General features: G+C 42.9%; 2 protein-coding genes across 2 annotated transcripts in view; both read left to right on the top strand.

The window, feature by feature from the left end:
• The first annotated feature begins 41,326 nt into the window (after positions 1 to 41,326).
• GAN (gigaxonin) lies at positions 41,327 to 85,825 on the top strand. Its single transcript, XM_087728579.1, has 11 exons — positions 41,327 to 41,604; positions 55,620 to 55,734; positions 56,696 to 57,046; positions 58,612 to 58,829; positions 60,568 to 60,689; positions 65,042 to 65,154; positions 65,282 to 65,431; positions 72,257 to 72,393; positions 74,180 to 74,308; positions 77,979 to 78,088; positions 81,227 to 85,825. The coding sequence occupies exons 1-11, from the start codon at positions 41,429 to 41,431 to the stop codon at positions 81,415 to 81,417; spliced, it is 1,812 nt and encodes a 603-aa protein (XP_087584705.1). The 5' UTR covers positions 41,327 to 41,428; the 3' UTR covers positions 81,418 to 85,825.
• Positions 85,826 to 118,198: 32,373 nt separating this feature from the next.
• The window catches only part of CMIP (c-Maf inducing protein), a 179,599-nt gene continuing 174,359 nt past the window's right edge, over positions 118,199 to 123,438 (top strand). Inside the window, exon 1 of the mRNA XM_087729361.1 lies at positions 118,199 to 118,859. Coding sequence (XP_087585487.1) covers positions 118,569 to 118,859 — 291 coding nt within the window. The 5' untranslated portion in view covers positions 118,199 to 118,568. The remainder of the gene's footprint in view (positions 118,860 to 123,438) is intronic.

The raw sequence follows: 123,438 nt of genomic DNA, 5'->3' as shown, positions 1-123,438 counted from the left end.
ATGTGAGCCGAGAAGATTACATTGATAAATAAGCACAGTTAGCTGCATGGCAGCCACAGATAAAAGAGGCGGTAAATGGGGCTATTGTATTTTATTTTTAAGTGCTGGGCATTTTATTTATTGAGACCTAAGCCCCAGAGCTCACTGTAACGAGATTGCCAAAAAGGCATTCAAAGTTGTCAACCTTATTTTACATTGTTTTCTCTCTGGTAACGCTATGCTGCTAACTAGGACATACAAAACCTTTGCCAGACCTATACTCAAATACTGGTCACCTGCCTGGAACCCACACTGCATTTCAGACATGAAAACATTAGAGGAGGTATTTTACAAGAAGAGTACTCAACTCCTCTGCTCGTAATAAAATTCCTTACACCACCAAGCTTGTAATTCTAGGTCTGGATAACCTTGAACTACGCCGTCTACATTCCAACCTGATCTTAGTGCAGAAGAAAATCTGCCATAACATCCTACCTGTTAATGGCTACTTTTACTTCCACTGCAATAACACAAGGGCCATCGATAGAGACAAACTCAATGGAATCCGTTCTGATCTTGATTGCAGGAAAAACTATTTCAGCAATAGAGTAGTAAATGTGTGGAATACCCTACCTGATCCTATTGTTAGTTCCTCTAACCCCCCTACCTTTTACCTTAAGCTGTCTATCGTGGATCTTACACATTTCTTAAGAGGTCCCTAAGGGGGGGGCGTGCATAAGCACACCAGCATGCCTACCATCCCTATCCTACTGTCCCCATTTATATGTACTCTTTTTATGTGTTTATGGCTATGTTTTGCTTCTTTATTTTTGCTTATTTTATTTATTCCAAAATAAGAATTTAAAAACCGTGAACATCTGATTCATCACTGTTTTCAGCCAAAAAGTCAGTATCCATAGTGAGATGTTGACATACAAAATATATATCTCTCGTGAGGGATATATGTAACAATTTCAGCAATCCTTAAAAACTATGAACAAAGGAGACATGTGGAAATCGGATGCATATCCATAGAAAGAAACAGCAGTACACTAAATTTCTGGAGAGTTTAGGAATAAGATGAAACCTTCGTTCATTACTTCCTTGCATCTCTTCAACCAGCAAATGCATTAACCGGTCTACGAATTGCTGGGATGAAAGAGATGGACAAATGAGTAATAGGAGTATCTCAAGACTGGTAAAAACCTTTCAGATTTTTTTATTATTATTGGTTCTGTGGGCGTGGCTTGGTGGGCGTGGCAGGGGAAGAATATTGTAAAATCTCTATTTCCTCCTAATTAGCTGGGACCCGGGAGGCAGAGAATTGATGGGGGCAGGGCCAGCCAGAGGTGGTATTTACCGGTTCTCCAAACTACCCAAAATTTCCGCTACCGGTTCTCCAGAACCTGCTGAATACCAGCTCTTATCTAGTCCAGTGTTAATGAACCTATGACACATGTGGTATGTCAAAGTGGATGACAATGATATTTTGGGTGACATGCCAGTTTCCAACCAAATATTCTGGTCTTCTTCTCTGATTCTATCGTCATCTTATTGCCCTGCTCCAGGAAAGCTACATTCTAGCCTGCTTATGCCCCTTTCTGACATGTCCACAAGAGGACTAAACTTGTATACCTCTCCGTTCAGATGCTGAAGAGCCAAGCTTTAGGGACAAAGGAGAGTTCTTTGCAGGAAGAGGTCTTTGATAGAAGGCGAAGCTTTGCAGAATCTGACCTTAGCCAAGCAAAGCTGTTTAGCTTCAGCTGTGCATAGTGGAGAGAGAGGGGGGGGGCTTGGACTGGCTATGTAAAGCTCCTGGGGAAAGTTAATTCCTTTCTGAAACAGCTTGAAGATAGACCTCTCCTGTGGTGGTGTGTACTTGCAATGGTCCTTGATCCAATACTGAAGCCCACATTTTTTATTTGAAGACCAGAAGAGGAGAGGAGAGGAGAGGAGAGGAGAGAACAATAGAACAAGAATAGAATAGAACAGGAATAGGATAGGATAGGATATAGAATAGAATAGAAAAGAAAAGAAAATAGAAGATAGGATAGGATAGGATAGGATATAGAATAGAATAGAATAGAATAGAATAGAATAGAATAGAATAGAATAGAATAGAACAAAAAGAACAGAACAGAACAGAATAGAATATTCTTTATTGGCCAAATGTGATTGGACACACAAAGAATTTGTCTTTGGTGCATATACTCTCAGTGTACATGAAGAAAAATAGAACAGAATGCATTCATCAAGAATCATAAGATACAACACTTATAGTCATAGGTTACTAATAAGCAATCAAATCATACTAGGAAACAACAGAACAATATAAATCATAAAAATACAAGCAACATGGTTATAGTCATAAGTGGGAGGAGATAAGTAATAGGAAGGATGAGAAGAATAGTAATACAGTCTTAGTAAATAGTAAATATATTGCATTACACAGATCCTCAGCTATGACCCATGCAGTATACAAGTTCATTGAGGACTTGTATACTGCATGGATCAGAAAGAGGGCTGAGAAAGTATCTACAAACCCCTCACATCCTGAACATAAACTATTTCAGCTGTTTCCCTCAGGATGGCACTATTGAGAATTGCATGCCAAAACAAGTAGACATAAAGACATAACCCCCCCCATGCCATCACTCCGCTGAACACCAAATTATCACACTATTGTCGTATGTCTAAGGATATTTGCTCATGTAGTAGGCTGTATTACTATTATCCTTATCTTTTCTACTAGCTTCTCTTATTGGTATTTTATATTACTTTGTTGTTTGCGTGTACACCGAGAGCTTATGCAACGGAGACAACTTCCTTGTGTGTCCAATCACACTTGGCCAATAAAAGTATTCTATTGTTGTTGATTCTCAGGCTGATGAACAGCTATCGCTGACTTCCTTCAACCCAAAGAAAACTAGCTCTTGACTTACCCCTTTACATGCAATATGATTGTGAAAATGATTAGTAGTCTGAATAGTCTTCAAGAGCTTTGCTAGTTTGTGAAATCTGGATATGTCGGGCGTAGTAGGGACTACAAGGATGATAGTTGGGAAAGCTTGGAATACCTTGAATGACCACGAGAGGGAGACAGATAATTAGGGATGGGTTAAGTAGCATGCCTTTAGTAAAGAATAGACACTTTCTCCCACTAGATGGCGGGTTAATAGGTTTGCGTGTGGAAATCTGATGCCAGTTAATGGCACCTGTTTGTGAGTGGCTGACCTAAGCATTTACATGCGAGTGCTATTTACTACTATCTCTGTTCTGATCTTTATGTTTATGCCAAAGGCACTCAAGTGAATACTGCAGACAAAATACTTGGCTGTATATAGAAATATCTGGATTTGGTTCGTGTAGGATTAAGGTTTAGGTCTGGCTTTGCATGTGACTGAAGGTGTCAACTGCTGAATTTTCAGGGAAAGTTCATTTTATTGCATTTGTTCCTTTTAACCACTTTAGTTATCCAACGGACCATTTCAATTTTCCTATTATCAATTTTGTTACTACCCTTCTCGTCTTTCCTGTTCTCATCTCCTGTTGGTACTGATGAAAGAAATGTCCTTCTGGGTTCGGCTCCAAGTGGGGAAAAAGACACTGGAGAGATGGGGGCTGCTTGGAAAGATGGTTTATTGTTGGACAGGGCCACATGGCTTGAGCTCTGAACAGAAAAGGTGATCACATGCTTCAATGTTGGTGGAGAAGAAGAGAAGGGCTGAGGGAGGGGCTTGCTAGGCTTTTTATAACCTGTTCAGTCCCACCTCTCTGTTTCCTGTTCCTGTGTAAGAAATGTATTCTGATTGGTTGTCAGACTCCCATGGGGCCATGCAGGGGCAACTCTCCAGGCTGTGTTTTGAATCCAGATTTGGTTGAGTTCTCAGATGCCATGTGGTCAGTTGGGTAAAGTTCCTTAATCCCTTCCCCCTGGAGCTGCAGTGGAGTAGTCTTTATTATGTAGAAGTGGCCCATTAACAGTGGGGATGGGCAGGAAGCTACAGGCAATTATTCTGTCTTTTAAAACATGTTTCTTTCTTTTCATATCCAGAGAGATGTTCTGCCTTTTCAATATTTCCTAGGATATTTCATTTTTCTGGGAGAGGGCTGGATGATAACTTCTCACGATACCTTATGATTTGTCACTTTGTTGTTTATATCTTATGATATATGTCTTTGTAAAAAGTTTTTTATTTTTTTAGTCTCACTAAAACACATTTACAAGTATACATTCTCATAGTTATTATTCTTATCACATTTTAACACTTTTAAATGTTCATTTTTCCATATAAAAAGTTAAAATATATGATCAGGATTGCTTTGCTTACCATCCCATACGCCTATTTAGTTTTGCCGCCCCCTTCTTTCCTTTCCTTTTCTCCATCCCTCCATTCTCTACTTTCTTCTTTCCTCCTCTCCTTCCCCTTCCTCTCTCCTACTCTTCTCTACCTCTTCCTCTTCATGCCCTCTCTCCTCCTCTTCTCCTCTCATGATTTATGATTTATCACTTTGCTGTTTGTCTGTACACTGAGAGCTTATGTTTGTAAGTATAGTGTATGCTTGTATGTACACTGAGAGTTTATGCACCAGAGACAAATACCTTAGTTGTCCAATCCAATCTTTATTTGGCCAATGAAGAATTCTGTTCTATTTTCTTCCAATTCATCCAGCTGTATCTATAGAACATCTTCAGCCACATTAGTTACTAGCCTAGTAGTTATGGGCACCCAATGCACTGAGTTTAGTTAGTTTCAATCTTAATCAGTGGAGGATTACATAGAAATAACCTCTCCACATTCCATGCAGAATGCCTATTGTCGTCTTTCCAAGTGATGAACTCAGGGAAGTCGAGCCTCTGACACTATGTCACTATGTATGAGATCTTTTATTGAGTTCATCATATCCGCACTTAGAAAGGTGAAGATAGCTCTAAATTATTCCCGCACTTAGAAATAGTTAAAAGATTAAGACCAGGAGTGGGTTGCTACTGACATTACTGCCAGTTCAGCTCACAAAATAAAAATTGTGCACGTGTGCTCGCTTTGCACTTAAAAAGGTCAGCACATGCACACGATGTTAGAAAAGAAAAAAAATCAAATTTTTGCAATGAAGATTGTTCTGCACGTGTGCAGAATCAAAAATCGAGATGGTGGCACCAACGATAGAATCAGTTGGGGGGGGCATGGCAGGCCGAGTTACTACTTACTCAGCCGAACCGGTAGGAACCGGTAGGAACCGGTACAGTGGGGTCTGGTGTCCCTCACATGCACGCGCACAGCACATGCATGCGTCTTTACCTGCCGGACGCTCTGCAGCACTCCAGCTGCTCGGCAAAGCATCGTGCAGGCGCTGTACACTCCGTGCGCATGCACGGAAGCGCCGAAGAGGTCAAATACAGGTAAGGAGCTCGGGCGGGGGGTGGGCCCTCCGGAGCACCATACTGGAACGGTACCCAGTGGTCCTGTCAGGCATCAGTATGCCCGTACCGGAGCGTACCATCTGCAACTCACCACTGGAACCCACCTCTGATAAGACCTCCCCTAACAAGCTGAATCTTAACAGAACACACACCCTGAAGGGTGTTAGGGATGTCTTACCCCCACACTATTTGTTTCCAGAGAGTAAGTCATCTGTGTACCAAGTTTGGTTGAAAATGCTCAAGGCGCTCCAGAGTTATGCTGGAATACACATACACAGACACACACATACAGAGCCATTTATATCTACACTATATTACCCAAAGTATTCGCTCACCTGCCTTTATTCACATATGAACGTACTGTTATTGACGTCCCATTCCTAATTGATAGGATTCAATATGACGTCGGTTCAGCCTTTGCAGCTATAACAGCTTCAACTCTTCTGGGAAGGCTGTCCACAAGATTTAGGAGTGTGTTTATGGGAATTTTTGACCATTCTTCCAGAAGCGCATTTGTGAGGTCACACACTGATGTTGGGCGAGTTTACATGGCCTACCACTTCGTGGCTGAGTTGCTGTCATTCCCAAACACTTCCACGTTCTTATAATACAGCTGACAGTTAACTATGGGATATTTAGGAGCGAGGAAATGTCACGACTGGATTTGTTGCGCAGGTGGCATCCTATCACAGTTCCACGCTGGAATTCACTGAGCTCCTGAGAGCAACCCATTCTTTCACCAACATTTGTAAAAACAGTCTGCATGCCTAGGTGCTTGATTTTATACACCTGTGGCCATGGAAGTGATTGAAACACCTGGTTCTGATTATTTGGATGGGTGAGCGAATACTTTTGGCAATATAGTGTATATATACAGATTGCCTTTCCTTTGTTATTTGTTACTAGTAGGAGATCAGTTCCAGCACTGATTTCAACAAACACTCTTTTTCTCTAAGGAAGATTCCAAGGTTTCAGTTTGAAGCCAGGATGAAAACTAGGTCACTGAGATGGCGAGGCCTGTGGAACAGGTTTTACCCAATTTCTTGGAATGGCCTCAGTTGAGGGCTTTAAACAGCTTCAGGATCCGCCTGGGGCAGAAAGCTCATGCGATGCTTCCTCCGTTGCTTTATCTCCGAACTTTGCCTTAGATTAAAATGCTTGGAAAAACCTGGGCCTGGCTCTTTCTTTCAACATCCCTCAAAACATTTTATTCCCTCCCTTTCCCTCCCCCCAGAAATGATATTTTCTGCCCAAAATGATTAAAGTGGAGCAACCTCTACTTTGGTTGCTATCTCTCTCTCTCCAAGTGCACAGAGAACTTGGAAATATGTGATCTGAGATATGATCCAAGATTTTATCACAGCTGCAGTTTGAAAAATTGCATCCTTATCCAAAAATAAAAAATAAAAATCCATCCACAATGCAAATCCTCAAGAGGGCAGTGGTCCATAGCTATGGGGCGAGCTGGTTTTGGTCTCTCATCTTCTATAAAAATGGCAAGATATAGGTCTAGGTCAAACTCAATTTTATTGAGAGCCGTATCTGTGTTGTGCTTATTCTGACCTAGGCTTCCCCAGCAGCACGAAGCCGAGTCCTCGTCCCGATAAACCTCTTTTATTTAATTGACAGTGAATTCCCTCCAGCAAAGTCTTTCCTCTCCCACGGTCTTTCAAGTTAGTTCACAATTACTGACCTTTATTGGGCTTGGAGAGTGGCCAGGGCGATATCTTTCAGATGCCGCAATACTTGGCAAGAATGCAGGAATGAACTAATGGTCTCCTGCAAACTCCACTCCCCTGTTGTTCCTCTTTTATTTGCTATGGGAGGGGCCATTCACCGTCCACCTGCGGCCTTACTCCCAAGTTGACCCTTGTTCTTTAGCTGTTCCCTTCGTCTGGCAACTCTGCACATCCGCACACTGGGACTAGGCTCCAGCTGTTTGTCTGTTTCACTGTTGTCTGACTCCAAAGGCAGCTGATAACTGTCAGACGGCCCTGATCCACTCTCTGCCTCCGACGCAGAGCACTCATCAGAGCCTTCCCTAGATTTCCTTAGAGTTTAACATCCCTGGTCTAGGGTATTTTGGCTAAGTATTGTTAATTTTCTGCAGCTGCTGATAATGGCACTCTTATTTGGTTCTCCATATACATAATTATTTATTTGATCATTTCCTTTCAAATTCCATACCCTCTATTTAAATTTTGTGCTTCTAACCTAAATACGACTGCAAGGTGATCCAACCAGTCAGTCCTAGAGGAGATCCACCCTGACTGCTCTTTAGAAGGCCAGATCCTGAGGATGAAACTCAAATTCTTTGGCCACCTCATAAGAAGGAAGGACTCACTGGAGAAGAATCTAATGCTGGGAAAGACTGAGGGCAAAAGAAGAAGGAACAACAGAGAATGAAGTGGCTGGATGGAGTCACTGAAGCAGTTGGCGTGAGCTTAAATGGACTCCAGAGGATGGTAGAGGACAGGAAGGCCTGAAGGAACGTTGTCCATGCAGTCGCGATGGGTCGGACATGACTTTGCAACTAACAACAACGAAACCTAAATATGATTGTTTACAATTTCCAGGGTGGTTCATAAGAGTTTGCACGTGGTTTTTACCAGGCTCTTTAAAGAACATCTGGCAAAACAGGCTCACTTTGACCAAAACATGAAATGCTCAGGGTTTGGAAATGTTTGCATGTCTGTTTTATTGGCCCTAACAGATATAATTTCCTTTTGTTTGCGCTGAAGTGATCAAAGAACCAGAGCAATATGATTCAGTTTTTCAATACAAACTGCAGCCCACATGTGGTCTGAAATCACAAGGATTTGAGAGTCAAACTCCAGGTTATTTAAAACTCATAGCTAATGATTGACTTGCTGGCCTTCTCAAGACTGGTCACGTAAAATCATTGCTGCATTGTCCCTAATCGTAGCACTGAAGATAAGTTCTGCCTTGTCCCATCCTAATGAAGATCAAAAGGGGAAAAGAAGAAGAAAAACTGAGCTTTTCTGGTGGAAAATGTATTCATGTAAGCTAATTACACCGAGAAATGGCAACTTCTGATTTTGCAAGCAAGTTCTTTGTATAGATGCTTCTAAATTGTTATGATTCGGTTATAGAACCAGGGAAAAAAAACCCATCTCTTTACTACCCATTGCCAGCGTTCCCAGGCACTCATTCTGCTTCTGTGATGGATTATCTCTGTGATGGGGTTTTTAAGCTCAATCCCCCAGATGAGTATATGTTTGCATTTACCAGCAAGAACTGGCTTTGATAGTTGACAATTAACCAGTAGATTTTAAAGAAAAGATTGGACAACCTTTGTCTGAAATGGTCTAAAGCAGTGATGGTCAACCTTGAATGTTAATGTGCATGTGTGAAACCCCAAAATGCAATGCAAGTGCCCCCTGCAAATGCGCCCCACCCAGCCCGTGCGTTCACAGTTCCCCACACACATGCGCCCCGCCCCTTCAGCCATTTTTGGCTTCCAGGTTGGTGCAAGAGGCTTTCCAGGCCCAAAACGGGGTGGGGAACACAAACGCACATGCAAGGAACCTCCCCCCCCAAATGCAATGCGAGCGCCCACACACACATGCGCCTTACCCTCCCGCGCATACACAGCGGAGACACGAAGACCCACTGGCCACCAGGAGGCGTATGTGCATGTGCAGTGTAACTGGGCTGGGGTGATGGCTGGCATGCCCACAGAGAGGCTGTGCGTGCCACCTGTGGTAGGTTTGCCGTCATGGCTATAGTCCACGATGCCATGAAGAGTTAGAGTTAGCGTTGGTGGATTATGCAAAATGTTCTTTAAAAAAGGATAAAGTTTAGCCCTCAGTTATTCCTGTTATGTATAACTACTGATTGTACTGTTATAGAGATTAACTTGATTTTGTACTTAATAATGGCAGCAAGACTGTTGGTGGCGCAATACTGAAAGAAGGAAGATTTGCCTACTATTCAAGAATGGACATTAAAAATAACAAACCTAGCAGAGATGGCTAAAATATCAGCATATCTCAAGGATCACTCAAATGAGAGATATAAACTGGAGTGGAGGAGATGGATTGACTATATTCAAAATAAATACGGGACTAAGAAATTCCAGATAGTTTATGACTAAAGAAGCAAGGAATTATATAATCTGTTTAGAGTTAGCCTAACAAAAGAGGAGTTAAAGCTCAAATGAAAGTTGATACTAACTTTCTTTAAGTTTATTTTAGAACATCTTGTTAAAGATTTATACCCTGTATTTGTTCTGGGAAGTCGGAGGGGGGGGGTTGGGTTCAGGTGGGGAGGGTGGGGAGAGGAGGTAAATATTTGTAAAAGCCTTTTTTTATTTTTCAATTTAAAAAAAAGAGAGTTAGCGATTGAACGACACACACACGAGCCTTGAATACAAGATTCTCATGAAGCCGTAGCATCGTATCCTTGTCTACATTCATGATATTGCCTTAACTGTTTTACATCATTGACCCTCCTCCTGAGACCCTTCTACCCTCTCCCATTTTAAACGTGCTCCCCAGGAGTAGAATGAGGTTCGCCATCCTCGGATGATGTAGCCATGATGCCAAGCCACGTTTTGAACCAAGGACTTTCCAATCCAACCCTATAAAAAGGCCATCTGTCATCCAAGGTTGGTAGGGTGGGATTCCTTTAACCAAGATGTGTCATGCAAGTTGAAAACATTTATGGTTTCGAAGTTGCCCTGCTCTGGCTTCTTTTACATTGTTGTGGTTAAAAGGGTGGGATTTATTTATCTAGATTTCGGCCTTTTAGCCATCTAACAAGTTTAAGCCTGCCATGCTGCGATGTTTGCCATGCTCTCAAAATAATGGTGTATGAAGACATTGAATGTCTCTCTGTAGACGTCCAATGCAATCATAAATCATTATTTTGAAAGCATGACACACTACCCAGGTCATAGTTTCCTCAAAGATGCTTCCCCCCCTCCTTTTAAAAGGCAATTGGGCTGGTTTGTTTTTTTTTAATTTGAGAAGGTGTTTCACTTCTTATCCAAGAGTTATAATTATAATCAGTTATAATTGGATTATGGGGGCTGGTATTTCTTTGCAGTCATCTGGTCATTAGCGTTCTCTCTGAGGGCTGTTGAGGCCACTTGGAGCGTTATCTGTGTCCTCAGGGTCACCTGAATTCAGAGTTCAAATGGGAGTGGAATCTTCCTGGAACTGCTGAAAGGACTGCATTGTAAACAGGAGATAGGTGCTGTGGCCCGCCAGTGAATCTGGCAGCAGATTCGGACAGTGAGGAAAATGGGGAGGAACCTGGGCCAGTCCTGGAGTCTGGGGAAGGCTCTGATGAGGGCTCTGAGTCGGAGGCAGAGAGGGGGCCAGGGCCATATGTCAGTTATCTGCTGCCTTCAGAGTCAGACATCAGTGAGGCAGACGAACAGCTGGAGCCTGTTCCCAGTGTGCACATGCACAGAGTTGCCAGATGAAGGCAACAGCTAAAGAACAGGGGTCGAATTGGGAGTAAAGCCCCAGGTGGACGGTGAAAGGTCCCTCCCATAGGGAATAAAAGAGGAACGACACGGGAGTGGAGTTTGCAGGAGGCCATTCGTTCATTCCTGCATTCTTGCCAAGTATTGCTGTGTCTGAAAGATAATCGACCTGGCCACTCTCCAAGCCTGATAAAGGTTGGTAATTGTGAACTATCTTGAAAGATTGTGGGCTGGGACTTTGCTGGAGAGGAATTCATGGTAAATTAAATAAAAGGAGTTTATTGGGATGAGAACCCGGCTTCGTGCTGCTGGGGAAGCCTAGGTCAGAACAGTAGATGGTGTCTTATTCCCTCCCACTTTGTTCAGAAAGGGCTGCTCAGTGTTAACATAAATGGCCTCTTTTACCCCTCTTTCAAACCAATGATCCTCTCTGTCCAAAATGTGGACTTTGCTGTCTTCAAAAGAGTGACTTTTGTCTTTCAAATTCAGATGGACTGCTGAATCGACTCCAGGTGGGTTTATTCTCTTACGTTGCGCCATGCGTTTGTGAAGTGGTTGTTTTTTCTCTCCATTATATAGAATCTGCATGAGCCACGGTGGCCCAGTGGTTAGAGTGCAGCACTGCAAGCTACTTCTGCTGCCTGCTGGCTGCCTGCAATTTGGCAGTTCGAATTCCACCAGGCTCAAGGTTGACTCCATCCTTCCAAGGTGGGTAAAACGAGGACCCAGATTGTTGGGGGCAAGATGCTGACTTTGTAAACTGCTTAGAGAGGGCTATAAAGCACTGCAAAGTGGTATATAAGTGTAAGGGCTATTGCTATTGCTGTTGCACTGTACTGCTTATATCATATCGGCCAGTTTGTGTCTCTGTATTTTATCCATTAAATGTAACATAGCTTGGGATGAATTGGCAGAAATTGCATTGACCGGCTCCTCCTGTCTCATTTTCTCTCTTCCAGATTGAGCAGTCTTAAGAGTTCAGGAGACATTTTCAAGGAAACAAAGGCAATTTTCTGCTTCTCCTACTGTGCAATTTAGTCTTGGCATTAACCGAAGCTCTCCAGGTCAGTGTAGAGTCAGGAAGACAATTGTAAACAAATACAGCTATATAAAAGCAAGGCAGAACTGGGGGAAAAGGCCTTGCAATGTACCTAAGGAACAGCACAACAGATAAGAGGAAATTGACAAGCAGCATTCTGACTTGACAATATAAATGGCATGAAGAAATGACATCAAAGTCCTGTTAACGATCTTGGCAGAATGAAAAAAAATCTCTACCGGCTGCCAAGAGGAATCAGTGAGATTCTGCAGACAGGCGGTGCCAATGTTGCAGAGGCCAGATCTCTGCCTGCCTTGTCTTCTTGGGCATCTGGAGAATGTCTAGGTTTTGCTCCTCAACCATGTTGTGATACTTTTAGGGCTGAAGGAAGTTTAGCACCCACCCGTCTCCTAGAAAAATGAAATATCCTGGGAAATATTAAAAAGGCAGAATATTATATTTCCCTGGATGAGAAATGGAGAGGCATGTTTTTAGGCAGGAAACAGATTCACTCTTAATAGCCCCCACCTTTGTCAATGGGTCATTAAAGGCCTGAGCCAGTCTATTGTACATAACAAAGATCTACCCCCTTCAAGCAGAACCATTTCATTGCCCTTCATTGCACCACCCTCCAAGTTTCAACCAAAGCTAGCACACAGACAACCTACAAAACTAGCTATGACCTCTGACAGCAACCAATCAGGATACTCTTCTTGTAGCCCAGGAAGTTCAAAGCCCAGAGAGGGCTTAAAACCCAGGGACTCTCAGCATCTTTTCCCTTTTCAGCCAGGAACTCCAAGGTGCGTGATCCTGTCCACCATTAAACCATCTTTCCAATCAGCCTCCGTGTTTCCAGTGTCTTTTCCCCCACTTGGAACTCAACACAGATGGACATTTGTTCCAATAGGGTAGCGGAGAGAAATGGCTTTCTATCCTGTCAGTCATTGTGTTTCTGTCCCATTCTCCCACAGTTAATTTTCTTTTCTTGGAAGTTGTCTGTACTGGTTTCACTAATATTTGCATCTAACGATTAAAACAGTATTTCTCAACCTTGGCAACTTGAAGATGTCCGGACTTCAACTCCCAGAATTCTGGGAGTTGAAGTGCGGACATCTTCAAGTTGCCAAGGTTGAGAAACACTGGATTAAAATCTACAGAATCCTTTGCAGAATCCTCTGACCTTTAAAATAAAAGAAATAGCCAGGACTATGATAGGAAGGAAAAAGCTCCGTAGACCAACTTGTTCTAGGAGGAAAGACTACCGATTACTCTTCCTAATACATGGCTAGACTCACGCAACCAGCTAGGCTAAAGTGGGACTGGGCAGTACATTCTAGGAATTCAACTCTACACCTAAGATCTAGTTTGAATTTCTTGCTGATCATGTTAATCTATGATAGTTTGTAGTGAAGTATGTAATGTGAACAGAGACACTGTGCTGTGTTAGTTCAGGGAGTGAGGCAGTGATGGCTAAGCTTTTTGTCGTCACTGCTGAAAGCGTGCGCACCCATAATGCAATGCACGCGTGATACCCACACACACACCGCCCCCACCCATGTGCCTGCAACCCTCCCCGCATGTCCCCGCATGTGTGTGACCCTCTGTACTCCCCCACCCCCACATACATGACTGTGACCCCTTTGCTCTCCCTGCGTCTAGGTGCCTGACCCCTCTGCATGCTCCTCGCACCCCTGCATGCACGTGCGACCCCTGTGCATGCGCGTGTGACCTCCCTGCCCCTTGCGCCTGCACATGCATCTCCCACAGGTGCCCCTCCCCCTGTGCATGTGCAGCATAAAACAAGATGGCCGGTGGGAGGTGTGCATGCATGCGCGGTGGAGCTGGGGTGGGGGCTCGCATGCCCATAGAGAGGGCTCTGCATGCCACTGGTTCACCATCCCAGGAGATAGGCTATTGGGAGAGCCCAGTCGCCTTGCGGATCAGTCACCCTTTCATTTCAGTCCCTTTACTTAAGAGGACTAGGAATGATAGCTGACGAAGTTTACATAACCTAGTTATGACTATGTTTAGCCTTCCTACAAGGTAGTTGAGTAAAGTTAGTTTAACCCTGAAGGGATTTCCTGGAGGTTAAATAGAACAGCCTCGGATTAGTGAGCTGAGTCATTAACCCTTTTTATGCCGTGGCCCATTGCACTGAACCTTCCTCTGACCTACTTATTTGTTACCAAAGCAAGATTGGGTGGTGGTGGTGGCAGTGGTGGGATTCAATTTTTTTATACCGGTTCTATAGGCGTGGCTTGGTGGGTGTGGCTTGGTGGACATGGCAGGAGAAGGTTACTGCAAAATCCCCATTTCCTCCCAATCAGCTGGGACTCAGGAGGCAAAGAATAGATGGGGGCGGGGCCAGCCAGAGGTGGTATTTACCGGTTCTCTGAACTACTCAAAATTTCCACTGCCGGTTCTCCAGAACTGCTCAGAACCTGCTGAATACCACCTCTGTGTGGTGGTGTCTATGGTTAAATAGCAATTGAAGCAGGGTTCCCCCCCACCCCCCAACACCATAATCTCTAGGGAATCTCCCATTTGAGCAGCTTCTACTCAATTTAGAAGGACCACACAGCCAATAATTCTACTTAAATTAATATTTGACCGTTCATGTTTATTGTCAGTCTCCTTGCATCTGAGGTCTCTGTGTGTGTTTCTGTGTTATATTCATTTGCCCTTGTTATAGTCAGGGGAAGGGAGTTCTGTTCCTGGAATTGAAACATTTGGGTGTATAGCAATAGCACTTAGACTTATATACCGCTTCACAGTGCTTTCCGGCCCTCTCTAAGCAATTTACAGAGACAGCCTATTTGCCCCCAACAATCTGGGTCCTCATTTGACCCACTTCGGAAGGATGGGAGGCTGAGTCAACCTTGAGCCAGTGAGATTTGAACTACCAAATTGCTGGCGGCCAGCAGTCAGCAAAAGTAGCCTGCAGTACTGCACTCTAACCACTGTGCCACCTCGGCTCTTATATATTGTATATGTGTGTCTATAAACACCGACCCATTTGTACACCCACATACACACCATTCCAGGAACGGACCTCCCTTCCAATGACTATGACAAGGGCAAATGTAGGGAGCAACCTCTCCCTAGCTATTAAATTTGAGTTTCTAATAAAAAGAACAAAAATTCATGGCAAAGGGGAAAACGGCTGGCATCGTTTCTTTTTCCCAGCCCTTCCGTCAAAAGGAACCATCCTCCTGTGGACAGGAAAGGATCTTGATGTGTTTTCTGCCCATTACAACATTCTGGTTGGCGAAGCAAACTAGAAAACACAGTGGCGGCGGCGGCTGCTAACTTAAGTTTAGAGACAGACTACAATCTGCGAGACTCAAAAGCAGCATCATAGAGGCATTGTTTATGATGTACATTATTTATTGTATTACACACTGGCGCAACAGGCTTGGCAGGTTTATGACAGGATTCTGCAAACTCTGACTCTATTGTCTGGGTGCTCCAGTGAAATAAGAACTGAGAAGACGGGCAGTGACAATCTTACATAATTCTGTATGTGCCAGGGATTTGCATGTGCAGAGCAACAGTTGTGTTGAGTTTGATTCACTTGTGTGCACAGGCCAATAAATAGTCTCATTCAGGCAGGGACAAGGATGTCAACTTTGGGTTTATAGGTTAAATTAAGCACAGGCAATTTGTAATCCTCTCGTGATGATGTCCGTCCATCGTGTTCGAAGAGGACCTTGACATCTAAGAGGTTGTGGGCGGTCTGTGATGTGTCCGCAGGTGGCTGGTAAGGCCTACATGGCCACGAAATGTTCTGCCACGTGTCGGAGAGACACGTGTGGGCACCATTGTTGCAGCGCTTGCAGCTCTGGCTTTGCGGAAGGCTCGCTTCTCTTGTGCTGTGGTTGTACTTCTGTCCTCAGATGTCTGGCAGCCTTGGTGGATCAGTGTGCGCCATGTCAATTGGTCTTGTTACCTGGGTTTCCCAGGAAGTGGTGTCGATATCCAGGGACTTGAAGGAGGCTTTCAACATGTCTTTATATGGCTTCCTTCGTCCCCCTTGCAATTGCTTTCCTTGAGACAACTCACCGTAGAGGAACCATTTAGGGATGCGATGGTCTGGCATCCTTGCAAGGCGGCCTGCCCAGCGTCTGGCAGGCCGCCATTAAGAGCCAAGGTGGCGCAGTGGTTAAATGCAGCACTGCAGGCTACTGCTAGATCAGCAGGTCAGCGGTTCAAATCTCACCGGCTCAGGGTTGACTCAGCCTTCCATCCTTCCGAGGTGGGTAAAATGAGGACCCAGATTGTTGGGGGCAATATGCTGACTCTCTGTAAATCGCTTAGAGAGGCCTGAAAGGCCTATGAAGCGGTATATAAGTCTACTGCTATTGCTATTGCTATTGCTATTGCTATTGTCTCTGGGCTTTCATCAGCAGGGTGTGAACTGATGGCAGGCCTGCTCTGGAGAGGACTTATGTGCCTGGCAGCTTGTCCTGCCACTGGATCCTCAATATTCTACAGAGGCAAATCATCTGGTACCCCAAGTTCATAAGGCTGAAAATTACCATTCTGTTTTTCAAAGATGAGATGGTTTAGATGTGGGAATAGGAGCCGTTTTCATCCGAAGGCCCTGCTTTTCTCCTTTCTTCATAAACATCTTGACAAGCCAACCATAATTTTAAAATAAAAAATTAGCCATACTATCTCTTCTAACGATGTTGCTGCATCCCTCTGGCAACCTGCTACAGTTGTTCAACAGGATGAGAGTCTGAGCTGCAGATGTTGCTTCTCCAGTGTTATCCAATTCTAAACTTAGACCTGCAATTTGCAATCCAAACTTTTGGCTGTGTATAGTTTAAAAGCTGAATGTCGGAAGGACCTCATCATGGGGATAAGCCTGGGAACTGGAAATATTAATCAGGAGTTTAGCTTCGCTGAAGACGTTTTTCTTGTACTCTAAGCTGTAGTTTAATGAAGACACTCGTAGTCCACGTCACCCTAAGCCAGGGGTGTCAAACTCAAAGCCTAGGGGCCAGATCCAGCCCATGGGGTGCTTAGTTCTGGCCCACAGGGCCACTGTGGAAACAGCAAAGAACCATCCTGTGGTGCCTCTGCCAGCAAAAATTGAGCATGGGAGGGCTGTGCATAGCCCTACTGGCCCTGCTTTTAGGTGCGGTGGCCTCCTGCCAGCTGTTTTCACTTGCAAAGGGCTGCAAGAGGCTGTCACGGCTGAAAAGAGGGACCTGGAGGCCACACACGGGCCACCTAAACTCTGTTTTCACTGGCAGAGGGCTGCAGGAGGCTGTTGTGGCTGAAAATGGAGATCGGGAGCCTCTTTTCACTGGCAGAGTGCTCAGGCCACCACGAGCTCCCCTGACACAAATGATGTCAAGCTAGCCATGCACTTCCCGGCCCCCGAGGTCAAACACAATCCCGATGCGGCCCTCAATGAAATAGAGTTTGACATCCCTGCCCTAAGCTATCAGTCACTGTTTGCAAACTCCAGTGGTAGGTACCAGAGTTGGGTTGCTCCCAGTTCGGCCTGAATCAGGCGAATCCAGTAGCAATAGCAATAGCAGTTAGACTTATATACCACTTCATAGGGCTTTCAGCCCTCTCTAAGCAGTTTACAGAGTCAGCATATTGCCCCCACAGTCTGGGGCCTCATTTTACCCACCTCGGAAGGATGGAAGGCTGAGTCAACCCTGAACCGGTGAGAACTGAACCGCCGAACTGCAGGTAACAGCTGAAGTGGCTGCAGTACTGCACTCTAACCACTGCACCACCTTGGCTCTAGCAGTGGTGGGAGGCTCCACCCACCCACCCACCCGGATGCCTCTGCGCATGAGCACGAGCGAAATGGGCACGCCAGGATTTGCAACTCACCTCTGGTAGGTACATACTCGGACCAGACACAGCAGATTTGATGGGTTCTTAGTCTAAAGTCAGCATGCATTTGAAATTGTACCATCTGGGTTTAGATTACAGCCTCTGTTCTCAGCTGGTATGCATTATTTGCAGCTTTGAAAGATAATTTCTGCTGAGTTTTTATTGACTAACTTGCTGTAAAACTTCCTTTGGAAACAGATGTCAACCAAAACACGCAGGCATCCCTGTTTTTGGTAAGTGATAATGCCAGGCAAAGAAGCAAGCAAAGCTACTACTGGTTTTTAGATCTTTTGCTTAACTTCAAATAGTTCGTACTAGAGTTTAATTGAGATGGAGAGTGTTATCAAAGCAAAGATGCAGAATCAGCATGCTCTACATTTCAAGATTTGCCACCTGTTGTTGTTTTTTTAAAGGGTTGGCAGAGCTACAGAAGTCAAAAGAAGATGTATATGGTATGATTGGGACTTAATGTAGAAGATGCATTTTAATTGATTTAATAACCACTTTTCAACCTATTGATGAATATCTTTATGTTAGGAGAACCTCAACACAGGTGTGTTCTTAATTGCAAATACGTTGATGGCATCTTGAGATCTTCCACAACCTTAGCATCATTTTAACATGTTGGAAGATCTCTAGATGCCATCTGCATAGTTAGAACAAATATGGCACCCATGTGAAGTTTCTATTAATGTGAAAATTATTTTAAAATCAGGGAGAAAAAACCTCAAAAGGTGACAAGATGTCATTTTTTTAAATGGTTGTTTTCACGATGGCTCTCAGGGGCTGTAAAATAAGGTGCCATAGTCCTAGCAATGTTAATATACAAAACCCTGATTTTTAGATGCCTTAGATGTTGTAAAATGAGAACAAATTGTTAGATGAATTATCATTCATTGCAGGGACAAATTTTTGAAAGTTCTTTGTATCTCAGCTCGGAGAAAAGGTGTTTTTTCTTGCTCATTGTAAACTACAAAATATTTGAAGTCAAGCTAGCTGGCAGTTCTTAGAATATTATTGCAGAATCACAACAGAAGTTTCAGACCCCCAAGGAAATCAAAAATATCATTTCATTTTTCTCATTTTCAGCAAAATGTCCATTAAAAGTTTCCAAGTTTTTTTAAAAAGATCTTATTCTTTTGTCCCCGAACAGCCTTAAGTACCACTTTAAAATGTACTGCTTTATAATGCATTAGTAAAGCCACACTCGGAATATGCCTCCAGTTTTGCCGTGATATAAAAAAATACGACTCTAAAAAGAATGCAGAGAATTAAAACAAAGATGATTAGAGCAGTGTTTCTCAACCTTGGCAACTTGAAGATGTCCGGACTTCAACTCCCAGAATTCCCCAGCCAGCATTCGCTGGCTGGGGAATTCTGGGAGTTGAAGTCCGGACATCTTCAAGTTGCCAAGGTTGAGAAACACTGGATTACAGGACTGGAGGTGAAAAGGACAGTTGCTGGAATTGGGTATGTGTAGTCTAATGAAAAGAAAGACTAGGGATGACATGATAGTAGTCTTTCAATATTTGAGGGGCTGCCACAAAGAAGACAGGATCAACCTTTTCTCCAAAGCACCCGAGAGCAGGACAAGAAGCAACGGATGGAAACTAATCAAGGAGAGAAGCAACCTGGAACCCAGGAGAAATGTTCTGACACTGTGAACAATTAACCAGTGGAACAACTTGTGTCCAGAAGTTTTCAGTGCTCCATCACTGGAGATTTTTAAGGAGAGATTGGACAGATGTTTTTCTGATGGTCTTCTGCCTGAGCAGGAGGTTGGAAGACTTCCAAATCCTCTTCCAACTTTGTTATTCTGTTAAATAGCTAATTGGAACTCCCAGTTCCTAATCACCATTGACAAGATGTCATAGAGCATCTACACAGCAAGGCATATAGAGGGAAAACTCCATTTTAATAGCAAAACAACTACGGAATCTAACCTGCCTTCACAGATGAAGCACAGGTGACATCACAAGGACACCAACAATAGATGCCGTGGCATTTTTGTGCTGTTGGCATGCGGGGAAAGTCCTGAATCTGTTTATAGACCAGGCCACATTCTTAGTTCAGGATGTGCATAATCTGTGCACACCTGTGACTGTTACTCCTGTTGGTAGTGTGGGTTGGAGGTGTTGCCATCTTTACGTTTTATCTTTAGACGTGTGTCACTTTCTTTTGTCATGGAGTCCTGTTGCATCAATTTACCACAACTGTGTCCTAATTTCCTTCTGAAATAAAAGAAGAAGAAGAAAGAAAAAAAATTGGGTGGTGTTCCTTCTGCTTTATTTCAGCTATAAAAATTATTTGGGTGATGTAAGTTAGACTAGGAAGAGTAAGAATGTCTAAGATTTAGGCAAGAGAAGGTAGGCGGTTATCACAATTATAGCTGACGCAGCATAGCATAGGGCTTTTTAAATAATCCTTCGTAATGCCTTTCTCAAAAAAGGAAGAGCATGTGCATAAAATTAAGCACCAACCATTAGCGCCATCTTTGTACAGGAGCCCTTTAGGCATTTTTTAGAAAATGCAAAAAGGTATTTGGTCAGAAGTCGGTCTGTTGCTTGGAAGTGCCCGAACTTGCCTCCGGCGAAAAATACGAAAGTGAAGTGGAAAGTATAAGGGACATCTTGAGAGGAGGAGGTGGTGTGCCCATCTCACCTTGACATTTTATTTGCTGAACACTCAGGAGTCTCCCGAACACAGCTATTTTGGATAAAGATAAAGGTTTCCCTCGCACATATGTGCTAGTCGTTCCCGATTCTAGGGGGTGGTGCTCATCTCTGTTTCAAAAGCCGAAGAGCCAGCGCTGTCCGAAGACGTCTCTGTGGTCATGACTAAACACCAAAGGTGCATGGAACGCTGTTACCTTCCCACCAAAGGTGGTCCCTATTTTTCTACTTGCATTTTTACGTGCTTTCGAACTGCTAGGTTGCAGAAAATCAGGAGACGGACTGCGAGATCAAGAAAAGCTTTATTTGGCCAAATGGCTCAGACAGTGTAAACCCACATTTGACGTCTGAGCGAGGTTCTTAGGGAAAAGCGTGTTCTTATAACTTCCTCAAAACAACTAACACGGAAATGTGCTAAATCATTTCTATTGGCTAAATTCCTTATTTCTAAGCAAAGAAGCAGATTATACTGTATTGCCCTTCTATGTCTAGGCTGCAGTTGACATGCAGGAAGCACTAGTTGCATACTGGCTTTTGTGGTTAAGCCTTATGCCTGACTCGCAAGCGAGACCTCCAACTGACTTGGCCTACTTTCAACAGGTGTTGTGGCTTGACATTTGAGTTTCCTGAGTTCAAGTTTCCTGCTTTACTTCAAGACTCAGTAAATGTATAACAAGATAGATCCCCAGGAGATCTTATAGTCTGACCCGGTTTCATGTTATGTTGAAATCTCGCTTTGTGTCCTGCCTTAGCTAGGTTGGCAGAAGCTGGGACAAGTAACGGGAGCTCACTCCATTAACAGCACTAGGGATTCGAACTGCTGAATGCAGGGGTAGGTTCTGGCAGAGACTACTGCCGGTTTGCTCAGGGCCGTGCGGTGCACACATGTGCAGTACAACTAAAACTGCTCTGCGCATGCCAGGGGAACCGTTTTGGTGGTGTGGCAGGCCTGCATTGCTGCTGGTTCTGGCGACCCAGGCCGCCAAACTACTACCAGTTCAGTCCAAACCAGTCGGAACCCACCACTGGTTGAATGGGAGTCAAAAGCCCCTCCTATACCACTCACACACTTGATTTTTAACCTGTGTTTCATTGTTCACTTTAATGCTTTTAATGTTTTTACATTTTTTGCTTTTATGCCATTGTAAGTTACCCAGAATCTCTCTGGATAGAGAGACGGTTGATCCATAAATTTAATTAATAAACAAACAGGGTTTCCTCTTCCATAAACAACAATAGCTGGGTCACAGATCCCAAATTACATTATGATTGAGGGTAACATATGAAGTGGCGTGTAAGTATTATTACCCTATTTAGTTGCTTTCATCTTGTGTCTGAATGAACTGCAACTGATGATTAGTTAATTAGAATGCTTAGGACTGAGCTCTTAACCAGTCAAATATTCTACTCCTAGATATAATTGCTACCTATTACTGCAGTGTGTTTATAAAAAAAAAAAAGTAGTAAGCAATGGAGTCAAAATATCACCCCATGTGAAAGATACAAACCAACCCGGGTATATGAAATAATACAAGCATACTTATCTCAATTATATTGAGATAAGAGTAAATATAATTTACCAACAAAACATTTTGTGTATTAGAAAAGTGGGCAGTCCAGAGAAATCAAGATTTGTTTCTATCGAAAGCTACTGACCGAGAATAAAAATAGGTGCACCAATTTTGCAACATGATATAGGCCAGCAAAAGAGATCATGGTACCACCCTAACCAATAATCGTTTCCATCATTGGGATTTAGTAAATCTGTGCTGACATATAATTAAAGCTAAACTCAAGCCATTTATATTATGGTTTATCCCAAACCATGAAATTTTCTCTTTAGTTCTAAGTCGGATCTCACTTTAATTATCTTCTATGCATTATTTCTAATTCTGCCATTAGGTGCTTTGGACTCTGTCTCCTCTATCACCTCCCCTCAAATATTGGAAAATATTGTACCACTCTTAGTCCTTCTGTCCACTAGACTAGGCATACCTAGTACCCACAACCATTCATTGTAAGGGTTAGCCTCAGTGGTGGGATTCAAAAATGTTTCCTACCAGTTCTGTGGGCGTGGTTTGGTGGGTGTGGCATGGCTTGGTGGGCGTGGCATGGCTTGGTGGGTGTTGAGGATTCAGTAAATCCTCCAGTTACGACCGGGAGGCCAGCAACAGTCCAGGCTGCGCCCTGATTGGCTGAGGCGCAGCATAGCCTGTTGCTAGCCAGCCGAGCCAACCTGATTGTGTCAGCAGTTGCCAGACGCTCCTAGGCCACCCATTGGTCCATCTATTCTAACTAGCTTATATAAATACCTTGGCGCGGAAAAGATACTTTTGAATCGCTGTCAAACATCTCACAAATAAACTCGTTGTTGTTGAAGTCCTGGCTCTCGTGTCGTCCCTACCCTCGATCCATTAAACTGGCAATGAAGGTGGGATACAGTGATTCCTGATTGCAGAGCCTAGGACAGAGCAAGAAGAAATTCAGCCTCTAGCCCCTTAAGTCGCGTCAAACCGCCGGTGCGGCGAACCGCTGACTTTTTTTCTCCGCTTCCGTTTTTTTCCCTCTCTCGCTGTACCTATCCGAGGGATCTCCTGCAGCAAATATGGCATCCAGCTTACCGCCTTTCGTTCCCTTCAGGACTGCTGGTGAAACCTGGGAAGGTTTCATGGAGCGCTTCGAGTGCTACCTCATAGCCTCAAAGAACCACAACCAACCCCAGGAAGAAAAATGTAGTTTCTTTTTGAGCTGTTGCGGGCCTGCGATGTTCACGTCCGCCAGAGCCTTAGCCTCTCCACGACCGGTGTACTAGCTCAGCTGGGACACGTTAATGTCCAAGCTGAAGAACCACTACGCCCCGTCGCCATCCCGCATCGCTTGCCGTTCCGCGTTCCGCCAGTGTGTCCAGAAACCGACGGAAAACATCAGCCAGTTTCTGGAGTCGCTCCGCGTTACAGCGATTCAGTGTGACTTCCGCGACCTGGACGAGAACCTCATCGAACAGTTCGTCTGCGGGGTAAAGGAGATTCACTTACGAAGCCGCCTCCTGCGGCACCCCGACATAACCATGCAACAGGCCGTGGAAGCTGCCAGAGCAGCCGAGCTCTCTGAGCAGTCCACGGCCGATATGCAATGCCTGCAGCCCCTTCTGCCGCCTCCTCCGGCGCTTCCTGTGTGCCCTCCGCCTGCCGCTCAAGCCTGCCTCATTGACGAGCTGGTGCCGGTCGAAGACCCCAGCTCTGAGCAGATCAGCCAGCTCCGGGCTCAGCCTAGGCGCCCACCACCTCCGCCGGCTGCCCCTGCAGCGTCTGGGTGTGTGGGTTGCGGCGGCCGCCATGACCGCACAGCTTGCCCCTTCAAGGGCACAGTTTGCCACCTGATTGGCCAGGATTCTGCGTCAGCAGTTGCCAGACGCTCCTAGGCCGCCCATTAGTCCTTCTATTCTAACTAGCTTATATAAATACCTTGGAGCGGAAAAGATACTTTTGAATCGCTGTCAAACATCTCACGAATAAACTCGTTGTTGTTGTTGAAGTCCTGGCTCTCGTGTCGTCTCTACCCTCGATCCATTAAAGTGGGTGTGGCATGGCTTGGTGGGTGTGGCATGGCTTGGTGGGTGTGGCAGGAGAAGGATACTGCAAAATCCCCATTCCCTCCCGATCAGCTGGGACTTGGGAGGCAGAGAAGAGATGGGGATGGGGCCAATCAGTGGTGGTATTTACCCGTTCTCCGAACTACTCCAAATTTCCACTACCGGTTCTCCAGAACTGGTTAGAACCTGCTGAATACCCACCTCTGGTGTGTGTGTACAAGCGCCGGAACACTGAAAAACCAAAGATCAGTTGGCCTGCGCATACATTCCTGTTTCTTTGGGCATTTTCAGACTGTTTTTGGCCCGAGAAGCAGCCCAAAAATGGCCTGGAAAATGGGCCAAAAAACAGTCTGTTTGGGGGCATTTTGGAGCCGTTTTCAAGTGGTTTTCTGGCACTCCGGCACCCATGAAAACCAGTGCTGGAAACCAGAAGAGCAGCTGTAGAGAGCACATGTGTCCACAGAGAGGGCTCTGTGTGCCACCTCTGCCACGCATGCCACAGGATCGCCATCCCGGGACTAGACATATCTAGTACCCACAACCATTCAGCATATGGTTTAGCCTCCACGCCAAGGAAGAAACCTTTTTTAAAATTTCATTTTAGTTTAGTTCAGATGTGTATTCTGTTTTTCCTCTGAAACTCTTAAGGAAGCTTCTTCCATGGTTCTAGAACAATGTTTTGACTTCTAAACTGCACTGAGGGGAAGAGTTAAAATAAAAAGCATATAATGGCATCCTGTTGTTGAAGTCAAATGCCTCGTAAACAGTCCCCAATCAGAAGCGCTTAAAACCCAATGGTAGTTTGATGAAGGACCTTTTCAAAAATGAGTTATAAGTAGGTTTATTGGATTTATAGGTTTATTGGATTTATAGGTTTATTGGATTTTTTTTTTATAGCAATAGCAGTAGACTTATATACCGCTTCATAGGCCTTTCAGGCCTCTCTAAGCGGTTTACAGAGAGTCAGCATATTGCCCCCAACAATCTGGGTCCTCATTTTACCCACCTCGGAAGGATGGAAGGCTGAGTCAACCCTGAGCCGGTGAGATTTGAACCGCTGACCTGCTGATCTAGCAGTAGCCTGCAGTGCTGCATTTAACCACTGCGCCACCAGTGTATTTATAGGTTTATTGGATTTATATGCCGCCCTTCTCCCAAGGACTCAGGCGCCGTACAACATAAAAGGAAACACATATTACAAAAATTAAAAGGGACATTAAATAAAGTATCCCAAAAACCCCTAATTGATATTTACAATAAAAATTTAAAAATTAAATTAAAATTAACAACCAAATTAATCCTATATTTTATTCTCTTCAGGCCAGGCTGGCTTGCTGGAAAAGCCAACATTTTAGGGCGCGTCGGAAGAACTGGAGGTCAGGGATTATACGAAGCTCCGGGGGCAGCTCATTCTAGAGGGAAGGCGCTCCCACAGAGAAGACTCTCCCCCCGCTAGCTGACATGGTCTGGCCGACGGCACCCTGAGGAGGCCAACTCTGTGGGATCACACTGGACGGAGGGATGCTACTGGCGGCAGTAGGTGGTCTCACAGGTATCCTGGGCCTAAGCCATGGAACCCTTTAAAGGTCATAATTAGTACCTTGAGTTGCTTCTCTTGTGGCCAGAAGTCAACAACTACCGTCAACAACATACCCGAATTGTACAGACTTAATAGGTAATCTTGAGCAAGTGTGTTCACCCAGCCTTTGCACAACACTTTATGTAATCAACACAGATGATCACAGAACTGTGTGCAATCAACCAAACAACCTGTATCTTTATAGGATCTTTTAGAATTGCAGTTGGCGTTATCTGTTTATTATTTTGGTGCTTAACTTCCTAAATCTGATAACCAAAGTAAAACATTAAAAATATTGAAATACTTTTAATGCATGTGTACACATATTTATCAACATATTTTTTTTAATTGTGTTTCATTAAGTGACCTCACATTCCCCCAAGTCTGTTCCCTTTCTAAACAGAATTGTTAACTCTCATTTCAAACTCAGCAGGATTTTACATTGGTTCCAATCCTTCTTATTTCCAACAAATTTGTCTTCTTTCAACTGTATGTTCAGGAATGTCAAATATCAGTTCAATGGGATTACAGTCTCAAGAATACATAATATTTGGCTGATTTAACAGAAGTGAGATGGATCAGTTGTCTCCATTTTAATAAACAACCCGTTCAAGTAAAATTATCACTTAAATACAAGCTTTTTATCCAGCAAACCTGACAATTAGTGGTGGCCAACCAATTTGATTTGACCCAGAATGAACTACAAAGTCTCTCACATGATATTCCTTAAGGTATGTAAGGCAAAACCTTTCAATAAAACCATAGTTCTCTTCACTCAAAGAGGTATGTTATAGACCAGTGATGGTGAACCTTTTCAGCCTTGAGTGCCCAAACCAAAATGGGCATGTTTGGAGCCCTGGAAACTCGGACACCAGCTGGTGGGTGCACATGCGTGCGCCGGCTAGTGGGTCTTTGGGTTTCCCACACGCGCATGAGCTGGTCTTCAGGTTTCTGTGGCTCCAGCGCATGCGAAGATCAGCTGGCCGGTGTGCATGCATGTGCCAGAAAGCAGAATAGTAGCTGGCGTCAGCATGCATGCCCACAGAGTGGGCTCTGTATGCCACCTCTGGCATGTGTGGACTTTATTTTATGACCATTTTATGACGGTGATAAGTTGAGCCACTGCGTTTACCTGAATGCAATCAGTTGAATGAGGGGCTATTACAATCGCTGAAAGTGCAAATTTAGATTATAAGTGATTTTTTGGGGGGGAGGCCACCTTAGCTTTGGACCATAGATAAATGAAGTCATAAGTCAAGGACTATTTGCATTTTAAGATGTATAATCCAGTGAAGCCGTTGAAAATACAATACTTGGTAAGACTGGAATGCCAAATTTAAGATCAAAGATACTCGGATAATTTTTTGCAATAGCAGAGTAATGTTCTGAAGCAAAGTTATCGAGTTATGTTCAAAAGTAGTGATGTCAGCTTTGCTCCTTCTTGTCAGGCCTCTCTTAGCTTGGATATTAGGAAAGAAGGACCCTCGACTCCATTGGTAGTGAAAGATAGTATAACTTTTACTGAAGCCAAGCGGTTACAGGGTAGCAAAGCCGGATCTGAAAATCCCCGCATAAACCCCCTGATTTTTCCTTCTCCCAGGCCCTTCCCCCAGTATATATATATTGCTAGGAGATGGTGAATTCCTTTAGAGTGATGTTTCACAACCTTAACAAAGTTAAGAGCCAAGGTGGCGCAGTGGTTAAAATGCAGCACTGCAGGCTACTGCTAGATCAGCAGGTCAGCGGTTCAAATCTCACCGGCTCAGGGTTGACTCAGCCTTCCATCCTTCCGAGGTGGGTAAAAATGAGGACCCAGATTGTTGGGGGCAATATGCTGACTCTCTGTAAACCGCTTAGAGAGGCCTGAAGGCCTATGAAGCGGTATATAAGTCTACTGCTATTGCTATATTGTGTGGACTTTTAACTCCCAGAATTCCCCAGCCAGCATGCCAAAGTTAATAAACACTGCTTTAGAACATGTCAACTTCCTGTATTTTAAAAAAAATGGATGGGTTAGAATAGCATGCTATATTCACAAGTATGATTGTTGCTTATCTCTTAACAATGAATAGACCCACTGAAATTCATTGCATTTCTATTGCAAGTAAATTGTTTTTTTTAAATAAAAAAATCAGTGCATTTATCCTAAGATTTGATTCACAGGAACTAAACCACGATGTAGGTTGTCCTATATCTGTTGCATCAGAGGTGGGTTGCTTCTGGTTCAGCCTGGATTGGGCGAACCGGCAATAGTGGCCGCGGGAGGCTCCGCCCACCCTCCCTTTGCACAAGCATGCTCAGGAGTGCCTCTGAACCGGTAGTAAAAAATTTGTGTTACATGGATCTGTTTACAGTGGTTCCAGTTTAGAAGTGTTGGCTAATGTAATCTAAGGATGACTCTGATTCATATTAAATGTTTGCTTAGTTTGAATGTTGCTTGCCGCCATGCTTTATAAATCCTGTTTTTATAGCTCATTGTGATATAAAATCATCTTTTACGACTGTCTGAATTCAGCTAATATTTTGATATCATCCTATCCTATCCTACAGAGATAAACCCCTTGACAAGGAACTTGATATAATGCAAAGCGATTATAATCAGCATGTCATAGCTTAATCCTTCCTTTTGATTTTAATTTTGCTTTGTGTTCTGCTTCATCTAGAACACCGTAAATGGTTTTTGACTTAATGCTTGAAGAGAAAGTGTTTTGAAAACTACTTTCATGTTTATCAATTTAGATTTGCCTCTTCAATTATTTTGATGAATTTGAAAACATTATATACTTGATCATCTCCAGATGTTTGGGAATAGAAGTCCTTCAACCAGTTTGGTCAGGCTGGTTGGGGTTACAGGAGCGGAATACACCTGAAAGGCACCAGATTTGCCTTTGAGATGATCAGCCAACTTAGAATCAATTCAGTCCCTGGTCAACACATGCTGAGTTGTACTTTAAAAGGGTGTCCATGGTATTATTGGTGAAAAGATATCCATCCTCAAATGCCATGTTCATTAGACATGAAGGTTATCAATGGCAGCATATTGGCTAAGCTTCCTCATTGCCTAAGCTCTACTTCATTTAGACATTGTTTTGAATTTTAGAAAATTAGATTTGTGTAACCCTAATCAAAGTAAATCATAAACATAGAATACATAACATTTTTTCAAGTCCACCATCTTTGGCCTTTGAGAAGGGAAATAGTTGATGTACTTTCAAAAGCAGATGGAGCTGGATAAAAAAAGTAAGCAAGCTCAGGAATAAATATACATTCGATTTAACATTAATTAAGCTGGCATTAATTTTACAGAAAAGGCTTTCCCACGTGTTTAATCATTTCCTTCCTTCATCATTAGAATCAGTTTGCTGGGAACTTCTTCAGCGTTTCTCGGACTTGGCCACTTTTAAGATGTGTAGTGAATTCTGGATTTTGAAGTCCACACAACTTAAAGTGGCCATGTGTGAGAAACACTGTTCAACAAAGTTAATGCTCAAATATGCTATATAGTAGTGTACTGTGGGAAATTACGATGTCAGCTCAAAGCCCAACCTTATTAACATAAACTGATTCAATGCAAGATGCTGTCCTAGGATTATGATTATCCTGAAGAAATTCCCAGCAACAACCTGAGTCACGTCAAAATGCCTACTTTCAGGAACACCCTGTTTCCCCTGGACATTTATGTCTGACCATCTTGATTCAGATCAGTTTTGGCACGTTGTTTCCCATTTCCATTGCCCCCTCCTAAGTTTCAGGGCCAAGGCCTTAAGCTTCAAAGCCAGGATGTGGCTTGAATTCAAATCAATGAAACCACTCCAGAAGTCGTACCAGACACCAATATCCTGGAAGAAATTGACTGCAGATTACAATCAGGGTGAAGTTGGCAACACACTGTCACTCGTATGAAAAGGGTGTAGGTGTGTTTGTGAAGCAAGGCGAGCCTCTCTAATTTCCCTGTTGGGTTAATCTGCTTAACCCCACATCTGTGCTATTGTGATGACTGAGCCAGCCCGTAACACACAGCCATTAACCTGCATGAATAAAACAGGAAGGTTTGATTCTCCTCCTGACCCGAATACCAGGCTGCCTTTCTATTAGAAGTAATTTTATGTGTGATGTTTTTCAGCTCTGCGAAAACAAAAACACAACCATCAACCCTTGCCATGTGTGATGCCTGTGTTTATAATGGACATTGGCTCTGTTTTGTGGGTAATGATAAATTGGAATTCTTGGCCCTGCTAGCTAAAACTTTGCAAAATGATAATGTATTGGTAATCCTTCCAAATTTTCTCCCCATTTTCTTTGACCAGAAATTTGGGGTCATAGCACATGGCAAAGAAAGCATGGAAAAGCAAAGTGTACTGCAAACACTGTCTTGTTGGTGCAGAAAACATACCAGCTATTTCCCACTGTATCCAGCAATGGGATCTGAACAGAGAGGCCACTGGCAAAAAAAAAAAAAAAAAAAAAGCAGGGTGGGTGGGTCAGAAACATTGCTATGAAGTGTGAAAGCCTCACAAACTTAGGGGTTCGATCCTATGTAGAGACAGATTTTTCTCCCTCTAGGCACACTAAGAATATATCTGCTGAACAAAACTCCCCATTGGCGACAGGAAGAGCATCTGGCCAGTAAACATGATGATGATGATGATAGTTGCTTTTTCCAAAAGACAACCAGACTTTAGGGGGGGGGGTGTTCTCCTTTGCAAATGTTTTGCTTCACATCCAACATGCTTCCTCTTTTCATCAGTTCATTCAATTCTTCAATCTGTAAGTAGCCAGGATCCTTCTTAAAGGCAAGTGATCCTTCACGTAAGGAAAGAAATAAGAGCAAACTGAGACTTACATAGTCTGGAAGGTGAATCATGGCGACTGGATGTCTTTTCCTTTTGGCTTGAGACGTATGGATGCTCAACCAAAGAGGTCCAGTTGCCATGACTTAATTTCCAGGCAACTCTACCTTGATGACTGAGAAGTTCTAAGCATACCTATCTGGTAGGAAGAGTAGGGTTTATGACATTAGAAGCATCCATAGAGTCTAACCCAGCAAAAAAAAAACACTTTGTTAAATACTCCCGTTTTGCAAACAGCTCAATGTCCCAAGTATCTCCTCACATGTTCCAGTATGCCTTATGTGGGATTAAACTGGAGAAAACCAAGAAAGCTGCTGTTTCTACATTCTGTCTAGAAGTAAAAGCCATTGAACTCAATGGGCCAAACTTCAGAGGAGGCATCCCCATCTTGAGCTGGGTCGGGACTAGATTTCCCTGGAGTCTGTTTGTGTCCTTGTGTGTGAATGACTGGTTTGTATGTGTACCTATGCAAATGGAGGAGGAATTAATTTTGCAAATGGGGTGCTAATTTAGAGAGTCAATTTGAGTCAGTTGTCATTAAAGCAATTAATATTAATTTATGTGTTTCTTGTGGCACTGCCCTTTAGTGGAATGTAGCCTCTGGCCAGTACATCGACACAAACACAGAGAATGCATTTGTGCAATTTTGCTTGTCACATGCACACTATTTTAGGAAAACAAAACAAAAATCTCCAGTATTGTTTTCGGTGGGAATTAGCCAATGTAGTTAGCAGAAAAGATTATATATATATATATATATATATATATATATATATATATATATATATATATATATATATATATATATATATATATATATATATATATATATGTATATACACACATACATACATACATACATACATACATACATACATACATATATATATATATATAGTGTCACAACACCTGGTATGCCCCAATTATGGGAGGAAGCTAATTGCTTCCATTAGCTCGTCACAAGAGTCCATCACGACAGAAACCCAATATTTTTACTGTTGCCTTTGTTATATTTGTGTGGTATTTGTGCTGATAAATAAATAAAGGGAGACTAGTATAGATCTATTTCAAGCTATTTAGCTCTCATCAGCTAGCCATATATATATATGTGTGTGTGTGTGTGTGTGTGTGTGTGTGTGTGTGTGGTGTTATTTATCAGCACAAAAACAACACATACATACATACATACATACATACATACATACATACATACATACATACATACATATATATATATATATATATATATATATATATATATATGTAGGGAGGGGTTGTTTTCAATTCATCTCTCTTTGGGATAAATAGAAATTTGGTAACAAAGATGGGTTCTCTATTGCAGTGTTTTTCAAATTTTGACACGTTGAAGCTCAGCTGACTGGGTGAATCCTGGGAGTTGAAATCAGTAAACAGTAACAGAGTTGGAAGGGACCTTGGAAGTCATCTAGTCCAACCCTCTGCTCACACAGGAGGGATTTGAACGGTCGAACTGCTGACCTTTCTGATCGACAAGCTCACCCACTGTCTTACCCACTGAGCCACCTAGTCAGTCCACACATCCCATCAAGTTATCAAGTCTGAAAAACAGGTCTCTGTTGTGTTTAAAATTGGGGATAAGATTGGAAAAGGTTAAGGAAGGTATTCTGCTATTCTGTTTTTCCCCGTTGGGACAAGAGCCAGAAGACAGATGGGAAAAGAGAGATGGTGCCATTTCCTGTTTTACTTTCAGCAGATGGCTTTCAACTTTTCTGCGTTCCAGCCTGCCCTTCCTGGTTTTGTCTGTTACATCATCTGCTGTTGCTTCTGTTGACCTGAATAGGCTGTTGGCGGAAACAGAGTCATTGTTTTGCAAGGCCAAACCAAAATGATATTTCTCCTTCTCTGCACCGTGTCCATGCGCAGATGGCAGCAAAGGCAAGCCAATTACTCCTCTGGAAATAATTGAGTCACTTAATTATTGTTTTTCACGTGATTTTTAGAGTTGAAGAGCATTTCCCTTGGCTACGAAGCCGCTGTAAGAACAGGCAAAATGCTTTCTTCCTGCACGTTCTCAGCAACCAAAGAGCTTTGACTGTAAAATTCTTTTTTTCACTCCTTCGGATCAGCTGGAAATAGACTATCCTGAAAGTTTGTGTCGGCACAAAGACGCTCAATCTGATGACTGAATGAACCCATTTTTCTGGGTTATGTTACACAACAGTGACCTCTAACCAAACTTTTTAGATTCTAGACTGACTGGTCATTGGATGTATAAAAGATCGTAACAGTTGGAATCTGCCCAATCCCGGGCAATAGAATTTTCCTTGTGTATGATTAGCAGACTTCCCCAATTGGAGCTGAACTTGAGAGCCTTATACCTGTCCTTTATTCAGAGGTTCAGGATGTGTAAAAACACCTAGAAATAGTTCTGGCTTTTGTGGCGGACTCATTTCCCCCCACCTTTTTCATCGTTCCAACTCCTAGTTCTGCTCAGCTAACCTCTTGGCCTCCAAGCCAGGGAGAACTTCCCAAGAGACTAATTGAGTTGGGGACAGTCTAAACTTGGGTGGGATTCCAAAAGGCCAATACAAATGGTGTTAAAGTGGTGGGCCAGGTGTTTTGGGATTGCACCCAAGACAGCAAAGTACTGTCTTCGCTTTCTTTTGCCACAGTCATTCCTTTTCTGTTTGGAGATCTTTGTCTTTAATGAATTTCTCCAGTTCTTTCTCTTGTCTTCCACTTTCTTCGGTTGCTGCCATGAACCGTGATGCAGACTTTTCTGTCTTTCTTATTGACAATCACATGCACACATGCGGCTTAGAAAGCATGGCTAAATAGGACGGCATAACACCGGGGCAGGTGGGTGGCACTCGCAGGTTGCCGATAACAGTTCGCTCAAACCGGTTTGAACCGGCTGAAGAACATTACTGGTCTTCAGCCCAAACTCCACAAAGGGTTTTCAGACGCTGGCTGAATTCATTCTTAAAACGAACAGCCACAATAGCTGGTTACAAAGCCCCAAATTTGTTTTCTGCACCAGATAGCAACAAGTCACAGATTTTGTATTTTGTAATATTGGCCATCGATCCTACACAAGGCCCAGAGGCATTGCTGGTGACAAAATCAATGTTGATTACTGGTGCTTTATTTTCAACATGGCACTTCCCCATGTATTAATTAAAAAAAATACTAGCATTTGTGTGCCAAGGGAGGTACATACAAAAATACGTTGGGCTCCCTATTCTTCATCTAGACAATAATCAACACATAGAACACTGTTTCCCAACCTTGGCAACTTTAAGATGTGTGAACTTCAATTCCCAGAATTCCCTAAGGCTGGCTGGAGAATTCTGGGAATTGAAGTCCACACATCTTAAAGATTGCCAGGGTTGTGAAACACTGACTTAGGATGATGCGGTCAACATCATTTTTTTAAACAGAAAAATGGGTCATGCAACAAATAATTGCAACATCAAAAACATCAAGTTCTGTTTAGCAAATTTGGATATATTGGCTTGAATTCCAGCCATCTTTCACCACTGCTATCTTTGTTTTCTTCTTGCTGCTGCTCAAAATAACTTCACGGGGTGAAGCAGGAAGTGGCCAAGACAGCAATGAAATCATTGCAATGAATGTTTTATCAATATATTCTCGACTTATGACCGCAATGGTGACCATTGCCATTGCTAAGCAAGACAGTTGTTAAGTGAGCCAATTTTAGGATTATTTTTTTTTACTGTGTGACTTCAGTGAACTCTGTGGTTGTTAAATGAACCTGGCTCCTCCATTGATTTTATATGTTGGAACCTGGCAGGGAAAAGTTGCAAATAACAATTACGTGACCTCGGGGTGCTGCAACTGTTATAAATACAGGTGTCTGAATTTTGAGCATGTGACTATAGTGACTATGACAGTCATAAGTGCAAGGATCAGTTGTAAATCACTTTTTTCAGCAAACATTCAAGGGTCATTCAAGGAATGGTTGCAAGCCAAGGACTATCTCTATGCTACTGAACCATGGCTGATGTTTGGGTCTTCATCTTTGCTGTTTATGGTATTTCTCTACCAAAAGAGCAATAGGATAATACTGTTGGAAGGGATCTTGAAGGAATAGAATAGAATAGAATAGAAATATGGAGCAGAGTGGAGTGGAGTAGAGTAGAGCAGAATAGAATAGAATAGAATACAGAAAAATGCAGGAATAGAATAAGAAGAAGAGAAGAGAAGAGAAGAGAACTATGGAGCGGAGTGGAGCAGAGCAGAACAGAACAGAATAGAAATATGGAGTGAAGTGGAGTGGAGGGGAATGGAATGGAATAGAATAGAATAGAGCTGGAAAGGACCTTGAAGTCTTCTAGTTGAACTTCCTGCTCAGGCAGGAGACCTTATACCATCCTGGACAAATGGCTGCCAGTCTCTTCTTAAAAACCTCCAGTGTTGGAACACTCATAGCTTCTGAAGGCAAGCTGTTCCACTGGTTAATGGTTTTCACTATCAGGAGATTTCTCCTTAAATTCTAGGTTGGATCTCTCTTTGATAAGTGAGTCTCCAACCCTCAATCCCCTATTGAATGGTGAGGTTTGCAGTGGTGGGATCCTGCCCATTTAACAACTGGTTCGGTGATCGCATGCTCCATGCGCATCACCAGTTTTAACAAAACTTATCTTCCATGTTACTTCTGGGGAGTAACACAACTGAGGCACGACAATCCGCTCTGCCGTGCAAATCAGCTGAGAGGATATAGGTAAGTAAAACACAAGGGTGGGCCGGTGGACGAACCTGATGGTCACAGCGAACCAGTTCGCTCTCCAGCTGATCACCAGAGCTACCGGTTCGCCTGAACCATTCCAAAGCGTCTGAATCCCAGCCTTGGAGATTTGGCTCTGTTCTCTGAGAACAGAAAGGCTCAAATTTAGTTCAAATTCTCTTCTATCCCATGTAGTATAGAAATATCCAGATATATTCCACCAGCTAAACACTCTTCTTCCACACCAAGGCCACTATTCCAGTTTGGGCACCTCTTTATTAAAGTGAGAAGCTCAAATCCAAGCTAAGTGCTTGAGTATAGCTTTAAGTCAAATCAACCTGTAACGCTTATGCCTGAAGCAGGGGTGCAGAATGGATTACCAAATCTTATTTTGTCTTTTCTTTCTTCCCGTCTGTTATTTTCCAGGCTGGCCCTACCATTAGACAGAGAAGCTGATGAAGGTGGAGAGGGAGAGAACAGATGGAAAGGCAGAACGCCCTTCCCCAGGAATTCTCCCTAAATTCTTGGACTATTCCCATTTTCTTCAATAAAGGTGTGTCAAAAAACAAAGATAGTGACTATGATAATGCTCCACCCCAGTGTTTGCTAATTGCTAGTCCTGGTTGCATCATCTGGTTCTTTTCTTCCAAAATACCACAAAATCTAGAGCAATGTTTCCCAATCTTAACTGTTTTAACATGTGTTGACTTCAACTCTCAGCGCCAACAACGCTGTCTGGGATATTCTGGGATTTGAAGTCCACACATCTTAAAATGGCTACAGTTGGGAAAACACTGCTCTAAATGAATCTTGAACCATTATAAAGAATTAATCCATTCTATTCTTGTTCACAAATGGAACTATTGGGGGAAAAAAAATGTCAGGCTAAGAGGGGGACACAGTGGCTCAGTGGCTAAGACACTGAGCTTGTCAATCAGAAAGGTTGGCAGTTGGCAGTTCGAATCCCTAGCACCACCTAACAGAGTAAGCCCCCATTATTTGTTTCAGCTTCTGCCAACCTAGCAGTTTGAAAGCTTGTAAAAATGCAAGTAGAAAAATAGGAACCACCTTTGGTGGGAAGATAACAGCGTTCTGTGCACTTTTGGTGTTCAGTCATGCCAGCCATATGACCACGGAGACGACTTTGGACAGCGCTGGCTCTTTGGCTTTGAAATAGAGATGAGCACCGCCCTCTAGAGTCAGGAACGACTTGCACATATGTGCGAGGGAACCTTTACCTTTACAAGAAGTTGGCAAAAGGACTTGGAACGGTTCTCATTTTGCACCAAGCCATGAGTTGGGCTTCTTGTGGTTGAGCAAACAAGTTACGGTAGGAAACTGTAAGCCATAGCTGAATTCACCCATGTGCTCAGCATCACACACTCTGGCGTAATAGAACAGTGAGCCTTGTTTGACTCAGCAGTTCATTATAGCAGTGGGATGTGGGAGAAGTTGTCAGACTATCTTAGGAAGCCACAGCTGGACACCTGGAGGAGGATGTGGAGGTGGTGTTGGATCAATTGTGAATTCCCCCTTTGATGCTGAAAACAATTTCTAAGCCAAGCATTGAATCAGACGTTCCCTCGTAATTCGAGATTCACGAGAAGGTACCTCAAATAAAAACTAATAACACAGCGAAGGAAGAATACAGAGTCTTGCTTCTGGGCAGAGAAGCCAAGATAAAGTCACGTGTGACATGATATCATCATGCAGATTGTGTGATGATTGACAGCGTTTGCATAATCCATGTCCTCTGCAATTATTCCATGCCTACCTAATACACTTTCCCCTATTCACTACAGACGCCTATGTTTTCAGATAGTGTTGATCAACAGACCTTGTACTTTTAGCTTCACAAATCTCACAAGACACTTTGTCACCTCCGAGGTTGCTTTTGTCCTAATATTATTTCCTGCAAGGCTCCAAATGGCAGAAGTTTTGCAAAGAAACCATTGTTAGAATTACTCTTGTTTTGTAAAAGCTTTACGACTGGTCACAAATTTATGCAGAAGGTATAACATGACAGTTAAGATAATATGCATAAAACAAAACAAAATAAAGGCTCTAAGACGGGGCCGCTCAAAGAACCACAAAGGTCCTAACCAGAAGCCCCATTCAATTCTGGGGCCAACAGGAAGTCCGGTTCCCCCACCATAGAGTCTTCTCCTAGTGTGGTGTCCATTTTCCTCTACCTGTCCTAACCGAAAGCCCTATCAATTGTGGAGCCGACTGGAAAACCCATCCCCTGCCATAGAGCCTCCTCCTGGCATGCCCTGCTTCTCCCCTCCCCACCAACCAGAAGCTCCTCTCAAAATTGTGGCGCCAACTGGTGACAGGGAGCTGCAGCAGAGGGATGAATGAGCCACATGTCGCTCCGGAGCCGCAGGTTGCCGACCCCTGCCAAAGCCATAAACCCCTAAGGTAGAGGAAGTAGGATTGAAAAAATAAATCTAGGGGGGGAAAAAGGCAACTCTCCCATCTCTCAAAATTGTTCAAGATTTAGCCGTCTAGAAGAGGTTTATATTCTGAAAATTAGACTCGTCTCTCCGGCTTTAGGTTAAACTGATGTTTATTTTCAAACAGGGATCCAAACACTTTTAAACACAGCTAGCTGGAGAATTCTGGGAATTAAAATCCACACATCTCCAACTTGCCACGTTTGAAAAAAACACTGGTTGAAGGTCAATGGAATTCTATGTAATATATTGTTTTCAGATAGCTTCTGTGTTTTAGTAATGGTTTTATTGTAAATGCCACCCGGAGTCAATCTAGAGTTGGAAAGCCTGACATGTTTAATAAAATAAATACATGTATGATGTCAGCTTTGTTTGGGCTTGGAAGGTAAACATGCTTGCACCTTTATGAGAGGCCATTGGCAAACCCAGGGCGTAAACAAGATGTGAAGTCGAAAAATCTTCTGGAGAAGAAAGTTCTGGCCAACTATTATCATATTATTGCCAAGAATGGATTGTGCACTGGTTTGGCTCGAACTAAAGACCACATGGAAAAATGGGGGCTTCTTCCAGGCAACAAGGATATTTATGGCAAATATGGCACTATTCCAACTGTCCATCTTCTACAGTGTCTCCTGAGACAGACACACACACACACACACACACACACACACACACACACTCGACGTGATGATTGGAAATATCCCTGCCATCAACGTAGCCCAGCTTTTGGGCTAGAACTATATACATGTATGTTTTTATTAAAGTATTTCATTTCTTAAAATTTAAATTAACGTTTTCCCCCTTTCTGCATTTCTGACATGAGTGTTGGAAGAAATATCCATCTGGGTTCAGATCCAAGTGGGGAGAAAGACCCTGGAAACATGGAGACTGCTTGGAAAGATGGCTTTTAATGGTGGACAGGACCACATGCCCTGAAGATGTTGGGTGAAGAAGAGAAAAGGGAAGATATGCTGAGGGTGCCTGGGTTTTATGCCCTCTCTGGGCTTTTGAATTTGAGCTTGTATTCTGATTGGTTGTCAGACTCCCATGGGGCCATGCAGGGGCAACTCTGTAGGTTGTCTTCGCGTCTCAAGCTTGGTTGAGCCTTGCTGGATGATGTAATCTTCCCAGATGCCTTATGGTGAGATCAGTTGCTAGATGGGTAGAGGGCTAATCCTATCATGACCTGAGGGCCACGTCTTAATCCCACCATCCTGGAGCTAAAGAGGATAGATCTTTGTTATGTAGAATAGACTGGCTCAGGCCTTAAGGGTCCATTGACAAAGGGAGGGTGGATAAGTTTCTGCCTCCCTTTTAGGGGAAATATTCTGCCCTTTTAATATTTCCTAAAATATTTCATCTTCCTAGGAGAGGGGTGGGTGCTCACTTCCTACACGAGATTGCCAAGAAAATCACACCGTCCATATAAATACCAAACTCAACTCAGGGATAGCTTTTTCTTTTTATTACACTTTCTTTTCTTTTTTCTTCTTTTAAATAGCCAGTCTTCTTTTGCCTTTATTTTAGAACAATTGATTTATTGTTGACAGTTTTATTCAAGGACATTCTGTCCACTCACTTCTAAACCCGCTTTTCTTCCCCCAGAAGAAGAGAGCCTTATCAAACTAAAATTATAGAGAATAAAATGGAAAGTTGGAAGAGTGGGATACCACTAACGCCAACTAGTTTGGAGGAATACCATTGCAGAGGGCTGGTTAGCAGAAGATCCCAACTCTACCCTGCCTATGCATTGGTTCTTTTTATCCGCTTTATTATTAATGTTTTAACATTAAGGTCCCAATGCCTTAGTGTTTCTAATCTTTTAATTGTTTTATTATGTTATCATAGCACTGTAAACCACCCAGGCTTAGTGAAATGGATGCCATACACATTTAATGAATGAATACAACAGGAGCTTTGCTGGAGGAGATTATCAGAAACTGTAGCCAAGTTTATTCCATTAAAAAAAAAATCCATGACCAGCCAATACTTTTCTTAGGGGAAACAAAGTGTGTTTGGAAGAGTGGTGCGTGGCCCTACTAGTGGAGCTCTCACCTCACAATCAGGAGGCTGTGAGTTCAATCCTAGGTAGAGGCAGATATTTCTCTCTCTGGACACAATGAGAATATATCTGCTGAACAAAACTGCATTAGTGACAGGAAGGACATCTGGCCATCTCAGCTCCATTCAGTTGCCCTGATTCCACTCTTCAAGGGATGATGAGGTCATTAAAAGAAGATGATAATGAGCAAAGTGTGTTGGGATCTCTCTATAATTTCATCAAATAAGACGAAAGAAAAAGCAATAAAAGATTGGAAGTTTGTGCTATCCAGAGGAGAACAGATTGGCTTAAATAGATTGGAGCTGACTCAGCTTGGTGTCATTCATCTTTGAGGTTTCATCAAGTAGGTGACTGAACACACCAAACAAGACTATTGAAAGGATCTGGAAATCTCCAAACCCAACTAATTTGACCCCAATAAAGAATTGCCCAATTCTGGATATTGGGCGCTTCTCAAGAACGCAAATCTGGAAACTTTAGTATCTTAAAGGCTGATTATTGTCTGTTGCAATAGTCTGGTGCAACTATGCTGCCAAAGACTTTTGTGACACTTAGCGATAACAGGTTTCTGGGCCTGGTGCCCGTTTTGTAATGGGGCTCACTTTGATTTTTGTGGAGATATTTGCAAACGTCGGTGCTATCCAAGGCTGCTACTGGATTAAATGTTCTAAATATTAGAATAAATCCAAACGAGGAGCATCTTCTGAAAACTCATCAACGGTTTAATTTGGGTTTATGGTTATGACGTGGGTGATTCAGGGGCTAAGACGCTGAGCTTGTCAATCAGGTCGGCAATTCAGAGGTTCGAATCCCTAGCACGCGTAACCGAGTGAGCTCCTGTTAGTTGTCCCAGCTTCTGCCAACCTAGCAGTTTGAAAGCATGTAAAAAAATGCAAGTAGAAAAATAGGAACCACCTCCAAAATTCCACAACTGGGCATTTTAGCCTGAAAAAGCCATATTCTTTGGTGTGATTTATCATACCTGTCTTGCACACAGAACATCACTTTCTGAAAGTGAGAACAATCAACCAATGGAACAGAAGTTGCCTTTGGAAGTTGTGGGTGCTCCATCACTGGAGACTTTCAAAAAGAACCATTTATCTGAAATGGTGTAGGGTCTCCTGCTTGAGCAGGGGGTTGGACTAGAAGACCTCCAAGGTCCCATCCAACTCTATTTTTCTATGTTCTATGTTTGCACACTGTCAGTGTTCCCTAAATTGGGCATCCACAAAGAGGAAGTAATCCATAACCCCAGAGACCCTATTTTTGCAAGCCTGGGAAGTGTAGTCCCACACATCCGATTGGCTGGACTGGAAACACACCTGCCCTCTTTCTGAATATGTCCAGAAAGCCAGGCCTTTCCATTATAAACAACATTGAAAGGCGGAAAAGCCAGGCCAGCCTCGCGCCTTTCACTTCCCGGCTGGGAACGAGGGGCATTGTAGTCGGGGAAGGCGGCTGGCTCCCGCTTTTTTTTTTTTTTTAATTGCAGCACGTGCTAGGCGCGGGGAGAGCCCCGCCCCCGCGAGGGGAGGAGGGGAGCGCCCCACCCCTCGGTGGGGCGGTACCACCCTCGCCGGCCCCGCCTCCGCATGGGCGTGTCAGTCGCGCGGAGATGAGGTCAGGCATCAACGGTGCGGCGCGGCAGGATGGCGGTTCCCGGCCGGCGGTGAGGGCGAGTGGAAGGAGGCGAAGCGCAGCCGGCGGCGGGTGGAGAGCAGCGGCGAAGCGGCCATGTCGAGCGGGGCGCCGGGCAGCTCCGTTTCCGACCCGCAGCACGCGGCGCGGCTGCTGCGGGCGCTGAGTTCCTTCCGGCAGGAGGGCCGCTTCTGCGACGCCAACCTGGTGCTGGACGGGCAGGAGATCCCCGTGCAGACCAACATCTTGGCCGCCGCCAGCCCCTACGTGCGGTGAGCGGAGCCCCGGGCCCGACGGGGAGGAGAAGCGGAGCCTCTCGGTTGTTGCCGTTGCCGCTTCTAGGTGGGAGGGGGGCTGGCCTGTTTTCCCTAGGAGGTGGCTGGTTCTCTGGGTGCTCGGAGGTCTTTGGGCTTTGCCTCCTGATTGTGCATTGGTGTAGCCCTGTGTGCGGGGGTCAGATGGGTCAGATGGTGGCCCTTTGAGGGCTCCAGGCGACGAAATTTCATTTTAATATATGCCGGTTAGGGTACATTCAGAGTGACCAGAAAGTAGTTATTCCATTCCTTCTTCTCTTCCCTTCTTCATTCTCTTCTCTTCCTTCTCTTTTTTCTGTTCATTCCCTTCTCGTCCTCTTCTTTCTCTTCTCTTCTTCATTCCCTTCTCTTATTTCTTATTTTTAATTATTACTTATTTTGTCATGCTTATATAGTATATATGGGAGGTGGTGACCCTTTGAGAACTGTAGGCAACGAAATTTCATTTTAATATATGCCGGTTAGGGTACATTCAGAGTGACAAGAAAGCTATTATTCCATTCCTTCTTCTCTTCCCTTCTTCATTCTCTTCTCTTCCTTCTCTTTTTTCTGTTCATTCTCTTCTCTTTTTCATTCTCTTCTCTTTTTCATTCTCATTCTCTTCTTCCTCTATTCTTATTCTCTTTTCTTCTCTTTTCTTATTTTTACTTATTACTTATTTTATCATGCTTACCTAGTATATATGGGAGATGGTTATCCTTTGAGAGCTGTGGGCAACAACTCATTACATTATTTCATTTTAATGTATTAATGTACATTCAAAGTGACAATAAAGTTATTCCATTCCATCTCTTCTGTTCTCATTCTCTTCTTCCTCTATTCTTATTCTCTTTTCTTATTTTTATTTATTACTTATTTTGTCATGCTTATATAGTATGTATGGGAGTTGTGGCCCTTTGAGAGCTGTAGGCAATGACATTTCATTTTAATGGATGCCGATTAGTGTACATTTAAAGTGACAATAAAGTCCATCGATATATATCATCTATATATATTATACAGAGTATATCTGAGTAGCATGGTGGCCTTGTGAAGGTGCTCACCTCCCACTCAGAGTAGGGTAGGGTTAAGAGAAGTAGAACAAAATAAGAAAGATTAGGAAAGTATAAACTATCTTCCCTCTCCCTTTGTCTGTCTGTCTATCATCTATCCTCACAAAAAGCGGGTGTCACCTCTTGGTTGGTGGGGAGGGCAGCAGCTGGAAGGTCCCCTGAACTGTTGCAGAGCCCCTTCCTCCGATGGAGCCCTTCTCAACTTCTGCCATTCTTAGATGGGTAGATTGCAACTCCCAGAATTGTCCCATCCAACTTGATGGAAATCTTTGCAATAATGCAAATATATAGTCCCTAACATGTCAAATACAGCCTTTTGGACATCTAGGCTGAGGTTGAGAAACGAGACTGTTAAGTCTATCTCTTATTGATTTCTATGCACTGCATCTATGCACTGCATTGCCTGGCTTTTCTGTCAGGAGTTGGTGGCAGCTTATCTCCCTTGTTTCCTGCCACAACAACCCTATGAGGGAGGTCTGTTGGGCTTAGAGAGGGACTGGCCTACAATCTGCCTCCGAGTTTCTAATCTTAGAAGACAGATTTCCAGCACTGTAACCAACATTGCATTCTGGCTGTCACAGAGTGTAATAAAGGGCTGTTTGCTTTTTTTGCTTCATTGCTGTGAAATGGCTTATTATTATTATTGCATATATTTTTCTATAAGTATATCAACCAGAAGATATGAGACATTGAACCAAAATACAGTAAAATCTGAATAAGAATATTAATAAGGGAGCAGTAGCATTTGTAGAAGCTAAAAGAATGTGTATAAAATGTTAACACCGGGTCATTTTTTAAATATTGTATTAAATCTAGCTATATAGGCCATCTATTGCTCTATCTTCTCAGTTGTAATAAAATAAGCTATTTTAGTTAACGATCGTAATTCTATAATATGCCTAAATTCTTAATATTCTATTACATAATTGCCTTAGAGCAGTGGTTCTCAACCTGTGGGTCACGACCCCTTTGGGGGTCGAACGACCCTTTCACAGGGGTCGCCTAAGACCATCGGAAAACACATATTTTTGAAAAAAATATGAAAAACAAAATAATTTTATGGTTGGGGGTCACCACAACATGAGGAACTATATTAAAAGGTTGCAGCATTAGGAAGGTTGAGACCCACTGCCTTAGAGGATTAAATGGAAGGCAGTTTATTGATTTGAAAGGCGTCTATAGCAGCCTATCTTACACACTAATCCTAGGTGACTCACCACAAAGTCAATAAACAATGACATAAAAACATATCATACCCTTCCCACCATGGCATTGTGACAACCCATGCTCCATTTCCACTGGCTCATCCCCTTCGGGGCATCTTGGTGCAGATGTGACCCAGTGTGCTGAGAGGTTAAGAAAGCTAGTCTTTTATGGTTGACCCCAAATTCAGTTCCCAAGGATCCACCATTCAAGATGAATGTAAATCACCCAGCAGAGCAGTTTGGTCCTTACACCCAGCAGAATGGGTGCAAGAACCAAAACCGCCAACTAGGCTGCCTTTAAAGTGGATTATATAGGCATGCATTAAGTTAGTAGCAAAGATGATACAAGGGACGGGCATATGTGTAAATCTTCTGTTTCTTTGTGATAGACTCTTGTAAATCCCTACCTAGCTTATGATAACCATAAAGAGATGTTGCAGGGATGCTTGGGGAAAAAAATCAATATTGCTTTTATTATTCAGATTACACACATACACTTTTTCTATAGGAGCTTGTTTTTATTTAAATTCATTTGGGGTTTGTGGGATGAAAGCTTTCAGTTAAATTTGGCACGGTTTTTAAGGGTGCCAGAAGAGTGGCATCATAATACATTACCTGTAAACAGAGGCCAATCAGATAGGTTTGAGAAACTCCCTGACTGACTTGTTGGAAACCAGAAGTAGGGTTAAATGGTCTCACTTCACGTCCTCCCACAGGACTTGGATGTTTCCAGTTGGGTCAGTAAAGGCTCCAGTGGTTAGAGAGACTGTGCCAGCATTTAGTTTTCAGGTTCAGATAATCTTTCATAGCTATTAAAAAGGATTGAGAGATGCACAGCAAAGAAGCATTCAACTCCCTCCTAACACAGTTGGCATGATCTGGATCTCAACAGAAAAGCAATGGTGTTTGGGGAAGGGGATCCTGGAGAGGTCCTCTCTTTGTGACTAATCCAGTTATCCTTTTAGAAACATGGTGAAGTCTTGGCTTTTTTTTAACAGGCAGTAAGATGGGAAGATCTACGTTCCTTATGGTGTATGTTTGTATTCCTGTTTTCCCACAGTGGTTTAAAAAAGTGGTTTTTATTTGCTTCTTGTAGTCTTTGTTGAGTCTATTTTAAATTATTATTTTCCTTTGTTAAAAAAAAAGCATTTTGAGCTGCTTCAGCAATCAAGGTAGCTAACATTGATTAAATCAAATAAATACTGATTGCTTCAAGGTGCATCATTAATGTCAAAATCCAGTAATTAGTTTAAAAGTTAGCCATTATTGGACCTGGAATGGGATGATCTTGTGGCCTGCTTTAGCAGGCTATTCAAACATGCTTAGTAAGCATTGGCTGAACTGGCAGCCTTCCAACAGGCCTCAGATTCTTCCTTTTTTAAAAACAAGTTCCTGCCTGTGAGTTTGAAAGAGTTGCATAGCTTCTTGACAATTGTTGACAGCATTTTTCCATGAGTTGCCTGCTAGGTGGTGTCTGGCTTTGAATGTAACCTTCACTTGTTGAACTATATGCCCAACAAGCCAAAACTACTTGGTTTACTCACACCACTAAACAATAAGAAATAACTTTGAAAGTAGGGTGGCTGAATCTAGGCTTTCACAGACTTTTTAACCCAGCAAATAAGGAAATCACTTTTGATGCTGGTGTGTCCTTTATAAAAGGTAAATGTAAAGGTTCCCCTCACACATATGTGCTAGTTGTTCCCGGCTCTAGGGGGCAGTGCTCATCTCCGTTTCTAAACCGAAGAGCCAGCGCTGTCCGAAGACATCTCCGTGGTCATGTGGCCGGCATGACTAAATGCCGAAGGCGCACGGAATTCTGTTAACCTTCCCACCAAAGGTGGTTCCTGTTTTTCTACTTGCATTTTTACATGCTTTCGAACTGAGAGGTTGCAGAAGCTGGGACAAGTAATGGGAGCTCATTCCGTTACGCAGCTTTATATTACGTTACATCCTTTATATAATGTCTTAAATAGTTCGCCTAAACTAGGAAGGAAGGTATCTCTGAGCATGTGCAGTGTCTCCAGGCTCTCCCATTTTTGGACTGTAATGCTGCCCTGTCGCTTCTCATTGAAAAGCTAAGCCTATTCATGTATCAGTTCTTCAACTGAGGCATTTACTGAACTCGACGAGAAAGACTGAAGTATGAAGTCATGTCACGGGAAAGAAATTGTTTGAAATCAGCTTTAAGTTCATTCTGTATCTTAGCTTCTAACATGAAACTGATAATTGCTCACCTGGCCATCTCTCTAGGACTGTTCATCCAGGTACTTGTCCATGCCTGATTAACATCAAGAAAATGTTTGTGTGCCTTCAAACCACGAGATCAGACTAGCTCCTAGAACAACTAGACAAGAAGTCTCTCACTGCTTAATTTAAAAGTCAGAGCAATTTGTAGCAAAGGTAAAATTAGGTATAAGCCACCACATTATGGATTCAGGGGGTTTCTTTTTCTGTTCTTTTGATTTCTTTTTTTTCTTTTTTTACTTCTTGCTTGCCTAGTTAGTTACCAATCCCTCACTCATACTATTTCTTCCTTCTTTTCCTTCGTCCTGCTATTTCCCACTTTTCTACACACTTCTCCATCACAAGGAAAGGCAGTGCTCTGGCTGCTCTCAGATAGATAATAGGAGATTCCTATTATTGATCTCTTTTCTCTGAATTGTCAAAGCCCCTTAAAAACCAGTCTTTTCCTTGTGCTGTGAACAGGAGAAAAATTGCTGACTTCCTCATTAAGACAGGTAGGAAGAAATTTAGAATATGCCTCTTGCATCTGCATGGATGGGTGGGGTGGTGGGAAAATTACTGACAAATTCAGGTGTATCATTCATGCAGGCGGAGCCTCTGTTGTTTACCAAGAAATCGGTGGGTAATATTGATAGTTACTGCTATTAGTTCCTTTGTAAAAATCAAAGAGGCATTTTTCATGGCGAAGAGTTAGGAAACTGCTGACTATCAAGTAATTAAAGAAGCCCTTTCTTGGAGGATTTATGGTTTAAATGCTGGAAAGCATGTTAACGTGCTGGGAACAGAGAATGGCATTAAGCAGCTGAGACAGGAATTTCACAATTGATTACATAAAGATTTCTCAGCTATGAAGCTGAAGATGTGTCACATATAATTTCAACGGTATAGTTCTCCTTCCCTTCCTCTATTCTAAATACATTATATAAATACGCATTTTAAATAAAGCAACAGAGCACTCCTATCAGAAAGATGCCTGGGTATTTAAAGGTCCTTATTATAGGATGCAATTAGTGTTTTCATAATGTTGTGATACCCTTGGAAAGAGAGAAGTGATTAATTACACTATTTTCTTCCATATGAAGATCTGGTTCTCCACTGTGTAGGGTAAGTTTCAAATCAAGGTAACTTGGAATAATAACATGTGACTTTTAAAGTAAAGGTAAAGGTTCCCTTCGCACATATGTGCTAGTCGTTCCCAACCCCCCCTTCTGGGGGGGTTGCTCATTTCCGTTTCAAAGCCGAAGAGAGCACTGTCTGAAGTGGTCATGTGGCTGGCATGACTAAACACTGAAGGCGGACAGAACGCTGTTCCCTTCCCACCAAAGGTGGTTCCTATTTTTCTACTTGCATTTTTTACATGCTTTCAAACTGCGAGGTTGGCAGAAGTTGGGACAAATAACGGGAGCTCACCCCATTATGCGGCGCTAAGGATTCGAACTGCCGAACTGCAGACCTTTCTGATTGACAAGCTCAGCATCTTAGCCACTGAGCCACTGCTTCCCCTGGACGTGTGATTTTTACAAGCACTGTAATAAATATGTTAAATAGCAGTTGTTTGACAGCTGTCATTTTCCTATCTGGCAATGGCAGTATGTAGATTCCTTTTTTTATTTGTTTACGTGTAAGATATGCTGAGATATGTGTACACACACATATACATACTTACACAAAGTGCTGTTTAAGAGCTCTAAAATGGATTGTCAGCCACAGTTACAATTCAGGTGTTTTTTAACATCTGTTTTCATGTCTTGTTAACTAGCTGAGCTAGTTTATCATTTTAGCATATAGTTTAGGCCAGTGGTGCAATTCAGCCAGTTCTATCTGGTTCGGGTGAACCAGTAGCGGTGGCAGCAGGGGGAGGCTCCGCCCACCAGCCCAGACGTTATCATGTCCCGTTTTTGACATTCTGCGCCTGCGCTCACATTTGCGAACCAGTAGCAGAGGTAAATTGCTTTCACCCCTGGTTTAGGCCCATTGGAACATTTTTAAATCCTTGGCACAGGTTGTCTTTAATGGATGGAATGTTTCCAATAATATAAATATCCACATACATTTAATCCATAAAGAGTTTGGAGACAGATGCGAACATATATTTCTATCTGTCCTTGAGGATTAACAGTGGATGAAAAACAATTCAGTTCCTTTCTGCATGGAGATGGGAGCGGGAACTGACTCATGCAATATATTTTTTTTATCAGATGAAAGGTAATTAGAGAAAGAGTGAGAGCATAGATCTGTATTATTATTAAGACTGAATCATACTTTCTTCTAAGCTGCTATCTAAGCTATCACTGGGCACATATGTGCGTAGTATCCAAATCCTCAGTCTTGAATGAATAGAGTAGAAATTGTATTATAAGCCATTCCACCATTTCTAATTTACTTTCCTGCAGTTGCTATTTACCTTAAAAATTAAAGCTAATAATTGCAGAGGTTTTTTTTTATAACATTGAAACCATTGTAGGTTTGTCAATGGTTAGAATTCCATCTAAAGTCCCCTGTAGCCATGCCCAGATTTGGACTCTTTTTGCTTACATCTCCAAAAGAAAACTCTTAGAATTCAAAACTTAAAACTTAGAATTCAGGAGGTGACTCATTTTTATTCTTTCCCACCCAACAGTACGTTGGGAATAAAAAAAAAATGATATCATTGGGCTTAGAACTCTGCATGTCTCTCCTTGTCTATCAGCAAGGGATAGCTCTGCAAAACACAACACAACTTTGATGGGAAGGGAGAAGCAAAGCAAAGAAAGATCAAGCTTTAAAATGGGGCCAGTTTAAAAAAAAACCACAAAGAATGCTAGGAATAATCCCACAGTATATTTCTACGGGAGAGAAAATTGGCAGCAACTCTCCTCGGAAGCTACCCTTTTTTTTCTGGTCAACTGCAGTTAAGAAGTTTGGAGGAATCTTCAGAAGCTCTTCATGCTATCCTAGTTGGCTTACTTTGTGTCCTGCAACATGATTATACATTTACTGTATGGAATGTTTGAACACCATCCACGCAACAACAACAAAAATCTACCCTAAGTTTATTTAGATACCATGTTACAGACTTATTTGTTGTGTTTATTTTATTTTGTTTTAAATCCCCCTTTGGTTACTTTGTAAGTAACTCAGGGAAGCAAACATACATAATATGCCTTCCGCCCTCCTGTTTTGCCCGCAATATCAAGCCTACGGATTAAGCTGAGAGAGTGACTGGCCCAAGATCACCCTGGTCATTATTTAAGGTTCAATAGTCAACTTACATAGATTTTGGAAACCAAGGGAAGAATAGCGTTCCAGGTCTGGTTCTGAAAATGGTCTCCCAAGTAAAGCACATTCTCAAAAGTTACCATTTTTTGCATTGGTCCAAAAAGAGAAATAAGTTATCAAGGAAAGCAAATCAAGCACAGACTTATATTAATCTTCCATATCCATCCATCCATCTATCTCTGTTTGTGTGTGTGTGTGTGTGTGTGTGTGTGTGTGTGTGTGTGTGTGTTTTCCAGCATAACTCTGGAATGCCTTGAGCAATTTCAACCAAACTTGGTACTCAGATGACTTAACCTCTGGAGAAAAATATTGTGGGGTTAAGACACTTCTAAAACTCCTCGGGGTCTGTTCTGTTAAGATACAGCCTGTTGTGCCTTAAAGTGCCTTCTACTGTACTGCTGTAAAATGGCTTCTACTGTCATGGTAACTCCATGCTTTACAATACTTCACAAGGGGGCTCCTTCTGGTAAGGGGGAAATCCAACATTAGAAATTACATTTGGTCCACACATCCCCCCCCCCGCAATAAATAAATACAACGCCGGGTTATCGGCGAGTTGTATATACAAGAGCCAGTGTTATGTAGTAGTTAAGGTGCCAGACCAAATGCAAAGAGGCCCATGTTCTAGTCCTCCCCAAGCACAGAAACTGGTTGGGTGACTTTGAGCTAAGTGCTTAATTCTCAGCTGTAGTCTGGGAAGTTGGAAAAAATATCTGTCTCTGGACCAGTATGATAGATTGTGGGGCATAACTTTCAAAAAAGAGGCCTTCACCTAGCAACTGGATCTGTTTGGGCTGTTTACACATAATATTATAGAAATGCAATATGGCTTATCAGAAATAGGGAGAGCATAGCCGGCTATCTAGTGTTGCTACTTCACCTCCTGTTCAGCTGCTATCAGGGATTTTACATCTCAGTTTTCTTTACCTCTAAATGAACTTTGAAGTTCACACAGAAGTTACTTTCAAACAGATGAGTCTCTCCTTTTGAAGAGGACTGGGCCAGTTTTCAGAGTAACATTGACCTACTTGTGCACTTAGGGGAGAATATGTGAGTGGATAGGGGAATAGAGATAGTTCACGAAGTTTAAGTATAAATATTGTAGTAGTTCCTTCTGTAAATGGAAGGGTAGAGTCCCTTGGTGTTTTCCACAGAGTATTTGTTTTTATTTTAAGAGATTCTTGTGTAGAGCACCTGAAAAGAAAACATACAAGCACAATTCTCAAGAAAATTGGCAGTGGGAACAGGGAGTGGTTAAAGCTTATAATTTTTAATTTGTGCTGCCAAAGAGCTAAGGTATGACATGCAGAAAAATAATAAACCCTTGTTTGTTTGTTTGGGGGGGGACAGGAACTGATCTTAGGGGTTGTGTATTTGTTTCATTGTCTCAACTCTAACATAACCCCCCTAAAATGCATTTTAATGAAATCGAATTAGAAGACCAAGGGGATAACAGTGTTATCCCACTACAGCTATAGAGTGAAAACACACCACATTAAAGCTGCCTTACATATTACATAATTAAGCAAGACTTAATTAGGGTGAACCTGGGGAAATCATTTTGGCAGCCCACACATTTTCGTGCAGGATTTAAGCTAGGAAGAAGTAGGATGATTTAGCTGTGTTTTGACACTGTGTTGTTGTTTTGGATCAGTAACTGTAGGTGAGATTTAGGAAGTAATGAAATCTATATGGTTGCTTCCACAGGGCAAAGAAGCTATATGTGCCTCTTTAAACGTTGATTCACCCCAGACGCAACTCAAGGGAATTATAAAAAGCTGGAAAAATACATAAGCAGGGAGGAGCATAGACTCCTAGTTCTCCCTGCAGCCCTTTTCCTATTTGAGGATCTTGGCTTTGATGTTGGTTCCCTTCCAGTTTGGGGGTGGGGGAGGGGACAAACAAGGAAAAGCACCTTCCTTCTTATCTGCATAATGAGTAACTTAGGGGCAGAGAAACTCTTTCCATTATGTTTTATGTCTTGAATTTAATAAAATGAAAGGCAGACTGAAACTTCTGTAAGACCTGAACTCTGTGTGTGTGTGTGTGTGTGTGTGCGCGTGCGTGCGTGCGCATGCACACACACACACACACACATTATCCATATCAGCAGTGATCCCTGCCTTTGACTACAGGGAAAGGATTGGGATAAGGCCGTGATGGTGAACCGTGCTAGAGGTGGCATGTAGAGCCCTCTCTGTGGGCACGTGCCCCATTGCCAGCTGCTTTTCCAGCATGCACATGCATGCCAGCCAGCTGGAGCGCCAGAAAACGACTTGAGAATGGCCCCAAAAACAGCCTGAAAAACCATTTTTGGCCCGTTTTGGGGGGGCTTGAAAATGGCTCCCCAAAATGCCCCCAAAACAGCCACGCACATGCCGGCCATCTGGTCTTTGGGTTTCTGGTGCTCGGGCGTGGATACGTGCATGCGCATGCTCACATGTTCCAGTTTGGGTGCTTGGTGCCGAAAAGGTTCTCCATCACTAAAATAAGGAGTTTGCTGAAAAAAAAATATTCCCCTTGTTTTCTGCTACCTTTAACCAAAGCATAATGCTGACTCCGAGTCCTGAAAAACATCTCCTGAGCTACATTTGCTGTGAAGTTTCCGTAGATTAAACTCTTAGTGCTTTATGTTTCTCAGTGAATCCGCTATAGATTCATCTACCTGTGCACACAAGTAGATAAATGTGTATACAGTACACAAAGAGATAAATTGTCTAAACAAAACTTTTAGCAGCTTACAGCTCTGTATATATAATCAAATCACCAAATAGTTAACAGGCTGACACAGGGATATAATAACGTCAGAGGTTGAAAGGGGGTCATTTTTGATGGTGAGCAAGCCTTTAAATTCCATTAAATTGAGGTCACTGTATACATTTATGACTCTCACTCTGCATCCTGCATAACTGATGCTCAGTGGTATTTGGTGCTTTGGAGCTTACTGCATATTTCATGCATATAAATATATATCTCGAAACAAGTCCTGGGAATAGCTATGGTAATCTGCATTGTATTTCTAATAACGTCTCACCGAGGATTCACTTTTTAGTTGACAGTTGAGAATTAAGTTCTCCCATCTTCTCTCTCGGAATAATTCTTGTGTGTGTGTGTGTGTGTGTGTGTTGTATTTTTGCTGATAAATAAATAAAGGGAGACTAGTATAGATCTATTTCAAGCTATTTAGCTCTCATCAGCTAGCCATACCCTTACTAGGATTCGAACCTGTGCTGTATTGCATCTTAGGCAAACGTCTTAGCCATTAAGCCACAGGTCTTCTCCTTATCAGCTGAAGCCAGGGAAGAAGGTATATATATATCCTCCTAAGTTTGCTGTTTGGAAAAGCATATGAGTTTCTTACCTGGTGAGTTGAGCAACTCATCAGTAAACTTCCTCACCTACATTTTAAAGCTTGGATCTAAAGAGCCTCAGCATTAAGAAAACCAAGCTCATGGCATCCATCCCTCTCAATTCCTGGCAATTCCTCACTTCCTGTCCTGGTAGTGACAGATTTTATTTTCCTGGGCTCCAAGATCACCGCAGATGGGGACTGCAGCCAAGTACTTAAAAGACGTTTGCTCCTGGGGAGGAAAGCTATGGCAAATCTAGACAGCCTACTAAAAAGCAGAGGCATCACCCTGCCAACAAAAGTGTGTATAGTTGAGGGTATGGGTTTTCCAGTTGGAATAGATGGCTGTGAAAGTTGGACCATAAGAAAGGCTGAGCGCTAAAGAATGGAGGCCTTTGAACTCTGGTCCTGGAGAAGACTCCTGCATTGAGTCCCTTGGACTGCAAGGCGATCCAACCGGTCAGTCCTAGAGGAGATCAACCCTGACTGTTCTTTAGAAGGCCAGATCCTGAAGAGGAAACTCAAATGCTTTGGCCACCTAAGGAGAAGAAAGGAGAAGAGCCTGATGCTGGGAACAATTGAGAGCAAAAGAAAAAGGGGACGACAGAGAATGAGGTGGCTGGATGGAGTCACTGAAGCAGTTGGCGTGAGCTTAAATGGACTCCAAAGGTTGGTAGAGGACAGGAAGGCCTGGAGGAACGCTGTCCATGGGGTCGCTATGGGTGGAACACAACTTTGCAACTAATAACAACAAAAAACCTTTTTTTAAAAAAGGTCAACAGTAAGTTAGGTCTGTTTCTGTCCTAAACAATAAGGACATTTATTTCTACTGCCATTCTTGCTTCACTTGCTGGCTTTCCCTTATCTATTCTGAAGGAAAGCGTATGTTTCTAATTGAAAGTCCCAAAGGTGCTTTTTCAGGAGGCAACTGGACTGGCTTTTTTATTTTTTCCTTTTGAAGAGGTTTCACTTCTCATCCAAGAAGCTGCTTCAGCTCTGACAGGATAGTGGGGAAATGGAAGGGAATGAAAAATCCTGTCAGAGCTGAAGAAGCTTCTTGGATGAGAAGTGAAATCTCTTCAAAATAAGGGGAAAAAAAACCAAAGACAGTCCAGTTGCCTCCTGAAAAAAAAGCACCTTTGGGACAACCATGACCTCGATGGCTGAGAATCTCTACAGACTTTCTAATTGGAAGTTTCTTGATCCTGTGTGTAAGTTAGAATTTTTAAAGTGGAAAATTACATGTAGGCTGAGCCATAAAGCTGAACCAGAAAAGATGAGCCTGTAAAATAAAATACTCATAAGACGTGCTGTGTAAACACATCCTTTATAATCTTGCATCCTTTATAAGTTGTTCCTGATTGCGTGTGCGTGCATGTATGTGGCAAAGAGAACAATTCTGCTCCCAACAGGAAAGATTATTTGTGCCTGCTCAGTCATTTAGGCTTCAAGTCGGCTGGTTGGTTTGAAGCAGGGGTGTCAAACTTGATTTCATTGAGGGCCACATCAGGGTTGTATTTGACCTTGGGGGGGCATTTCAACCTCACTTGTGTCGGGGGCACCTGTGGTGGCCCGAGCACCTGCTAATGAAAATGGGCTCCCGAGTTCCGTTTTCAGTTGAGATGGCCTCCTGCAACCCTCTGCCAGTGAAAACGGAGTCCTTACGAGCTCCATTTTTGCTGGCAGAGGCACTGTGTGCCGGTCCTTTGTTGTTTCCAGGGCAGCCCCACGGGCCGGATCTAAGCACCCCGCGGGCCGGGTTTGCCCCCCCCCCCCCCGGGACCTTGGGTTTGACACCCCTGCTTTGAAGGAAGAGAGTTTCCCACATGCTGACATGTTTTGCAAAGCATCCTTTTCTTTTAATGAGCACAGCAAAGTTGTGTCAAGATCTCATTGACAAGACATAACATACAGCATGGCCTTTTGACCAGTTCTTAACAGAGACATGGCTAGGATAATAACCTTGTCTAATTTAAATGGCGGCTAGCAAGATAAGGCCCAGTGTCCGAGGTTCCATATGAATCTAGCTGTCAAATAAAATAATTCAAATGTTGCTTGCTTGCTTGCTTGTATTGTTTCTGTCGTTTGTAATACTTACCATAGCTTGCACTATTCCTGTGATTCTGACAGATTGTGAGTCTCTGAAGTTTAAAGATTGATATGGAGTGTTTCTTTAATTATTTGGTTTAATTGGACATTTCATGCAATATCTGATGAAGTATTAAAGCTTGTTTCACATTGAATAATGTTGTCTGGGCCTTGTTTCACAGTCATAGACTTACTTATATTTGTTGCATGTGGAGAAATGTATCATTACATAATTTGGAATTATTCTGTACAAATGCTCAGATATCCATATGCACCTGGCAAATCTACAATCTATCTGACATTTAAGAAATGAAATGAAAAAGGATAATTTTATCATTAAGTGGAATACTAAATGCCACAAGCCTGGATATCTAAATAATTATTGTCATGAAGTATTAATATTTATTAACTAAGAATTTTCTACTTGTGTCTTGGAATTTTTGAGAACAATCATAGAAGACGATATTATTAAAAGCAAACCCTTAAAACCTGGCTGTTCCGACAGGCCTGGGGTTGACAAGTACCCGTCCCCGCTCAAACTGTGTGGTTGTTGATTGCTTTTAATTCTTTTGTAGTTGTTTGCTTGTTGTTTCCCCCCCTGTCTGTATTCCTTTGATTTGTGAGCCGCCCTGAGTCCCTCCGGGAATAGGGCGGCATATAAATGCAATAAATCCAAATCCAAATCCAATCCGGAAGCCGGAATGTTTTTCATGTGTGATTTTTCGTTTGTCCTATTCGTGTTGCTTTTTAAAAACTAAAGCCTGTCTTTTATAGAACAAAACTGAACTACAACTCTCCCAAGAATGATGGATCCGTGTATAAAATTGAACTTGAAGGGATATCTGTGGAGACCATGAAAGAGATTCTGGACTACATCTTCAGTGGTCAGGTATGTGTTACTAATCCTAATCTTCCATATATCTTCAGAAATATTCTATGCGCACTTAGGTGTATCCAGTCGCAATTCTGACCATGTCCATTCAAATGTAAGTCTAGAGATGTAAGTTAAATCTCTTAGGAAATCAATCTGTCTGTCTGTCTGTCTCTCTGTCTATCTATCTATCTATCTATCTATCTATCTATCTATCTATCTATCTATCTATCTATATCTATCATCTATCTATCTATCTATCTATCTATCTATCATCAAGATGGCTGTGTGTCTGTGTGTATGTTCCAGCATAACTCTGGAACGCTTTGAGTAATTTCAACCAAACTTGGTACACAGGTGATTTATTAATTCTTCTCATTCACATCCAATAAAGTCTTTCAAGGGAGGATTTTCAGTCACAGACCTTATCTGACTGCCAGGCCGATATCTGCAAAACTTGGCAAGGAGTCTTGGAGAGTCATGAACCAATGAAGCGAACTAATTGTCTCCTGCAAACTCCACTCTCCTTTCGCTCCTCTTTTATTTCCTCTGGGAGGGGCCATTCATCTTCCACCTGTGGCCTTACTCCCTGTTCTTCAGTTGTTCCCTTCTCCTGGCAACCCTGTATATGTGCACACTGGGAACAGGCCTCCAGCTCTTCGTCTGCCTCACTGATGTCTGGCTCTGAAGGCAGCTGATAACTGGCATTCTGCCTCCAAAATAGAGCCCTTATCAGAGTCCTCCCCAGACTCCAAGACTGGCCTACGTTCCTCCCCAACCTCCTACTGTATGAATCTGCTGCCAGCTCTGCTGGCTGCTGACGGGCCACAACACTATTTTTCTAGCACTCCACTTTTACTTGTTTATTAATCTAAATGTAAACCAGGAAAAATTAACTAGGTGCTAATGTAGGAAGCTATTTGGAGTCTGACTCAAGCCTTGATCATAACCGGCTGTCCTTTTCTGCCTTGAACCCTAGATTAAGCTAAGCGAAGAGACTATCCAAGATGTGGTACAAGCTGCTGACCTGTTGCTGCTTACAGACCTAAAAAAGCTCTGTTGTGAGTTTCTGGAGGGTTGTATTGCTGCTGAGAACTGTATTGGCATTCGGGACTTTGCCCTACACTACTGCCTGCTCCACGTACACTACTTGGCCTCGGAGTATCTGGAAACGCACTTCCGTGATGTCAGCAGCACAGAAGAATTCCTAGAACTCAATCCTCAAAGGCTAAAAGAAGTGCTGTCTTTGGAGAAGTTAAACGTTGGGGATGAAAAACATATTTTTGAAGCAGTCATTCGGTGGATTTCCCATGACCCTGAATTAAGAAAGGTACAGAGTTCAAAGTTAACCTTTAAGATGTTTGGATAAAACATACAGTATTTGCTCATGTTAGTTTATTTGGATACCTCTAACATAGTCATTGCCAGTTTAATGTTTGCTCTGCTTTGATTCTCCTCTCTCATGTAGTTCATACGTACTCCTATACAGGTAGTCCTCTATTTACCACCACAATTGAGCCCAAAATGTCTGTTGCTAAGCGAGACATTTGTTAATTGAGTTTTGCCCCATTTTACCACCTTACTTGCCATGGTCGTTAAGTGAATTGCTGCAGTTGTGAAGTTAGCAACACGGTTGTTAAGCGAATCTGGCTTCCTCATTGATTTTGCTTGTCAGAAGGTCACAAAAAGGTGACTCTGGGACACACTAACTGTCATAAATATGAGTCAGTTGCCAAGCCATCTGAATGTTGATCAGGTGACCATGGGGAAGCTGCAATGATTGTAAGTATGAAAAACAGTCATAAGTCACTTTTTTGAGTGCCATTGTAGCAATAGCAATAGCAGTTAGACTTATATACCGCTTCATAGGGCTTTCAGCCCTCTCTAAGCAGTTTACAGAGTCAGCATATTGCCCCCAACAACAATCCGGGTCCTCATTTTACCCACCTCGGAAGGATGGAAGGCTGAGTCAACCCTGAGCCGGTGAGATTTGAACAGCCGAACTGCAGAACTGCAGTCAGCTGAAGTAGCCTGTAGTGCTGCATTTAACCACTGCGCCACCTCGGCTCATTGTAACTTTGAACGGTCACTAAACAAATTGTTGTAAGCTGAGGACTATCCTGACCTCCAGGATATCATCAGGCGTTACTCGCTGTCAAATTCATTTTCTTAGCTACACAATCAAAAACAGTTTTTTTAATCTAAAAACTGAAGAGCAGGGAATAAAAGAAAGCTGAATTTTTGTCCTAACATCATATTCTCCATTTTGGCAGAATTGGAGCATTTATTGCCACCATGTGTATTATTCAACTCATAAATAGACTGTAATATTTCTTGTCATTGTGGTTTTTTCCCCCACTTGTTCTCTGATTTGGACAAGACTGCTGCTTTGGTCAACAATTGCTAAAACCTGGTGCAGAATTTCCTGCCCTTTTGAGATGGTTCTGACCACCATCCATCTCCTGCAAATATAGTCCTTACCCTGCCACTATTTCCCCCCTCCGAAGTTACCTCTCTTTCTGCGAAAGTCTATTAACAGGAAATTTTAAGCACAGGTTTGTGTGTGAAACTCATGGAGTTAGGTGTCCCTCAGCCCACCAGTTGGCCAAATTGTTCCTGAGGCACATCTACCGCCTGCATGGAGTGCCACAGAGAATTATCTCAGAGAGGTTCAGTTCACGGCTAATTTCTGGAGGGAGTTCCTGTGGTCCATTGGGTCGTTCCAGGGCCTTAGCTCGGCCTTTCACCCGGGGAACCAATGTGGGGAAAGAGAGACTGAATGCCATGTAGAGCAGTACCTGAGGTGCTATGAGAACTTATCAGGAGTCCTCTAGAGCAGAACAGGGATGCTTTGCGAGTTGACATTAGGATCATTTTGTGATTTCCGCTCTCCAGGTTCATATGAAGGATGTTATGTCAGCTGTGTGGGTCGCTGGATTGGACTCTACCTACCTGCGTGAACAAATGATGAATGAGCCATTGGTTCGGGAGATTGTCAAAGAATGCAACAACATTCCACTCACCCCACCCCAGCAAGAAGAGGCATTGCTGGCTTCTTTTAAACCCCGAGGATACTCGGAGTGCATCGTGACTGTCGGGGGTGAAGAAAGAGTGTAAGTTGTTCAGGAAAGTGGCTGTGGATCTCATTGGCAGGAGAAGGAGTCAGAAAGATGAATAGAATAGAATAGAATAGAATTCTTTATTGGCCTAGTGTGATTGGACACACAAGGAATTTGTTTTTGGTGCAGATGCTCTCAGTGTACATAAAAGACAACGATACATTCTCCAAGAATCCTAAGGTACAACATTTAATGATAGTCATAGGATACAAATAAGCAATCAGGAAACAATATCAATATGAATCGTAAGGATACAAGCAACAAAGTTAAAGTCATGAAGTCATAAGTGGGAGGAGATGGGTGATAGGAACAATGAGAAGATTAATATTAATAGTAATGCAGACTTAGTAAATAGTTTGACAGTGTTGAGGGAATTAGTTGTTAAGCAGAGTGATAGCGATTGGGGAAAAACTGTTCTTATGTCTAATTCTGGTGTGCAGTGCTCTATAGCGTCGTTTTGAAGGTAAGAGTTGAAACAATTTATGCCCAGGGTGTAAGGGGTCTGTAGATATTTTCACAGCCGCCTTTTTGACTCGTGCAGTATGTCTTCAATGGAAGGCAAGTTGGTAGTAATTGTTTTTTCTGCAATTCTAATTATGCTCTGAAGTCTCTGTCTGTCTTGTTGGGTTGCAGAGCCAAACCAGACAATTATAGGGGTGCAGATGACAGATTCAACGAAGACATATATTTGACATAAAGGTCAAACACTCCATCAAAGAAATGTTTGAGATTGTAGTAGTAGAGAACAAATGGAGGTTAAGGGTCAAATGGGTGGGTTCTTGTTGACCTGACCTTACTTTTCCTGCAAAAAATGTTTCATTAGCAAGCTAGGTCTATCATCAGGTAGGCTGTCCCCTGACTTGGTAACCAAACATCTGCAAGAAGGAAAAGCAAGACTGGAAAAGTCTTTAAAGAGCTTGAGAATTATGGATTGCTTTGAGACAGTTATCACTCAACATAGGGTATCACTCAACACAGGGTATCACTCAACACAGGGCCTTGGCTCCATCTCTGCTGTCAAGCCAAGATCTGGGAGAGTCTCTTGGTAGCTGTCAGTCAAGCTGGCTCGTCTCATTTTTTATATTGAAGTAATTTTAAAAATGATGAAATGCCACGTTGTAGCCGAAGTGTCATATTTTATTCCCAGAAAAGCTTTAAATTGACCCTGTAAACCTTTATAGAAAACTATAAAGGATGATTATTTGCAGCAACTGAACTGGTTCCTTGCTGGGTAATATTTAATCATCAAGTTCCACAAGGTAAATTGTAATCTACCATATCCTTCCCTCCCCCACTCCCCCCCCCCCCAAAAAAGGATTAATTTTCCATTTGAAATGTTAAGGTAGGAATACTTTCATATCAAAATAACTGAGTTCTTCTCCTGGATTTTCTTTCTCTATTCCCTCCATCCCAAAGAAAAGTGTTGTGTTCTGATTGAGACTTGTTTTATAGCCAGCAATCAAATTATAATCCCCCTCCCCAAGAAAAATAAAGGTTTATTTGGGATTGGTTTATCCCAACTTCTTATTGTCTTTCTCAGTACTGATTCGTTTCTGCAGCATATTGGAGGCCAAGTCTTTCTGAAATAGAGAGAGAGAGAGAGAGAGAGAGAGAGAGAGAGAGAGAGAGAGAGAGAGAGAGAGAGAGAGAGACAGCTGAGCATTTTTTAAAGCATTTCACAATGAATTGTCTTATACCAACAAGTTAATTTCTGCTTTTTCTTTCTGTTCAGCTCCAGGAAGCCCTCAGCCGCAGTGCGATGCATGTGCCCTTTGTACGATCGTCACAGACAATTGTGGATAGAGCTGGCTCCTATGAGTACAGCCAGGATAAACCACAGTGTACTTTCTGCAGGTAGGAAATATAGAATAGAATAGAATTCTTTATTGGCCAAGTGTGATTGGACACACAAGGAATTTGTCTTTGGTGCCTATGCTCTCAGTGTACATAAAAGACAAGATACATTTGTCATGAACCATAAGGTACAACACTTAATGATAGTCATAGGGTACAAATAAGCAATCAAATCATACTAGGAAACAATCAATATAAATCGTTAGGATTACAAGTAACAAAGTTACAATCATAAGTGGGAGGAGATGGGTGATAGGAACGTTGAGATGATTAACAGTAGTGTACACTTAGTAAATCATTTGACAGTGTTGAAGGAATTAGTTTTTAAGCAGAGTGATGGCGTTTGGGAAAAAACTGTTCTTGTGTCTAGTTGTTATGGTGTGCAGTGCTCTATAGCATGTTTTGAGGGTAGGAGTTGAAACCATTTATGTCCAGGATGCGAGGGGTCTGTAGATATTTTCACAGCCCTCTTTTTGACTTGTGCAGTGGACAGATCCTCAATGGAAGGCAGCTTGGTAGCCATTGTTTTTTCTGCAGTTCTGATTATCCTCTGAAGTCCGTGTCTGTCTTGTTGGGTTGCAGAGCCAAACCAGACAGTTGTAGAGGTGCAGATGATAGACTCAATAATTCCTCTCTAGAATATGCTTCCCTCCTTCCCTTGAATAAAAGAGGATACAAATCTTTTACATATTTGCAAAATCAAATTATATTTTAGATGCTGTTGATCAGATCCTGGGCAAGTATTAACCTCTGAATTATTATCTATGGAGAGTCTCAGTCATCCAAGTTATGGTTGTCCCAAAAGTGCTTTTTTAAGAGGCAACTGGACTTTCTGGTTTTTCTTGGAAGACGTTTCGCTTCTCCTCCAGGAAGCTTCTTCTGAGCTGAAGAAGCTTCTTGGATGGGAAGCGAGACGTCTTCCAAGAAAAACCAGAAAGTCCAGTTGCCTCTTGAAAAAGCCCCTTTGGTGCTGTAAATAATTCTTTCTAGGTTAGAGGGGAAAAAAGAAGGAAGGAAGGAAATATTAGTTTTGCCAGACCCATGTGGTATATCAGTTAAATATTTGATGAGGTGACCAGTTTCTGTCTAATAAAACACAAGCCAACATTCAAAAGGGATCAGTGGGAAATGTTATGTATTCATAGCTTTTCTGAAGTTTATCCTCTTGCTCTGGTATTCTAAGAGGTAGGTTTCCCCAAACCTAAGATTTTAGGTTTCCCCAAAAATACTTTTTTTTTGGCTTCCATTTTCTCCAGCAGCATCTTCAGAGGGCACACACCTGTGGAAGTTTGGACAGGCAAGATAGCATCACTATTTGATCCCTGACATTTTATATGATGTAGGAGCAGATATAAAAGGGTTGCGGCTTAGGATTGTGATATTGAGGACTATCCTGCCATTTTGGGGATGCTGTCATTTCCCTCTCAGGAATTGCGTACAAGGAAGTACTATAAATATGTACATCCTTATCTTAGGAACCTAGTTATATTACGTATATTTTGCTATTTTTAAAAAATTCTTCATTGACTATGAATATAGTCAGAATACAGAATAACAGAGTTGGAAGGTAATTTGGAGGTCTTCTAGTTCCTGCTCAAGGAGGAAACCCTATAACGTTTCAGACAAAGGGCTGCGATCTCTTCTTAAAGGTCTGCAGTGGTGGAGCACCTACAACTTCTGAAGCCCAGCTATTCCACTACTTAATAGTTCTCACTGTCAGGAATTTTCTCCTTAGCTGTTTTTTTTCTTCATTAGCTTCCATCCATTGTTTCTTCTCCTACTCTTGAGTCCTTTGGAGAATAGGTTGACCCCCTCTTCTTTGTGGCGGTCCTTCAAATATTAGAAGACCTTTATTATGTCACCCCCTTGTCCTTTTCACTAGACCTAAAGGTAAAGGTTCCCCTCGCACATATGTGCTAGTCATTCCCAACTCTAGGGGGCGGTGCTCATCTCTGTTTCAAGAGCCAGTGCAGTCCAAAGACATCTCCATGGTCCTGTGGCTGGCATGACCAAACACCAAAGATGCACGGAATGCTGTTAGCTTCCCACCAAAGGTGGTTCCTATTTTTCTACTTGCATTTTTACATGCTTTTGAACTGCTAGGTTGGCAGAAGCTGGGACAAGGTATGGGAGCTCACATCGTTATGCAACACTAAGGCTTCAAACCGCTGAAACTGCCGACGTTTCTGATCGACAAGCTCAGCATCTGAGCCACTGAGCCACTGCGTCTTAGACACATCCAATTCCTGCAACCGTTCTTCATGTGTTTTAGCCTCCAGTCCCCTTATCATCTTTGTTGCTCTTCTCTGCAGTCTTTCTAGAATCTAAACTTTTTAAATAACACACATATTTTCTTTCCTGCCTTTTTTTTAACATGTAACTCAAGACATCAAATATCCCTAAGACTCCTCCTTCCTCCTATTTTCCCCTCAATAATAACCCTCTGATTTGAGTTGGGCTGAGAGAGAGTGACTGGAGTCGCCCAGCCAGCCTTCATGCCTAAGGGAGGCTTAGAACTTAGTCTCCTGGGCCAGCTCATCATTACTACACTAAACTGGTTCTTTTACTCTTTTGATGTAATCCTTATACATTTTCTTTGCTGCCTGATAGAAACTTAGAACCAGCAATTAAGTATACACATTATATTCAACCATAGTTTTCTTAACTACGTTTAACAAACTACAGTGGCTATGTATGTCGTTATGAGCCGTGGTGGCACAGTGGTTAGGGTGCAGTACTGCAGGCTACTTCTGCAGACTGCTGGCTGCCTGCAATTTGGCAGTTCAAATCTCACCAGGCTCAAGGTTGGCTCAGCCTTCCCTCCTTCCGAGGTGGGTAAAATGAGGACCCATATTGTTGGGGGCAAGAGGCTGATTCTGTAAACTGCTCAGAGTGGGCTTTAAAGTGGTAAAGTCTAAATGCTATTGCTATTACTACATACTAAGCCAAACCCAAGAAGATAAATGAATAGTTTAGTCTGGAGTTCAGTTTGGTGTCCACTATATCTCCTGGATTGTTCACCTGAGAAACAATCTGCTGAAATAATTGCAGATGTAGTCCAGCATATCAGTGGTCAGGCTCATGATGAGAAGATCTGGGCAAAACGTTCTGGAATTGATTAGGCTGTAAAGTCAGACTCCGGCTACACTTCTCATACACAACGTGGTGTGGCTGGACAGAAGTCTTATTGCCAGCTAGGAAGACGTGTAGAACACCAGAGCACCTGAAAGTAGAACAAGAAGTAATGGATGGAATCTTGTCAAGAGAAATTCAACCTAGAACTAAGGAGACATTTTCTGTCAGTGAGAACAATTAATCAGTGGAATGGCTTGCCTCCAGATGTTGTGGCTGCGTCATCACTGGCGGCTTTTAAGAAGAGATTGGGCAGCTATTTGTTTCCTGCCTAAGCTGGAGGTAGGATGAGAAGTTCTCTAAGGTCCTTTCCATTGTTGGTGTTAGTTGTGAAGTCGTGTCCGACCCATCGCAACCCGGTGGACAACATTCCTCCAGGCTTTCCTGTCCTCTCCCATCCTCTGGAGTCCATTTAAGCTCCCGCCGACTGCTTCGATGACTCCATCCAGCCACCTCATTCTCTGTTGTCCCTTTCTTCTTTTGCCCTCCATCTTTCCCAGCATGAGGCTCTTCTCCAGTGAGTCCTTCTTTCTCATTAGGTGGCCAAAGTCTTTGAGTTTCCTCTTCAGGATCTGGCCTTCTAAAGAGCAGTCAGGGCTGATCTCCTCTAGGACTGACCGGTTTGTCCGCCTTGCAGTCCAAGGGACTCGCAGGAATCTTCTCCAGCACCAGAGTTCAAAGGCCTCCATTCTTTGGCACTCAGCCTTTCTTATGGTCCAACTTTCACAGCCGTGCATTGCAACTGGGAAAACCGCCAGTTTCCACACTTTCCCAAAAGTTTGTATAGTCAAGGTGTATATCTCCTTGACTATACACACTTTTGTTGGCAGGGTGATGTCTCTGCTTTTTAATATGCTATCTAGATTTGCCATAGCTTTCCTCCCCAGGAGCAAGTGTCTTTTAATTTCTTGGCTGCAGTCCCCATCTGCAGTGATCTTGGAAGCCAGGAAAATAAAATCTGTCACTACCTCCATTTCTTCCCCATCTATTTGCCAGGAATTGAGAGGGCCGGATGCCATGATCTTAGTTTTCTTAAGGTCCCTTCCAACTCTCTTATTAAAACCTGAAGATGTAGTACTTTTAATAGTTTCTGTAATTTAATTCCAGCGCTTCTTTCTCTCACCAGTTGTTGATCGTTCTTATAAAATGCATATGCTAAGCTCGATGTGCCACCATTGTGACTTGTGTTTTGAAATATATCTTTATGGCCTGTTTCTCAGAGGGATTCCTGTTTGTCCTGGGAGGTCAAGATGAAAACAAAGCGACACTAAATTCGGGCGAAAAGTATGATCCAGATGCAAATACGTGGAGCCCTTTGTCACCAATGACTGAGGTAGCTTTCAGTTTCTGCGAATGGTCCTTTAGTCACTTATGCACTCCATAGCTTGTATTGCAACCTATCAGAATTTGAAGAACTGTCCGATTTAAGAGTTCGTTCTTACATCTCATGTTTCCAATAGGCACGGCACAATTTTGGTCTGGTCGAGATTGATGGGGTGCTGTACGTTTTGGGAGGTGAGGATGGAGAACAGGTGCTCACTTCCATGGAGTCCTATGACATTTACAATAGAACATGGACAAAGCAACCAGACTTAACCATGATTAGGAAGGTAAGAGGCAAGAAAAAAGCAAGTTGGTCATATTTCTTTCTGAAACTATTGCAGTGTATCTGTTTTCCCCCCTGCTCCTTTTCTCTATGTGATAGGATTTTTTTAAAATAAAAGTTTCTTACCAATCTATAAAATGGCCGTGTATGTGTGTGTGTGTGTGTTTTTACAGCATAACTCTGGAACGCTTTGAGCAATTTCAGTCAAACTTGGTACACAGATGACTTACTCTCTGGAAACAAATATTGTGGGGGTAAGACACCCCTAACGCCCCTTGGTGTGTGTGTGTTCTGTTAAGATACAGTCTGTTGTGGCTTAAAATGGCTTCTACTGTACTGTTGTAAAATGGCTTTCACTGTACAGGGCAATAGAGTTGCCATGGTAACAGCTTCACAGTATTCCTCAAGGGGACTCTCTCTGGTAAGAGGGAAAATCCAACATTAGAAATTACATTTGGTCCGGACAGTTTCCCCCTATAAATAAATTCCTGGGCAACATCCGGTTATCAGCTAGTTATAGTTATAAAACAATAAGCTCTGCTTTCAAGCATCTACTTTTTAAAAAGATGCACTTGAATTAAGAGGTTTTCAATCTGTGATGTACTAATTGCCATTACACAGATTGAAAACCAAACAAAGCAATTGTTTCTGCAAGAATTACAGTATCTACTAAAGTAGAGACAAAAAAGAAAAAAAAAGGTAAGCAAGGAAAGAAAGAAAGAAAAATTAAGTACCGATTGAGGAACTTATAACTCGGTTATAAAGTTTCCCGGAGTTGTGAGTTTTGGCTATACTCACAATTACGGTAAATATATAAATCCCTAAAGTGGTCTTGCTACAACTTTGGTTTCAGGGGCTAGCAAAACCGATTGGAGCAATACCAATCTCAATCAGCTCCTCCAATAGAGGAACCTATGGCCATCAGATGTTATTGGACTTCAATACATCCCACCCATAACCACTAATATTCAAGGAGGAAAGTTGACTCAGCTTTCCATCCTTCCGAAGTCGGTAAAAATGGGGGCCCAGTTATGTTGGGGCAAGAGGCTGACTTCAAAATGAAAAAAGTCTTCTGCAGTCACGACATAAGCCTAAGTCTGAAAATCAGGCTTGTCAGATGTTTCATCTTTTCTATCCTGCCCTATGGAGTGGAGAGTTGGTCTCTGATAGAAAACCACTTGAAGAAACTAGAAGCATTTGAAATGTGGATTGACAGGCGGCTGTTAGGTATAAGCTGGGTTGACAAAATCAGAAATGAGGAGGTGATGAGCAGCCTGGGAAGCCAAGGGAAATCATCAAAGCGATTAAAAAACAAAAGTTGGACTATTTTGGATATGTGATGCAACACCTGGAAAAATACACTATACTTCACTTAATCCTCTAAGGAGAGATTGAAGGTAAACGAGGTCCAGGCAGAAGAAGAACATCATGGCTTCAAAATCTAAAGGACCGGTTTGGACAAAACTCAGCAACACTTTTTCATGCGGCTGTTAACAAAAACGGAATTGCCGACATGATCGCCAATTTCCAATGATGGATATGACACAAGAAGAAGATTTCAGGCCTGGGTACAGCACGGAGACTGCATTGGTCGCGTTGGTTGATCTCTGGCGGGCCCAGGACAGGGACTGCTCCTCTGTCCTGGTCCTATTAGACCTCTCTGCGGCTTTCGATACCATTGACCATGGTATCCTACTTCGACGACTTGGGGGGTTGGGAGTGGGGGGCACCGTTTTACGGTGGTTCTCCTCCTACCTGTTGGATCGGTCGCAGTTCGTGTTGACTGGAGGACAGGAATCAACCCCGAGGCGGGTCACTTGTGGGGTGCCCCAGGGGTCGGTTCTCTCACCCCTCCTCTTCAACATATATATGAAACCGTTGGGTGAGATCATCCGTGGTTTTGGGGTACGGTATCAGTAATATGCTGATGATACCCAACTTTTCATTTCTACCCCAAGCCACCCAAACGATGCCCTCGAGTGATGTCCCAATGCCTTGAGGCTGTGCGGATCTGGATGGGGAGGAACAGGTTCAAGCTTAATCCCTTCAAGAATGAGTGGCTATGGTTTCTGTCATTCCGATTTGTGCATCTTGTTCCATCTTTGATGATATGGGGAAATTTTTTTAGCCCCCTCAGAGAGGGCCTGTAGTCTGGGCGTCTTCCTGGATCCGCGGCTTAGTTTAGAAGAACACCTGACGGCTGTGACCAGGTTCGCCTGGTACATCAGTTGCGCCCATTTCTGGATCGGGATGCTCTGTGTACAGTCACTCATGCTCTCGTCCTTTCTCGCCTGGACTACTGCAATGCCCTCTATATGGGGCTGCCCTTGAAGAGCACCCGGAGGCTTCAGCTGGTCCAGAATGCGACCGTGCGGGTTATCATGGGGATACTTAGGTGCTCCCATGTTACACCCCTTTTAGGCGGCCTGCACTGGTTGCCGGTTGTTTTCTGGGTGGGATTCAAGGTACTAATTATGACCTTTAAAGCACTCCATGGCTTAGGCCCAGGGTACCCACGAGACCACCTACTGCCACCAGTAGCCTCCCACCGTCCAGTGCAATCCCACAGAGTTGGCCACTTCAGGGTGCCATAGGCCAGACAGGGGGAGAGCCTTCTCTGTGGGAGCGCCCTCCCTCTGGAATGAGCTGCCCCCGGAGCTTCGCATAATCCCCGACCTCCGGTCCTTCCGATGCGCCCTAAAAAGTTGGCTTTTCCAGCAAGCCGGCCTGGCATGAACAGAATAAAATAAATGATTAATTTAATTGTTAATTTTAATCTAATTTTTAAAATTGTATTGTTAATATTAATTGGGTTTGTTTTTGGATACTTTATTTAATTTTCTTTTTAACTTTTGTAATATGTGGTTTTTTTATATATTGTACGCCGCCCTGAGTCCTTTGGCAGAAGGGCAGCATATAAATCCAATAAACAAACAAACAACAAACAAACAAGAAGAATAGGCTGACTCTGTAAACTGTTTACAGAGGGCTGTAAAGCACTTTGAAGCGATATATAAGTCTAAATTGCTAGGATGGGAATACTTCTCCAGTTGTGTTTTCAGGGGGCTGCAGATTCTCAATTCCTTTTTTTTAAATAATATCTTTATTGCTATATCACAAATTCCATTTCCTTTTCTATATCGAACAGTGTGTTTTCTAGGTGTCCAAAGTGTTAAAATATAAATGTTATAAACATACTATCCATTGTTATTGAAAAGTATACAATCTTCCATTATGGTATCAATTATATATCCATCCAATTCTATATTGAACAGTGTGTTTTCTAGGTGTCCAGATTTTTAAAATATAAATAGTATCATCATCATCAAGTATATACATATATACATATATGGTTTTTTATTTGTGCTGATAAATAAATAAAGGGAGACTAGTATAGATCTATTTCAAGCTATTTAGCTCTCATCAGCTAGCCACACCCTTACTGGGATTTGAACCTGGGCTATATGGCATACTAGGCACACTAGGCAGAGATCTTAGCCATTAGGCCACAGGCTCTTATCCGTTTATCAGCGAAGCCAGGGTGAAAGGTATCTATTAGATTTTTACAACCCCTGGTAAGCCCCAATTATGGGAGGAAGCTAACTGCTTCCATCATCTGTCCTTCGGCTCGTCACAAGAGTCCATCACGACAGAAACCCAATATTTTTACTGTTGCCTTTGTTATATTTGTGTTTTTTTAGCCTAATGGCTAAGATCTCTGCCTAGTGTGCCTAGTATGCCATATAGCCCAGGTTCAAATCCCAGTAAGGGTGTGGCTAGCTGATGAGAGCTAAATAGCTTGAAATAGATCTATACTAGTCTCCCTTTATTTATTTATTTATTTATTTATCAGCACAAATTAAAAAACACAAATATAACAAAGGCAACAGTAAAAATATTGGGTTTCTGTCGTGATGGACTCTTGTGACGAGCCAAAGGACAGATGATGGAAGCAGTTAGCTTCCTCCCATAATTGGGGCTTACCAGGGGTTGTAAAAATCTAATAGATACATATATACATATATGTGATAGTATCAATCATTATTGAAAAGTATACAGTCTTCCATTATGATATCAATCATATAACCATCAAAATATTTATTAATCGTTTTTTCTTTCAGATTCTCAATTCTTGATAGAGCAATTCTCATTCACTTGTCTCAGAAATACCCCAGATCTTTCCCTGACTTGATACTGTAGGATTGGGCATATTGGCATCATGTAATGGACTCGGAATAACTAGTAACTTTTCTTAGCAATGCTTTCAGCTAGCTAGCTGGTTGTGTGTCTGTGAGTCAAGTAAGACAGTGTTGATTCTTGGCAACTGCCTGGACTGGTCCCTGCAGTTTTCTTGGCCAGGTTGCAAGAGTGGTTTGTTGATATAGCTGCTATAGCTTCCAATAGGCTTTACGCCACGTATTAATATTGTAAAAGGATGTTTCAGTTGTTGGTTTTCGTGCTGAAAAAAGTGAAATAGAGATGGGGGTCAGATCTTCTGGTCTTCAGCAGATGGACTTTCTGAGCAATTCATGCCAAATAATATCAATGTTTGTTCCATTGATGGACGCGGGGGCTCAGTGGCTAATACACTGAACTTCTTGATTAGAAAGTTTGGCAGTTCGAATCCCTAGTGCCATGTAACGGAGTGAGCTCCCGTTACTTGTCCCAGCTTCTTCCAACCTAGCAGTTCGAAAGCATGTAAAAATGCAAGTAGAAAAATAGGAACCACCTTTGGTGGGAAGGTAACAGCGTTCAATGCACCTTCAGTATTGAGTCATGCCGGCCACATGAGCATGGAAATGTCTTCAGACAGCATCGGCTCTTCAGCTTTGAAACAGAGATGAGCACCCCCCCCGCCCCCTAGATTTGGGAACAACTAGCACATATGTGCGAGGGGAACATTTACCTTGTTCAGTTCAAATCTGGTCCTACCATCTAAATAGCCATGTGAGGTTTTATAATGTCTTTTGAAAAGCTAGTAGAAGCTTCAAAAGGAAGACCTTGTTCCAGCCAGTTTAAAAAAAATAAGAGGAAGAAGTTCATTTTGTTCACGTAGTATTGTTTTTCAGCCTCAAAACAGGATCCATGTGCTTCTCAGAAGTACTTTTAAAAAGTCAATGAAGACTTTTTAAGACTCCAAGTTAACTTGTCTGGAAGTTGAGTCATGGCAACTGGGCTTCTTTTTCCTTTTGGTTTGAAACATTTTGCTGCTTATCCGAGTCTCTGCTTCAGTCAATAGTGAACCGAGGAAGTACACTTGTATAAGCAGCAGAAACATTTCAAATCAAAACGAAAAAGAAAAAAAAATTCCAGTTGCTCAACTTCCCAACTGCTTTTAAAAAGCCATTAAAAGGACAGTGATGGGCTCCACAGATTGTTACCATCTCTTCAAATATGCAGCCCTGGTCTCGATCATCCTGTATGACTCTTAATAAAACCACGTGGGAGAGAGAAAAAAAGAAATAATAGGAAAGAGCCCTTTTTAATTGTCTGGTTGTTTCAAGATACAGCGTTTGAACAGTTTAGGGAAATTCTACCTTTAGGAGGAAGCACCTGCTTATTTCTTTTATCAAAGCAACACCTGTCTGTTGCTTTCATGTATCTAAAGCAGAAATACTACTTCTGCCTCTTTGACAATTGGTTTATGGCACCTATTTTCCCCCCTGTATTCTGCCAATGTGGCTTCAAGGAGGCCTCAGAGTCAGATACAATCAATCCAAAGATTGAGACTATTCAAAATATTAAAAGGTTTTTATACAAGGAATAAAATTCTGGTTGTAATTTAGCATGGTTGCATTCTTTATGTTGATCACAACAGAATTTGTTTTGCAATTCCCTTTCCTCTTCCTCCTCCCCCCTCCCCCACTTCCTCCCCCTCCTCTCCTCCTCTTTCATCTCCTCCACCATTACCACCACTTCCTCTTCTCCTCTCCTCCTCTTCCACCACCACCTCCTCCCTCTCCTCTCCCCCCACCTCCTCCCCTTCTCCTCCTCCACCTCCACCATCACTTTCTTCTTTTCATCGTATGAGAAGGTAAATCTTTTGGGAATCTAGTATAATGCAAGACGCAAGTGTTAAGGGACACATTGCCTTCAGAAAATAAGAACAAAGTGCACTAGAGCTGATAGAACTGATTTAACCTCTTTCCAGGGAATAAAAAAAGATAACCCTTAAACGCAGGTAGATAAAAGTTGAATCTCAGAAGGGCCATCCTGTTGGAGTTATTGGCACCTTCCTGTGTTCCAAATAGCAGTCCAGATTTTAAAGCACTCAATCTTTTTTCCCTAAGTTTTTTTATTATTTTTTACAAATATATCAATCTGTGAACAGTATGGCACCTGAGCGTCTTACATTTTAGTACAAATAAAATAACATTCTTCATATTTACTACAATAGACAAGCTTATATGGTTTTGATAATAGTACACGTTTTTGTTGAGTTATAACATTATTTGATTATTCAGTATTTCAATATGTTATTTTTATGCCAGTCACCATAGTCTAAAAGTCACTTCTTTTGCTACAAATAAAATATTAAGAATCATATTTGTTGTATTTTACAGATTTATATAGTTCTAATAGTAATACACATATTTATGCATTTAAAGCACTCAAATCTTGTGAACTCTTCTGCTTTTCTTCTGAATTGTATCAGGAGTGGGATCCTTTTTAAACCATCTGTCGATTAATGCGCGAGGGGACTTCCCCTTTCACTTTTAGGAGTTTTATCATTTGTGTTACTGTTGTGTTGCTGCCTTTCGTCAGGACAGTGCAGCGAATCCCCGCCCTGCTCTGTGTAACGGACCTTGTGCATTTTTTTATTTTTAAGATCGGTTGCTATGCAGCTATGAAGAAGAAGATCTACGCAATGGGTGGTGGTTCCTATGGAAAGCTCTTTGAGTCTGTGGAATGTTACGACCCGAGGACTCAGCAGTGGACGGCCATCTGCCCACTGAAAGAGAGGAGGTGAGTAAGTTATTAAGATTTATTTAGAGGAGCCGCGGTGGCGCAGTGGTTAGAGTGCAGTACTGCAGGCTACTTCTGCTGACTGCTGGCCGCCTGCAGTTTGGCAGATCAAATCTCACCAGGCTCAAAGTTGATTCAGCCTTCCATCCTTCCGATGTCAGTAAAATGAGGACCCAGATTGTTGGGGGCAAGAGGCTGACTATGTAAACCACTCAGAGAGGGCTGTAAAAGCACTGTGAAGCGGTATATAAGTCTTAAGTGCTAATACTGGGCCAAAAGCCATCCCTGCTTGCTTTGGGCCCAAGAAAGGACTAGAACTCAACAGTTCCCCGGTTTCTAGCGTGGTCCCCACTACACCAATTTGAGACTCACTCTAATTACAGAATGATTTTCCTTACCTGTTCTGTGTTAGAGAACAGAATGAATTTGTTTGCTATTTGCATACATTAAATATAAGTTCCTGTTTTGTGTGAAGTAGGATGGGCAAGCATCTTTTTTACTGTGCTTGAGGGCTGCCGATGAGCATGATTAAAGTGTTCTGCCTCTAATGGAAATTGACTTCCATGCCATTGTGACAGTGTATTAATGAAGCCCTGGCCAGAAACCTTATTACAGACATAAAGAAGAATGGGTAGCCAGTTTAGTGAGATTCCTTAGATCAGGGGTGTCCAAACTTGGGAACTTTAAGACTTGTGGACTTCAGCTCCCAAAATTGTCCAGCCAGCTGGCTGGGGAATTCTGGGAGTTGAAGTCCACAAGTCTTAAAAGTTCCCAAGTTTGGACAACCCTGCCTTAGACTAAAGTCCTTTGTTTGTGAGATGGTCAGCCATAAAAATGTAGCAAATAAAGTAAGATAAATGCTGAGCTGTCATCCCCATAAGCAAAGGATTCTCATCCTTTAGACTGCGCCTGAGTTGTGCAGGGAAATAAGAGGGAGGAATAGTAAGGTTGCAGCTTACGCTAAGGAAACATTCCTACCCAAGCCTGGATGAGGTTGGGTGAAAATTGCTGCGACAACATGAGAAAGGGGTTAGTAACATGCTCGCTGTTCTGACCAAGACTTCTCAAGATCGTGAAGCTCACTCCTTGTCCCGACAAAAAACCCTTTTATGAATTTATTGTGAATTCTGCTCATTCACATCCGGCAAAGTCTCTGTGTGTGTGTATGTTCCAGCATAACGCTGGAACGCCTTGAGTAATTTAAACCAAACTTGGTACACAGGTGATTTATTAATTCTTCTCATTCACATCCAGCAAAGTTTTTTAAGGGAGGATTGACGGGCACAGACCTTATCTGGTTTGGAGACCTGCCAGGCCAATATCTGCAAAACTTGGCAAGAAGTCAAGAGTCAAGAACCAATTAAGCAAACTAATTGTCTCCTACAAACTCCACTCCCTTTTCACTCCTCTTTTATTTCCTCTGGGAGAGTCCATTCATGGTCCACCTGTGGCCTCACTCCCAAGTCGGCCCCTGTTCTTTAACTGTTCCCTTCGTCTGGCAACTCTGCGCATGCACACACTGGGAACAGGCTCCAGCTGTTCGCTTGCCTCACTCATGTCTGATTCTGAAGGCAGCTGATAACTGGCATCCAGCCCTGGCCTCCTCTCTGCCTCCAACACAGAGCCCTCATCAGAGCCTTCCCCAGACTCCAGGACTGGCCCATCTTCCTCCCCAACCTCCTCATTGTCTGAATCTTCTGCCAGCTTTGCCGGCTGCTGGGGCCCCCACAACACGTGCTGAGTTTATGCCCATGCTTACGTGTCGCATCTTCCCCTGCTTTTTCAGGTTTGGGGCCGTGGCGTGTGGCGTGGCTTCAGAGCTCTATGTCTTTGGTGGCGTGAGGAGCCGTGATGACAATCAAACCAGTGAGATGGTGACGTGCAAATCGGAATTCTACCATGATGAATTCAAAAGGTAAACTCTTTGCTCTAGAATGGAGTCTCATCCACTCTGTAAACGGCCTGCTGTTGCCTTGTTTGGCCCTTGGCAACTTCACTTGAAGAGCATTTATAAGAACTGCACTTGGGGAATTCTCAGTTACTCTCCCTCTAGCCAATAAAAGTTGCCTGTGATTGATTATCTCTGCAGATAATCCTTCTCAGTCTTGTCACTTGGTGTATTTTCACTTGGCTTGAAAGCTGGACCTTTGGCAGGGGAAGCAAATCATTGCTAAAGCTATTTCCCTTCAAAGGAAATGCATCTTGCGGCATTCGTACACTTGAGTGCAGCCTGCCGTCGTAGAAAGAAAGTGGGTAGGATCATTCATATAGACCGGCCAGCTTGATTTTTGGTCTGAATCGACAATGATTTATACATTGCGTGGTTTCCAATGCTTGCTTTTATAGGGTTGGGCAAAACATTCAGTAGCTTCCCAGAACAGCAATCAATCAAATCTTTATTTGGTTGTAGACCAGCATGTAGAATACAGAAATCAGAGTTAATTAAAATGGAATGTAAAAGAAAAGTAACGTGGAGATAAATAGAGAGATGGAGATGAGTGGATAGATAGATGATAGATAGATAGATAGATAGATAGATAGATAGATAGATAGATAGATAGATAGATAGATAGATAGATAGATAGATAATCTGTCTGTCTATAACTATCGTCTATTCTTTGAAAGTTTAGAATATATCTACCTACCTACCTAGTATCTATCTAAGAATAGAGAGAGAGAGAGAGAGAAATAGATGATGATAGATAGATAGATAGATAGATAGATAGATAGATAATCTGTCTGTCTATAACTATCGTCTATTCTTTGAAAGTTTAGAATATATCTACCTACCTACCTAGTATCTATCTAAGAATAGATAGATAGATAGATAGATAGATAGATAGATAGATAGATAGATAGATAGATAGACAGACAGACAGACAGACAGACAGACAGACGACAGACTATCGAAGAGGGATTAAAATTAATCCTATAGCATGAAGGGCAGAATGCTGAGGAATATGTGGCTGTAGACAGAGCATGAAAACTGCTGCAACCTTTGGAAGCTCATCGCCGCTTTGAAAGGTATCCCTAATTGTCTGGAGGACGCAAGGTCCGTGGTCATTAAAGTACAGGTAGTCCTCGACTTACAACAGTTCATGTAGCGACCCTTCGGAGTCAACATTGACGCTTGGAAAAAAGTGATTCATGACCCCTTTTTCCCACTTAACAACCGTTGCAGCAACTCCATGGTCAGATGAGCAACCGACTCATATTTATGACAGTTGCAGTATCCCAGGGTCACCTTTTGCGACCTTCTGACGGGCAAAGTCAACGGGGAAGCCAGTCACTTAACAACCGTGTTACTAACTTAACATAGCAGTGATTCACTTAACAACCCTGGCTAGAAAGGTTGCAAAATGCGGCAAAACTCAACTTCATAAATGTCCCACGTAACAACAGAAGTTTTGGGCTCAGTTGTGGTCATAACTCAAGGACTACGTGTCTCCGCAATGCAATATGTCTTATACTGCTGTTTACCAGAAGAGGGTGCTATTGTACTATAAAAAAGGCCGTGAAGGGTTTCAGGAAATGGCTACTAGAAGGAATTGATTTCTGCAGTCAACTATTTGTTTTGTGATTCTTGTGCTTCACTGTACAGTAGTTGAATGCCAAACTTGTTTTGGGGCGGGGGGATGTGTAACTCCTTAAACTGCACCAGGACTATACCAGTGGTGGGTTCCGGATCCCGTCGCAATTGGTACTCTAACAATTTGCAATCCTCTGATACCGATCCAAATTCTCGGCCGGAGGTATGGTAAGGCCCATCCTGTGCTTGGGCTGCCCTTTGGGTGAGCATTCAAAAGAATTGTGGCCAGGCTCTGTACATACAGGTAGTCCTCAACTTACAACCATTTGTTTTAGCGACCGTTCAGAGATAAAATTTGGAAGATCAAAATTTAGACGCTTGGCAACTAGCATGTGTTTAGGACGGTTGCATTGTCTTGGGAGATCACCCTGTGAGTCACCGTAACGCAGTGGTTAGAGTGCAGTACTGCAGGCTACTTCTGCCGGCTGCCTGCAATTTGGCAATTGAAATCTCACCAGGCTCAAGGTTGACTCAGCCTTCCATCCCTCCGAGGTGGGTAAAATGAGGACCCAGATTGTTGGGGGCAAATAGGCTGGCTCTGTAAACTGCTTAGAGATGGCTGTAAAAGCACTGTAAAGCGGTATCTAAGTCCAAGTGCTATCGCTATTTGTAACAAATACATTAATCAAAAATCATAAGATACAACACTTAGTGATGTTATCTTAGTTAATCGCAACACTTGGTGATTAATAAACGCATGATTCACTTAACCACCGTGCCCAAAAGGGATCATAAAATGGAACAAAAACTCACTTAACTGCTTCGCTTAGCAAGGTTAATTTTGGACTCGAATGTGGTCGTAAGCCTGTAGTTGTAAGAAAATAATAACAACGAAGAAAGTCATGAACACAAATAGCAAAGCATTCTTGTATTAAACTGCCTTCATGCTGCTGCCTAGCCCTGTTTATTGTACTGATGGCGATTCTTTTGAGATTCAGGCTAGAAATATTTTCCAGAGGTGCTTCCTGAAATCACTTCGATCAGGAGTACAGGAAGTTGAGTGGCAAACCCTCTGTGTACAGAATTCTGTCACTGATTCACCCAGCCTATGAATGTTGGCAGCTATCAAATAAAACCTTAAGTGCAGCATTGACCAAAACAGGAAGCGTCTAGTCTATTTCTGGTGCTTTTGCCTGTAAATTCTATAAAAGCCATGCCGTACCTGTTTCTGCAACGTGAAATGACTTGCTTGCCACCCAGGGGTTTTGAGGATATTGAATTTTGAGAATATTTGAGAACACTTGAGAACATTTTGACAACTTGTCCATGGGATAAGTCACTTCAGTGGGAAGCATAGCATCAGTTTAAAAACCCTTCGTAGGATTTTAGTGTACTGTGTGAGCCATTTGTGAATTTCTTTTTAGAATAGAATAGGAATAGCATAGCATAGCAAGGAATAGAATAGAATAGCATAGGAATAGAATAGGAATAAGGATAGAATAGCATAGAATAGGAATAGCGTAGCATAGCATAGAATTCTTTATTGGCCAAGAGTGATTGGACACACAAGGAATTTGTCTTTGGTGCATATGCTCTCAGTGTACATAAAAAAGACAAGATACATTCGTCAAGATAAGCTACAGCACTTAATGATAGAGTACAAATAAGCAATCAGGAATCAATATCAATATAAACCGTAAGGATACAAGCAACAAAGTTATAGTCCTGCAGTTATTAGTGGGAGGAGATGTGTGATAGGAGTGATGAGAAGACTAATAATAATAGCAATGCAGCCTTAGTAAACAATTGGACAGTGGTGAGGGAATTATTTGTTTAGCAGAGTGATGGCGTTCAGGGAAAAAAAACCTGTTCTTATGTCTAATTGTCTTGGTGTACAGTGCTCTATAGCGTCATTTTGAGGGTAGTATTTGAAACAATTTATGTCCAGGATGCGAAGGGTCTGTAAATATTTTCGTGGCCCTCTTTAGATCTTTCTTTAAACACTGCTAATGAACGAACGTAGTTTCACCTCTTAAAATGTTGCCTCTCTATCCAGGTGGATCTATCTGAGTGATCAGAATTTATGCATCCCAGCCAGTTCCTCATTTGTGTATGGAGCCGTGCCCATTGGGGCCAGCATATATGTGATTGGGGATCTGGATACAGGTGAGTGGCTAAACCGGTAACGTGATTGTTGTTTTTTCCTAATCAAACATTGCATTGCTACAAGAGAGGCTTGTCAAACTTTTCAAGGGTCATCTAGTTTGTTTTTATTTATTTACCATGTTTAGAAACTGCCCATCTCCCTCTGAGAGCAGCTACAAATTAGACATAAAAACAGTATACCTATGATGATACAAGGCAGATTAGAACAGGTATAACATGTTTAAAATTCAGAATTAAAACGTGAGGGAGGGTTTTCAGGAGCTTTTGCGTCTTGAGTTAAGTAACTCTGCTGGATATGTGAGAAACAATTATTTTCGTGTTTAAAAATGTAAGTTTCTCTTCTGCAATCAAGCTGCAAACATATCCTGAGTCACAAGAATGTCATTACTCCTCCAACTACTCTGTTTACATGTTTTTTAGAAAGCTACACTGACCCCCTTAACAACCCAGTTGATATATTTTTATTTGACGCATTACTGTAAGCCACAATTTCATTCACCTGTTTTTGGCTTAGTGCAGCATGGTAACACACCGGTTATGTTTATATGATATGACAGTCAGGCCACTATGGTTCATTCAGCCATCCCTGTCTTCTATAAAACACACACACACACACACACACACACACACACATACGCAGAGCATTGTATGTAAATTTGTTGTTATTAGTTGCGAAGTCATGTCCAACCCATCGCGACCCCATGGACAACATTCCTCCAGCCCTTCCTGTCCTCTACCATCCTCTGGAGTCCATTTAAGCTCAACTGCTTCAATGACTCCATCCAGCCCCCTCATTCTCTGTCATCCCCTTCTTCTTTTGCCCACAATCTTTCCCAGCATTGGCTCTTCTCCAGGCAGTCCTTCCTTCTCACTTGAGTTTCCTCTTCAGGATCTGGCCTTCTATGGAGCAGTCAGGGTTGATCTCCTCTAGGACTGACCGGTTTGGTCACCTTGCAGCCCAAGGGACTCTAATGGCAGAAAGTGTGTAAATTTACCTTTTGGTAAAGTTAAAGCAGAGAAGGGAGTGAAGAAATGTTTAAAATATTTCCATCCTAATGTTTGATCCTGACTGCCTTTTCTGGTAAAACACCAGAAATGCTTAATCTGGTGGAAAGCAAGATGATTTGGGTTATCAAAAAACTAAACCAAACCACTAAAAAAAATTCTTTGTGGAGAAAGAAACCATGAGAGTTTTAGAAACCAAGCAAATTCTTTCCTTGAGCATCGTTGTGGAAGGAGACAACCAGTGGAAGCCAACCACAAGTTCATTTGTATCAATTATAGAAGTCGGACATGCCATTGGACTGGCATTTTTTTTTTAAATGTTCATTATAATTGATGGTCCATACCGATTTGCATTCTCAGAGCAGATATTTCTGCCAGTGGGTGATGGGTTTCTGGCATTCTTCATCAGGTTGGCACAGATTGCTAACAGTCACTTAAAAACTTTTCCCGGAGTCCATGCTGCCTCTACTGAATTATGCAGCGTGAGTTTCTCTTTATCTTCATAAACAGGATCATTAGGAATTATGTCATCAAACAGCGCCTTGTAGTCTTCCATTACTGACTGCATCTGGCATCTTCCCCAAAAAACTATATTCAGATGCCTCAAAACCAGCCCCTTGTCAAGAGACAAAGCAGTTCACTTCCTATTCCTTAATTATTCTCTAAACTTTTACAATAAACTTAAACTGTTTAAGCCGATACGTAATTAGCAGAATAACAGAAGGGACCTTGGAGGTCTTCTAGTCCAGCCCTCTGCTCAAGCAGGAGACCCTGTACTGTTAATATTCTTGAGGTGTGAACTATTCACACTTGTGAATAATTCACTGGGTAGCTTTTTTTTTTTTTTTTTGACTTGCATTTTTTAAAATTAAGTTTCATTATAAAACAAAAATACGAAAAAACACAAAAAGAGAACTGAGAGAAAGAAGTGCAAAGGAAGGCAAATACCAACGTGTGATGTTTTTAGTTGCAGTAAAGTACACACACACACACAACTACAACCTCAATCGTTTGCTTTGACAACATTTCAAGCCATTCCTACAATATCAAAATCATTCGAATTAGCAAAATCTAAAATCAAAGTTTCAAAGTGGCTTCCAAGTAGAAACAAAACTAGATAAATTCTTCTCTTTAATTGAAACCATTTTGCCATCTCCATTAACCCCCATCCGCTCTTCCACTTGTGGGTTTTAGTGTCTCTTTCCCTCTTTATGCGTATAAGATTCTCGCTAGCATCTTAACAGTCTATTTGGTTCTTAACTGCTCTTCTTTTTAAATGTCATACTCCTTATCGTTACTTATTTCTAGCGCATCAGTATTATGGCAACTAAAATGTTTGTTTTATTTTTTTTTAAAAACCCTTACAAATGTATAAATAGAATTCTTTATTGGCCAAGTGTGATTGGACACACAAGGAATTTGTCTCTGGTGCATAAGCTTTCTGTGTACATACAAACCACAAAGTGATAGGTCGTAGATCATAGTTATAATCATTAATCATAAGATGCCAAAACAAGTGATAAGGTGGCTAGATTCTGCGCAGCAGCACTGGGAATTCATCAGAAACATGTACCTAATCCATCATAGTTATTTTATACAACAAATGTGGCAAACCCTTTACGCTCCTTATTCCTTCCCCCATTTAGTATTAAACTGACAACGGGACACACAGTTTAATGGATTGTAATTTTAGTATAGTTAGACCAGGTATAATTGACAGACTGGGTTATATCATAGATTTTAGTTGTTATTTATTACCTTATACTAGCATTTTTAATTGTATATTTACTGAGTGGTGTTTTTTTTTTTTTTTTTTTGTTCTGGTCTATGACTGTAATAAACGGAACTGAAGTGAAAAATCATAGATACCAGCAGGAGAAGGTATTAGGAAAGGTGAGAACAAAGATTAGAAAGGACAATAGCAATACAGCCGACGTACACCAGTAACTATTTTTAGGCCTAAGACAGCGCTGAGGGAATTAGTTGTTCATTTTTATCTACATCTATGGCTTCCTTTTCTAAAAGATGACGAATGCTTCTTTTACTGCATGCCTCGCTGTTGAGTTCAGTTTGGCTTTATCGTTTTCAAAGCTGCTCCTCCAACTTCCCAAAATTAACCCTGCTGTCCGATAGGTACCAGTTACGATTACGTTCGGGAATTCCGAAGAAGCACAGGAACGTGGCACCCGACGAAACCTCTCTTCCCATCCTACCTTCGCCACACCGGATGTGCCGCTTTGCGCATCGCCAACTGCAAACTCTTCCGCCTCCAACTCCAGCAGGGGCTGCTCCTCTCCGTCCGCGCCCGCGTCCCTTCTCCTTGACCGTCCTTCAACGCAGCGGCCGGGAAGAGGCGCGCCCGGGAACGCCCGTTGTACTAATAATCGCTTTATATAAAACGGAGAAGCCAACGTCCTGCAAGCAGACGTTTAAACCGTATACTCGGCTTTGGTATGATAACCGTTCTAACTTTTCTTTCGTTGCTCGAAACGCTTAAGCCTCAGCCTGTCTCTGGAGCAACTCACGGTAGAAAAATGGAAGAGGTCACGTTACTTAGACATGCTCAGCCCTGCGGCTGCGGCTGTCCCTGGGCGTCCAAAGAAGAACAGTAGTGTAAAAATAAAACCTGCGGAAAATGGGCCGCATCTGCAGGATGTGTTTTCACCGAGGGGGGAATGGTTACGAGTTACAATGCTGGGCTGATCTAAGGAAGCCCAGCTGGCAGGAGATCTACTGAATGAAAATCGATCTCTCTCTCTCTCTCTCTCTGTGTGATGCCAAAAGAGACTTTTTTTTGTAAGATCCACTGGGAGGAGAAAACGGGCAGGTGGACTTTTATTTTCACCGTTTTCTTTGCAATTCTTTGCCCCGGAAGGACAGAATGACACGTAAAGCCATCGTTCACACTTTTTTAATTCCTAGGATTTTTTTTTTAGTGCAATGGACTTAATCTCTAAAACCAAGCCCAGCGTTGTGTTAAAAAAGGGAACTAAATATTATTATTATACTGTAAATCTTTATTATTTGTGGTTCTCCTTGAAGCTGTTGTGGACTTCAGGAGCAGATCTCAATGAGGTGGGTGAGGATGAATTTCAGAAGTGCCATACTTTATTATGAATGGGGCAGGTAGCCCATATTTAGGGTAGGAGGGGGGGGAGCGGAAGAGCGATAATACAAGGAGGTGTGATACAAGATAACTTAATAATTTAAGATAAATATAAGATAATACAAGATAAACCTGATGAATAAACAATGCTGCAACGTTCCAGGAATAAATATATATATTCCTAAACGGCTGTATTAGGGATGAAAGGTGCAGAAGATAACTATTTTTTTTTAATCTTGTAAAGTGGGAGAGGGGGCGGTGAAATTATTAATACATTTCAGACACTGTCTGGAGAATTATATGGGGATCCAACGTTGGTGGTGTAAAAATTACCTCTTTCTCAGAAACTTGTGCTGAATATTGTTAATACTACTACAGTGAAGGTTTTATTTTTATTTTCCGTTTTATACGTTTTATTTTTTGATCATAAATATTAATATTTAATTAGACTACAGATAATTTGTTAGTCACACTACTGTTTACCTTTCTACTTAAGCGTTATTTTGTTATCTTGTTAATGAAGCTCTATAAACTAAAAGCAAAAAAAGCGGGGGGAGGAGTCACACCATTGAAATACTCCCATGTTCTTGCACTCCAGATTCTGGAAATGGCGCTGTTCCCTGTAATGGCATTGTTTTCCGTTGTACGTGTGTGCCCAGCAATGCAGATTATTTGGCCAGATGTTTACAGTAATGTGAACCAGTGTAATTTCTGTGGATGTTCTCAGAGCACATCTCAGGGCTGCCGTATGTTTCTGAACTACCGCTCCCATCATCCTTCGTGCCCTCGAAGGTTGGGGTTTCAGCACTTGTGGTTCCATAATGTGAAAGTCCCCATTCCTCCACGTTCTGGAGGAGGAATGTAGACCTCCAGATTGTGGGCCTTTCTGTTAGAAAGCCCATATTTTGACAGGAGGGCTGTCATCGGTATACAACACTAAGACTATAACATCTGGAGTTAAAAATCGAATCCTAAGCACATTTTAAAGTTTTGTTTCTCTTGCGAGAAAAGATCTGCTATGCATCCCTTCGTAGGTCTACTAACAGACCTACAACAATCCAATTGTGGAGGGCTTGTTTTCACATCAGACGTGCATTCTTACCATGTTCTCCGTGCGTTAGCTGGATCTTCTTCTTCCTTTAAAAAGTCAACACATTAGATAAAAGATAGACGTTTAGCTCACCGTGGCCGCGAATAGTGTTCCCCAAATTTTGCTTTTTTCCGACGTCAGAAGTATTTTGGAAAGTTTGAGAAGCTGCTCCTTGGAGCACTCCTCCACCTTCTTCTACAGCAGGGGAGTCCAGTTTTGGCAACTTTAAGGCTCATGCTGGAAATTCTGGGAGTTGAAGTCCACGAGTCTTAAAGTTGCCAAGGTTGGACTCCCCTATCCTCAAGTCACTTTGTCTTAGTGGAATAAGGGTCCTTTTCTTAGTAGTCAGCTATTTTCCCTCCTTACAATCCCCAGCCACTTTACCTGGCAATTTAAGGCAAAGGACACTCTTCAAGGTTTCCCTTGAGTTTCTTCTGGCTCTCTTGATTTAAACAATGGAAGTAAACAATACCCCAATCAAGGAACTTGCCAGATAAATCAACAGTAAACAATCCAACCAAAGAACTTCTGAGATCGCCCTCACCAACACTTGACAGGGTAAGCCACCAGAATATATCTTGAGAGGGACCACCACTCCCTACTAGCATTGATGACATTACTTAGTTGGGCCATGGAGTGTCTGCAACAAAACAGCCAAGCTCAGAGAGCACCAAGGACCCTTCCTTCCCACCCTGAGCTACACAAATATTCTCTTTTATCTCTTGATCTTCTAATATCCAAAACATAAGAGAATCATCCAGTTGGGATCTTCATTAATTGTCTTTCCTTGGGATTCCCTCCAGTATGATTCCATTCCGATGGGAGCAAAATAAGAACAATGGATTGGAAAGCATAAAAGGAACAAGAAAAGGAGAAGCATTTGTGCCACCTGCTCAGTTTGCAGAAGTGAGCTAAATGTTGGTGCTCACCCAGACAGTATTCGGTTTCTCCTTTTTATTGGCAGTTTCTCTTTTTGGGATGGGAAATGCTGTGTTTTCAAATCTGCCATTTTTAAGTTTAATAATTTTTAATTGTCTCCCATCCATTGGAAGCCCTCAGCAAGAGCAGATGGAGAAGCTAGCTTTATATTATTATTCCTTTGACTCAAAGCTCTCTTCTCTTTTCCCATGCAAACTCTCTCCTAATTCTTGCAAGGGATTGTTACCCGGGTGTACCTATAAAACAAGATCCCGTACCGAATGACATTAGGAAGGATCTTTTCTTGCTTTCCTTGAGAATTCAAAATATTAAATGCAATTTCCTCGCTAACCAAACAAGTACAGTAAGGAGATCTGCCATTGCAGAGTGTTTCCATTTCTTTTTCTCTTAGAAGCCAGCTTTTGAGTTTTTGCATGGGAAGTAATTTACACTGCTTAAGCTGCAGAAAAATAATAATAGCACTGCACTAATGGCTACAGAGGGCTGGTTGGGAAAAAGTTAAAATGCGACTGATAGTCGCATAAATGATAAATGGCATCCCAAAACAAATTAAATTGGTGCTTTTCTAGGAGCTAAAACTCTTTCCATAGAGAAAATTCTGTCGGACAAATATATTCGGTTAGCCTGATTCATTTACTGGCTTTGGCCAACATTGCCATTCATAGAGAAAAGTTGTGCCATGATTCAGTGGGATTCCCATCAGTCTGACTTGTGGTCTTTCAGCCAAATTAGATATCAGTCAATCTGCGTCTCGAAAACAGGTTGCTGCTGCCTCACTTTTACCTAGCAGATTTCTCATGAGGATTTAAAAGGAAGAGATCTCCCCCCTCCCCTCCCCAAATCAGTTCTGTATCTGCATTTCTGCTGGGGGAGAAGTAATTAGAGAAAAGCAGACAGGAAAGTTTTCTCCTCAATACAAGTTTATAAATTGTTTGCTGAGTTTAGTTTTACCCTTTGAAAATCCTGTGGGTTTTTTTTTTCTTCTGAGTGTGTACACACATACACACTTACACTTACTTTTGCAAGTACTGTAATGCTAGGCCTAGGCTACCACTAGTAGCTTGGAGAGCAGCTGTTTATATTTTATTTCAGGGTGTATTGCCATTCGTATATTTGGCAACCCCAATAGCAACTGTTTGTCTACCTTTGGCAAACTGCTTTTCAAAGTTTTGAAAGATTAATGAGGCATTTTGAACCTGGCTCTCAATGTCTGGTTTACGATAGTCAAACATTAATTTTGTTTTTTTTAAAAAACGAGCATTCGTAGTGGCGGAAAGCACCTCCCTGTCCTGATTGTGTTTGCGCTCTGAACAATTAAAACCGCATCCCTAGCTTCAAACGCGAAGATTTGTTCATTTAATGCATCTTACTCTCTTCCACAGTTACCTCAATAGTTTTCACAATCACAGTGCTGGTGTTTGTCACGCATTCCAGTAATAAAAACTTGCAGCGAGTGCCATTTTTATTTATTTATTTGTGGTTCTTTTTCAACACAGGTGCTGCTAACTCATCAAAGTGCAGGGATATTGCAATATGGAAGGGATACTGCAAAGCTGTTTAAACCAATGGTTCCCAAACTTGGCAACTTTAAGACTTGTGGACTTCAACTGCCAGAATTCTCCAGCCAGCAGAGCAGAGCTGGCTGGAGTATTCTGGGAGTTGAAGTCCACAAGTCTTAAAGTTGCCAAGTTTGGGAACCACTGGTTTAAACGATAGCTGCGCACGCTCTTCTCCTTTGTCTTAATTCCGAGTCTAAAATTGCCTTGGGACGACCACACTACCTGGGCAGTCCTGTCCCTTGGGTTGTCAACAATGCCATCCTTGGAAATGAATAATGAGTTTAAACTGTCCCTTTTTATTTCAAGAGGGCTCTTAGGGCAAGTCAAACGGCATAAGGCTTAGGAAAGATGGCGTCCGCGCTTGCTCTCAGGATTGCCTCTGCTCAGGGCAGGACAACCATACATGCCATGAGTGATTGTTGCAATCATTGCAAGTAATTCTTGGTTGTTAGGAACCGTGTGTAGTTCCCGTTAGAAAGGGTGGCAGAGAACGGCAGCCCAGAATGGCCAACTGCCAATATGCATTGCTTGTTGTATTATTCTGTTTTATTCGATGAATAGATGGTTGAGTCTCAGTCTGAGATACTGGCTGTGTCTAAGGACACCAGAGTCGGAGATCAGATGGAGTTGCTACTATATGTTATAACCCGCTTGTGTCTTTTACTAGCTTCCCTTTCTCCCTTTTCACCACTTTCAAAGGTTTACGGCTAAAACTGCATTTTTCCAATGTTTCTGCAGCACTCTTTGTATAGATTTGCAACACTACCCACCTCCCTTAGCTGTGGAAGGATAGCTTTCAAAGCACATCTGTTGGTTTCCTTTAGTTTGTTCTGTCATTCTGCTTTAAAATCTGAATGTATTCGAATTCTGTTCTCATTTAAGGTCAGGAACGTATGTACTGTATTCTGAATGTGAAATGGACAGAGCCAACCTCACGTTGCTGTCTTTCTCTTTGTTTTTCCTGAAGGATGCATTTTAGTAGCCATCATTCATGGTTTATTTCTAAGGCACCACCTAGACTCCGGGTTCTTCATAATATCAGCTCATTGAAACAGTCTGTGACCGTGATGGCAAACCTTTTCTGCACCGAGTGTCAAAAGGTTTGCACGGAACCGTCGTCCGTGCGCTCGTCAGGGCCAAACTTCTGGGTTCTAACGCGCATGCATGCCCGATGATCAGCTGGCTGGTGTGCATGTGCACACTGGGTTTTTGTTTTTTAGCACTGCCACGCACGCGAAGGACAGCTGATTGTTGTCAGACGCACATGTGCGCAAGTAACCCAGAAGACAAACAGGCAAGGCCACGTGTGCCGGGCGACAAGGCTTCGGACGCCACTTTGAGCACGCATGCCATAGCTTTGCCATCAAGGATCTATGAGCTACCAAGTTCTGCTACTATGGAATAAGTTTGAAATTTGTTTGAGGTTAGATGGGTTTTTTTTGCTCTAAGTCTAGTCACTTACTGTATGATAAAGAAAATAAGTATTGAACTGCTAGAATTAACTAAACCACCCAAGTGCCTAATACGACTTGAACAGAAAGGGGGGTTCCCCAAGTGAATGGAGATAAAAAATGTCTTCATTGAGCTGAATATAATCAGATTAATTAAATGTATTAGAAATTGTTTTTAATCCTTAAAATGTCATTGCCACCTGCTGCCTATTAGGTCGGAGAGGATTGCCTACTAACTAATGAAATACAGTAAAAAGTTTGTAAAGAAAGTAGGAAAACAAGAAATTTGACATTTGGCTATTATTTTAATTTGTCCCTGGTCAGTTGGATGCTGATCCTGTCCTGCAGTCTTTAACGTATAACCCTTTTAGAGAAAGAAAATCACTCCATTACATGATCAGTAGATTTGAAACTGATAGATTATAAATGTAAAACATAGCTTCTATTTTTATGTTCTCACTAAAGGTTCACTCTTGAGAAAATGTTTTGCTTTTAAATATTTGCAAGCTATAAAGTACAATAGGTATCGCTCTACCACTTGTAATATTACTAATGTTGTTGTAACTATGCTGTAAGCCCGAGGACATAGATTGAACCGTAGTTGAAAACAATATCAATGGCCCGTAAGTTTTTTTACCCTTGAATTTGAATAGGTAACTGTGGCCAAAAAAAAAGATAAAAAAATAGCATGCAGATTAAAGAGGAATAATCAGCATAAATGCAAAGCTAAACTTTGCGTTGAGTATAATTACTTCGTCTTTTGTTCTGCTTGATGCCAGGTGCCCTGACCATGGTCGTTAAGTGATTCATGTCGTTGTTAAACAAATCTGGCTTCCCCCATTGACTTTGCTTGTCGGAAGCCCCACCCCACCCACCCCCGCACCTCCTAGAAAGGGTGTAAAATGGAAGTCATGGGACATCCTCCACAGTCCACACACCCCCAGGACACGCTGGTTGCCAAGTGCCCCAAATTTTGATCACGCGACGGTGAGGGCCAGCCATAAGCCACTCTCTTCAGCACACTCCTAACTTCGAATGGTCATTAAGTGAATAGTCAGTTGAGCACTACCTGTATTTATCCTTTAGATCTGGGCTCCCAGTTGGCCTGCTGTCAGAAAGGCCATCAAAAGGGGTTCCCTTTTGTTTGTTGGGCAACCTCTCATTCCCTCCCTCTTCCCTTCCTTTTCATCAGCACGTTTTCAGATTCCTAATTGCTCAATTCTGAGTTCTACCCTGGTGTGTGCGTATGTGTAGTAGTAGGCTTTATGGCAACTTCAAGTCAATAGCCGTCCCCCCATTTTTATCAGAATCCGCTACAGGCAAAACGATTGCAAGAATATTTCTTCTGCAACAAAGAAATGAGTCAGTTGATGGATGCCTTTTTGCAGCTTCCTTGGCAAACTCGTGTTTGCCTCCACAACTATGCAACCATGGCCAGACAGGGTGAAGTTTGGGGAAGAGTCTACATAAGGGAGAGGGCAGAATCCCTGGACCTTCTCTTGACCCCTTGCGCTAATTGACCAACTCTCTATGCATAGACGAAAGCAGTCAGTGGTGCTTGCATCGTTGCGTTTATTTCTTGCTGTCTCTTGTCAAACTCCAGCATCTGATCAAAACACCCAGTCTTCAAAGGGACTTAATTTTTATTTATTTAGGCCGGAGGTCTCCAAACTTAGCAACTTTAAGACTTCAATTCCCAGAACTCCTCAGCCAGCCTTGAATTCTGGGAGCTGAAGTCCACAAGTCTTAAGAGTTGCCAAGTTTGAAGGGCCATTATGAGCTAAAAGGTTTAAAGGGGTGGGGGGAGCTACTAGCTACTTTTTTCTGCGTGCAAAAATTTCTGGTCTTGCTTGCCTCATAACATTTTGGGGTGAGTTTTCCACGCTGTTGGTCATGTTAACTGGTTTTTTCCCACTTAGCAACAGTGAAATTCATTTAATTCTTTCTTAAATTAAAAAAAGGCATCTGGAGTAATGTGTACGCATCTGTGATTTGTCCAAATAAATGGAAGGATGCTGTTTTCAAACAAGGTCATGGCTATTCTGCTTTTAACGGGGCTCAAACACATCTGATCTTTAATTGTGTTCACAGCCATCTTTAGGAAGGCTCCAGATAAAGTTGTGCTGTTGTTGTTGTTTTTAATTAAACACGCAATGAATTCAGGGCTAGATTTTAAGCATTATATCGACTTGTTGAGGTGTAGCCAAGCCAGAAAGTGTAATGAGATGTTTCTTATACTTCCAACATAGCCACAGTGTTTTATTAATAGAACCACACATTTATTTAAAGAAGCATACAATTTTTATACTTTTCTCCAAGGGGCCTTTCTAAAGGAAGCACAGAATATCGATTAGCGTGATGTAAGCAGTATAATCGCAGAGGGTTGTTTTTTTTACTTTATATGGGTGTTTTTCAAAAAAACAATAATGCTCTTTGGCTAGACTCATGCAGGTATAATGGGCAAAAAAAAAAAAAAAAAGGAAAACACAACTATTTTCCAACACTATACATTTTGCCTGGATCTCTGTCTGTTGGGGTCAAGCCCTTTACTCATCTGTTCTGGAGAGTTAATAGCATCAGCCTTCTCTCAAAAGTGAACAGCTAATGTGAGATGCTTTTCCCATTGGGAAAGAGAGATTCATAGCCTAGCCATCTAAAAAAAGAAAACAATCGTTAACCATTCGATCTCTGACTCAACTTCACGGGAAAATACACTTCCCACCCATTGGAAGTTTTACAGTTGAACTGCTGAATTTCAGAAGACTTATTTCTCCATGTTGTTCTAATTGTTACCTTAAGGGTTAACATGAAATATCCAGGGTCATTAAAACATGGGAATCAGAAACTGAAATAGTGCACTAAGTGTTAAAAAAAATCCCGTGTACACTGTACATATCATCTGTTGATTTGTGCCCAGTTTCAGTGAGCTTGTGAATTCCACTAGGTTTACTGAAATTGGAAGCCAGATAATCAGAAGATTAACATGAGAATCAGATCGAAAGGTGACTTTAAAACACACCATGCAAATTTACCTGAAATTGTTTGCGCAGTGCCATTAGAGAGTTCACAATATTAAGACCTGTAGATTGCCAATAATAAAATACTTTTATATTCACAGTCTTCTGTAAAACATATGGAACATGCTAAGTGGTACTAACTAGACCTCTAAAATCGCTTTTGCATTATAAACTCGGTCAACCGGATTTGTTCAGATGTCATATTTTAACCTTAAGAGGGCTCAACACATACTGTTTTGTCATTGTGGGGGAGCGGATTAATTTTTATCTACTTGTGTTATATGTTGAGGTGGAAGCGGGCAGCCTCCAAAATCAAATAAATGAAATAAACCAATCCGTCTCCATCCTTTTAAGCCCATTTATAACATCAAACAGATGTTGTCCAAGCATCAATCCAAGCTAACTCCTAACCATGCCAGCAGGAAATTGTGTTACTCGAAGCGAATCCTGAAGTGGAAAGTATAACCTGTCTATTTTGACTTTCCTAAGATTCAGGTTGAAGCTTCCCCCACATTTTTCAGTCTTTCATTTTTAAATTAAAGGTACCCAAGATTTCATTTTTAAATTAAAGGTACCCAAGATTATACCTAGTGTTGGACTTAGGAAACATCTGTACACAAAAACCATGTAAAAAAAAAACATTTCATCAAACCTGTTGGTAGAAAGCTGCAATGTTGTTTCCTTTTTCTATTTATTGTTTATCCTTTGCACTTTAAGTGTCTCTTGAAACAGGTCTCTGTGGTCCCCCATTTATGGCATTTGAACAAATTCAATATTGTGCAGTAGACTTGTTTTTCTGTGTTCTAGCTTTAAGAGATTCCAGATCTCTTCCTAGTTTGCATAGATTTTGATTTTAGGAACAGTTAAGGAGCTTGTTTGATTGCCCTGCATGCTAACTTCTGTGGTTGTATTTGAAGAAAAAAAGAAGTGCAATTTGAATAGCACTTTGTGATGGAGGAGTGAAAACTGGGCCTTGCAATAAAACAAATGATATTAATATGTGTTAAGTTGTGCTCTCAGTGCTCTTTGTATTTCTTTTCCAAGTGTTTAATAGTGGTTGTTAATTTAAAAAGGGGGGAAACTCTTGAGAAATCCCGTTGAGCTTTTATTTATTTATTCATTGACAAGCAATGGCCAAAGCTATGGACATGTAGACAGCGATAAATCTTCAGGGCTGTCAATTGCATGATTGACAGCATAGAGGAAATGGCCTGATACCATCTTTCCACTTTGCAGAGTAAAGATAGACTCTCTTCAGCCACATATACATGCTTTCTTTCCTTTCATTTAAAAAAAAACAAAGTTGCAAAACAAATGGATAAGCGAATTGGTCCAAGAATTTAGAGTGGGAGTGAGAAATTCCGTACTGTAACCACATTGAAATCTTCACATTGTGAGAATTGCTAAAGAGAAGAAGTTTCGGTTTTAGATACCTACCACTGGCATCTCTACTCTTCCTACCCTCTCCAGCGTATTTACACTCCAGAGATTTGAGTCTTTCTTCACTAGTAGAAGAGCGTATAATATCTGTGTCCAAATTGGAGCCTTCAACTGTCAGACCACTTTATGTGACTCTGTAATGCTTTCGGATAATTTCACATGCCTTAAGCCTCGCCTGTCTGCTGCTTTTCGTGGAAAATGTTGCATACGGGCAGTTTAAGATCTCCTCTCTTTCTCTCTCTCTCTCTTTCATTGGTGTCCTTTTGAAGTTTACATGTTCAGTATAATGTTGGGTACATAAAAGGGTGTTTGTATTTGTTTTAATTTAAAGCACATAGATTGTGCTCTACTACGGGCTTTGTGGCCACAGTGCAAACTCTGGCAAAATATTGTATTAAGGATAACTGAAAGCTCTGTTACCTTTTTTTTTTTTAATGTAGTTTGAATTGACCGGGTTTTATAAAACATAAGGCAAAGTCTTGTATTTTGGTCTGAAATGTGTGCTGTCATTTTATTTTGCTGTATGTATTGGAGGTTTCTTGAAAACTTGAACTCTTTTATAGAAGGATGCAGACCAAAACTGAACTGTCTTACAGATGGTTAATGAACTAACCAAATAAACACTTTATGGTTGCATACATATACTGTCTCTGGCATGAAAGCTTTCCTTATATTTATTTGCTAACAAAAGGGTGACATGGAAACTAAATAGGGAATGGAGATAAATGGGATGTTTACAACAGCCTGCCCGATTGGGACTACAAGCTACAAGAGTAATTGAGTGTAGAGATAATCGCCATCTCTGTTGTTAAAGGTCAGTTCAGTGTTTGCCAAGTGGTGGTTTAGAGCAGCAGTCACCAAGTGGTGGTCCATAGACCACTGGTGGTCCGCAAGAAAATTTTGGTGGTCCACAGAAAATTTTTGGCATTTTTTATATGGCACTAAATCAGGGATCCTCAAACTACGGACCCTGGGCCGATTACGGCCCGCCAAAGCAATTACTCCCGCTCGCTGACGGGGTGGGGTCCTTCAGGCACTTAGCTTGGCTGCCTGTTTAGTAGCTCCAACCCTTCCCTCCCTCCCTGGGAATCCGGACGCCTCAGTGAGCAGTGGGCGTAACTTCAGCCAGGCTCCTCAAAAGACAGAGTTTTCAGGGGGCCGATCAAGCACCCGGGCTGGCTACAAGACAAACATTCATTCTTGGCCGTATTTGAGATTCCTAGCTGCAATGGACAGCAAACCTTGGGTTGACTCCGGGTGCTTCTCTCCACTAATAGGCGGCCAAGCTAAGTGCCTGAAGGACCCCATCCTGTCACTAATTCATATCGGATTTAAAATGATGAATTTAGTGGTTCCTGAGGTCCGAAAGTTTGGTGACGCCTGGTTTAGGCTCCGAAAGTAACCTCCTACTCAATCTCCTAAAGGCCGAATCCATTGGATCCTGATTGATACCACTTGTGGTGCCAACAAAGGAGAATGTATCTGTAGCTGAGGGTTGAAATGAGGGGTCCTTGGTGCTCTCTCAGCTTGATGGTTTTCTTGCAGACGTTTCATTACCCAATGCAATATCCACTAGCACTGATGATGTTACCTAGTTTGAGCAATGAAACGTCTGCAAAGCTCAAAGAGCACCAAGGACCCCATAATCATCATCATCCTCCGTCCTGCAAATTCCACTGCATTCTAGAACTGATGATGTTACCTAGTTTGGTAATGAAACATCTGCAAGACAACAAGCAAGCTCAGAGAGCACCAAGAACCCCAGAATCCTAATCCTCCTGCTCTTCCTCCCTCTCCCTGCAAATCCCACTGCCTTCTAGCACCGACGATGTTACTTAGTTTGGGTAATGAAACATCTGCAAGAAAGCAACCAAGCTCAGAGAGCACCACAGACCCTTCACACACTATACCGTAAGCCCGTGATGGCGAAGCTATGCCATGAGTGCCGGAAGTGGCATGCAGAGCCATCTCTCTCCGGGCATGTGAGCTATCACCCTTCCTGGGTTCCAACGTGCCTGCCAGCTGGTCTTCACGCACACAGGAGTCCTGAATACTGGAAGAGGAGCTGTCCGGGACGGGTATGCATGCTGGCGGGCTGCTCTTCCCAATTTCCGGCATGCACGTTTTTTGGTGTGCATGCACATGCTGTTAACCGGAAAATCATCTTCCCGCGCGCACATGTATGCCGGGCAGCTGCTCTTCCAGTTCCCAACACACACACACACACACACACACACACACACACACCTGTTTCAGCACTCAGTGCTGAAAAGGTTTGCCAACACTGCCTTAAGCTCCTAACCTTTATTTGCTTCTGAGTTAACTGTCTTGTTGAACTCAAGTCACCATAGCTATGCCACAGAGGTTGCATGTGCTCCTGTTAAGCAAAATATACTAAATGCAGTGTGCAAACTCAATCCGGTGGATTCTGTACAGCATCCCACAAACCTTCCCTACGCAGGAGTAGACTGCATTTCATAGACCAGGAAACATAATTTGTTCCATCCAAACGGGTTATCATTGATAGGCTTGCTGATGGGTCGCTCGCCATCTTCTCCAGGATAGTAACAATCACTAAATAAACAGCTATCTGTATACGGTATTGCGTATCAACACCAACTCTCCTTTAGCTACGTCTGGTACACTCTGGGCCCAAAACCAGTGTTAAGTAAGCTCCCCGTTGGGAGAGCCAGTACGTTCAGCGAAGCATTGTTAGAGTTGTGTTGGAGAACACACAAACCAGCATACAGAGACACTACAGTTTAAATAGGCTTTTACTTTTGTGGAAATAGAGGTATCAGAGTCCATCAAACAGTCCAAGTCATACACGGATAAGTCAGTCATCAATGTCTTTCAGTTAAGGAATAATCCAAATAACATAGTCCAGTATCATATAATCAGTTCAGTATTCAAAGTTTGCTAACAGTTGCAAAACTTAACAACAGCTCACGGCACTCAGCCCAGCATCTAACAAACAGAGAGAGAGCTAACAGTCAGTCTGGCTCCCTCTTATGGCCGATTGAGGAAAACAGTGACCGATCACATTTTACAGTATGATTTACAGTTACAGCATTGTTACATGATTTATATATTGCCAACCCAACCATTAGAATTATATTCCTAACAGTGGTACTGAATGAAACTTCCATGGAGCAAAGCCAGGCCTGGCCGTGATATATAATACTTAAACCCTATACAGGTAAGTCCTTGACTTACAACCATTCATTTAGTGACCATCCAAAGTTACAACAGCCCTCAAAAAAATATCTTACATGACCAGCACTTGGACACTCGGCAACTGGCATGCATTTATGATGGTTGCAGTGTCCTGAGGTCACACGATCACTTTTTGTGACCTCCTGACAAGCAAAGTCAATGGGGAAGCCAGACTCACTTAAGAACCATGCAACTGATTTAACAACTGCAGTGATTCACATAACACTGGCAAGAAAGATCATTGTTGTTAGTTGCGAAGTCATGTCCGACCCAGGCCTTCCTGTCCTCTGCCATCCTCCGGAGTCCATTTAAGGTCATACTTACTGCTTCGGTGACTCCATCCAGCCACCTCATTCTCTGCCATCCCCTTCTTCTTTTCCCCTCCATCTTTCCCAGCATGAGGCTCTTCTGCAGGGAGTCCTTCCTTCTCATTAGGTGGCCAAAGTATTTAAGTCTCATCTTCAGAATCTGGCCTTCTAAAGAGCAGTCACGGTTGATCTCCTCTAGGACTGAAGGATTGTAAAACAAGGCAAAGCTCGCTTTACGACTGTCTTGCTTTGCAACAGAGGTTTTGGACTCAATTGTGGTCAAGGAGTTGCCACACATTAATTGTATCTTTTAAAAAAAAACCTTGGGATCGGTTGACAGCCTTAATTCAAATTCTTAACCCAAAGCTTTTTCACCAGCGGAGGAGACTGGAAAAAAGCATTCTGCCTCTACAAAAGGGCAAAGGATTATTGCAAGGTAAGGGCAAACATTATTTTTATCCACTTGGATACACATTATCAGAAAGAATGACTGAATGGGGAATATACTTTTAGAAAAAAAAGGGTAAGATTCTGGCACTGACTCTTGGGAGAGAGGACTAAGAACTGGCTCTTCCCCAAATCTGAAATCCTTACTAACTATTGCAACTCTCTCGCTCTCATCCAGAAGGCCAGATTTTACCAGAGTGTTCTGACCTACGTTTCCACAAACCACGAAGCAGACTTCTGGTTCTGACAAAAAAACCTCATTTATTAAGTTACTGTGAATTCCTCTCATTTACATCCAGCAAAGTCTTTCAAGGTTGAATTTTACAGTCACAAACCTTATCTGGCTTGGAGAGCTGCCAGGCCGATTTCGAACCAATTAAGCCAACTAACTGTCTCTTCTTTTCACTCCTCTTTTATTTCTTCTGGGAGGAGCTATTTATTGTCCACCTGTGGCCTTACTCCCACATCGGCCCTTGTTCCTTAGCTGTTCCTTCCGTCTGGCAACTTTGCGCATGCGCACACTGGGAACAGGCTCCAGCTGTTCGTCTGCCTCACTGATGTCTGGCTCTGAATGCAGCTGATAACTGTCAGATGGCCCTGGCCCCATCTCTGCCTCCGACACAGAGCCCTCATCAGAGCCTTCCAGGACTGGCCCAGGTTCCTTCCCAAAGGCCTCACTGTCTGAATCGGTTGCCAGCTCTGTTGGCGGGCCACAACACAGAGTGAAATCTCTAGTTAGGGAGTTTCTCTGTGTTTCTCTCTCTCTTAAACATGCACATTGGCCATTTGGAACCAGCTAAGAATAATTTGCATGTATTGGGAGCCAGAAGGAGTTTTGAAAGGATGAGTTTAGCTTTCCTAAAGTTTTTCGCTCCATGATTTAGAGCAGGGGGTGTCCAACCTTGGCAACTTTGAGACTTTTGTACTTCCAACTCCCAGAATTCCCCAGCCAGCATGCAGTTGAAGTCCATACGTCTTAAAGTTGCCAAGGTTAGACACTTCTGATTTGAAACTTTTCAGCCATTGATTTTTAATGAACATTCAGAACTAATCTAGGTGTAATTTTTTGGTAGTGAAAACAATAAAGCCCAAGGTAGGCTTATTACCATTATATTCTTTGATTAATTAATCAAGATAAAAAAGCATATTTTTTAAATTACTCAAGCCTATAAACAAGGGACACGGTGGCTCAGTGGCTAAGCTACTGAGCTTGTCAATTAGAAAAGTCGGCAGTTCTATGGTTCGAATCCCTAGTGCCACATAACGGAGTGAGCTCCCGTTGCTTGTCCCAGCTTCTGCCAACCTAGCAGTTTGAAAGCATGTAAAAAATGCAAGTAGAAAACTAGGGACTACCTTTGGTGGGAAGGTAACAGCATTCTGTGCGTCTTCAGCATTTAGTCATGCCGGCCACATGATCATGGAGAAGCCTTTGGACAGCGCTGGCTATTTGGCTTTGAAATGGAGATGAGCACCACCCCCTAGAGTTGGGAACGACTAGCACATCTGTCTGAGGGGAACCTTTACCTTTATCTTATAAACAAGAATCTAGTCACCTAAGGTTCAATACAAAATTGATGCCACATAAGGGTCAACAGAATTCAATAGCAATAGCAATAGCAGTAGACTTATATACCGCTTCATAGGGCTTTCAGCCCTCTCTATGCGGTTTACAGAAAGTCAGCATATTGCCCCCAACAATCTGGGTCCTCATTTTACCCACCTCGGAAGGATGGAAGGCTGAGTCAACTCTGAGCCGGTGAGCTTTGAACCGCTGAACTGCTGATCTAGCAGTAGCCTGCAGTGCTGCATTTAACCACTGCGCCACCTCGGCTCTCGGCTCAGGAGGGGGGTTGGACCTTTGAGGCAACCTAATGACTCTAGGCTGATTACTCGCTTAACTCTGCCTACTCTTCTCCTACATCAAGCTTCACATACACCAATAATAGTTAGCTTCCACAGAACTGAACTTTTTCCAAACTTCCAAAGTTATATTCAAAGCTCTTTTGCAGAAACCTCTTTCCCCATAATGATTTTTTTCCCTAGAATTCTGGGGCAAAACATGATACTGTTTCTCAGAAAATTCTACCATTTTTGTGTAAATCTCATCTGTTTATTGATGCAGGTGCTTTTTTGAAACAGCAATGAGTTGGGGAGGAACATTGATAGCCTGAAGCTCAATGTTATCCCTTTATTTCTGCATTTTGTTTAGGCCTAGAAAAGCTCACCCGTAGCAAAATAAAGAGCAGGGAAAACACCAATCTTATAAAATCTACGGAGCTTAGAGAAATCTTCAAATTTTCTCAAAAGCTGTGAAGCTCAAAACAAGCTTTAAGGTCTCCCGTGACCAACTGAACTTTATTTGGGTCTTTCATCCATAAATTTAAAAAAAATGTCATGATTGAGAGCCAGCTTGATATGCAGGTAGTCCTCAACTTACAACTTAAAGTTCATTCAGTGACCGAAGTTACAATGGACCTGGGCGGGATGGGAGACCAGACGTTTTTCACACTTAACCGTTGTAGCATCCCCATGGTCATGTGATCAAAATTCAGGCTTTTGGCAGCTGACTCATAGTTAGGACGGTTGCAGTGTCCCGGGGTCATGTGATCTAACTTTTGGGATCACCTGACAAGCAAAGACTACAGGGAAACAAGATTCACTTAACAACTGAAGTTAGAACTGAAGAAGCTTCTTGGGTGAGAAGCAAAACATTTTCAAAGAAAAAAAGCAAGGAAGTCCAGTTGCCTTTTGGAAGAGCACCTTCAGGACATTCAAATTTAGGGCAGCCCCCCTCCCCAAAAAAAGGTACTAGCTCAGAGGTGGTATTCAGCCAGTTCTGACCAGTACTGATGAACCAGTAGCAAAAATTTTGAGTAGTTTGAAGAACCGTTAAGTACCACTTCTGGCTGGCTCCGCCCCCATCTATTCGCTGCCTCCCGAGTCCCAGCTGATCGGCTGGGTCTTCTTTTGTTGCTCTGCACAGGAGAACAGAACTGGAAAGCAGGTTGGTGAGGGTGGGGTGGAACTGGGGATTTTGCAGTATCCTTCCCTGCCACACCCACCAAGCCACTCCATGCCCACAGAACCGGTAGTAAAAAATTTGAATCTCATCCTTGTAACTAGTTCCAGAGTTCCGATGGCCACAAGGACATCTCCATGGTCACATCAACTCAGGAATGGAACTTGGTTCTCGTGGAGGAAACAGGTTCTACTTTCCCCCTCCAGCTGTTCTTTGCATGCTTAGATCCCAGTGGAAAGTTTAGCCGAAGTCAAATTAGCAACAAAGGGATGGCCAAATTGCACAAAGGACCAGAAGGAGCGATAGGAGAGGTTGGACTTCAGCTTAAACAAAGAAAGACAGGCCATTGTGGGCAAGAGGTTTAGAGCAGGGGTCTCCAACCTTTCAGATCTCAGGGACCACTAAATTCATAATTTTAAATCCCGCGGACCACTAATATGATCTGCCTAATGACCGAATGGGTGGACGTGGCTAGGTGGTCATGGGACTGCGTGGGTGTGGCCAACTTGATGTCCCTCATGTCACGGGGTACCTCGTCAGCCTCTACTCACTCCTCCCCTCCCAGCTACTCCTCACCTGCCCGCCCAGGCTACTTAGGGCCCCAACAGGAAGCAGTTGTTGGAGCTAAGCAGCCACCCTGAGAAAGTTGGCAAAACAGCTCAGTTCAGATTGGATCTGATCGAGAAGGAGGCTCAGCAGAAGCACCTCACTGAGGGCTACGAACATAGGCTTTCCAAACAGAAGGAAGACCTGTGTGAGTGCAAGGCCAGGTACCTGTGCCTGGAGGCTCAGTGGGCTGAGATGGTCAGCCAGCTGCACTGGAAGGGGCCCTCCGGCTCTTCGCCACCAGCAGAGCTTCCCTCCAGCCTTTACCCAAAGCCCCCCACCAGGAGGCTGAAGCAGACCCCAAGTCAGAATTTCTTCTCCCCCTCCGAGCTGCACAAAAAGACCCTAAAGGGGGAGGCTCTTTACAGCAACACAAACATTAATTGCACATATCCCTAGTTTGAGGACCCCTGATTTAGTGCAATAAAAAAAAGCAAATTATTTTTCTCCAGACCACCGTAATTTTCTCGCGGATCACCAGTTGGTGACCGCTGGTTTAGAGGAAGGAGGTACATCACCAAGGACAAGTTTCCTGTTTGAAAATTTAGGAGCGTGTGGCTCTTTGCATCCAGTCACCAAGGAATTTCAGAACTGCGCAATTGAAAAGGACAGCCGAGAATGTCACCTTTGTGGAGCTCGCGCCTCCGTTGAAACGTGTAGTGTGCAGGGTTTCACTGCACAATGAATTCTCCCAAACGTTTTCCTTGTGTCTCGTGCGCGGCCAGCTGACTCCCCAGATTCCAGAGGAGGAGGAGGAACAATAAAACCCCGAAGGTGATTCTCCCCCCCCCCCCCCACCATAGCCATGGCTGCTCTCCCTGCAGCTTCCATAAATGACAGCCACAGCTATTTTTAAGCAGGGGCTGCAAATGCCAAGGGTGGCTCCTTTGAAATGCTAAATCCCCTGTTCGGGGGGAGAGGATTGAGGTCGCGGAGAGTGCGGCCCTGGAGCTGAACGCTCTCTGTATGCAAGAGATGATGCCTGCCTTTCACGTGGCTGAAGGAGGCTCAGCTCCCCTCCGTCTGTCCTCAGATAACTTCGGCACATCTCCATCTCTCTCCCTCTCCCTCTCTCTCCCTCTCTCTCTCTCTCTCCCTCCCCCCCTCCTTCCCTCCCTCTCTCTCATTCACATCAAAAGCTGCCGGCCTCGTTTCTTCCCATGCGTCGAGTTCATTCATGTTATTTTCTTGACTTCTCTCAAAGGGAAGGCATGGCAGGGGAAGAACTGCTCCCTCCATTGATGATAACTCAACCTCAGAAAGGTGTTTCTTCTTCTACTACTCCTCTTTCTTCTCCTCCACGTCCACCTCCTCCTCCTCCTTCTTCTTCTGAAGGACATGACACCTCCTCTTGACAGGGATAAAGCCACAGAGGCTCACTTCGTTATCTCGAGCCACCTTCTAGCTTTCAACCCAAAATATCTCACTATACATTGGGGAAAAATTGGAGGTAGATAGGAATATTTGGTATGTGGCCTTGAGCTCCAAGAAGACACATAGACTCAAAATCAATCTATTGGAGGATGGAGGAGCAGTAAAAAGAAACTTGAGTTCCTTCATAAAGCCTTCCCGTGGGATTTAATCAGAGGTGGTATTCAGCAGGTTCTGACCAGTTCTGGAGAACCAGTAGCGGAAATTTTGAGTAGTTCAGAGAACCACCTGTGGCTGGCCCTGCCCCCATCTATTCTCTGACTCCTGAGACCCAGGTAGGAATGGGGATTTTGCAGTAACCTTCTCCTGCCATGCCCACCAAACCACACCCACCAAGCCACGCCCACAGAACCGGTATAAAAAAAAATTGAATCTGATCACTGGATTTAATGGATGTTGGAAAGACCAAGATGGTGCGCAAGTTTTGTAAAACCAAAAGGGGGGAGACTTACAACCCTGATACAAGTTTAAGATGTTGGATAAGGAATTACAAAACGAAGATTTAAATCTTCCCTCTGCCACGGAAGCTCACTTAGTTGCCTTGAGCCGTCTTCTAGCCTTCAAGCCCAAATATTTCACTATACACTTGGGGGGAAAGTTGGAGGTAGGTATATTTTCTATGTTGTGCTCCAGGAAGACACACAGATTCAAAATCTACCAGATCAATAAATATAAGGACATTTGCAGAGTCTTGGGGAATGTGTTAATGAATAAATCACATTACACATCATCCCTGAAGATTTTCACTGACATTCCCCATCTCTTTGAAATCATTTCTAAACAGATGCCTTTTCATCAAATTGAATGAAAACTAGGAGAAAACAATATCTGCTCGGCATTGTACAACTTTTCAAGCCCTACCTATTTAACCTTTCCTCGTTTCATTTTATACACAAAGATCCAAAAGAAAAGATGGATGCAAATGATAGGCTCATATTAATAGCAAACATTATCTTTCCCTAGTTTGGGGAGATGAGCGAGAATTATTATCCTAACATTTCTAGAACCCTAACAGTTCTACAGAGGAATCATTGAGTCTGTCATTTGTACCTCAATAACTGTCTAGTTTGGCATAGCAACCAAACAGGACAGGCACAGACTTCAAGGGATAGTTAGGACTGCAGAAAAAAAAGCAATTGCAACCAGCCTGCCTTCCATTGAGGACCTCTATACTGCATGGGTCAGAAAGAGAGCTGAGAAAATATCTACAGACCCCTCACATCCTGGACATAAACTGCTTCAACTCCTCCCCCCAGGCTACCACCATAGGGTATTGCAACTAGACAAAAACACATGTTTTTTCCCACATGCCATCCCGAACACCAAATTCACCCTAGGTCTTACATCTAATGATATTTACCCATGTAGTAGGGCTGTTTTACTATTATCCTCATCTTTTTGACTACCTTCTATTGGTATCTTATGATTGCATTATTTTGTTGTTTGTATGTACACTGAGAGCTTATTCACCAGAGACAAATTCCTTGTGCGTCCAGTCACTTTTGGCCAATAAAGAACTGTTCTGTTCTTCTCTACTCTTCTCTACTCTATTCTCATTCCAGTATTCTACTCTATTCCATTCTATTCTATTTTACACTGCTTCTCTTCTCTTCTATTTTATTGTATAAAGCAGGTGGCTTTTATCTGAAGCTACAGAATGGATTTGTACCGGAAGCAAGATTCTGCAATGGAGTTTTGTCGGATCTCAGCCTTAGCCAATTTTTTGCCTTGTTTCTTGCAAAAGCAAGAAGCAAGAAAAGAGTCCTCTTTAGCATCTCATTTCCAAGTTCCAAATTTTTGCCATCATACCAGAGTAAAGAAATGTATCCACCCCAGTATCTTTGCAATAAATTTACTGGATGTTTGCTATTAATACGACTGACTGCCTCATGAATCAGTTTCTGTGGAAATTAGTAATTGTTGGACTGACCAGCTAAGTATGAAATCTGTCCAGTGCTTAAAAGAAACATACTCCATTTTTTTAAAGAAGACAAGTTATTAAAATATCTTAAGAAGTAATTCCCAGTTACTTGTTAACATTGAGTGGGAAAGTCTCAATCCTTCTCCTTTAGAAATAAATCACAATCAAATTTTTAGTTCTTGGCATCTGTATTTATGTTTTCCTTCGATATTCTGACTGATCATCTCAGAAAGCCAGACAAGAGGCAGCAAAAATTGGAGAGAAATGTTATCAAAGAAAAATGCACTGGTGTGTCTTTCCTGGTGAAGAAACATAAAGATAAAGGACAGGTTGTATCAATTAGGTTGAGGCAATAAAACCAAACCATTTTTATAGTGGCAGGTTGAATAATTGCCCATGAGTTAAGCCTTGGGAGTTGTAGCCAAACATATTGAAATGTTCCTTTTTGGACAGTGTTGGTCCAAAATGGTCTTTCCCACAAAGGTGTCAGAATAACAGAGTTGGAAGGGACCTTGGAGATCTTCTAGTCCTGCTTAGGTAGGAAACCCTACATCACTTCAGACAAAGGGTTATCCAATGTCTTCTAAAAAACTTCCAGTGTTGGAGCATTCACAACTTCTGGAGGCAAGTTGTTCCACTCATTAATTGTTCCAACTGTCAGGAAATTCCTCCTTCTTCTAAGTTGCTTCTCTCCTTGATTACCATATTTTTCAGAGTATAAGATGCACCTTCCCTCCCCCCCAAAGAGGGTGAAAATCTGGGTGCGTCTTATACACTGAGTACAGCATTTTTGGCCTCCTAAAACTCCACCTCGTGCATCCCATTTTTCACAAAAAGCGGGGCATCCAGAGGGTTTGGGAGGCCTGCAGAGTGCTCCTGGGGGCTGGGTAGGGCAAAAACATTTTTTAAAAATGTACCTCTTCTTATACTCCGATGCATCTTATAGTCCAAAAAATATAGTAGTTTCCACCCATTGCTTCTTGTCCTGCATTCAGGTGCTTTGGAGAATAGTTTAACTCCTTCTTTGTGGCAGCCCCTGAGATATTGGAACACTGCTATCATGTCTCCCCTAGTCCTTCTTTTCATTAGACTAGACATACCCAGTTCCTGCAACCGTTCATCGTACGTTTTAGCCTCCAGTCCCCTAATCATCTTTGTTGCTCTTCTCTGCACTCTTTCTAGAGTCTCCACATCTTTTTTACACCGTGGCGACCAAAACTGGATTCAATATCCCAAGTGTGACCTTACCAAGGCATTAAAAAGTGGTATTAACACTTCATGGGATCTTGATTCTATCCCTCTGTCTATGCAGTCTAGAACTGTGTTGGCTTTTTTGGCAGCTGCTGCACACTGCTGGCTCATATTTAAATGGTTGTTCACTAGGACTCCAAGATCCCTCTCACAGTTACTACTATTGAGCAAGGTACCACATATACTGTACCTGTGCATTTCGTTTTTCTTGCCTAAATATAGAACTTTACTTTGCCCTCAAAGAAATTAAGGCCATGATTGCAATGGTGTGACCAAAGCTCCGTCTCTTTTAAATGTACACTGGGTGTGTGATGCACATAACAGCAAAACATGTGGAACTTTGATCACTGTCTCAGAGACCATCTTGACAGGTTTCACCTCACCTTTTGGATACACCTGAATGACCCGGTCTTTCGCTTCATCCCAGCAAGGGGGAGGACCTCAGGAATTCCCTGAGTGAAGGACCTCAGCCCTAGACCTCGGCCCTAGAAGGTTCAATGGGGAATCTTCATTTGGCGAAGGACGTTTATATGAGGCCTGCGAACCTTATACTTCATTCTCTCACCCTGTTACCGATCTCATGAAATGATTAGAGAACATCTCTGTCACGTTTTGATCTAGAAATAGGTTTATGGCTGTTCTTGTGAATTTTATGGCTGCAGTTGAAGACATAATGTGTCGTTATTGTGATTGAGAAGGGCAGAAACCAGGGGAAAGGCTTTCCTCTGAAAGAAAAACAAGATTTAGCTAGATCTTTCAGGCGGATTGTGTCTGTGTAAACAGGTTGAATGTTGAAGCTGCCCAATCAAGATGGTTGCGTTGGGCTTACTTTATCTTACTTGGAATGGCTTACTTTATCTTTCCGCACAAGGCCAGAACATTGGAATAATTGAGTACCTCTGGTTAAAGGTAAAGGTAAATGTTCCCTTTGCACATATGTGCTAGTTGTTCCCGACTCTCGGGGGCGGTGCTCATCTCTGTTTCAAAGCCGAAGAGCCAGCGCTGTCCGAAGACGTCTCTGTGGTCATGTAGCCAGCATGACTAAACACCGAAGGCATGCTGAACGCTGTTACCTTCCCACCAAAGGTGGTTTCTATTTTTCTACTTGCATTTTTATGCGCTTTCACACTGCTAGGTTAGCAGAAGCTGGGACAAGTAACGGGAGCTCACTCCGTTACACAGCGCTAGGGATTCGAACCACCGAACTGCCGATCTTTCTGATTGACAAGCTCACCGCATCCCCTTAACTCTGGTTAACCGAGGGTAAATGTGTCATACAAGACGTCTTCCTCTAACTCCTTAGATTTAATTGGCTCTAAAGGTCAGATCACTCTTGGAAAAGATTGCTAAATTTAGTAGTCATAAAACAGAGAATTAAGCTAATTTGGCTATAGCATGTAAGATCAGCCTTCTCTGTTTGGGAATTCTTTTATTTGTTTAGCTTGTGGTTTTCCAGATCCCCACCCCAAGCAGCTCAGCATGGTTTTGACATAATTCTAGATATTTTAGTTTCCGCAGAAGGGAATGTTTTCATGGGGAAACAAATCTGAGTAAACCTCATCAAACCTCATTTATTTCCAAAGTTCGATTAAGCAGCGAAACCCTCTTTGACACTTCTGCATGTAGGGTTTCTTATTTTGGTTTAAGTTCATTATCTTTCATCTCCTAGACTAGTATTTCTCATCCCCAGCAACTTTTAAGATTGGTAGACTTCAACTTCCAGAATTCTTATGTTCTGACCTAGGCTTCCATAGATCATGAAGCAGACTCCCCATCCTGATAACACCTCTTTTATTTAGATTAAGGGAATTCCTCTCCAGCAAAGTCCCAGCAAACAGTCTTTCATGAGCTTTCACAACTAGCAATAGCAATAGCAATAGCAGTAGACTTATATACCGCTTCATAGGCCTTTCAGGCCTCTCTAAGCGGTTTACAGAGAGTCAGCATATTGCCCCCAACAATCTGGGTCCTCATTTTACCCACCTCGGAAGGATGGAAGGCTGAGTCAACCCTGAGCCGGTGAGATTTGAACCGCTGACCTGCTGATCTAGCAGTAGCCTGCAGTGCTGCTTTTAACCACTGCGCCACCTTGACTACAGATCTTTATCAGGCTTGGAGAGTTGCCAGGCCGATATCTTCCAAACACCACTCTGTAGCAAACAATACTTGCCAAGAAGTCAGGAACAGATCTTCACTCTAATGAATTGAACTAATTGCCTCCTGCAAATTCCCCTCCCCTTTCGCTCCACTTTATTCCCTATGGGAGGGGCCATTCACCATCCATCTGTGCCTTTACTCCTGAGTCAGCCCTTGTTCCTTAGCTGTTCTCTTCTCCTCGCAGCTCTGTGCATGTGCACATCAGGAACAGGCTCCAATTGTTCTTCTGTCCAACTCTGAAGGCAGCTGATAACTGTCGGACAGCCCTGGCCCCATCTCCGCCTCCGACGCAGAGCACTTATCAGAGCAGTTTGCCTAACTGGTAATTGTGAACTTGGCCTCTTGTTTAGGTTGACCCTCTAAAGAATTTATACCTGCAGATACGTAATAACAGAATAATGGAGTTGGAAGAGACCTTGGAGGTCTTCTAGTCCAACCCCCTGCACAAGTAAGAGATCCTATACCCTTCCAGACAGGTGACTGTCCAGTCTCTTCTTAAAAACCACCAGTGATGGAACACAAAATATTAGCAGCAGGATTGAATAACATGTTGGCATGATATCTCCAAAATGCAAAGGATGTAGACTTCAACTCGGCCAAGATAAATATTTTTTTAAAATTGGAATTTTCCATACTAAATAAAAACATTCTATACATATAAAAACAAATGTTGGGTTCATACATTGCTGTACGCGTGCATAAATCACAATGACTGGTTCAACCATTGTACCAGATAACTGTTTTGTTATTTGGAATCCATTGACTAAATAGCAATTAAATGAATACACAGCACATTCTAAGCTCTAAATTCCAATGTACAAATTAACAACAGTTGGATTAATACAGGTAAACTCCCTTAAGTCCCCTGTATCTTGACGTGCTTCCTGAATCCAGTCTGACAATTCACATAGCATAGCATCTGGTCAACCATGGCTGATCTAAGAAGCTAAGCTGGGTCAGCCCTGGTTAATACTTAGATGTGTGTGTGAGGGGCACCTGGGAATTCTAGATCTATAACAAGATTAGGAAGTTCAAAACATGCCAGGGCAGGAATAGCAAACCACTTCAGAAGTCAACAAACGAACATGCTTACGTCACAGCTAGATTCAAATATACGCCCTTACTTCTTATGATGATGGAACTATTGAGAGAAATAGAACAATAGGGACATGGGGCCCAAACAGTAGTCAGGTAAAGGTAAAGATTGCCCTGCACATACGTGCTAGTTTTTTTCAGCTCTAGGGGCGTTCCTCATCTCTGTTTCTAAGCCGAGGAACCAGCATTTTCCGAAGACGTCTCTGTGACCATGTGGCTGGCATGACTAAATACCAAAGGAGCATGGAATGCTGTTATCTTCCCACCAAAGTGGTCCCTATTTTTCTACTTGCATTTTTTACGTGCTTTCAAACTGCTAGGTTGGCAGAAGCTGGGACAAGTAACAGGAGCTCACTACATTATGCAGAGCTAGGGATTCGATCCACTGAACTGCCGACCTTCTGATCAACAAGCTTAGCATCTTAACCACTGAGCCAACATGTCCCTAAACAGTAGTATAGTTAAGTATTGAAAGTTTCTGGATTAAATGCTTTTAAGAGGACTTCCTCTGCCAAGGCATGCTATCATTGGAATAGAGTCTGTTTTGAAGGGTCCTTGGTGGTGCTCTCTGAACTTGGTTATTTTCTTGCAGATGTTTCCTTACCCTACTAGGCAACATCATCAATGCTAGAAAGGAGTGGCATTAGCACTGATGACGTAATGAAACGTCTGCAAGAAAATAACCAAGCTCAGAGAGCACCAAGGACACCTAATTTCAAGCTACAAATACTCTATTTTATTGAGACATTGCTTTGTTACACAATACCCTTAATACATTTTTTCAATGAAAAAACAACTCCATATTTATAAGAGTGTACTTAGAGAGCCAGAAACTCTCTGGCTGCAATTTTTTTTAGAAATTAGATGAATAGCACATTGTGGGAACATGGAGGGTTCCTCTGTGTATGAGTACAGAATTGATGTTCTACTCTTTAAATGATCTTCCCTTCCTTCCTTAGCCAATTCTGCCATCCAGATGGATCAACTGTTGATTCCACGTGAGCTGTTGGGGGTTCCAGATCCCAGCCCTGCTTCACCCGTCTCATTCAGCCATCATGTCATTCTTCAAGTTTGGCTGAACATGCATGGGCTTAGCCACTGTGGTTTGGAAGTGATGATTTATGGCTTAGCTTCTTGTGCAGGTTCAGCCAAATGAGGTTTATTCAATTAAGGAAAAGCGCAGCCGACTTTGAATCATGCTGTGCTGCTGTTGACTTAATAACACACATCCATGCTGCGCTTGTTGGCAACTTCCTACTTCTGAGGGATTTTTTTTTTAAATCTTCTCACTCTAGCCTCCAGTTCCTGGTCTCCCGTCCTTATGCTAACGAGACTCAACTTTGCTTGGCTACCAAGTTCAGGCAATGTTGACTGTCAAGATTCTCAATCTTGACAGGTTTAAGAGGTGTGGACTTCAACGCCCCAACCAGTCATGCCCTCTGCTGGCTGGGGAATTCTGGGAGCTGAAGCCCAGACTTCTTAAAGTTGCCAAGATTGAGAAATGTTGGCTTAGGGCAAAGGGTAACGCCATCATAGTTTCTTCCCCATCTTGCTGTGATGTTTTGTTAAGTCAACCATGATTCTAGGTGACCACCAAAACAAGTCCATTGGCAACACAACTTATGGAAGTGACTTGCAGGCACCATTTTCCTAGATTTGGGGTAAAATGATTGACCCAAATCATCCAGCTGGCTTTCATGCCTGATCCAGGACTAGAACTTATGGTGTCCTGCTTCTAAACATGGCTCCTCCTCCTCCTCCCCCCTCCTCCTACTTCTCCTCCTTCTTCTCCTCCTCCTCCTCTTCCTCCTTCTCCTCCTCCTCTTTCTCCTAATCCTCCTTCTTCTCCTCTTCCTCCTCCTCCTCCCCTCCTCCTCCTCCTTCTTCTCCATCTCCTCCTCCTTCTTCTCCTCCTCTCCTCTTCCTCCTTCTCTTCCTCCTCCTCCTCCTCCTTCTCCATCTCCTCCTCCTCCCCTCCTCCTCCTCCTTCTTCTCCATCTCCTCCTCCTTCTTCTCCTTCTCCTCCTCCTCTCCTCCTCCTCCTTCTCTTCCTCCTCCTCCTCCTTCTTCTCCATCTCCTCCTCCTCCTTCTTCTCCTTCTTCTCCTCTTCCTCCTCCTCCTCCCCTCCTCCTCCTTCTTCTCCATCTCCTCCTCCTCCTTCTTCTCCTCCTCCTCCTCCTCCTCTCCTCCTCCTCCTTCTCTTCCTTCTCCTTCTTCTCCTTCTTCTCCTCCTCCTCCTCTTCTCCTCCTCCTCTACCTAAGGTCAAAGGCTGCAGGAGGTCCCGCCCACCCACCCCGACATAATGCACGTAGGCAGAAGGCGCTGCGCCTGCACAGACCAGGCGTGCACGCTCACATTTGCGAACCGGTAGGGAAGTTAAGTGAATCCCATCCCTGGTGTGAAAAGCAGTCATAAGCCACCTTCTACAGTGCCCTTGTTACTTTGAATAGTCACTGGGGGGAAAAAAGTTGTACGCTGAAGGCTACCTGTGCTCGTTTCCAGCATTTTAGTGAGTTGTTTTTCCAGGAGAAGAATGGCTCACCCTAGATACCGGCAGCTGGTAAATAGCTTCCTGTTATACTCTTTCACCATGACTGTGACACATACCCACAGCCAGATAGAAAAGCTAAGGAAAATCAGCCTGAGACACAAATATTTCTGTTGACCCCTTGCTGTCCTTGTGTGTCATCACATAGGGCCTGACCGAAATGCTTCTTCTTTCACACGAGGGATGAGAACATTGGGACATGCCTGCGGTAAATGTTTAAACCGTTTTGGTTTCACTTGGTTAAACTCCGCTCAACCAAGAGGAAAATGAGACTTTGGCCTGTGTTGTTCTGAGCGACAGAAAGAGGACTTCAAAAGGAGGAAATGGTCGTCGCGTGGCTGTTCCCTCCGAATTCTGTCTGCTTGAGAATTCAGGAAGCCGAAATCCACATTTGCAGAACTTGCTAAGGTTGGGGCCACACAAGAGTCAACCCAAATGTTACCCTTCATCATCATTTAAACAGGAACCAGTCATGTGCAGCAGCTGCCAAAAAAACAACAACACAGTTCTAGACTGCATAAACAGAGGAATAAAATCAAGATCATGTGAAGTGTTAATACCACTTTATAATGTCTTGGTAAGGCCACATTTGGAATGCTGCATCTAGTTTTGGTCACCACGATGTAAAAGAGATGTTGAGACTCTAGAAAGAGTGCAGAGAAGAGCAACAAAGATAATTAAGGGACTGGAGGCTAAAACATGTGAAGAACAGTTGCAGGAACTGGGTATGTCTAGTTTAATGGAAAGAAGAACTAGGGGAGACAAGATAGCAGTGTTCCAATATCTCACGGGCTGCCACAAAGAAGGAGTTAAACTATTCTCCAAAGCACCTGAATGCAGGACAAAAAGCAATGGGTGGAAACTGATCAAGGAGAGAAGCAACTTAGAACTAAGGAGAAATTTCCTGGCAGTTAGAACAATTAATTGGTGGAACAACTTGCCTCCAGAAGTTGTGAATGCCCCAACACTGGAAGTTTTAAAAAAGATATTGGATAACCATTTGCCTGAAGTGGTATAGGGGGTTGGACTAGAAGACCTTCAAGGTCCCTTCCAACTCTGTCATGCTAATCATGGTTAAATAAAGCAACTGAACTGTGACCCCGGTCACTGAGAGGTTTCTTAATGGCTTCTTCCAATGGACTTAGCTAAATTATATAGTCTTGGGTGGATGTAGCACCCAATATCCACACCTCCACACAGGGCCATGGTGGCGCAGTGGTTAGAATGCAGTACTGCAGGCTAATTCTCCTGACTGCCGGCTGCTGGCAGTTCGACTCTCACCAGCACGAGGTTGAGTCAGCCTTTCCATCCTTCTGAGGTGGGTAAAATGAAAACCCAGATTGTTGGGGACAATATGCTGACTCTGTAAAATGCTTAGAAAGGGTTATAAAGTGGTATATAAGTCTAAGTGTTATTGCTATTAAAGCAGGCATGTTCATCTCGTGGGCTGCATGCAGCCCTGGACAGCTGGTCACGCAGCCGCCCAAGATCATAAACTTTAACATTGTTATGTGATTTATATATAAGAACTGAAGGACTGAACTGAAGAAGATTCTTGGATGAGAAGTGAAATGTTTTCAAAGAAAACACCAAGAAAGTCCAGTTGTCTTTTGGGGAAAAGCACCTTTGGACAACCATGATCTCGATGATTGAGAATCTCAATTGACATACAACACCCATATTATATATTTTATATGAGGCCCAAGACAATTTCTGTTAATGTGGCCCAGGCTAGCCAAAAGATCAGACACCCATTCCCTAAAGCAGGGGTGTCCAACTCAAAGCCCGGAGGCTGGATCCAGCCCCTGGGGTGCTTAGATCTGGCCCACAGGGCCCCCCTGGAAACAGCAAAGGATTGGCCTGGGGTGCCTCCGCTAAGGAAAACATCCAGCCCTCCCAAGCTCCGTTTTTGCTGGCAGGGGGATGCAGGAGACCGTTGCAGTCGAAAACGGAGCTTGGGAGCCCATTTTCCCTGGAAGAACACTTGGGTCACCACAGGCACCCCGACACCTGATGTGAGTGACGTCAAGCTGGCCACTCCCTACTCCACCCCACCGTCAAACACAACCCTGATGCGGCCCTCAATGAAATTGAGTTGTAACCACAACAGAAAAGGAAAGGAAGAGAGCAGGAGAGAAGAGAGGAAAGGGGAGACAAAGAAGAAAGAGGAAAAGCGAGGAAGGAGGGAAGGGATAGAAAGAGAAGGAGAGAGGGTAGGAGGGGGAAGAGAGGAGTAGGGGAGAGACAAGGGAAGAAGGAGAGGGAAAGGAGAGGAAGGAGGGAAGGGATAGAAAGAGGAGGAGAGAGGGTAGGAGGGGGAAGAGGAGCAGAGGAGTAGGGCAGAGGCAAGGGAAGAAGGAAAGGGAAAGGAGGAGAAGGAGGGAAGGGATAGAAAGAGAAGGAGAGAGGGTAGGAGGGGGAAGAGAGGAGTAGGGGAGAGACAAGGGAAGAAGGAGAGGGGAAGGAGAGGAAGGGAAGGGATAGAAAGAAGGAGAGAGGAGAAGAGGGGAAAGGGGGGAGAAGGAAGAAAGAGAAAAGGAGTGGAAGGAGGGAAGGGATAGAAAGAGAAGGAGAGAGGGTAGGAGGGGGAAGAGAGGAGTAGGGGAGAGACAAGGGAAGAAGGGAAGGGAAAGGAGAGGAAGAAGGGAAGGGATAGAAAGAGGAGGAGGGGGTAGGAGGGGGAAGAGGAAGAGGGGAGTAGGGCAGAGGCAAGGGAAGAAGGCAAGGGAAAGGATAGGAGGAAGGAAGGATGTAGAGAAGGGGGGGTGAAAAGAAAAGGAAAAAATAGGGTGGGGATAACACAAAATAGGTCTATGGGATGGCAAGCAAAGAAACCCAGAATATATATTTTAACCTTTTATATGGAAAAATAAATATGTAAAAGTGATAAAGATAAATAAGAACAATAACTATGTGAATGTACACCCATAACTATATATAAGAGAATAAAAATTAAAAAACTAAAAAAAAAGAAAAAATTGAGTTTGAGACCCCTGCTCTAAAGCATGGAGGTGCCCAGGGTAAAGGGACCACTGCTTTAAAATGTTGCTTACATTTCTATATTTCTGAGGAACTTCTGATTGATGGTTCTGCTGCCAAAGCACTATGAAAATATTCTTTGTAGAGCAGCATAGAATCTGATGTCAAAAAAATGTGTCAGATTCTCTGGACACCAGAGAATCTGATTCCTTCAGTCAGGAGAATTTAGTCATGTTCTCATTTAATCGCTTCTTTGCAAGCAATAACTCTTCTCGAGTTCTTCCTTCTCTTATTCTTACAGAAGATTTTTGGGGTTGTTGAAGAAGGATCCACACCCCCCCCCCGCGCAGTTTGTGTTGCTTCCTGGAGAATCAACGGTTCTGCTTGAGTGACACCGTCTTTCCGTCTGCTCAAATTCTCTTCCACTTTTTATGTTTTGGAAAGGTTGTTGAGCGTCCCTGTCCGAGGACCTTGCCATCCCCAATAACATTCAAAACGTATCCCCGAATGTTGCGTAAATGATGCCGTTAGATACTTGCATGACGAGATAATGATCAGTCCATCCATTTTATCAATTTTACTTTGGTCATGGACCAGCATACAATTAATAACATCACAATGACACTGAGATTAGAATTGAAAGTAAAAACAAAACAAAAGTCAAATTGTTAAAATAAAATAAAGATAAAATAATAAAGGTATAGTAAAATAATAAAATAATAATAATAAAAATATGGTTGGGGGTAAGACACCCCCTAACAGCACTCTGGGTGTGTGTTCTGTTAAGATATAGCCTGTTGTGCCTTAAAATGATTTCTACTGTACTTCTGTAGAATGGCTTCTACTATATAGCGCAGGGGAGTTGCCATGGTAACAGCTTCACGTTACTCCACAAGGGGGCACCCTCTGGTAGGGGGGAAAATCCAACATTAGAAATTACATTTGGTCCAGGCATTGCCCCCCTATAAATAAATACCCGGGCAATGCCAGATTATCGGCTAGTGCTATATAAACAAAGATAGGTCATTCTAAAATGCCATAATGCTAACATTTATAAAATGCTACAAGAATGTAAGGCTATGCTTATTTGAGAACTGCTGCAGCCTCGCTAGCCTTTTGCTGGAATTAAGACTACTCCAGCCAAGAAGTAGCAAAACAAAACATGATATAATGACTTCATTTGCATAATGATACTCATTTTATTGCTGGCCCCTAGAGGGTCTGTAGGGGATGTGATGGCTCAGTGGCTAAGATGCTGAGTTTGTCAATCAGAAAGGTTGGCAGTTCGGCGGTTCGAATCCCTAGCGCCACATAACGGAGTGAGCTCCCGTTACTTGTGGCAGCTTCTGCCAACCTAGCAGTTCGAAAGCATGTAAAAATGCAAGTAGGAACCACCTTTGGTGGGAAGCTAACAGCATTCTGTGCATCTTTGGTGTTTGGTCAGGCCGGCCACAGGACCATGGAGATGTCTTCGGACAGCGCTGGCTCTTGAAACAGAGATGAGCACCGCCCCCTAGAGTCGGCAACGACTAGTACATGATATGAGCCAAGGTGGCGCAGTGGTTAAATGCAGCACTGCAGGCTACTGCTAGATCAGCAGGTCAGCGGTTCAAATCTCACCGGCTCAGGGTTGACTCAGCCTTCCATCCTTCCGAGGTGGGTAAAATGAGGACCCAGATTGTTGGGAGCAATATGCTGACTCTCTGTAAACCGCTTAGAGAGGCCTGAAAGGCCTATGAAGCGGTATATAAGTCTACTGCTATTGCTATATTGCTATTGCTATATGTGCGAGGGGAACCTTTACCTTTAGAGGGTCTTATAGGTTGGATAGCTGCAAACCTGTGTAAATCTTTGGCCTCTTTGCAGATTTCTGTTTCATCTTGCAAGCTTTGAATGCTTCAGTGTTAAGTCAAAAATAAATCTTCCTGCGTTCTTATACCCCATTAAATTTCGTGAACTTTATTCCTAATCAGGTATGCCTAGAAATAGCCTGCTTGTTATTGCTGTATGCATTCCTCTCCATGCCAATTGAGAAGTAAATCCTTCTGAACATAGCAGAATATATCTTATTTTTTTCTCGTTTACTTATTTCTATCTAATCGCATGCAAGATTGCTGTTTTAGTCATCAAAATAAATCATCAATATATTTCGTGTACCCATGGGAATTTTGCTTTACCTGTGTTATATTTAAACAGAATAGTGTATGTACAGGTAGTCCTCAACGTACAACCACATTTATGTCGCTAAGTGAGAAATTTGTTGTGAATTTTGATCCATTTTACGACTTTTCTTGCCACAGTTGTTAAGTGAATCACTGCAGTTGTTAAATTAGAAACACGGTTGTTAAGTGAATCTTAGCTTCCCTGTTGACTTTGCTTTTTCAGAAGGTCATAAAAGTGGATTGTATGTCCCTGGGACCCTGCAACCGTCATAAATGTGAGTCAATTGTCAAGTATCCAAATGTATATCACGTGACCACGGGGATGCAATCGTCGTCAGTGTGAAACACAGTCATAAGTCACTTTTTTCAGTGCCGTTTGAACGGTCGCTAAATGAAGACTAAGTTGAAGACTATCTGTACGTACATTTTAACAGATGGTATTAGTTTTATATGAGTGTTTTGAATTTGGTCATTTTTTATAGTTCTCCTCCTCCTCCTCTTCCTCCTTCAGTCCTCAAGATCAGGCTTTTGACTTTTTAAGGCCTTCTTCTGTTATTTTCAACACACAGATTTTGGGTTTAAAAATATCAAAGCAAGCCCAGGACTGATTATGATTCAATCTGAATGATTAAATATTTGCAGCTTTCATAACAGTCATAAAAATGAAAGCAAGTTAAAAAGTATTCCTGGTGCACTTCAGTATTTGGAGCGTGACAAAATTCTTTTCACACACAATACGGCTGAGATTCTAGTTCTGAATCTTGGAAAAGAATAGTTTTAACTGCAAATGTGCATATAATAGTGTAGCCTTTATTGTCATTGTACAGAATAAATACAATGAAATTGGTTGCTTCCACTGTTGTTACAAGTCGTTGGACCTAATATGATACTTTTTTGTATTGTATTGATTTTCCTAAGGGTATGATTTTTTTTTATAAAGCACTGAAGCATAACATTGTTACTAGTAAATAAGCTTTTTAATGCTATGGGAGCTCCATTATTCATTATAGCAATAGCAATAGCAGTTAGACTTATATACCGCTTCATAGGGCTTTCAGCCCTCTCTAAGCGGTTTACAGAGTCAGCATATTGCCCCCAACAACAATCCGGGTCCTCATTTTACCCACCTCGGAAGGATGGAAGGCTGAGTCAACCCTGAGCCGGTGAGATTTGAACAGCAGAACTGCAGTCAGCTGAAGTAGCCTGCAGTGCTGCATTTAACCACTGCGCCACCTCAGCTCTATTATCATGTGAGAGTTATTTCAAGGTTCTGTATCTTACCCTTTCAATCCCCTGAATTTAAATTTAAATTCAATTTAAAATTCAAATTCAATTAAAACATCATTGTTTTACATAAACAGCTAATATCTTTTTTAATTGGAAGATTACCTCACACTTAATTGATACTCTGTTTTGTTTGGCTTCTTTTGCAAAGGTTAAGCTATAAATCCTCAGTATCATAAAGCAGCCTGGTTCAAAATGGAATATAAATCATCTTTATTTTCGCCATGACATTCTATCCATCCATCCATCCATCACTTCTTGTGTGTGTTTTTGATAAAAGCTGCGGGTGCAGACTCATCAGGAGAAATTGCACCTATACAATTATAAGGCAAGTTTGAAAAGCAAGCTAAGATACAAACTATAATTTCATCATCAGGGGTGTCATTGGACCGCCATTGGGCCACCATTCATCACGCAGGACTCAGCGAGTCGTGTCAATTGAAAAATGGAGGAATTGAGAAAACCACATTTTAGCTCAGTCGTGTTTTATGCCAACATCCATCTCTGAGTTCACACGTTCAAGGCAATCAAGGACCATCAGTTAAAGATTAAGAGAAAAATCAAACATGCTGGCTTGTCAAAGTTTCCTAGCCAACACCGGGCAATCATTGGGTTGACTGGGATGACTGTAAGGTCTTTTGCCTTGAGCAAGGGGTTGGACTAGAAGACCTCAAACGTCCCTTCCAGCCCTGTGTTCTGTGCTGGCTGGTGAAGAGAGGATTGGTGGTGGGGGAGAAAGTAAGTGGGGAAGGAAGGAAGATAGGTAATGAGAACAAAGGTAAGAGGTGGGATTGAGAAGAAAGAAAAAGGAAAGAAGGAGATGGGAATAAGAATAAAGGTAAGAGATTGGATTGAGAAAAAATAAAGAAAAAGGAAGGAAGGAAGGAAGGAAGGAAGGAAGGAGATGGGAATAAGAACAAAGGTAAGAGATTGGATTGAGAAGAAATTGGTCTCCGGACACGCTTCAAGGTGCTAGTCGTTACTTTTAAAGCCCTACATGGTATCGGACCTGGGTACTTGAGAAACCGCCTCCTGCCAATTACCTCCCAAAGACCTATTAGATCCCACAGACTAGGCTTCCTCCGAATCCCATCTGCCAGCCAATGTTGGCTGGCAACTCCCCGGGGGAGGGCCTTCTCTGTGGCTGCTCCGGCCCTCTGGAACGATCTCCCGATCTCCCCGTTGAGATCTCTCACCTCCCTTCAAGCTTTCCGCAAAGCAACTAAGACCTGGCTGTTCCGGCAGGCCTGGGGCTGTTGAATCTTCCAGCCCCATCCGAGGTTACGACTGTTGCTGTATTTTTAAATTGTTTGTCTTTTTATTTTATTTTGTACCTCCCTTGCCCTTCAGATTGTTAGCCGCCCTGAGTCTCTTGGGAATAGGGCGGCATACAAGCTAAATAAACCTTAAATAAAGAAAAAGGAAGGAAGGAAGGAAGGAGGGAAGGAAGGAAAGAAAGTAGAATGGGAATGAGAAAAAAGGTAAGAGATGGGATTGAGAAGAAAGAAAAAGGAAGGAAGGAAGGAAGGAAAGTAGAATGGGAATGAGAAAGAAGGTAGGGGGACTGGGTTGAAAAGAAAGGAAGGAAGGCAGGAGATGGGAATAAGAACGAAGGTGGGAGATGGGATTGAGAAGAAGGGAAGGAAGGAAAGGAAGGAAAAAAGAAAGAAAGAAAAAAAAAGAGAGAGAGAGAGAGAAAGCGCATATTCTTCAACTTGGTGCCCTACGGAAGGAACGGGCTGCCATTCCCTTCCTACCGCCTGGCAGGACGAGAATAGGTGGCATGGGACATGTAGTCCTCCTCCTCCTCCTCCTCCAAAGACCTCCCCACTCTTCCCTCCTTCCCCCCAAAGTCAGCCCCTCCAGCCCCATCCTGAGGCGTGGACGCGGCGCGTTCCCGGGCCGCCCGGCGGGGCAGGCGAGAGAGCCATCTAGGCAGCAGCAGCAACGGCGGCGGTCGCAGGAGCAGCAGCAGCTGCCCGGGTTGGCATTGACGTCAGAGCGGCCGCACATGACCGCGCAAGCCAATCCGCGGCGCTCCGGAGCGGCTCCTGCCAGGCGCTTCCCAGCCCCGCTCGCCTCTCCTCCTCCTCTCCTCCTCCTCCTCCTCGGGCTTCGCGACGCCGCCCGGGGCTCCCAGACACGCGTCCGCCCGCATCCCGACGTGCGCCAGAGGACCCGGCGGCCCTTCTGCCTCCTCAGAAGCCCTCGGTGCCTCTCCCTGGCCGCCCAGCCCAGCCCCGCCGTCCCTCCGGAGCGCCTTTTGTCTGGGCGGGGGGCTTGGAGTAGAGCCGCGGGCGCTGAATGGGGGCTCCGCGAGGCTCCGGGGGCGGCCGGGGTTAGAGACCCCTCCTTTCTCCCCCTCCTCCTCTCCTCCGTCGGCTCTGACCCCCCCTCTCCCTCTCTCTCGCCCCCCCCACGCCTGCTTGGCCCGGGGAGGGGTCGCCATGGATTGCACGAGCGGCTGCGGGGGCGGCAGCGACCCCCGGCCGCTGGAGGAGAGCAAGCAGCCCTTGCTGGGTGAGGCGCCCGAAGGGACCAAGCCCGGAGCCGCCCCGTGCCGGCGAGGCGTCCACTGCAGCGGCATGCGCTACAAGCTGCTCCAGGAAGGGGACATTCAGGTGTGCGTCGTGCGGCACCCCAGGACTTTCCTCAGCAAGATCCTCACCTCCAAATTCCTGCGCCGGTGGGAGCCGCATCACCTGGCCCTCAACGAGCACAGCCTGGCCTCGGCCACGGTAAGTGGGCTCCCCCTGTCCTGAAGACCCCCTTCCCCACCCCATCCCCATCCCCCCTTGGGCTGCATGGAGGTTTGCTTTCTTTCTCTATTTTGTTTCTTTGACTTTACAAGGTGACAGGTAGACGAATAGACACGAATAAAGGGGGAGGTATAAACGGGGACAGGGACCGTAGACACCATGGTGCGCCTGTGCCTTCCTTCCTCCCCCCCCCTTCACCTCACCTTTACCTGGGTTTTACACCTCTTTGAACCCCTCCGCCGAGACAGATCTTGGGATGTCAGGCCAAAGCAACCAGCTGCAAGAAACCCCTCGGGTTGGTTTTGTCCCCCTCCCCACCGCCGAGATCTGGCTCCGTGGGGTTTGAACCCACCTTCATGCCAATCTGGGGTTGAGCTGCCCCCACAACCAGCTCAAGGTAGACTCTGCTTGCCTGCCCTGTGGAAAGAGAGGGCTGTTCTCCCACTGCCTTTCCTTGCTCTTTGGCCCCTGGGGTTTGAACAGGCTCCCCGCACCCAGTCCCTTCTCTTTGCTTGGTGTGTGTGTGTGTGTGTGTGTCTATGGGAGAGTGTGGTCCAACACCTGGATGGTGGGAGCTGGAAAACCTCCCCCACCTCCAAAATAAAAAAAATTGTAAAACCTGGAGTGCGGGAAGGATGGTTTTTGAGGTCTAAATAGGTGCTTTTGAACAAAGCCTCCAACAGAAGCAACATTTTGACTTTAGGCTGCTTTTGTGTGTGGGGGGGGGGGGAAGTATTAATTTTTATTGTTCTTAATCCGATTGTCATCTTCTTGTCCTTTGGCAGTTTGGAATAGCTTGAAGTTGAAACGAGAAGGTTAGCCCCCCCCCCCAAAAAAGGAATAATCCTCTTTGTGAAGGGCTTGTCTTTCCATTATTTAGATGGCTATTGTAATTGAATTATTCATCATGAACACCTCATGATGGAAGATTTCGCTTCCTCTTTCTTCACAACACTCAGATGCCCCGATTACTTAGATTTTAATCATTTCCGTCTTTGGAGGTTGAAGTTCCTTTGTTGTTTTTAATCAGGTTGGCTGGCTCTTTAAAACGCTGACTTGTAATTAAAAGGAAGAACGAATCAGACCTTGGGACGGAAGGCAAATAGGCTCTGTACCCATGGAGCGGTTGGACGGTTCACGAAACAACATGAGTGTTGTGTTTTCAGTTGGATTCTGAGCGATACACCCTTACGAACTTTGCTCCCTTCAAAGACCAGGGTTGGCCTTTGTTCCTCTTGCTCTTTTGAAGTGAGGGTGAGCAAGCTAAGGATTATGGGGAGGATTGTAGTCCACCCAGATTAGGGGAAGTTGTAGTCCACCCAGTCTAAAAAACAGAAAGCTAGAAGAAGCTCCTCCTCCTTGGGATTCGAAATGATTGTGTTAAATCTCCTACAATAGCCCGTTCCCAGTTTTAGATTGCAGAAAATGGAAGGTGCTCTCTTCCCATTTTAGATAACACCTCTTGCTGGATTTAGGCTAGATTGCAGATAATGTCATCCTTTTAAGTGTTCTTTGTGAGACTAAATTTCATCTCCGCTCAAGAACCAGGGGTGTTTACTTCTTCTCGTGCATGCAATGAAATTTAAGCTGCCTTGCAAAGGGTTTAGCGAGCTAAGCCTCTCTTACTGTTCACCATAACCCTGCAAGGTAGGCTGCCAGAGAGCAGCAATTCTCTATATACAATAAGGCTGCAGCGTCCAGAGCAGGAGGGTTAATTGCTCGGTTTCCTCGCAGCTTTGCTGTGGTTGCACAACCCCATCACTTGTCTCTTCCAAAGCAGCCATTTTCCACTTGGCTATCTCAAGTGGATTGTTGCCAACCGCGGGTAGACGTTAGCGGTAGTCACCTGTTTGTAGAATTACAGTAATGACTCTTCTGGACTTTGGGCTTTTGGATAGAAGTGTTGCTCTTCAGATGCTGCATGACTCACCGGCGTTGTATAAATAGTGCAAATCATAAATAGTGCAAGGACTATGCTTGTTCCTCCTAACCTGTGGCAGATAGTTCAGAAGGCCACAGGTCTTTAGCATTTCTTGGGGGTCTTTCAACAGCCCCCGGCTCTTCCTTTTGTGACTGTAGCAAGATCAAAGTTTATGCGGATCTCTCTCGTAGCAGTAAAGCCTGACTGACAACCCTGGGTTTATTACGAAGTAAGGGGATATGGGTTGCAGCCTTGGTGTTTTTTTTTTTCCTCTTTATTTATCTCCATCTCCCTTTCAGTTCTCTTTTCCTGTTCGTTTGCAGAGCGTGGCTTTTGGTCTGCGATTGGTTTCAGTGACAAGCTTGCATTTTGTTCACACGATTGAAGGTGGGCGAGGACTTCCTAATTCGTTGGGTTTTCGAATCAAGCCCAAGTGAGAACAGCCAACTGAAAATGCTTCTGGGCAGAGCAGTGCAATTTTTTTCCCCCCAAAGAGTGCAATTTAGCACGTTCACATGTGACTTTAGTCTGGTGTGCTATACAAACCCTGCCTTGCGTTGTTTTTTTTTAAAGCAGGGTTAGGAAACCCAAGGCTATTTTCCAAAGGTAAACACAGGGCAAGCCACTAGAACCGTGATGGCAAACCTATCGCATGCGTGGCCAAAGTGGCGTTGCCCGTTCCTCTCCCGGGTTTCTGGCGCGCATGTGTGCGCAATGGTCAGCTGGCCTTCGTGCTTGCAGCGGTTCCTGAAACTGGATGTGCACACCAGAAACTAGAAGTTCATTTTCCAGCACACGAGTGCAGATCCTCTTCCGGGTTGCGGCCCCACTGAGCACATGCGCATGACCTCCCCCCCTTTTGGCACTCGCCATCATTGTGCAGGAATATAAATTGACAGCAAATTCAACTCCTTACCAGCACTAATGATGTTATCTAGTTTGGTAATGAAATGTCTCCAAGGAACCAACCAAGCTCAGAGAACAAAGAGAATCCTAGCTCTCCTCCACTACAAAACCCTGCTTCCTATCATCACTGATAATATTACCTAGTTTGGTAATGAAACGTCTGCAAAGGAAACAACCACATTCAAAGATCTTCAAGGAACCTTGATTCCAGTGGTTTATTTGGCCATCCTTATTTAATAGTTGTAAGGCACCATGATCTATTAACTTAGCCATAGATCTATTGTCAATCAAAATTGAAGTACTGTGTTGATTCCTTAATGGAATTTTATAGCCGGGGATACCGTGTTTCCCTGAAAATAAGACATAGTCTTATTTTCTTTTGACACACACACACACACACACACACACACACACACACACACACACACACACACGTGCGAAATAAGCCCCTGGCCTTATTTTTGGGGAGATCTTATTATTTTTGAGATGTAGGAGGTCCCCTAACCTTGGCCCACGGATCCAGAGAGTGCCGGAGGTTCTGTCTCTGTTTCTGGCACACTCTTGCCAGTCCTAGAGCCTCTGGGCCTGCAGCTCTTTTTCCAGCCGCCACTAAGAGAAGGGTCGCAGGAGCTAGGGTTTATGGGAGTGGCCTCCGCAAGACTGTTTTGCATGGATGGGAGGTGCATGTGGGGTGCATGGGGCATGCTCCCCCCTTTGCATCCCAGGAAATGACAAGGACTGGCTGCACACACTATTAACTATTTTAGTGGAGGGCTTATTTTTGGGGAAGGGCTTATTTTAGCGCATGCGCTCAAAAGCCCGATTGGGCTTATTATCCGGGGAGGTCTTATTTGGGGGTGGAAGGGTAATATAAAGCACAGTTATTTCTGCCACATTCTTTTAAAAACTCTGTGGAATAAAGAACAATGAAATCACCTAGATTGGATTTGGATTGTATTGTCTCCCAGGGTTTTTCCAAAACGTTTTTTAAACAAACAAACAAACAAACATAAAACATAAAAACCATCCTCCAATTACATACAGTATGTCGATAGGTTACAAAACTTTTATACTTCCTCACCAGTGGTGGGTTGCTAATCCCGTTCCAACTGGTTCGGTTGGAACGGGGCCGGCGGCGTCCTCGTGCACGTGCGCAGTTCACGCATGCGTCTTAGCGCCTGCGCGATGCTCCAGCTGCTCATGGAGACTCGCGCAGGTGCTATATGTGGCATCCAGCTGCTCACGGAGAATCACGCAGGCGCTGTATGTGCCATGCGCCTGTGTGGAAGCGCAGAAGAAGTAAGGAGGGCAGGCAGGTGGGCCCTTCGCCGTTCTCGGAAGTTACTTACTTCCGGGTTCGCTGACCAACCGGTTCACGGGGACCGCCGCAAACCAGTTGAAACCCACCCCTGTTCCTCACCGTAGTCTTCTTTTACAATTTATATAGAATCTCATATTATCAATCCTATATATATGTATACAATTATTATCACTATTAAACATTTATTTGATTATAACTATTATTACTTCCTTTTATGTGAGATATTCTAAATTTAGAATAAATTTATATTATGGCATTTCATTACATCATCCTAAAACCATCCAGTAATATTACATCTTTATATTGTATTCTGTATAAAATTGTTTATCTTTGGTTACAAAACTTTTGTGCATCCTCTCCATAATCCTCACTTACAATTTACATAAAATTTCATATTATCATATATATAT

This window comes from Thamnophis sirtalis, unplaced genomic scaffold (assembly GCF_051295495.1).
Source record: "Thamnophis sirtalis isolate CommonGarterSnake01/CBP01778 unplaced genomic scaffold, rThaSir2_p1.2 scaffold_14, whole genome shotgun sequence".
Classification (NCBI taxonomy): domain Eukaryota; kingdom Metazoa; phylum Chordata; class Lepidosauria; order Squamata; family Natricidae; genus Thamnophis; species Thamnophis sirtalis.
This window is presented reverse-complemented; position numbering and strand designations above follow the sequence as displayed.

Bases quoted from the DNA above. Each gene is read 5' to 3' on its own strand.
- GAN (XM_087728579.1), top strand. From the start codon at position 41,429: ATGTCGAGCGGGGCGCCGGGCAGCTCCGTTTCCGACCCGCAGCACGCG. The intron at 60,690-65,041 runs GTAGGAAATATA...CCTGTTTCTCAG, and splicing joins CCACAGTGTACTTTCTGCAG to AGGGATTCCTGTTTGTCCTG. The intron at 65,155-65,281 runs GTAGCTTTCAGT...TGTTTCCAATAG, and splicing joins CTTTGTCACCAATGACTGAG to GCACGGCACAATTTTGGTCT.